At 44.1% G+C, this 125,382-nt stretch overlaps 6 protein-coding genes across 7 annotated transcripts; 2 read left to right on the top strand and 4 right to left on the bottom strand.

The window, feature by feature from the left end:
- Positions 1 to 8,558: 8,558 nt before the first annotated feature.
- Positions 8,559 to 19,952, bottom strand: Tmem170a (transmembrane protein 170A). Of its 2 annotated transcripts, none has more exons than XM_051201774.1 (3): positions 19,734 to 19,952; positions 11,963 to 12,064; positions 8,559 to 9,288 (listed from the first exon to the last, which is right to left on the bottom strand). In XM_051201774.1, the coding sequence occupies exons 1-3, from the start codon at positions 19,861 to 19,863 to the stop codon at positions 9,158 to 9,160; spliced, it is 363 nt and encodes a 120-aa protein (XP_051057731.1). In that variant the 5' UTR covers positions 19,864 to 19,952; the 3' UTR covers positions 8,559 to 9,157. The 2 variants fall into 2 exon arrangements, with proteins under 2 accessions (XP_051057731.1, XP_051057730.1); XM_051201773.1 differs by having other exon boundaries at positions 11,894 to 12,064; positions 19,734 to 19,949.
- An 11,790-nt stretch (positions 19,953 to 31,742) lies between these two features.
- Positions 31,743 to 32,504, top strand: LOC127234711 (ATP synthase subunit d, mitochondrial-like). The gene is made up of 2 exons (XM_051201804.1): positions 31,743 to 31,945; positions 32,144 to 32,504. The coding sequence occupies exons 1-2, from the start codon at positions 31,743 to 31,745 to the stop codon at positions 32,502 to 32,504; spliced, it is 564 nt and encodes a 187-aa protein (XP_051057761.1).
- Positions 32,505 to 34,613: 2,109 nt separating this feature from the next.
- Positions 34,614 to 50,847, bottom strand: Chst6 (carbohydrate sulfotransferase 6). Its single transcript, XM_051201767.1, has 3 exons — positions 50,605 to 50,847; positions 39,233 to 39,304; positions 34,614 to 35,886 (listed from the first exon to the last, which is right to left on the bottom strand). The coding sequence occupies exon 3, from the start codon at positions 35,869 to 35,871 to the stop codon at positions 34,687 to 34,689; it is 1,185 nt and encodes a 394-aa protein (XP_051057724.1). The 5' UTR covers positions 35,872 to 35,886; positions 39,233 to 39,304; positions 50,605 to 50,847; the 3' UTR covers positions 34,614 to 34,686.
- A 3,501-nt stretch (positions 50,848 to 54,348) lies between these two features.
- Positions 54,349 to 67,976, bottom strand: Tmem231 (transmembrane protein 231). The gene is made up of 7 exons (XM_051201780.1): positions 67,791 to 67,976; positions 67,520 to 67,689; positions 59,148 to 59,276; positions 58,735 to 58,878; positions 56,503 to 56,584; positions 55,445 to 55,550; positions 54,349 to 55,102 (listed from the first exon to the last, which is right to left on the bottom strand). Exons 1-7 carry the CDS (start codon positions 67,927 to 67,929, stop codon positions 54,925 to 54,927), a joined length of 948 nt encoding a protein of 315 aa, XP_051057737.1. The 5' UTR covers positions 67,930 to 67,976; the 3' UTR covers positions 54,349 to 54,924.
- Positions 67,977 to 75,694: 7,718 nt separating this feature from the next.
- On the top strand, positions 75,695 to 86,145 carry Gabarapl2 (GABA type A receptor associated protein like 2). The gene is made up of 4 exons (XM_051201776.1): positions 75,695 to 75,863; positions 76,154 to 76,209; positions 77,534 to 77,706; positions 85,545 to 86,145. The coding sequence occupies exons 1-4, from the start codon at positions 75,830 to 75,832 to the stop codon at positions 85,633 to 85,635; spliced, it is 354 nt and encodes a 117-aa protein (XP_051057733.1). The 5' UTR covers positions 75,695 to 75,829; the 3' UTR covers positions 85,636 to 86,145.
- Positions 86,146 to 98,822: 12,677 nt separating this feature from the next.
- Positions 98,823 to 123,385, bottom strand: Adat1 (adenosine deaminase tRNA specific 1). Its single transcript, XM_051201760.1, has 9 exons — positions 123,197 to 123,385; positions 122,869 to 122,937; positions 120,846 to 120,900; positions 119,998 to 120,128; positions 114,922 to 115,522; positions 112,376 to 112,515; positions 110,941 to 111,040; positions 103,532 to 103,618; positions 98,823 to 99,946 (listed from the first exon to the last, which is right to left on the bottom strand). The coding sequence occupies exons 1-9, from the start codon at positions 123,354 to 123,356 to the stop codon at positions 99,811 to 99,813; spliced, it is 1,479 nt and encodes a 492-aa protein (XP_051057717.1). The 5' UTR covers positions 123,357 to 123,385; the 3' UTR covers positions 98,823 to 99,810.
- Between the last annotated feature and the right edge of the window lie 1,997 nt (positions 123,386 to 125,382).

Raw genomic sequence — 125,382 nt, 5'->3', positions numbered from 1 at the left:
GCCTTCTTGGTTCAACTCTATTGCTAGCATGGAGTACTTTAGCGCAGTTTTAATGCCTTTCTTCTGCATTTTGAGTTTTTCTGGATGATTTTGCAGCCTAAAATGGCTTCCAAGAATACTACTGAAACGCTGTCTAATATTCTAAGCGCAAGAAGGCTGCGATGTGCCTTACTGAGAAAAATCTGCTTGTTAAGTAAGTTGCTTTCAGGCCTGAGTTCCAAGTGCTGTTGGCAGCGAGTTCGCTTTTAATGAATAAACAATCAGGTAATCAACTAAACAGAAAAGAAAATCCATTTATTTGTGAGTGAAGCCACTGCACAAAATGCTAAATTGACACATATGGTGAATCAATGGGAAAGATGGAAAAGTAATTAAATTTGTGAATATGTTGGGAGTGGAGAGATGGCTCAAAGGTTAAGAGTACTTGCTGCTTGCATACCAGGTATGCACATGGTACGCACACATATGCAGACACGTACACGTTAAATAAAAATTTGTAGATTCATGAGATAGCTGTCAGAAAACCATAATGTGCCCACAGCCTTTAGTCCCAGCACTCAGGAGGGAAAGGCAGGCAGATCCCAGTGATCAAGGCCATGATGAGAGAGGGAGAGGGAGGAAGAGGAGAGAGAGGGGGGGGGGGAAGGGAGAGAGAGGGAGATTGAAAATCAAATAAATCTGTTTAGTTTTGTTTTGATTTTTTGCCTCAAACACTGCCTTTCTCAACCAGCCCCTTGGCACACTTTCAAGGCACACTAATCAAGGGAGCTCTTTTTGGTTTTGTTTTATTTTTGAGACAGGGTCTCACTATGTAGCTCTGGCTGTCCTGGAACTCAGTGCTAATACCCATTTCCACCCAACCACCAGTATCTATGAATTTGCCTATTGTGGACATTTTATGCAAACAATAATAATACAGTATGTGGTCTTTAGTGGTTGCCTCAGCAGAGCATTTTCAGATGTGGAATTTTCCCCTCATGAAATAATGTTTCACCTTTTGAGGAACTGTCAGACTGTTTTCAGAGGAGTTGCCCTATCTGTAGCAGCAGCAGCAGCAGCAGCATATGAGAACTCATTTCTTTATCTACACCCTTACCAGCACCCTATGTTGCCTTTTGTATAGGATATGAAATGGCATCTCTGTATAGCCTTGGTTTGTATTTCCTTAATGACAAAAGATGTTAAATATCATGTCCTTATAGGTCATTGTATATGTTCTTTGAGAAAAAAAAATGCCTTGTCAGTCAGGTGTGGTGGTACATGCCTTTAACCCCAGCAGAGGCAGACAGATCTCTGTGAGTTGAAGGCCAGCCTGTTTTCCATGGTGAGTTCCAGGCCAGCCAGAGCTACAGAGTAAAACCCTCTTTCTCTCATGCACACAGTTTCCTCAGAATCTTTGCCCATTTTACAACTGGTTTTACTGACAGTGTAAATACTTTCTGTGTCCTGGGTATCTGTCTCCCTTATCTCTGATTGGAGAAGATCCTCCTGTCTCCTGAGGCCTCTTTGCACTTCTTGGTAATTGAGGGGTAAGTCTCTGTTCAGCTGGTGTCACTAAAACAGGGAAGAGTCAATACCTCCTGCGGCTGTTTGAGCAGACCTGAGTCTCTGGAACACCAGATGATTCATAATGGAGTCCCAGCTAACTGCAGACCCTCCAATTTGGCGCCAAAACCCAGGGCGTTGCCTGCTTCCTGCTCTTTGTCTGCAGACACACTGCCTGGACATACTGAGCCCCTCTTTCCCCCGACTTCCTCACATAACAGGGGTTGCCTGTCATTCAGATTGGACAGCAACTTGATAATATGACCTTCTGACTGGGTAATGCATGCATATATGCCAGTGAATATACATATTAAACCAGATCTGCACCTCAATACTAGTCTCTGGAGTCTGCTTCTGTGGAAACTAGTCATGACTCTTTCTCCTTGCCCCCTCCCCCACTGAACCACCAGTGAGATGGAGCAAAACCCCAAGGTAATTCCTTTTGAACGTGAATTTTTTGTTTTGGTGAAGTCTAGTCTATTATTGTGTCATCCTTGTATGCTTTTGGTATTTTATCTAAGAAAACTGCCTAAGCCAAGATCATGACTCTTACTTCCATATAGAGAGTTTTAGTTCTTACATTTAGGCCTATGATTCCTTGAATCAGACTTTTCAGCTTTAAAACTTTATTTGGTGTGTGTGCCCTCTTGCATGTGCTTGCATCATGAACATGCAGGGATCAGAGGGCACTCTGCAGGGCTCTGTTCTTTCCTTCCACCTTGCAGGTCCCAGGGACTGGACTCAGTTCATCAGGCTTGGTGGCAAGTGTCCTTGCGCACTGAGATATCTTGCTGGCCTTAAAACAGAATTTTCTTACCTGAAAATAATAGAATAACAGAAATACTTAGACATAATCTTTTGAATTTCACTATTCTTGGCCTTATTGCCCTTGGATATTACCCTTCCTAACACCGAATGAAGGTCAGGTTCTCAACTAAAATCCCCAAGCAGTTTGAGAACGATTGCATAGTGTCATGTAGTTATGAAAGTCTCTTTTTCCATTCTTTTTTGAAAAAGGGCCTCTGTAGGCCAGAATTGCCTAAACTCACCCTCATACTTGTGATATCACTCTTGCCTCAGGCTCTGAGCAGACATCACTGGCCTGAGTCACCATACCTAGCTATTTAAGGAGGGCATGCTCATGTGCAAATAAGTGCATGTGTGTTGTGTGTCTGTGTTCACGTTTGCACTCATGCACATGTGGAAACTAGAAATTGGTATTGGATGTCTTCCTCAAAGGAGCCTCCATGTCTGCCTAGCATTTGTGAGAGTGGGTGCTGGTTTACTGTTGCCTTGGCAAATGTTTAAAGGATCATCCCTGCCACATTCAGCACCTTTGGCTCTTCATCTTCCAGTCTCCACATTCAAGGTTGGCTTGTCACTTTTATTTTATTTTTTTGGCTTGTCACTTTTATGGAAAAGGAAGTTTCTTTCATTATGTCTCAGGTCCATACAATTCATGGGGACGTCTGGCTGAACCCTACCTGTCCACACCTGATACTCTGTATCTTTTCAGGATGGCAGAAACATGTCTCTTGATCTGACTGGTAGTCACATAAGTACACACATATGCAAAAATTTACCAAGCTGTACAGTCAAGATCTGTGTACTTACTGAATGCTTAAAAAAATTATAGCTGAGTGTGGCATGCTTTTAATCCCAGCACTTAGAGGCAGAGGCAGAGGCAGGGGGGCTGGAGAGATGGCACAGTGGTCAAGAGCACTGACTGCTCTTCCAGAGGACCCAGATTCAATTCCCAGTACCCATGTGGCAGCTCAGGATCCAGCACCCTCACACAGACATACCAATAGGCAAAACATCAATGAGATAAAAATTAAAATTAAAAACAAAAACACAGAAACCACAACCAGATGATCATTTTGCCAGGCAGTGGTGGTGCATGCCTTTAACCCCAGCACTTGGGAGACAGAGTCAGGCAGATATCTGTGAATTCAAGACCAGCCTGGTCTACAAAGTGACATGAATTCCTGGACAGCCAGAGCTGCTACACAGAGAAATCCTGTCTCAAAAAAAAAAAAAAAAAAAAAAAAAAAGTGTGTCTGGGGGGTTGAGGGGGGTGGCTGGAGAGATTGCTCAGAGGTTAAGAGGATTGAATGTTCTTCTAGAGGTCCTGAGTTGAATTCCCAGCAACCACATGGTGGCTCACAACCATCTATAATAAGATCTGGTGCCCTCTTCTGGCCTGCAGGCATACATGCAGGCAGACCACTATGTATGTGTATATATGTGTGTGTGTGTGTGTGTGTGTGTGTGTGTGTGTTAAATAAATCTTTAGAAAGGAAAGAAGGAAGGCAGGCAGAGGCAGACACACCTTTGTAAGTTTGAGGCCCCCCTGGACTTCATAGCAAGTTCCAAGACAGGCACAGAAAATAACGAAACCCTGTCTAAAAACAAACAAAAATTTAAAAGACAGAATGGATGGTAAACACCTGAAACTGAGTGACCCAACTTGCCAAAAATAGAATAAAGGCATATTAGTTACTGAGGAATTAAATTATGGAAATCTAGAGTTTCTCTTCCAGGGGGCCACTGAAATAATAAATTATTTTCACACTACTCAGCCATAAAAGCACACAAATCCCCCCAACACACACACACACATGTATGGTGTATGTATATGTTCACATGGGTTTGAACATATGTTCATGTGGAAAGCGGAGGTTGACATTGGGTGTCTTCCTCATGCTAGATTTTATTTATTGAGGTGGGGGTCTCTTGAGGAAATCTTCAGGAATGCAGTCTCCCCCTCCAGAGTGCTGGAATTGAGAATAGGCAGGTCCCCATGCCTCCTTCGCTTTTTCTTGAGTGTTGGGGATCTGAACTCTGGTCCTCATGCTTGCACAACAAATGCCTTACCCACTGAGTCATCTTTCTAGATCCCATACAAAGCTTCTTGATATGAATATATGGCCTGATCAGTAAAGTTAATGAATGAATTCACTTTAAGCAATTTAACCACATCTTTGAAAAAGAATTTTGTTTTGTTTTGTTTTTGGAGACAGGGTTTCTCTGTATTGCTTTGGAGGCTGCCCTTGAACTCGCTCAGTAGACCAGGCTGGCCTCAAACTCAGAGATCTGCCTGCCTCGGCCTCCTGAGTGCTGGGATTAAAGGCATGCGCCACCAACACCCAGCTTTTTTTTTTTTTTTTCCCCTAAAGATTTATTTATTGTGAATACAGTGTTCTGCCTGCAGGCCAGGAGAGGGCACCAGATCTCATTACAGATAGTTGTGAGCCACCATGTGAGTGCTGGGAATTGAACTCAGGTCTTTTGGAAGAGCAGTCTGTACTCTTAACCCCTGAGCTATCTCTCCAGCCCAAAAAAGAATTTTATTATAAATTATTGCAAAGTTGAACATAAGCCAAGTGGTGATGGCATACACACACCTTTAATTCCAGCAGTGGGGAGACGGAGGCAAGCAGAGTCCAGCCTGGTCCACAGAGTTCCAGGACAGCCAGGGCTACATTGAGAAACCCTGTTTCAAAACAAACAAACAAACAAACACAAAAAATAAAGTTGAACATAAGAGAAATAACAGTTAAAACATACAATTTTATTATAAAAGACTACACGATAAATGTAATTCCCAGAGCTGGCAAGCAGCCCCGTTACCAAGCCTGACTGCAGTTTGATCCCAAGGATCCACATGAAAGCTGTCCTCTAACCTCTACTATATACCATGACAAGCACATGCCATTGCTCCCACCAACAAATACATTAAAAATGGCGGTGGGATCCAGGCATGGTGGCACATGCCTTTAGTTGCAGCACTTGAGGCTGGGGCCGGCAGATTTGAGTTCAAGAGCAACCTTAAACAAGTTTTGGGCCAGCCATGGCTGCATAGTGAGACCCTGACCAAAATAAATAAATAAACGGGGGGGGGGGGATAAAAAAGCAACTTCAGAGCAAGTGTGGCAGTGCACCTGTAATCCCAGCACTTGGGAGGCAGAGACAGGAAGACTGCCACAAGTTCAAGGCCAGCCTGGACTTCATGAAGAGTTGGAGGCTAGACAGGGATACAGCAAGACATTGCCTCAGATAAAATCTAAAAGCAAACAAATAAAAAATGCAATCCCAACTCAAAGAATTTAAAGTAATTCTTTATTGATAAACATTTACATTAGCATTAGAAATGTCAGTAGAAAAATAAATTTTAAATAAGTTTCTAATGTACAAAGATTTGATCACTTGGACTATAGCAGTTAAGTGTAATAACTTAATATAAAAAGTTGAGCTGATTTTGGTCATAACCAGCCTTACATAGTACACAAGAAAGAAGCACAACTTCGCAGAGCCTTCTGCACATGGACCACTAATGGCACCAAGGCGTCACATTCCAGGAAACAGTTCCTTAGGGAAGTTTGGCGTGTCCTACAGTGTCACAAGGACTTACTGAAAACCAGGGCAGTCAGAAGGACATTGGAACCAAAAGCTAACATACAATTTAAAAACCTAAAGGACACTGGAAGGATGGACGCCATTATTTGCATGAACCGATCCTCACTACTTCCGGCAGTAAGTCCTAAGGAGTATATTGCTCCAAAGGAAGTAACAGCCCAGAGACACAGCTTGCTCACATAATAATCATTACACTTTTGTACATGAACTTAATTTTTACCCCAAAATTCACTAAGGAATCAAGAGATTAGCTTTTTGGTTGGGTTGTTGCCTCCCTATCTCAGAATTTAAAAAGAAGGGGTGAGAAGTGGAAATATAAATGCAGGAATCAGGGTTCAAGAAAGTCCTTACTGGGAGAAAACTACTGAAGAAAGTGTATAAGGTGATGTGTTGAACACAAATCATGGCAAATAAATCCGCATTTGAGACACGAGACAAGAGGAAGAAGTGGAAAGCATTCTTTGTTTAGCACTCAAGTGGTCTCTTCCTGAAAGCACTCAAGCCTTAACGAAGCTCAGTCTATAGAGTGTGTGTGTGTGTGTGTGTGTGTGTGTGTGTGTGTGTGTGTGTGTATACACATTTATTCACAAAAGAATGCTTCACACACATGGGGATAGATGAAACACTCAGTAATTTGAAGATAAATTTTACAGTTCAAGTTTTTGGTTTTTGTTTTTAAAGAGCAGATAAAACATAAGCAAGAAACAAGAAACAGATGGAAACAAAAACACCCTAACGTTTATGTCTTGGGTGTAAATACAAATAATCTTTTCTAGTCATGGGGGTGGATATGTTCAGAAGTTATTAATTAGGGGGAAAAGCCCACCACCAATTCATCTGTGTGCTTACTATGTGAAATTATATCCCAAGCAATGTTTAGTAAGCACTCTAGGCATCCTTCAGTAGATCCTGCACTGCCATCATTTCCCAGAATGCAAGGTACAATGTTCCAGTTTGTCCACACAGCCCCTGAGACCAAAAGTAGAAATTTTGCCAGGCGGTGGTGGTACACACTTTTAATCCCAGCACTCAAAGGCAGATAGGCAGATCTCTGTGAGTTCAAGGCCAGCCTGGTCTACAGAGCGAATTCCAGGACATGTTCCAAAGCTACAGAGAAACCCTAACTCAAAACAACAACAACAACAACAACAAAAAAACAAACAAACAAACAAAAAAAAAAACACAGAAAATCTTTTGTTGGAAGAAAGATTTGCTCTTTTTTTTTTCTGGTGAATATTAAGGGCCATTTATCTGCACTTTAATAGCCTACTAAATTTGATCTGTCATTACAGTTTTAACAAGTGGTAGTCAAAAGGAAAGAGCCCATTATTTTTGTGGCCATCCCTGAAATATCCTCCCACCCCCACCCCACCCCTGCCATCCCTGGGCAACGTGACTCTCTTGGCTATTTTATCTCATTTTAAAAATTAAGTGTCTGGAGTGGGGGGGGGGAGCAAGAAACATGTGCATGTGGGTGACCACAGAAGTCCTCTTGTCTACTTAAAAAAATTTTTTTAATTACATTTATTTATTTATTTATGTGTGCAGCATGTGGAGGTCAGAGGACAACTAGCAGGAGTTGGGTCTCACCTTTCACCTTGTGGATCCTGGGAATCAAGCTCAGGTCAGGGGGAAGTACCTTCACCTGCGGAACCATCTTGCTGCCCCACCCCCAACTGTTTTTAACTGGAAACCAAAAGCATATTTCTTGAAGATAAATTTATGTCCTCATAGGTTGTCAGCCTTAATCTCACAATGAAAACTGTCCTTTAAAAATGTCGGAGTTAATTACCAGAAGCTAATTTGAAAACAGGTAACAACAAGAACATTGTACTTTATATAAAACTGTTAAAATGACAAAAGACGCATACCTTTTTATACCCCTTTCCCTTCTGAAGGTCACAGTTTGCAGGCCTTTCTAATGAAAAAACAAAGTTAGGCAGTCAAGTTAAAAATTAAAATGGCTAAAATCAAGTTAAAAACTATGTCTCTTTAAGGAAATAAATTCTCTTGAATAAAAATAAAAAGGTCAGAGGGGTTGTGTGTGAAAAGGGAGTTGTAGGCACTTTCTGGGAGTTGATACTCAAATACTGCAAAAGTGGGCTGAGGTGCCACTGATAGGTAAACACAGAAGGAAACCAATAACCACTAACTCATTTCAGAAGCACTCTACAAGTTTTGGAGTCATCAAACTAAAATCAACATGAAAAACTATAATGATCCTGCAAGTGTCTTATTTGTACCTGAATGTCCAAAAAGTATCCTACCTGGTTTTGAAGTTCAACTCAAGCCACTTAAGAAAGTCTGTGTGTTTACAGAGAAAGTAAATCATATGGATAGTGTTAAGGGTGACAGGCAAAAGTATCAAGGATATTCTTTGGAAAAAGAGCCTCAATTAGGCATGATGGTGATGCCTACTATCCCAGCTATTCAGGAGGCTGAGGCAGGAGGATCACTTGAGTCCAGACGTTTGGGTCAGCCTGAGTAACAAAGCAAGACCTCATGTCTTAATAAAGAAAAAGAAAGAAAGAAAAAAAAAAAAAAAAAAAACAGAAAAGACATCTCAATTAGCTAGCTTATTTTGATCAATGATATTCACATCTCTTAAAATATATTAAATAATCAGAGGTCAAGAGAGTTACCCATAAAATGTCACATTCACAGTAGTCACCTACTTCTGATAGTGGGACTGGAGCTGTTACTTTGAATTATACTTCAGTTCTTCCAGTTAAGAGTCCACCAGTTTGCTCTCAGAGCGACACACAACCCAAGCAAGCTCGGCTTTCCTGTCATGACAGTAAGCTTTTAGTACAGTGTAGCCTGCTCCCTTCAAATCAAACATCATTGTCCACTGTTTCTGTGAAACAGCAATGTTGCATTTTTTTGCAAATGATGCAAAATCTTGTTCGAAAGATGCAAACCTGAGGCATTGTTGGCTTAGATGAAGATGTGCATGTAAAACTTAAGTGGCCATAAGAAAAGAAAGCCAAGGAGCTTGGCGTGGCTGAGAATGAGAGCTGTCTACAAGGGTCTTCAATTGCTGGAGCTTCCAACTGGAGAAAGAGCTGGGGTGTTCTTCCCATTCTTCTGCTCCCAAGTTGCTTCCATTTGAGGAACGAAGAAATCATGACACCGTCTCTTCCTTTTGAGGAGTATAAAACGCAGGTGTGACATCACAGTGAAAGGACATATGCTATAGAGTAGCTAAAACCCGTAAAAAAGAGACCACCACTACACAGAACGTCTGTCCAATGCCAAGGGTGAGGGCTTCAAAGGGGATCATCTCCTTCCCTGCAGCTCGATAAACCCCAGCAATTGCTGCACCTGGTTCAAAATGGATCAAGTTAAAAGAGAAAAACATCAATTAATAAAACAAAACCTGAGATTAATGTCATCATGAAAATGTAACACTTAAAAATTCACTGTTGGGAGACAGACTTTTACATTTAATTATGAAAGAAGTTTCATCCTCCCTGTCCATTCTGGTGACCACACTAACTTTATGTGCCTTGCAAGTCAGCATTTAGATTTGTACTCCCTAGGATTGAGTATCCCATATACACTGAGTGATCTGAAGTGACAGTCAAGATAACAAGACAGCAATTCCCCCCAGTCCGACATCTCTCTTTACTCCTCTGCCCATTAACCCCATGCCTATCACTGAATGGGCACCAAATACATTCTTAGTAATGAATGACAATCTACTGAGAAAGATCAAGAAACGCTTCCAGGCCACTGGGATCCCAGCTCCACTTTCTCTTATACTAGGGTTCCATTTGAGGAAGAAAAGGAGGGAGGGAGAAAGCAACACAGGGTTCTGAGCCATAAAGCAAGCTATTCAAAGGGCACCAGGGGAGAGAACTCAGGGTCCCTTCTGTTTCCCAGGTCACTGTTTCCTTATTACAGTCACTACAACCTCCTGTAGATCAAGAGCATGCATAAACACCGGTATCCACCCCCCCCCACCCATCTAACATTCTACACAGACACCAAGTGGACCCAGCTATCTGAAAGTCATAGGAACTCAAACACAGTTGACTCAATCACGTATCTACAGGTAGGCTGGGGGTGTGGGTCAATGATAAAATATACGCTTAGTATGCACAAGGCCATGGGTTCCATTTTCAGCATCTCAAAAAGAAAGGAAGACAACACATTTTTAAACTGTGATATGAGATATTTTTAATCTGTTTTAACAAGAAAACAGTGTTAGATACTTGACTTTGCCTCCAGTGGCAATCAATACCACTAATGTCTCAGAGGGCATGTTTCATGAAATCTCTGTAACTGAGCTTCCTTGAAGAAAAAGAGAAGAAGCCTGAGGAACCTTATCTGGGCCTTCACATGAGACACAGATGATGAGGGAAGAAAGGAAAATCCTACAGAGAACAGGAAGAAAGAAAATCAAAAACAAAACAACCCCAAATCCTTAAAACAGAAACGGGAGCACCTCTTCCGTTGCTGTGTGCCAGCTACTGGCCAGGTACTCTACTGTATTGAGCCACCTCATCCAATCAGCATTCAAGGATATGAGGTGGGCAGGTCATCCCTGCTCTACTGATAGGAAACCAGTCCCAGGGGCCAGAAATTCAGGGTGGATACTGCAGCATTAAGTGACACAGGTAGAACACAGAAACTAGGCTACAGTGCCTCAAAAAAAAAAAAAGAAAGAAAGAAAAAAGAAGAAAGAAAGAAAGAAAGAAAAGGAAGGAAGAAAGGAAGGAAGAAAGTCAAAGAGACCAATGGACATATTTGCTCATGGAGGGGTTCAAATTCACAGGGAAAATAAAATAAGGTGACAAAGTGACAAATTAGGAATGTTACATTCCTGTTTTTATGATAATACATACATATATTTAGATCCACACAAAAATATAGTCTGGCTATTAATATACATATAATTTTTATTTTTATGATGCTTAAATTTTTATTTCTAGGAAATACATATGCTTCTATGATATTATGAATTTAAAAGTGATTTAAGCTTATAATTTTGTTCCCTCTAATTGTGTTACAGAAGCAGGTTTGGGGCTGGAGAGATGGCTCAGTGGTTGAGAGGACTGGCTGCTCTTCCAGAGGTATTGAGTTCAGTTCCTGGCAACCAACCACATGGTGGCTCACAACTATCTATAATAAGATCTGGTGCCCTCTTCTGACCTGAAGGCACACATTCAGGGACAGACCGGTGTCTACATAATAAATAAATCTTAAGAAAGAAAGAAAAAGAAAGGAAGAAACAAAGAAAGAAAGAGAGGGAGGGAGGGAGGAAGGAAGGAAGCAATCAAGCACACGCTAAAGAGTGGAAGCAATTATCGAACTATTCTGTAAAGCTGAGTCAAGTCAAATCTGAACAAAAAGATGCTGAAGCTTCTGTGGCCAAACACTTCTATGTTGCTAGTGGCCTGTGGAAGCCAGGTAAGGGGCTTGAGAATTAAAAAAAAAAAAAAAAAACAAAGCAAAACCCCAAAGGGAATACATTAAAAAAGAAGTCCACACTTGAAAGATAACTCTTTGGCGGGGCATTGGTGGTACAGGCCTTTAGTCTCAGCACTCAGGAGGCAGAAGCAGGTGGAACTCTATGAGTTCAAGGCCAGCCTGATCTACAGAGCTAGTTCCAGGACAGGCTCCAAAGCTACAAAGAAATCTGTCTAGAAAAAAACAAAAAACAAAACAACAACAACAAAAAAAAGCTAACTCTTCAAAATTCATTGTGTGCACACATACAACACACAGATAACACACACTTTTCCCCTCTTCCCCTCCCAGTGCTAGAGACCAAACCCAGGGCTTTGTGCTCACTAGGCAAGCATTTGTCCACTGAGCTAAATTCCCATCCACCCCAACCCTCCCTTACTTCTAAAAGGAGGCCTAAAATGAGGTGACCAACCACATTCCAAGCTTTGGACTGGTATTTGAATGTCTAACATACTTGTCAAGACTCCAGCAGAAATTGGTCCCACGATGCCCATCATCAGGATGCCTACAGACATGAACCTACCATATTTGTGATGTCTGAGGGTGAAGAGGGCCAGGAGTCCAGCAGGGACATGAAAGAAGACAGAAGACACAAGTGCCCACAGGAACACACCATACCACATCTCTGTGAGGGCAGAGAAAAGCAAAGCTGGAGTCACAACCCTTCCCAGTGAGGCCCTGCCAAGGAGTCCAGTCCCAGCCACTTCACCCTCGAGTCCCAGTCTCACTGGCATTTAGTTGTACTCTAGTGGGTTTTGCTGTTTGTGTTCTTTGTTTTGTCTTTTCTTGTTTTTTTTTTTTTGTTTTGTTTTGTTTTGTTTTGTTTTTTGGTTTTTTTTTTTTTTTTTTTTGTTTGGTTGGTTGGTTGGTTGGCTGGCTGGCTGGTTTTCAGAGACAAGTTTTCTCTATATAATAGTCCTGGCTGTCCTAGAACTCTTTCTGTAGACCAGGCTGGCCTGGGCTACACAAGCTTCATACATGCTTGGCACACACTGGCCAGTAGTACTCAGTTAATGGGTGTGACATCAAAAGTATGCCATGCCAGAAGTCTCCACAGAGATCAAACCACCCTAATTAAACAGCACTGTCTTGACTGAAGCAGAACATTTACAAGACCACTGACAGGAGAATGGGTTACATCATGAAGAGCTCAGGGCTACATGGGAGGTGTCCCTCTCGGGCTCATACACTGAGGGCTTGGTCCCTAGCCAGTAGTGCTATCCCAGGAGATGGTGGAAAGTAGGAGGTGGGGACCAGATAGAGGAAGCAGGTCCTCGACTATCTCTTACCCTGACTCCTTCCTAGTCCTGCTTCTTGGCTGCCACTGGGTGAGCAGCTCTGCTCCACCAGGCCACGATGCCTCACCACAGGCCCAAAAATAGTGCATCCAACAGACTAAAGACCACATGTGGTCTCTGAAACCTTGAACCTAGGTCTTTGGGAGCTGGATGATTTTTTAAAATATTTATTTAATGTGAATGGGTGCTTTTATTGTATGTATGCGTGTGACATGCCTGGTACCCAAGGGGGTCAGAAGTCCCTGGAACAGGAGTTATAGCTGGGTGTGAGCTGCCATGTGGGTGCTGGGAATTGAACCTGGGTCCCCTGGAAGAATAGCCAATGCTCTTAACAACTGAGCCATCTCTCCAGCCCTTGAGTGATTCTTCAGAAAACCTCACAGAGCCTGTTAAGGATAACTAATAATTGACAGTATTTGGTCTGGTGACTATCAGACAACTACAAAGGGTGTCAAAGCTTTCATAGTGACTCACACCTTAGTCCCCAGCATTTGGGGAACAGAAGCAGAAGAATTACCATGAGTTCGAGGTCAGCCTGGGCCACAGATACTGTCACAAAACAAAGCAAAATAAAACAAACAAACAAAAAAAACCAACCAACCAACCAAACAAACAAAAAACCTGTCAAACCTTTTTGAGACTTTTTTTCCCTGCTAGACTCCCATCACTCTTTAAACCATAACTGCTGAAATATGGGGCCTCAGAGAAAGTTCTGTGGAGACTCTTAAGAAGGCTGCTGCCCCACAGTGAACAAATGGATGTGACCACACCTTCTGGAGCTTACAGTGGTAGCCACCCAGTTATAGCCCAACACCACGAAGATGGGAATACCGCTGACCTGAAGCTGGACCTCTCTGTGCAGCTGCAGTGGGGGCTTCTTACTGGCTGCCCAGATCATGTGTGGTGAATTTGGAGTGGAGCAGTGCCCTGATTCACACCAAGCTAGTAACTTCCTCGTATGTGACTCTGGCCTAGGTGTGGGTTGAATTGTTTTTCCTCAAATTCACACTAAATCTGAGAGCACTATGGCTTGTCTTTTCAGACAGGGTCTCACTATGTAGCCCAAGCTGGCCTGGAAATCACATAAATCCCACAGCCTCTGCCTACTGAGTTCTGGGATTAAAGGTGTTCATCAACTTTAGCTGTTTTACAAGAGGGAGATTAACTCCTCCCACACTGCCCCCCCCACACACACACCAGTAACATGAGAGCTTCCTGAGAGGCAGGAAGTAAATCCTCACCTTTACCTGACCCTGGTTAGCACCCAGATCTGACTTGTGGCCTCCAGAACCAAGGAAACAACGGGCTGTTTAAATGTCTAGATGTCTAGCCTGTGGAGCTGCTTTACAGCAGCCTGACTGTGACACCTACACACTCACTCATTGCTACTGCCCTTGGAGCAAGCACCTTCCCAGGAAGGGTGAGCAGGGCCCTGGTGGCACCATTCTGCCTGAGGGGCAGCAGCACACGGGCGTGCAGTGCCCCATCACACCCTGAACCATCTGTGTTAGCCACTTCTGTGCCCACATAGTGTTAGCCACACTGCGGGGGGGGGGGGGGAGGGGGGAGAGAATTTATTACATGAAATGAGTAGTTTATAAATATACTCTCAGGATGATTACAAGACGTTAAAAGCTACAGCAAACTGTGATCTATAAAACACTTAAAGAAAAAAAAAACTAAGTGATTTCTTTTTAATCTACTGCACCTCAATTTACCAACTGTTTAATAGCTATTTATTGATCGATGTGGAGTTCTTTTCATTCCCCTGGCTCAACACATCTTCAAAAATGCTTCCCTGTCTTACATTTCCTTGTTCACTGCTTCAAATCCAGAGCACTGTCAGCTGTGTTTTCCTTGGCAGCTCTTTGTTGGTTTTCTGCTGCTGTAACACAATCTTTTTTGCCTTAAGATTCTGTAAGCTGGGAAGTCCAAGACTAAGAGGCCACATTTGGGAAGACCTTCTTTTTATTTTTTCGTGTGTGTGTGTGTGTGTGTGTGTGTGTGTGTGTGTGTGTGTGTGAGAGAGAGAGAGAGATCACATGTGTATGGGCATATGTGTGGAGGCAGACATTGCCATTGGGTGTCTTCTTTGCCCCCTTCCTTATATTTTGAGACAGAGTCTCTCACTTGAATGCAAAGCTCACCAATTCAGATAGTCTAGCTAGCCAACTTTTTCTGGGGTCCCTTCACCTCCCAGATCCCAGGTTTGCAAGTAGGTTACCATGCCCACACCACATTTATGTTAGTACTAGAGATCCAAGCTCTGGTCCTGGTGGCATCAAAGCCCTGGGTTCAATCTTGAGCAAGTTACACACACACACACACACACACACACACACACACAGAGTTTTCAGACCATGGAAGAGCAAAGACTCATGAAGAGCTGTATCCCCCCAAATGATACTGAATTAGCAAAAGGGCTTGCAGATGGATAGCTTTCTGCCTGAGTCACCTTGGCCCCAAGATCTCCAGTCTAGAAGAGCAGGAACGGGAGTGCCAGGCAAGCAGGCAGCCATCCCTGCAGCTGGGTTCTATTCTGACCTTATGTTCCAGGTCAAACCGCTGAATAAACTGACAGCTCCTGGGTGGACCTCTGTAAAGCTGGGGCTGTAAGCCGGCCACATCTGTCCCCCTGGGGACTACAGTCTTGTCCAGTGCTGTAACTCCCTGCTGGAACTAGGCTGCCTGGTTGCTCATGGCCCATCAGCCTGCATCACTCTTCACTCCCTGCTTGCCAACTGTGTCCTCTCTGCCAGGAGATCCATGAGTAGCCTCCCCTCCTCTCTAACAATGACTTGCCCTCCTATCTAACAAGGACTACCAACTTGGGCCTGGCATTTCTCTCCTGATACTACTTGTCTTACTCGGTATTCTAGTGCTGTGAAGAGACACTATGACCAAGGCAACTCTCACAAAAGAAAACATTTAGTTGGGGGCTTGCTTACAACCTCAGAAAGTATGTCCATTATCAACAGGGTGGGAAGCAGACAGGCATTGCCTTGGAACAGTAGCTAAGAGCTTCCCACAAGCACAAAGCAGAGAGACACAGCCTAGTATGGGCTTTGGAAACCTCAAAACTCACCCCCCAGTGACACACCTCTTCCAATAAGGCCACACTTTCCCAAAACACTTCCTTCCCATAATAGTTCTACCAACTAGGAACTGAGCATTCAAGCATATGAGCCAGTGGGGGGGGGCATTCTTATTCAAACCACCACAAAAGCCAAGGCTGGCCTTGAATTCAGGATTTAGCTCAGGATGGTTGGCCTCAAATGCATGACCATTCTACCTCAGCCATCCAAGTGCTATGTTTACAGATGTGTGCCACCACAGCCGGCCTGATCGCCTTATGCAAAACTTGATACACCTCAGCCACTTACTGTGCCCCTCACCTGTCTCATACTCACCACTAGGTATAGTGTCCTTATTTTTCTCTATGTCTCTCCACTGGAATGAATGACCCATATGGGAGCAGCTTTGTTTTGTCTGTCAAGACCTTTCTAGCAGATAGGCAACAAACATAACCAGAAAGCTAGAGAGATGACTCAGCAGTTATGAGCCAATGCTACTCTTGCAGAGAATCAGAATTCACATTCCCAAACCCATACTAGGCAACTACCTATAACTTCAGCTTCCACAGCATCAATGTCCTCTTCTGGCCCCATGGGCATCCATACACATGTGTTCATACACTTAAGGAAAAATAAATCTAAAAAATAGAAAAGCAGAGCCAAGCCTTTAGTCCCAGCACTCAGGAGGCAGAAGCAAGTGGATCTCTGTGAGTTCGAGGCTGACCTGGCCTACAGAGTGAGTTTCAGGGCAGGCTCCAAAGCTATAGAGAAACCCTGTCTTGAAAAACAAAACAAGCAAACAAACAAAACAAAACAAAAAAAAAAAAAAAAAAAAAAAAAAACAGGGCCTGGAGAGATGGTTCAGAGGTTTAAAGCACTGGTTGCTCTTCCAGAGGTCCTGAGTTCAATTCCCGGCAACCACATGGTGGCTCACAACCATCTATAGTGGGTGCTGATGCCCTCTTCTAACACACGCAGATAGAGCACTAATATATAAAAATAAATAAATGCAGGTACACCACAGTAAATATGTGTTCAGGGAGTGAATAATTGACTTGTTCAAATTGGATCCATTCTTGACTGCAACAACAGTGTTGCTTCATTTGATACTACCTTAATGAAATCCCTATCTTCAGAGAATGACTGTCATTCCTGACTGTGACACATGACAACTAAAAGCCAGTCATGGTGGTGCAGCACTAAGAAGGCTCAGGTTCTCTGGCATCCTCAACTGCACAATGAGACCTTGTCTCAAACAAACACAAAGAGACAACAAAAGAAATTTGAGCAAGTTAGAATGAGAATTTGGCAGAATCCTAAATGGCTAAATTGTAAAGGCAGGTTTTAAAAAGAAATCAATTCAAAGCGTTTTAGTACAGAGAAACCACAGAATATTTTAGGGCAATGATCTGCCATGAGTTGGCATAAACTACAAATAACCTTTTCTGTATGACCAAAATAGAGGAAATCAGCCTCAGGATCCTGAATAAGATTCCTAGTAAGAGGTCTTTAGTATCTCAAACTAGGATCCAACTTCAAGTGCTTATTATAACCAGAATTTCAAATAACCATGAGACATTGCAGGGTGGGGATGTATTTACTGCTGCTCACTGGTCAGCTTTAGGTCAAGGGCTGTATGTACTACATTAGCCCTTATGATTAGCACATGGGGATCAATGGAGGCTTTACCCTCATCCATGTTTATGCCTCCAGCATGGAGCCCACACCACACCACATGGACACCTGATAAAGAAATGGGTCTAGGTAAACCATACTCTCAAATCTCATATCCATAGAAGGATAGAAGTAAATTCAAATACATACTGCAGATTAACATTTCCAGAAGGGAGTCTGGAGGGATGGCTCAGCAGGAAAGAGCAGTTGCTGCTGTGCTAGGCACTGGTGCCACACACTTTCAATTCCAACCACTCAAGAGGTAGAGGCAGGAGGATCTCTGTGAGCTTGAGGCCAGCCAGGACTACAGAGTGAGTTCCAGGACAGCCAGGGCTACACAGAGAAAACCTGTGTGGGGGGGGGGAGGGGAGGCCAGAAACAAAACAAAAAAAGCAGTTGCTGCATTTCCAGAGCAGAGGGCCCAAGTTCAGTTCCCAGCAAGTTCCAAGTTAGTATCAGAACAAAAAACAAACAAAAAGCTGAAGAAAAACACTGGTGTAAATGACACTAAAGAGTTGGGACAATCAAATGCAATGTGTTTATTTAGCCCTGGCTGGCCTGGAACATGTTATATAGACCAGGCTGACTTTGAACTCACAGACATCTGAGTGCTAGGGTTAAAGCTGCCAGCCACCACACCCAGCAATGATCGGCCCCTGGTCAAAGCTTTTAATGGCTCTTTTCTCAGCTTACTAGGCCGTCTGCCTCTTTCTTTCTTAATAAACTGTCTCTTCCTCTCACCAAATGAAAACAAAAGCAACCAAAAACAAAACAAAACAAAACAAAAAAAACAGAGGGATGGCTCAGAGGTTAAGAGTGGGCACCTGCACTTATGTCCATATAACCAAACACACACATACACATATTTGAAATAATACTTTTTAAAGAAAAGAGAAAGCCTAGAAGACAAACAAAAAGAAGAAGAAAGCTATTTGGTTAACTGGGGAGATTTAAATAAACAAGGCCTGTTTAGCATCACTTTATCAGTGGTAAGTGTGAGAGAACACATCCCTGCTTCAGAAGTTTTGAGCTGAAGAATCATACAGTGTCATGACTTCTGCAGTGCAGGGAATTAAAATGTGATGTGTATACTCATGCACATAGGTGTGGCAGACAAAGAGCAAGACCCAAAATAAGCATGCTTTGCATAATGAAATTTCTATCAACACAGGCCAAACATTCAACTGTAGCCCCATAATCTAAAGTAGCTGGCCAACTACATGGGCAATGGTCTCATAATATCTAATGAGCCCCAGTTTCTAAGCAGTGTATGACTTTGACCACTGGACATAAGCATATGGGCATTGGTTACACGGTGTTCTAATTTCTCAGGTTTGGAACATTCCCAAATAGTTGAAGAGAAATAAGAAAATGAATAAAAAACAGACTGACTTAATCCCCGAAGAGTATGAATTCTTCATCTTTTGGAAAGGGTCTCCAGAAATGGGTTCACGTGTAATTTTATTTGTTTTTTTTTTTTTTTTTTTTTTTTAATCACTGTCAGGTGTGACACTAATACGTTTGGAAACAATCTGAGCTTCGCAACTCTCGTTTTAGGCAGGATCACAAGCTAACAGCTTCAGCTGCCACAAAAATAGATAACTACTTTGTCAGCTACTACACAGGCAGGTCCCAGGTGTCCACTGAGAGGCGCCTGGCAGTCGCTGCCCAGTGGATGAGAACCAGACGCCTGGCTTAACATGCAATTCCCGCCCATCTTCCTTTATGATGTCTCTGGCCCAGCTTCACGGTTTTACGAAGTCCAAGTTTCAACTTTGCTGGGGCGCCCTAATTCCCCCTGTCGCACCCCCGACCCCAGTCGCCTAGCCTTCAAAAATCCAAAACAAACAATCATGCCCTCCCCTGAAGGCATTATTGATCCCAGGGGAGGTAATTCTCCTCCCATCAACTTTCTCAACTCTGTCAGCTCGACCGTGTAAACGTAACTTGGAAAGCTCTCCTGACAGGAGGCGGCGAAGCTCGGGCGGGAAGTTAGAGCAATTCAGAAGTTGTGTCTAAGTTCTCCAAGGTGTGGGTGGGAGAACCCGCAACAGGTTTGAGCAAGTAATTCCTACATAGACAAGCTTAGGACAGCCAGAGGGCAGGGTCTCGGAGGGCGTCAAGGGGCAGTCCCTAGAACAGCACAGGCGTCGCTCCTAGGCACCCAGGTCCGCGGCTGCCTGGGCCTCGCCCTGGCCGGGGCCGGACAGGTGCGTAGTGCGCAGGCGCGGGGCGGGGCGGGGCGTACCTGGGAAGGAGCAGAGCGAAGTGGAGTTGGGGCACAGGGTCCCATTGCCCACCCGCGGCACGAGCTTCAGGCTGAGGATCTGCTGCATGAGCCCGGCCGACCCGCCGCCGCCGCTCCCCTCGGGCTGCATCCCGCCGCCATCCACCGCCCGGAGTGCCTCGGAGGCCCGCACCTCCGCCACCGCGGCGTCACCTTTGGCCCGCCCTCTTCTCCCGCCCACCCCAACGGCGCTACTAAGTAATCGTTTCCCCTTCCAATCACAGGGCGCCGCAGATGGAGGGGGCGGGGCGACGGTTGTTCCCGCCTCCTGGAGCTCCGTTCGACTGGGGACGACCGCGCCCCCTAGTGTCAAGTCTCTCCTGTTCCGTCTAGGAGCGTTGGGTTTTGCCCTTCCTTTTAGTGCCATCTCTAATTAGGACAAGTCCATTGAGATTGCTCAGCCGGTAGATGCTCTTAACCTCTAAGCATGAGGGGTCTGAGTTCCATCCCTAGGACCCACATGACGGAAGGTGAGAACCAGCTTCCATGAGTTGTCCTTTGAACTTCACACGTGTACTGAGCACATGCACATACACTTACATAAATACATAAATAAATAAATGTTATAAAAGTACAGCACCAAAAATAAATACATAGATTAAAAAATAAGTTAAATGAACAATAGTGCACTCAAATTTCTGTGTAGGGCTGGGTATGTATTGACAGAGAACCAGCCTAGCTCCACAATAATAATACCCTGGATTCCAACCCTAGATACTTAGCATGTAAAAGGCTGTAGGTTCAATTTCCAAACAACCAATAAAGAAAAACAAGACGTTAGCTGGGTGGTGGCCATGCTCACCTTTAATCCCAGCACTCTGGAGGCAGAGGCAGTCAGATCTCTGTGAGTAAGAGGCCAGCCTGGTTTACAGAGCAAGTTCCAGGACAGCCAGGGCTACGAAAGAAATCCTGTCTCTACACCAGCACCACTACCACCACCAAAACAAAAGAAATGTGTTTTGGATGTTGAGTGTGTAATGGCTGGTTTTGTGTGTTAACTTGACACAAGCTGGAGTCATCAGAAAGAAAGGAGTTGAAGAAATGTCTCCCTGAGATCCAACTGTAAAGCATTTTCTCATTTAGTGATCAATGGGGGAAGGCCCAGCCCATTGGTGAGTGGTACCATCATGGGCTTGTGATCCTGTGTTCTATAAGAAAGCAGGCTGATCAAGCCCTGGGAAGAAAGTCAGTAAGCGCCTCTCCTTGGCCTCTGTATCAGCTCCTGCCTCCAGGTTCCAACCCTGTCTGAGTTCCTGTCCTGACTTCCTCCAGTGACAGACTACGATTTTTCCTCCCCAACTTGCTTTTATAGTGTTTCATTGCAGCAATAGAAACCCTAACTAAAACAGTGTGTGTCTTTTCCCACTCATCTATCTAGTTCTCCTCTCTCTCTTTCTCTCTGCCCCCCCTTCCTCTTTGGGTTTTTGAGAAAGGGTTTCTCTATAGCTATGGAGCCTGTCCTGAAAAAACAAAGAAAAGGAGTGCTCACTTCCACAGCACATATATTTAAAAAAATTGAAATGATACAGATATCATGGCCCCTTCATGAGGGTGACATGCAAATTCATAGTGTTCCAGTTATTTTATTTATTTATTTATTTATTTATTTATTTTTGAGACAGGGTCTCTCTATATAGCCCTGAATGTCCTGGAACTCTCTTTGTAGACCAGGCTGGCCTCAAATTCATAGAGATTTGTCTGCCTCTGTCTCCCAAATGCTGGGATTAAAGGCATGCGCCACTACCACTGGGCCATATTTTTATAAGCATCGAAAATAGTTTAAAGGAAAACAAACTGTGATTTGAAAGCATAAGAGTGCCAGGTATAGTCACACATACCTGTTATTCCAGATCTTGGAAGAGACAGGAAGAATACTGTAAGTGCACAGCCAGCCTGGGCTACATAGTCTCTGTATCAAGGGGAGAGGGGATGCAAGGGCCTGGAGAGATCTGTCAGGAAGCTCACAATAGCCTGTAACTCCAATGTTCTCTCTTGAACTCTGAGGGGACCTGTACACCCCCACACACACCTCCCCCCCCCCGTGTGTGTGTGTGTGTGTGTGTGTGTGTGTGTGTGTGTGAGAGAGAGAGAGAGAGAGAGAGAGAGAGAGAGAGAGAGAGAGAGAGAGAGAGAGACATATTTACCAAATGGGGCATCAACTATGAATCGAGTTAAGAAACAAGAGTTTAGTGTAGAAAAAAGACAGATAGATAAAAATTACTTTTAAAATTACACTGGCTGGGCAGTGGTGATGTACGCCTTTAATCCCAGCACTTGGAGGCAGAAGCAGAGGCAGGTGGATCTCTGTGAGTTTGAGGCCAGCCTGATCTACAAAGCTACACAGAGAAACCCTGTCTCAAAACAAAACAAAGTTACACTGTGAAAAATACTTGGCTCCCAGCTAAGTATGATGGTCCTTGCCTTTAATCCCAGCACTCAGAAGGCAGTGATCTCTGTGAGTTCGAGGCCAGCCAGAGCTACAAACAAAACAAAAGTCTATGTGGTTCCTCATGACATAATAGAATTGTCTCTGTTTGGTAGGTAGGTTGGGAAAGTGAAATTCCTTTAAGTCAGAAAGTGTCATGTGCAGAATACAAGCATTTCTCTTCCAAGGATATTAATACAGTGGCTGGTTAACATCCTGGGTCCTCCTGAAGCTGAATTTTAGAATGCTTCTAATGCCTGTTCCATAACAATGCTGATGTCAACCAAGACTCTTACCCAAAACAAAAATAATAAATGTGTTAATGTGTTAAAAGTCATGAACTAATTACTAGAATTTTTTTTTCAGTACATCATCAAGGTTGCCAGAGTCCAGGTCAAGTGGAAGAACCCATTATTTTGGGGTTATATGACAGTCAGCTGTATACCAAAGCAGGAAAAACTGTTTTGAATTTAGAATCCTATCACCAAACTATGACTGGAAGCTTATTTTTTTTAAGGTTAACTTTTCTAAAGTGTTGTATAAACTAGAGCAAAGGTGAAGAGTAGTGAGCAAGGAGGAGAGGGGTATAATGCAAGAAATGGGGGAATTATCCAAAATGTCACTACATCCTCCGTGTAAAAGTCCCAGCAGAAAGAAGTGTCCTCTGAAGAATAATGAAATCACTTTCAATCCATCAATGACATGGTTACTAAAATTTTAATGACTGGGAGAATAAAGAAGAGAAAGAGAAAGAACAGGAAATTTTGGGAGCTGATTGTTGGTGCTCTCTCCTGTAATTGCATAGAACTTAGGAGTCTGAGACAGGAAGGCCAACCAAGAGTTCTAGGCCAGCCTGGGCTCCACAGTGAGTTCCAGGCTAGCCTGGTCTACAGTGTGAGCCACTGTTTCAAAAAATAAAGCGATGTGCCAGTGAGATGGTTCAGTGAGATGGATAAAGACACTTGCCACGTAAGCCTGGCCAACTGTGTTTGATCTCCAGAACCCATGCAGAGGTGAAAGAAGGGAACAGCCTCCACAAGGTTGTTCTATAGCCACACATGTGCCAATGTACACACACACACACACACACACACACACGGTAATGATAGTTTGTTTTCTGTTTTTGAGGTTGGGTTTCTCTATATAGCCATGCTGTCCTGGAATTCATTCTGTAGACCAGGCTGGTCTCAAACCCAAAGATCTGCCTGCCTCTGCCTCCTGAGTGCTGGGATCAAAGATGTGCACCACCACCACCACCTGGATAATAATAGTTGTATTTAACGTGTATGAATGCTTTGCCTGTTTGTATGTCTGTGCAGCACATGTGTGCCTGATGCCCTGGAAGCCAGAAGAGGATGTCAGGTTCCTTGGAACTGAAGTTACAGACATCTGTGAGCCAACATGTGGATGCTGGGTATTAAATCCTGTTCCTCTGGAACAAGAGCCTGCTCTAAACACTGTTACCTCTCTATCCCATAAAGTTGAGAGAGAGAGAGAGAGAGAGAGAGAGAGAGAGAGAGAGAGAGAGAAGCTGGGCATGGTGACACATAATTTTAATCCCAGAACTTGGGAGGCAGTGGCAGATGAATCCCTGAGTTTGAGGCCAGCCTGATCTACATAGTGAGTTCCAGGACAGCCAGGGCTACACAGAGAAACCCGACTCCAAGAAAGAAAGAAAGAGAGAGAGAGGGAGGGAGGGAAGGAGGAGGAAGGAAGGAAGGAAGAAGTCACTGGAAGAAAGTCGTACTTAAAGCTAAATAAAATAACTTAAAGGGAAAGGACAGTTCATCTCATTCAGACATACAGATCACAAAGAGCCAATTGTACATACACTCTTAAGCTATGCTGAAGAAACAGAGACAGGAGGATCACCAGTTTGATGCCAGCCTGTGCTATGCATTTTGTGGGGCTTGGTGGCACATGCCTTTAATCCCAGTATTTGTGGGTTCAAGGAAGGTAGATCTTTATGAGTTCAAAGCCAACTTGATCTACATAATGGGTTCCAGGATGTGTTAGTGATTTACAGTGAGATCCTATGTTAATTTTTTTTTCCTCAAGAAATTATCCTGTCAATCCACTTCAGTGGAGTAAATGTGCTGGCTAGGACGGTCCCAATTCAAGCTAAGTGTAGGAAACAGATCTGTCAGTAGAGGGCAGTGTGACAAAGGCCTTTCTGAGAGGGCTTCACTCCTAGCCAAGATGACTGCTGCTGATGCAAATCACTAAATTAAAAACTACTAGAGGGGCTGTAGATTTGGATTAGGGCTGGAGAGATGGCTCAGGGGTCAAGAGCACTGACTACTCTTCCAGAGGAGCCAGGTTCAATTCCCAGCACCCATGTGGGAGCTTGCTGTTGTCTATAACTCTAGTTCCAGAGGACCTACTACCCTCACACAGACATACATGCAGGCAAAACACCAATGCACATTTTTTTTTTTTTTAAAAAGCCCTGGAAGTAAGCATGAAGGCAGGTTATAATCTTGAATAGAATAAGGATTTCAGAGAGAAACACAAAATTCAGAAGCCATAAGGAATTGGCTTGGAACTTCGCAACTAGGTGACAGTTAATGAAATCTTAACGTGGAGATGTAGTGATATGACTTCACATATGCAAATGCATTACCCAGTCACATTTTATACTTAAAGTGTGCGGCTGGTGTATACAGGTTGCACCACAATATCACAACAGAGCTGTGAGAATTGCTCCTTTGGGTTTTGGTTATTTGGGGTTTTTTATTCCCACTTTTTAAAAATTTACTTATTTATTATACGTGGTACATGTGTGTGTGTGCATATGTGTATGTGTGTGTGTTAGTGTGTTTTCGTGTGTGCACGCATGTGAGAGAGAGAGAGAGAGAGTGTGTGTGTGTGTGTGTGTGTGTGTGTGTGTGTGTGTGTGTACCTGCCACAAGCATAGGGTGGAGGTCAGAGGACAGCTTTCAGTAACTGTTTTTCTCCAGTGAGTGCTGAAAGTAAACTCAGGTCACCACGCTTGACAGCAAGTGATTTTTATTCACTGAGCCATCTGACCTGAAATTTTTTCTAAAAATTTTACTTTATCTGTGCCTGCATAAATGTGTACCATGTGTATGTAGCACCTGTGGAGGCCAGAGGGCTTCAGGTCTCCTGACTGGAGTGACAGGTGGTTGTGAGCTGCCCTGTGGGTGCTGGGAACTGAACCTAGGTCCTCTGAAGAGCAGCCAGTGCTCTCTCTAGCACCCCACTAGGTAATTTAAAGCCTTCCACTGGCCAGATTGCTAGAATCTACAGAATAAGTACCAAATTAGCTAAAGCAAGGCAGCCTGTGGGTACGGCACTCTGAGAGCAAAGTGCCACTCATTAACTTAGGTACATCAGCAATTGTAACCCATTTACAAACTGGTCTATAGTAAAATGTGGTTTGAATGACTGGAATATCCACACCAGGTACACAAGGCACATATTACATATAAGTACTCACACATACACATGAAATAAAATAAACGTGTTTCTTACATATGAAAATTAAATCTGAGCTGAAAGCAATTAAGAAATAGCAAATATCACCAGGTACGGTCAGTGGCACAGGCCTTTAATGCCAGTATTTGGGAGGCAAAGGAAGGTGTGGTGGTACTTTGTATTCTAACAACTAAAGCTTGCTTGAAGATCAGGGTGTGGAGCTAGCCACACTAGTTAGCCATAGAGGCCAGGCAGTAGTGGCCACACCTTTAATACCTGCACTTGGGAGGCATAGACAGACAGATCTCTGTGAGCCCAAGGCCACCCTGGGCTACACAAGATTGATCCAGTCTAAAAGAGAAACAGAACCAGGTGGTGATGGCTCACACCTTTAACCCCAGCACTAGGGAGGTAGAGACAGGAGTGATATGGCTGGGCAGAGAGAGAAATATAAAGCAGGAGGAGACAGGAGCTCAGGGCATTCTGTCTGAGGATTTGTAGGGACAAGATAATCCCTTTGGTTTGAGGATTCAGTAGAGGTTAGAGATCTCTCTGGTGGCTGGCTTCTTTACTTTTCTGACCTTTCAGCATTTACTCTGATATCTGACTTTGGGCTTTTATTATTAAGACCTATTACAACTCTTGCTATAGACAGGTGAACCTCTGTGAGTTCAAGGCCACCTTAGTCTGCATAGGGAGTTTCGGGATATCAAGGGCTACATTATAAGATCATGCCTCAAACAAACAAATGAATAAACAATGAAAAGAAATAGTAATTGCCACTGGACCAGTAAAAAGGTGCTTGCTGGGCCAACCTAATGGTCAAAGTTCAGTCCTGGGATCAACACAGTGAAAGGAGAGAATGGGCCCCACAGCTGTCTTCCCAACACTCCCTGCCCCACAAACGATGTAATAGTAAAAAAAAAAAAAAAAAAAAAAAAAAAACAAAAACAAAAAAACAGGAAAACTTCCTTTACTCTCTCCCTTTTCTGCCTATAGACGAGGTCTCGCTCCACAGCACAGGCTGGCCTGAACCTCATTAGGTCTTGAACTTGTAGCAATCCTCCAACCTCAGCTTTGAAAGTACTGGGATCCCAGGCGTGAACCACGAGGGAACCTGCAAACAAACCTTACCCCATCCATTTCCTCTCACTAATGTGTCTTCCACAGAACCCTACCCTTGTAACCCTGAAACTGGTTTTCTTAGTCTTGTCCTTTCTCTACAAATGCTTTTGTGTTTTCTAATTTCGATTTTATTTACTATTAGTGGTAATGTGTGTGTATGAGGGTGTCTACATGCCACAGGGAGCATGTGGAGGTCAGTGCATAACCTTCCGGAGTTGGTTTTCCCCTTCCACTGTAGGATCCCAAGAAGGCACGTAGGTCATTAGGCTTTAATGGCACATCCTCTTATCCACTGAGCCCACTTTGCTGGCTCTAAAAATGTATTTTTTGTGGGGAGGCGGGAAGGAGATGTGGGGGAAAAATTCTAGGGCCTTGTTTAGATTATGCAAATTTTTCACCACTAAGCCATATCCCAGCCCTAGCTATTGTTTTTAAACAAGCTATCCAGTCTTGTAAGCTGATGCTCTGGGTTACCTCTTTTCTCCTGTGTGATTTTTTTCTCCCCAGGCAATTATTACTAAACTTTTATCTTCATGTTAGTCTGCCTTCTTGTTTATTTGCTAGACAGGTCTTGCTATGTAGCCCAGGCTAGATTTAAACTCACTTTGCAGTCCAGTCTAGCATCAAACCTGAGGCAAACCTCTTACTTCACCTCCCAGTGCCGAGATTGCAGGCATGCATCACCCACACTCAGCTGAAAACCTGTGATATCGTCTCTACAAGGCCTAGCCTGGGAACTGATGTCCTCACCCTTATGCTATACTATATCAGCCAAAGCAAGTCGAAGCAATAGCCTGGATTTGGGGTGTGAGTAACAGGGTAGGGTTGAAAAAGACTCATCTGCTTTGTAGCAGGAGCTATGGTCATGTTGCAAAGTGTGAATAGAGTCATTGCTGGTTATTCATTGGTTATGTTGTCCTTAACCATGCCACAGGGCACTACCAATCAAGGCTGGGCAATCTTTAGTGATGACTGCACTTTGGCAGAGTGATAAGATACTTGTAGCCAGCAACACAAATCTCTCTTCTGGGTCCCCAGACTTGTCTTTTCTGTCCCTACCTTTTGCCTTTGTTCTGAACCCCATCTGGGTTGATTTTAAGGGTTGTTTACTGTGCCAGGAGTTTGCTCTGAAGTTCAGGGTTCACCCCAAGGCTGTGATGCTCTATGTGTGGAAAGCTAAGCAGTTGTTGGATGTATGTGGCAGGGTGCCCCAGCACCTCCAGAATCAGAGAAAAAGGAGTGAGTCACTTGGCTAAGCATGGAATACAGATAATATTCATCATGCCATCACTAGAACCTGTGACTTGCAAAGGAAACTCATGGGTTGTCACTGTCAGGCCAGGTGCTGAATCTTCTTATTCTCAACTCTGGCATCATAAGCTGCTAAGCTACTTCATCTTACTCTGCCTGCATGTACCATAACAATTAGGATGGTCTGTTCCTGGGCTGACTCTTTCATTTGACACTGGACTCCTTTAGGGAAGAGGTGCAGCTGGTTATTTTATCTGTAGTGACTGGCACAAAGCAGGAAGACAAGTTGGGGAAGAATATGCAGGCAGGAAAGGGATCAAGCAGAGGAACTGCAACTCTCTACCATACTGCTCAGTATTTTTGATTTTTAGGATATTTGTAGACAAGTGCTTGGGTGATTCTCTAACTTCAAGGGACCATGCCACAGTCAAGGTCAAATGGTATCACTTTCTAAGACTATGGTGTGGTCTTTTGCTGTGATCTACTTTCATTCCTAGTATGGTTTATTTGCTGGGATCATTAATATTTAAGTCAAAGCTGTGAGGTTTTTGCTTTTGAGTTTTTTTTTTTGTTTTTTTTTTTTTGGGGGGGGTTGTTCAAGACAGCCATGGCTGTCCTGGAACTCATTCTGCAGACCAGGCTGACCTTGAACTCAGAGAACCACCTGCCTCTGCCTCTTGAGTGCTGGGATTAAAGACATGCATCACTACCACCTGGCAAAGCTGTGAGTTTGAATCCCAGCTCATATATGGACCAAGTCTTTCTGCTGTGGATCCCCAAATCCATATGTTGCAGTCTTGTGCTGGGTATGGTGGCATGCACCTGTCATCAAGAAGAGAAGGCAGGGGGCCCGAGTTTGAGGCCGGCTCAGACAACACAGTGAGCCAACAGGGAAGAAAAGAAAGCCAGAAATAATAAATCCCAACTCCAAAGATGATGGCATAAGGAGGTGGACTGAAAGGCTAAAGCCCTCACAATGGGACAGGTCTCATTACAAGGTAAGCCTGAGGCTGGCTGGGACAGTGGTGCAGGCTTGTAATACCAGTGCTTAGGAGGCACAGGCAGGAAGATCGTCACAAGCCTGAGGCCAACCTGGGCTACTTAGGTACATAGTGAATTCCAGGCTACCTTGGGTGTTATTCTAATAAATAACAAGCCCTGGTCTCAAAAATAAATAAGCCCAAGAGAGCTGCCCTTCTGTGGGCTCACAGGACTAGAAGAGCCATCTTTACAGAAGTATTATTCTTTAGACATTGCCTGCACCTTGCCTGTGGGTTATAAAGTACACAGTCTGTGCTGATGGACCTTCATGGTCAACTTGACTGGAATGAGAATTACCTAAGGGATTAGTAGAGCATGCCTCTGGGTGTGTCTGTGAGGGCTTTATCTGAGACCATTAGACCACAATGGCTCTGACCTAATGAATGGATGAATGGCTTGAATGACTGGCAATATGATGGAATTATTGGAAGGTGGTCAAACGGAGGAGCTAGCTGGAAGAACCCACCACCCTAGGGCTGTATCTCGCTCTGGCCCATTCGTGTATCCCTCTTTTGTTTGTTTCCTGGCCACCATGTTGTGAATTGCTCTGCTCCTCTGTAGTCACAGTGAAAGGACACCACTGAAACCCTGAGCCATCTCTCCTGCCCTGGTTCCTTCCCTGCTGAGTTTTTTCTGAACAGCTATGAGAAAAGTGACACATACACAGTGTTAGGAACTAGCAGCCAGCTGACCCCGGCGGGACGCTCATGGCCCTGTCATCGCTATGTCAGCCTTACCTGGCTGCCAGAGGACTCAGTTAAGCATGCGCAAGCCCCTTTTAAAGCAAGTGCGCCAAGTGCTGCACTCTCTCTGGTTTCTCTCTTGCCCCCCCCGGCTCGTGCTCTCTCTCTCTTTCTCTCTCTCTCTCTCTCTCTCTCTCTCTCTCTCTCTCTCTCTCCTACTTTCGGTTGGCCACCAGCTACCCACTTTTTCTCTCCCTTCTCTCAATAAACTCCACGTGGGCGCTGAGTCTGGTGTTTGTGTTTCTTAGGCATAAGCTGCAGCAAAAGAACAACACACAGTCTAAGGCATTTTGTTAAGTTAGCCTAAAGAGATCAAGGTCATTTCCTGAGCTGCCCACTAATAAATTGGGGTTTAGCCAGTCTTTAATTCCAGCACTCAGGAAGCAAAGGCAGGCAGATCTCTGTGAGTGTGGAGCCAACCTGTCTATATAGTGAGTCCCAAGACAGCTAGGGCTATGTAGAGAAATGCCCTCTCAAAAGATAAACAAATAAATAAAACCAGGGATTTAAATATCATGCTCACATTGTCAGTATGGGAGAAACAGGTTTTTATGTGGCCTCAAGCTTCTAAAGCTTGAAAGATGAAGGGGGGGTGGAAGTGTAAATCTCAGTCGGTAGCATGCTTGCCCTGCATGTCTAAAACCCTAGGTTTAGTCCCAAAACCACATAAAACAGGTATGGAGACATAAAGCCTAGCACTCAGGAGGTGGAGGAAGTGTAATAGGGCAAAGGTTTCTCCATCTTGTCTCAGCTGAAGTCATCTTTGGTTTCTGCCCCCTGCCCTGAAAAGTCCTGTGGGAAAGCACCTAACCTTGTTCTAGAAGTTGGTGATCAAAATGTCCCAGCTAACTGCATATTCTTGGCTCTTGTTAGATTGCTTGGAACTGCTACTGCCAACCAGGCTGTCGTTTTTTTCTGGGTTTTATTTTATTTTGTCTTTTAAAAATTCCTTGTAATATGTATTCAGGACTGCTCTCTGAGAAGTGTTTCTCTCCAGGCAGTGCTCGCCGGCTTAATATAGACTCTCAGTTTGAACTTTGGTCATGCTGAGTGGTCTTTGGGTCTCTACCCCACAACAACAGGATCATAAGTTCTAGGTCATACTTTGGAGATAGTTTAGTAGGTATAAAAGCATTTGCTGTGCTGAGGACCTGAGTTCAAATCTCCAGAACCCACATAAAAGCTGACCTATGTAGGTGTAGGTGTGTGTGTGTGTGTGTGTGTGTGTGTGTAATCTCAGGGACCTACAGTGAAATAGGAGGTGCAATCAGGAGACACCAGAAGCTCACAGACCAGCTAGTCTGGGGTGCTCAGTGGAAAAAACAAAACACCCAGTTTCAAAGAAGATAGAGATGGTTCTGAGGTTAAGGACACTAGTTTCTCTTCCAGAGGACCTGGGTTCAATTACCAGTACCTACATGTACATACCTACATTATCAGGTGCACACACACACACACACACACACACACACACACACACACACACACACACACCACACTCCAGAGCTGAAGAGAAGACTGAAGACTCATGGAATAAAGGCACTTGACACACAAAAGGCTTACAATGTGAGTTTGATCCCTGGAACCCACAAAATCGACCTCTGACCTCCACACATGACCTCACACACACACATCATGCATACAGTGATAAGAAAGTTAAAAAAATGTTTTAAAGGTGGAAAGAGAAGACACCCAAGGTTGTCCTCTGATCTCTACGTGCATATATACCCACATTCATTCATACACATAAATTGTGGCTTGAATGACAATGGCCCCATAGGCTCATATATATGAATAGTTGTGTGTGTGTGTGTGTGTGTGTGTGTGTGTGTGTGTCTGTCTGTCTGTCTGTCTATCATCTTTCTGGCTGTGTCTCAAAATGTGAGCTCTCAACTTCTGCTCCTTGCTGGAGACAGTGCTCTGCCAGGGACAGTGAAGGATCCCAAGATGACTGAGTGTAAACTTGCTTTAAAAACCATTGATTGGGTAGCTTTTGTGGACATCATATCCCAAAACAAAAAGACAATTGCAAACTCCCTAAAGTCCTGGAATGAGACCCTCCATACCAGGATGGCTGGGGAACCACTGGTGATTAACTGGGCTTATTACAAGGCCAATGTGGCCAAGGCTAGCTTGGTGGATGATTATGTGTTTTTCTGTTTTGTTTTCCAAGACAGGGTTTCTCTGTGTAGCTTCAGAGCCTATTCTGTAACCCACATTGTAGACCAGGCTTACAGAGATCTGCCTGCCTCTGTCTCCTGAGTGCTGGGATTAAAGGTGTGCACCACCACCACCACCACCACCACCACCACCACCACCACCACCACCACCACCACCACCACCACCAGGCTGGTGGATGATTTTGGAAAGAAGTATAATGCCCTGAACATCCTGGTGACTGAGGGTAAATACATGGCCCTGGTGAACAATGAGGAAAAGGAGGATGTGAAGAACTGTGCTAGTTTGTGTCTGAATCCTAGGTCAGGATCCAGGAATATGAGAAGCAGGCTGGAGAACATGAAGACCATCTTTGATCAGATGACCCTTGATCACTTGAATGAAATCTTCCCAGAAACCAAGCAAGACAAGAAGTATCCATACTGGCCTCAGCATCCCATTGATAACCTGTGGAACAGGCCTGGAGAGAGTGCCAGCCCTGCATTCCAAACTCTGGATATTAAAATAAAACATCTACATAGTGAAAAATAAAAAGATGGGAGCTCTGAGCTACTGCTCTAGGGCTGTGTCTGCTGCCATGCCCCCTGCCATGATCATCATGGACTCTAACCCTCTGAAACCATTAGCCCCAAATTAAATGCCACACTTATGCTGAAAATCAGAAACTAGCAACCATGATGATGGTGATGTTGTAGCAACAGTTAAGAGTTCCTGGATCAGTGTGTGTCCCTGTGCGATTTGCAGTACTCAGTGTGGACTCAAATCCACTTCCTTGTTCTCACCAGAGAAAGGAAGCCTGCCCTTCTTTTAAATATTTACTGTTTACTTTCTGACTGTTGTTACCTGAGCTTAGGACTAAGCTTTCAGCACGTCCAGTGTCCCTTGGATGAGCCCTTTGCTGTCAGAGCTAGGTGTGGTTTGCAGGAAGTATGCGTACTCTGTCTAGAAAGACCAAGGTAAGGCAGAACCATCCTTTAAGCCATTTTTCCTTCAAAGCTCCTGGCAAGCCTGAGTTCCAGGCACCCCATGACCTGCCCCCACCTGCCTCCCAGACACTGACCCTGCCAAGCTCTCACTCTGCCGCTGGTTATGCTTGGCTTGCTGCCCAGATCTCCCAGCTCTCTCCCTCATCTTTTATCTCCTTCTAGGCCCCTCCAGGTTACACTTGGGATTCTCAGCTCTGAACCCAAATTTTACCATTTCCTGTTCCCTTAGTTGTATTTTATGAGGGACAAATATGGCAAGGTATCATTGCTGACAGGAGACAGATCAAAGCAACCCTGAGTCATCTCTTCTTACCACTCTGCCTCCAGAGCAAATCCATCTCTCCTTTCTTCACCCTTAAGATGTGACTTCGGCTGGGCGTTGGTGATGCAAGCCTTTAGTCCCAGCACTCAGGAGGCAGAGGCAGGCAGATCTCTGTGAGTTCGAGGCCAGCCTGGTCTACAGGCTCTAAAGCAATACAGAGAAACCCTGTCTCGGGGAGGATGTGACCTCAGACAAGTCCTGTTATTTCTTGGGATGCTTTTCAAACATGGTAGGCTTTAAACTATAAGTTGGATCATGCAGCTTATTTATGATGTTTACTTCCATAATTAGGATTTTTCACTTCAGGACAAATCAAAGGCTCATTAAAAATTCATTTTCCTTAGGCATGGGGCATATGCCTGGGCTCCTTCCTAGAAGGTCAGACAAACATTCTAAGAGGAAACCACAAAATGCATCCTCTCTGATTTCTTCTTGACTATGCACACAACTGTCCTACTCTTTGATGGACCATGAGACCAGGGCCCAGAAGTGAGCAGACATCAGGGTGAGCAAATGAGAGGCAGGTGCACAAATTTTAGGATCTCGCCTACAGCAGACGGGGCCTGGGACACCATTCCCAGCTATTACATGGTGTTATCAAAGAGGAGAGAAAGTAAAAAAGGAAAGGAGGTCTGGGTCTGGCTGCTCTGTGGCCAGAGGAAATGGGCAGCGGTTTCACTTTTGTAACAGAGTGCTTGATGGGAACCCAGAGCCTGGATGACTCAGAGGGAACACATTGAAGGGGCCAGACCTCTGTTTTGGCAGCCATGACAGGCTGCAGAAAAGACATGTATGCCTCTGACTCAGCACATGGCTGACCTTGTTGGGCCTGCCCTAGTCACCAGGAGGTCAGATAGTCTCCTCATGTCAAGGAACCAATCAGAAGTTAGCTGGCAGGAATCTGGATGTGCTTTATAGCACAAGTGGCACAACAGTGCAGAGCATAGCAACTGCCCTGAGAGGGCCTATAGGCCATAACAACCAGTTGACCAATCAACACAGGACAGGTCGTCCACGCTGGGACGGGCACCAATCCTGAGACTGTTGCTTACCCCTTACTCTGCCCAATAAGTTTCCCATCTCTCTGTTTCTCCGGGTCCTTCTCCAGCCATCCTCTGCCCTTCGGCCCGAGTTAATGCACTTAGCTCATTAAACAACAGTAAAAGACTCTGCTTTTGCATCAGAACAGGTCTCTTGGTGATTTTGGGATTCAGAATCTGGGCAAAACATCATAATCTGGGGAGGAAAAGAAATATGGAATTTGGACTCAATCCTTTCCTAGTACAAGGTAAGACCACCCACACACTCCCAGCCACTGTTAGTGGACTTCTGGTTTCTCCAAGCCCTTTTGTTATCATACTCCAATAAGCACTAACATCAGAACAGGGATTCTCCACTAAGACTCTTAAGATCCTGACTGTCCATCGGTGGAAGAAGCCCACTTGAAACTTGGACCTCTAGGCAGCAAGAGGTCCAGAGAGAGGTCCCGCTGCTCAAGCCGGGAGTGCACGGGTCGGTAACCCAGCAGCTTCAGTGCTCCAGCGCATAGTTCCTGGACCCGCTGGATCTTGGCAAAAGGCAGCGTGTGACGCCAGGCTTGGGACACATTGAGCGCATCCCTGGATGAGGTCTTGAAGGCCTCGCGGCGTGCGCCTGGCCCTGACCCATGCGTGATGTTGTGGATCCAAGTCTGGAGCTGTGGTGTGAGTCTCAGGCCAGTGAAGGCATAGAGCTCACGGATCTCAGTGAGCGGGTCCCGGGCCAGATCTTCGTAGCGCACTAGACGGTAGCGATCTTGCAGGAAAGGCGGCGGCTTATGCAATGCGGCCTCAGCGATGCGCACATGGCTACGGCACACCTCACTAACCACGCGCAGCCGTGGGTCCACCTCCACCCACGTGCCGTTGGTACCCAGGACGATGCCATTGTCCCGTGCCAGCGCCTTGGCAGCCTGCTCTCGTGAGCGCAGCACCGCGCGGGGGTCGCGCACCAGGTGCACGATACGCAGGTTGAGCGCTGGGTCACTAAGCAACGGGTAGAGAACTTGGAGGTTAAAAAAGCGCACCTCCTTGAGTACTATGTGGCTATAAGAGTTACAGGATTTTCGGGCCAGGCTGAAGGGCCGTGTTGCGCACAAAGTCTTGCACACCTCCTCGTTGCTGATCTTGCCGCGTCCGAAGGCATTGCAGACCGGTGGCGAACACAACGCACGACTTACCGCCCACTGGAAGAGATCTGAGATATTGCGGTGCCAGGGGAGGTAGGCATCAAAGACGTCCATGTCGCACAGGAACACTGAACGGATCAGGTCGCGTACGGCCATGTGGAGCGTAGGGGCACTGCCCTGTGACAGGGCATCCCACACATGCCAAGCCGGCTCCATTAGGTAGAAGACATCTGGGTGTTGGCTGAAGAGTTGGCCCACGAAAGACGAACCCGAGCGCCAGGAAGACAGCACCAACACGTGCACATGCTCCCTACTGCCGGCTGGGGACAATGACATTTGCCGGGAGACCAGGAAGACTAGGATGCAGGTCTGTGCTATCAAGAGTGAAAGCACAAAAACGCTGGAGAAGCGGGGCAGCCGCATGCCTCTGGTTAGGGCCTATAAAAAGGGAAGGACAGGGTTAGGGACTGTGGCCTGAGCTCACATCCCAGGTCCAACTTCAGCCCTGTGCAGGTTGCATTCGATAAGTAGCTGTAGGAGGACCCTAAACTTTGTTCCTTCTACCTCCAGCTCCTAAGTGCTGGTGAAGGGACCAGCCCCACCCCTCCCCCTTAGCAGCCATGACAGGCTGCAGAAAAGGCATGCAGGCCTCTGACTCTCAGCACATAGCTGACCTTGCTGGGCCACTAGGAAGTCAGATACCCTCCTCGTGGCAAGGAACCAATCAAAAGTTAGCTGGTGGGACTCTGGATGTGCTTTATGGCTCTGGGTAAAAGTGGCACAGCATGCAGAGCATGGCAACCATCCTGGGAGGTCCTGTGGGCCATAACAACCAATTGACCAACACAGGGCAGGCTGCCCAAGTCTGGAAGCACACCAATCCTGAGACTGTTGCTTACCCTTAGACACTCCCCTTATGCTGCCCATTAAGTCCCCCCCCCCAACCTGGGGTTCCCCTGGGTTCTTCTCCCACCATCTGGAATGAATGAAGGGTCCCAGTTAATGGGGTTAGTTCATTAAACAATAAAAGACTCTTTACTTTTGCATCAGAATGGATCTCTTGGTGACTTGGAGGATTCAGAATTTAGGCACAACACTCCTATGTGTTACCACACCTGGTTTAGCAACTAGTTTTTGATTTGTTTTGTTTGTTTGTTTGTTTTCTTTTTTCAAGACAGGATTCCTCTGTAATAGTTCTAGCTGTCCTGGAACTATCTCTGTAGACCAGGTGGACTTTGAACTCACAGAGATCCGCCTGCCTCTGCCTCCAGAGTGCTGGAATTAAAGGTGTGTGCCACCACCACCTGGCCTGCAAATACTAATTTTCAAACAAATCTACTGCCTTTTGCTTAAGAATCCCTTTTATGGAGTTACTTTTGGGTGACTGGCCATAAGTACTGCCTGTTGTTCCTTTGTTACAGTTTTAGGATAAAGCTGGAGGCGGGGTGTCCTGCATGGGGGACCACGTAGGAGACCATAGCGGATTCCACAGCAGGGCAGGGTGACCGAGGTGGAGGGAATAATACGCCAGGCAGAAAGAGCTTGAGGGAGTTTATTAGAAAAGGGAGTGAGGGGGAAGGTAGAGACATAGAGACACCGGAACAGAAGAGAACAGAGGGAGAGTGCACACATGAGTAGAGAATGCTTGCTTAAAAGGGGCAAGCTTTGCACATGTGTACCGAGTCCTTATGCAGCCCCATAACGTGTGGCTTAGCAATGACGTGGCCACGCTGGGTATGCTTGCCCGGCACATCGTTAGGGCATGGAGTCAGCACATTGCCAGTTTCCAACACTGGCAGGCTTTTCAGGATGAATCCTGACTCTTCCTGCTCTGTGATCTTAGCACTAGACAATCTCTCTGTGACTCTATTTACCCATCTGTTAAAGGGGAATAATATAGGTGTCTGGCTTCCTGGATTTGTGGAGGATGACTGAAAAAAAGCATAGAGGAAGGGGAGTAGTGTGACTCCCAAGATTGAAGACTAGAACTTTCTATGGTACAGTGTGCTTCCATGTTGTATGATTTTTTAGATTAACAAATATTTTTGTTACTAAAAGTTACATGATTTTTATAACTAAAAGTTAACAGTATTGTAGAATATTACTTTAAGATGGGATACATTTGTTTATGCCATGGGACATTTATTTAATGATGCAAAGATGTATTGCTTTTGTTGTTGTTGTTTCTTTTTGTTTTTTTTGAGTCAGGGTTTCTCTGTGGTTTTGGAGCCTGTCCAGGAACTTGCTCTTGTAGACCAGGCTGGTCTCGAACTCACAGAGATTCACCTGCCTCTGCCTCCCGAGTCCTGGGATCAAAGGTGTGCGCCACCACTGCCCAGCCAATATGTATTGCATTCTTTTATGTTGCATTTGTTTAACTCTGTGACGTTCTGTTACTTTGCCTGTCTAAAACACCTGATTCGCTTAATAAAGAGCTGAACAGCCAATCACACCAGGCAGGAGAAAGGATAGGCAGGGCTGGCAGGCAGAGAATAAACAGGGGGAGAGATCTGGGAGAAGATCTAGGAGCAAAAGGAGAGGAGAACACCAGGGGCCAGCAACTACAGAGTAAGCAACTACAGAGTAAGAAGTAAAGAAAGTTATACAGAACTAGTAAAAGGTAAAAACCCAGAGACATAAGGTAGACTGGATGATTTAAGTTGAGAAAAACTGACTAGAAATAAGCCAAGCTAAGGTCCGGCATGCATTCATAAGTAAGAAAGAATACACCTTTGTGTGATTTAATTGGAAGTTTGGAAGCTGGGTGGCAGTCTCCCCCCTCCAAAAAAAAAAAAAAAAAAAAAAAAGCCCAAAGAACAAAGAAATAACCAACAATGAAACAGGGCATGGTAAAATGGCTCAGCAGGTAAGCCACTTGCTGCCAGGCCTGATGAGCTGAGTTTAAATTCTTGGAATACACATGTAAAAAGACAGAGCTGATTCCCCAAAATTGTTCTTGGCCCTTGACCTCCATATATGAACACCCTCCCCCACACACACACAGAATGGGGATGTGTATCTTAGTAAGCCCTGCATTCAATCTCCGGCACAGCATAAGCCAGGCATGACAGTGCACTCCAGTAACTTCAGCACTTGGTAAACAAGGGGGGAGGATCAGGAGGTCACAGGATCCTTAGCTACACAGCAAGTCTGAGGTAATCACCTGTGACTCTCTTTCTCTCTCCTCTCTCTCTCTCTCTCTCTCTCTCTCTCTCTCTCTCTCTCTCTCTCTCAAAGAAAGAAGCAAGCTGTGAGGTGGTTGTGCAAGCTGAGCAGAGGTGGTGATGTACACCTTTAACCCCAGCACTCTGAGAGGCAGAGGCAAATAGATCTCTGTGAATTCAAGGCCAGCCTGGTCTACAGAGTGAGTTCCAGGACAGTCAGGACTACAGAGAGAAACGCTGTCTCAAAAAACAAAAACAAAAACAAAAGAAGAAGATGGGGGGAGAAGACGGAGAAGGAGGAGAAGAAGAAGAAAACACAAAAGGGCCATAGATAGAGTTCAGTGGTAGAGCTCTTATCTGGCATGGGCAGGCCCCAAGGTTCAACACACACACACACACACACACACACACACACACAGAGAGAGAGAGAGAGAGAGAGAGAGAGAGAGAGAGAGAGAGAGAATAGGTAATATCTTTGCCATCACCTCTGGACCTCTGGGGAGAAAATGCTGAAGCTGGGATGGACTCCATGGGTTTCAGAGGAGCCCAGGGAAGTGGGAGGCAGAGCAGAGGTATACCCATGGCAGGCTGATGGCCCTTCCCCTGCTGAGAGTACTCACTGCTGTCCAGGGCTTAGAGAGATGCTTGTGTTGATCACAAATCCATGGGAGGTACCTGGAGGTTCCTTGAACCTAAGAGCTCAGGAGGAAGACTGGTCAGAGCCGCTGGAGGGAGATAGCCCCACCCAAAGATAGCTCTCCAGATAGAGGCAGAGTCGTCCTGCCATTGACAGTTTTCCAAATGAGTGTGAGCTGATGGGTTTTCCTGGTGCAAGGAGGAGAGAGGGCTGGCTTTGAGTCCCCAAACTGCCATGCAGAGACTTTAAAGCCTGGAGCAAGTGGTTTGTTCTAAGCTTTACTATCTTCTGTAAATGGAGATTGCAACCTTAAATCTTTGTTTTGAGGATGACCTTTGTGTTGAGGTGACATTTTGATCCTCCTTCCAAATGTGATTACAGGCATGCATCACCATGCCTGGTGTAGGAGGGACCAGGGATCAAACCCCAAGTCTCATGCATGCTAAACAAGCACTTTATTCACCAAACCCCATCCTATGGCCTCCAACTCTCTATCACCCTGCCTCAGCCTCCCAAGAGCTAGAATTACAGGCACCTGTCATGATGTCCAACTGTGGGGGATGAGATTGTAAACACCTGTGAGGAGAGGACTTGGCATGGGAGATCTCTGCCAAGATGAGCCATTCTGAGATCACTTACAAATCTTCTAGAATAGTTTTACCTCTAATGTCTAACAACCCCGTTCCCTTGAATAGGTCTCATTTGTCCAGCATGTAGGAGCAGCACTAAGCCAAACTTCCATACCTCAAGGTCCTAGAGTTTCCTATCTATGTATCTTTGCTTCTGCAGATGGTCCCAGGCTTCCTTTCTTTGAACGTAAGAGACTGAAACATTCTCCCTGCTTTTGTAGCATTTTTCTCCCACCTCACCTGCTTCTCTGTAAATATCACACTGAGAGAAGCTGAGGGCTAAACTGTGAATTTGGTCCTTTCTCTGTGCCTGCCTCTCATCAGGGCTTGGGAATGGGTAGAGAACACTTAAAAGCTGTCTTACCTGCCGACTCTGGAGGTCTTTCTAGATCACACACCCAGCCCTGGAAACCCCAAAAGACCTGGAGTAACTATCTACCTGTCTGCATGAGTCACCATATTTGCCAACAAACACTAGTTGCTTTATCGCTGGGCGGTGGTGGCACACACCTTTGATCCCAGCACTCAGGAGGCAGAGGTAGGCAGATCTCTGTGAGTTCGAGACTAGCCTGGTCTACAAGAGCTAGTTCCAGGACAGCTTCCAAAGCCACAGAGAAACCCTGTCTTGAAAAACCAAACAGAAAAGAAAAACAAGAAAAAGCAACTCAAAATCCAAATAAACATGACAATAAAACTGTTTTCCTTGGGATTAGATTCACCTAGCTATTAAAATTGTAATAAGGGAGTTAAAGACAAAATAGAAGGAATGTGGAAAGCAGAACAAAGAGAGATAACATGGAAACATACAAAAGAAAACAGTGCAGGGGTCTAATGAGGAAGAGTGTCTGTCCTGTCGGAATTGACAGTGTAGTTAGAGACATTAAAACTCCCCATGGGGGCTGGAGAGATGGCTTAGAGGTTAAGAGCACTTGCTGCTCCTACAGAGGGTGAGGTTTGGTTCCTAGCACTTACACTCACAGTTTACAACCATCTATAATTCTAGTTCCAGGGGATCTGGCTCCCTCTTCTGGCCTCCACAGGGACCAGGCATGAACACAGTGCACATACGGGCACTGGGGGGGGGGGGGGGAACAACCATACACAGAAAATAAAAGCAAAGCAGTCTAAAAAAGGAAGGGGACAACTCATCCATGGATGGTCAAAAGACCAGAAGAATGGTGGTCAAGATGACTGGCCCAGACACTCAAGCTTGGAAGGGTCATGCCTACTTTTCTCCTGGGTTCTGGTCTAATCCACCCCTCTCCTTCTCCTAGCCCATCTTGCACAGTGCCTAAAGGACCATCTAAATCTGATTGTGTCCATCTACTCATGCTGCTAATTCTCATCCAGAAGCATCTACGTCAGAGTTCATCCATCAAAAGAGCACCCAGGTCCCATGACCCCAAACCCTCCCTTTGCTGGGTAGTGCCTTCTCCCATCTCCACATGGAATAATCTCAGTTTCCTCTGATGTAACTACTGCCAGGGTTTCTCAAGGCTCGCCCCTCTGCCCTGTGCCACACTCCATTTCTCCTTCTTGCCTGCAGGCAGCACTAGAGTTGGGATTGTGGTTTTGGATTTTTTTTTTTAAGTGTCTGTCAGTTCTTAGGAACCTGGTGTGGGGTTTGGCACTACACAGGCACAAGTGTATCTACTAGGCATATGTCCTTTGCAAGACAGCCTTTAAGCTGGACATGGTGTACTTACCTGTAATTCTAGTATTGGAGAGGTAGAGGCAGGAGTATCAGGAGTTTAAGGATAGCCTGAGCTAAATGAAATCTATCTAAAAATCAACTTAAAAAAAAACAAAGCAAAAAACCCAACAACAAAAAACCAACTGTCGTGGTTGGAATAGAAGTGGCTCCCATAAAGCCACAACCCCAGAGAACCTAGGTAACAAAGAGGACCCCAAGAGAGACAGACACATATGGACCTGCTTAGGAAGAGGGAAAAGACAAGATCTTCTGAGTGAATTGGGAGCATGGGGGCGGGGAGGAGGGTGGGAGGGGAGGAGGGAAAAAGAGTGGGGAAAATATATAGCTAAAAAAAATAAAAGAGTAACAGATACTGTGACTATCATGAAAATAGAGGGTTAACATTCATTGCAGATATCATATTCCTTTTAGATGAATAAAACTTCATAGACACAAAAAAAAAAAAACAAAAATAAAAGAATTGACATCTATAGACTCATGTGTTTTAATGCTTGGTCATAGGGAGTGGCACTATTAGGAGGTGTGGCCTTGTTGGAGATGGGTGTGTCCCTGTAGAGGTGGTCTCGTTTATGCTCGAGCTACATTCAGTGTGCTACACAGTCTCCTCCTGTAACCTGCCTATCAAGATGTAGAACTCTCAGCTACTCCTCCTGCATTACGCCTGCTGCCTGCACGACACCATATCCCTGCCGTGATGGTAACGGACTGAACCTCTGAAACTGTAAGCTGTTTTCCTTTATAAGGGTTGTCATTGTCATGGTGTCTCTTCACAGCAACAGTAAACCCTAACTAAAACATGTTCCAAAACTGGCTTATCTATATACTTACCCCTTCAAATTCCTGGCCTCACCTACAAGTAGCTCAAGAATGGAACACCTGGGCTGTAGAGATGGCTTATCTTGCAGAGGACCTGGGTTCAATTCCCAGTATCCACAACGAGTCTCACTACTATTCATAGCTACAGTTCAAGGGGATCTGATCCCTCCCCACCCCAACCTTTGCCGGCATCAGACACACATGTGGTAAACAGACATACATTCAGACAAACCATTTGCACACATAATATGAAGTAAATAAATCTAGAAAAGAAAAAGGAAAAAGGAACAGAACACCTGCCAATCCCCAAGAGAGTGAGAAACTGCCATCATAGACGAACACTGAACAGAGAAATAATGAAGTCCCAATCAAGCTGGCAGCATCGTCTAAACATCTGGATCCAGGTGTACAGATTCTCCACTGGAGAAAGCACGACACTCCTCCATAAACCAGTGCAAGATGAATTTCTGTGACAACCAGGGCTTCTGGATTTAATAGTGGATACTGGTGGTACACAGAGCTTCTGGGTTCTGGTCATGCTATTTCTCCATGTGGGAGCTAAATACATAATGTATCAGTACTGTGTAGTGGTACACACCTGTAATCCCAGCACTTGGGAGGTAAAGGCAGGAAGGTCAGTTTAGTGTCAGCCTGGGCTCACAGGGAGCTACAGGACAGCATGAGCTATATGAGTCCCTGTCTCAAACAAAACAAAATGTCATCAGGACAGCTTGGTAGTACATGCCTGTAATCCCAGCATTTGGGAGGCAGAGGCAGGAGGATCATGAGAAGTTTGAAACCAGTTTGCTCTACATCTAGTTGAAAGATTATCTCAGAGACAGAAAGAAAGAGAGACTCACAGAGAGAGAGAGAGAGAGAGAGAGAGAGAGAGAGAGAGAGAGAGAGAGAGAGAGAATGTCCATCAAGATACTTTTTGATGTTTTTTTTGGGGGGGGGTTTAGTTTTTTGAGACAGGGGTTCTCTGTGTATTCCTGGCTGTCCTGGAACTCACTCTGTAGACCAGGCTAGCCTCAAACTCACAGAGATCCACCTGCCTCTGCCTCCTGAGTGCTGGGATTAAAGTCATGTGCCCTCACTGCCCAGCATGCTCTGTGTTCTTTGCTCTTTTATGAGGTGCTATATTTTAGTAAAACAATTTAATTAGACCATGAGTATCATGTCAGGAAAAATTTGAAAGGCCACAGGAGAGCCAGGTGTGGCCACTCATTCCTGTAATCTCAGCACTCTAGAAGCCAAGGTAAGAGTACTGCCGAAAGTTTGAAGGCAGCCTGGCTCAATGATGAGTTCCAGGGCTGCCTGGATTTTAGGGTGAGACCAATGAGTACACAACATAAACCAGACACCCCACCGTCCAAGTCTAGAAGGAGTAATTAATTAGACTCTTGTCCTGCATTTCTTTCTGTGGTATTCCTTAAATATCCCTTACCATTTCATGGCCTGAGAGATACTAGGAGCGCTGCTTTCTGCCTGGTTTGCAGAGGAGAAAGCCGAGATACAGGGCAAGGGATGTCTGCCACCATAGGCACTGAGCTAGGACCCAGGAACTTCCAGCCAAGCTCCATTAGACAGCTCCTCTTGTCATCAGCCTGTCCCAGCCCTGGTGTGGAATCTAAGAGAGTGAAACATAATACTGGCAGGCTCAGATTTCTCTCAGCTTGGTGTCAGCAGGAGGCCATCCCTGCTCAGGAATCCCAATGGCTGGGCACATTGGTGAGGAAGTCAGTGGTAAATGTCACGCCTCGTAAAACTGTTGTGATAGAGTCCACATGTTCCTTAGGGAGAAGGATGTGTAAGAGAGGGAACAGAGAAAAAGAGAAAATGAAATTGAAAGGAAGAAATCAGAGAAAAGGAATTGGTCTTGTGATGGATCATGAGGCAGCATACCTTTAATCCTTGCCGAGGCAGGATGGTCTCCAAGAGTTTGAGGCCAGCCTGGTCTATAGAGAGAGTACCAAGACAGCCAGGACCATATAGAGACCTTACCTCAAAATAGACAGATAGATAGGTAGACAGGTAGGTAATTTTTAAAAATTAAAGAAGCAGCATAGTAAATATACTTGCTTAGGGATCCGAGCAGTTCAAGCCCTTTCTATTTGCTGATATGATCCTTGAAATGAGGAAGTGGGCTCAATTATTGTCCCTATTTTACAGAAGAGGAAGCTGAAGCTTAGGAAGATTAAAGCTCACCTTTAGGATCCCACACACCAGCTGAGTCAGAATCAGAACTCTAGCAGCTTACCCACGGAGGTTAAAAGGATTCTTTGCCTGCTTAGCCCACATTTCTTTCTGATGTGTACCTTGAAGTTACTCCAAGCAATACCAATTATGTTAAAAATGCACACATACCAAAGAGCGATAATAGATGAAAAAGGCAGGAACAAATACCAGATCTAGAGTGTGACTTACACATAGGATATTAAAGAATTCCTGTGAGTGGGTAAATGATTTAGGAAGTGATGGGAGATGTCATTCTGTATATATGTTTCTCATACTGGTTAATGAATAAAGCACTGTTGGCCAATAGGAAAGCAAGATGGTCAGGACTAGGAGACAAGGTGGATTCGAGGAAGTAGTAAGGAGGAGTCAGCATGGAGAGACTAGGGAGACCAGATGCCTGCCCCACTCCCCGGTAAGAAGACCACGTGAAAATACATAGATCAACAGAAATGGGTTAATACCTAAGACAGAGCTAGCCGTTAAGAAACTAGTACCTGGCCAACAGCATTATATCAAATACAGTCTCTCTGTGTTAATTGGGGCTGGCGAGGGGCGGGACAAGACCAGCAGCGGCGGGAGAAAAAACCCTGCTCCTTACAAGGAAGACCTTTTTTTTTTTTTTTCCCAGAGAAGATACACAAATAATTGACAAGTACATTCTTAGTCACCAGGAAAATCTCCAGGTAGGGCAGCTAGCTGTTGATGACGAAGAGGAGTGGAGGGGCTAGAAGGATGGCTCATGGGTAAAGGGCATGTGCCGCTATGCCTGGCAACCTGAGTTTGACCCCTGGATCATATAATGGAAGAAGAGAACCAGCTTCTAATAGCTATGCTCTGACTTCCATGGTGCATATTTCCAACCATAAATGTATATTCCTTTGAAGAGGGGATGGGCACTATGAGTTTGAGGCCAACCTGGTCTACATACCTTATTTCAGGCTAGCCAAGGCTACAACGGTAAGACTATGTCGCATAAAAAGAAACTTTTGCCAGGACAGCCTCCAAAGCCACAGAGAACCCCGTCTCAAAAAACCAAAAAAAAAAAAAAAAAAAAACTTTTGAAAAGAGATGTAGTAGAGTGATTAAGTAGCATGTAGTACTAAGCCAGTTGGGAAGAGGGGAAAGAGGGAGGGAAAGAGGAATGCAGAACTTTCAGGATTCACACACACACACACACACACACACACACACACACACACACACACCATGTAGCCAGCCTGGCCTAGAAACTTGCTGTGTAGCCAAGGCTAACTTTGAGCTCCTGGCCCATTTCCCTGGTTCTGATATTACAAGCATGAGCCAGGATTTTAAAAATTACAGGTGTTAGTGGAAATAAGAGAAACCAGAACCCTCATGCAGTGCTGTGGAGAATGGAAAATGGTGCTGTGGAAAATCGTCTGCTAGTCTGGCAGTTCCTCAGAGGGCTCAACAGGCTCGGCACATGATGTAATAATTCCATGCCAGACTATAGACCCAATAATAGTGAAAACATATGTCCACTGAAAGCTTGCTCAGGAGTTTTCATAACAGCATTACTTATAATACCAAAGCAGAAACATCCCAAGTATCTATCAACTGATAAGCAAAATTATTGTATTCCTCACAATGGAAAAGTCTCTGCCAAGAGCCAAGAAGATGGTTCTTCAGGTAAAGGTACTTGCTGTGTTGCCTCAAAACCTGAGTTTGATTTCCCAGAAGGATAGAAGGGTAAGAGTGTCTCCCCAGATTTGTCCTCTGACCTGCATATGTGAGTTGTGGCATGCATGTGCCTATACTCAAACACACACACACACACACACACACACACACACGAAGACACCAAAAGTAACAACAACAATAATTATTAATAAAGCCAGATGGTGGTGGCGCACGCCTTTGATCCCAGCACTCGGGAGGCAGAGGCAGGCGGATCTCTGTGAGTTCGAGACCAGCCTGGTCTATAAGAGCTACTTCCAGGACAGCCTCTAAAACCACAGAAAAACCCTGTCTTGAAAAACAAAACAAAAACAATGATTATTAATAATGATAATAATAAGTAAAGAGAATTATCTGGCAATAAATGATAAACTGTGGATACATATAAAATTCAACATTGTTTCACTTGTGGCCGACTCACAATACTGAATACATTATACATTCTAAACAACAGTTTAGATCCCAGAACTCAGGAGGCAGAGACAGGAGGATCTCTGTGAGTTCAAGGCCAGCCTGATCTACAGAGCTAGTTCCAGGACAGCTAGAGCTGTTATACAGATAAACCCTAACTGGAAAAACCACAATCCAATAATAATAATAATAATAATAATAATAATAAGAAGAAGAAGAAGAAGAAGAAGAAATTTGAAGGTATGTGAATTATATCTTGATAAAGCTGTTAAAGAACACATAAGAAAATGGAAAAAGAAGTATGGAAGGGATAACATCAAATAGTTAGTAGTGCTTCCTTTTCAATATAAGCATGTTACAGGTGTCTCTATTTTATTTCTGAGATAGAGTCTCATGTATCTCAGGCTGGGCTTAAAATACATAGCTAAGGATGGCTTCAACTCCTGTTTCTCCTGTTGTCTCTTCCCAGTGATGGAATTACAGGTATGTGACACTAATGGTTTTCTTTGTTAATCTTAGATTATTTTTAGTAGGTTAAAAAAGGCATGGGTGGCATTGGTCTCCAGCCTTTATTGCTAGAAAACATGCCTGTAAATCCATCTACCAGCTGACCTGAGTACCCATCAGACCAGAAAAGGCCAGGGGCATTGGTTTGGAGAATCTTTTCCTATGCGCTGAAAGGTATTTCTAAGCCCATCTTCAACTTCTCTTAAGACTGTTTGCTGTGCCAGACTGTGACAGAAGATATGACTGCTCTGATATAAAGTCTTGGCCAATCAGCCATCCCTGTTAGTTCTGACCATGAAGCTGCATGGTGGCTGCCAGGGACAAGGATCTTGGAGTTGCACAGTACAAATGCAGCAGGAGGAATGAGACCTGCCTTCTGGAATCTATTCAGTAGATAGGGGCTAAGGGTTAGAGTGTGTGCCTAGCAAGCATAAAGCCCAAAGTCAGTCCCCAGCATGGCATAAAACTGGGCGTGCTGACGTATGTTTGCAGTCCCAGCATTTGAGAGGTAGAGGCAGGAGGATGGGGGGGGCAATGCTGACTTGGATTACATGAGACCTTGTCTAAAATCAACATCATTTGTTGGGGAAATGAATTAAGATCAGTCTGGAAAGCCAGGCCTGGTGACACAGGTTATATTCCCAGCTGCTTGGGAGGAAAATGTTTTGAATTTTGATTTTTCCCCCCTATTCTCATATCACAATCACAGCTGAAGACCTCTGGGATCCCCAGAGTTGTTGGGGAATTCTGTTAGAACAAAAGTAGTCAGTTCTGCAGCATCTCCGAATCTTTTAAGTCAATTCAAGTCTGAGTCAAGCTTCCTGGAGACAGTGTTGGACAGAGCACACAGTTCGAGGACCATGTTCCCACCACCATTTTTCCTTCTATAAGTGTTAGTTAACATGCCTAAGATTGTCTGATTGGCCCAGTTAGCAACTGGGGTTCCCACAATTCCTTCCTGGAGTACCACCAATTTACTTAACTGGTTCATAGAACTCAGGGGAACACTTATGTCCATCATTTTGTTACCAAGGATACAGACTATGAGACACACAGGATGAGGAAGGAGGAGTGGCTTCGTGGTCCCCTCCAGGTGCATGGCCCCAAAGGAGTCTCTCTGACCTCTGCCCTTCGGGTTTTTATAAACACTACCCTGTATGCCTAATGCTATGCTGGGTGTGGAAACCCAGCAAGGCCTGTCAGTCTAGATTCTTCTTGACTTCTCTGTGCAGTATTCCTTCCTCCAGGGTATGGGGTATGGGGCAAGACCCTTCATGACACTACTTTATACAAGGTAGGTCAGACAATTTCTGAGCAAGCAGCAGCTCCAAAGTAGGGGTGGAAGAGGGGTAATTTGAGTTTCTGTGACTGACTTGGGGAAAAAATGAAATTCTATTTTATGTGATCTGCCTTGGAAACAGAGTTCTAAGCCAGGAACTGTCAAAGTACATAACCAGGTGGCAGTGCACACCTTTGATCCCGTCATTTGGGAGACAGAAGCAGGTGGATCTCTGAGTTTGAGGCCAGCCTGGTCTGCAGAGCAAGTTCCAGGACAGCCAGAGGTGCACAAAGAAACCCTGTCTCAAAAAACCCAAACAAACAAAGAAATCATAGAAACATACAGATAGAGGGATCCTAAACTACGAAGGGCCTTTCCCCACAGTAACACATTTAGCATATTCCTGTGTTTCCTGTAGAGCACTGATAGAAAACATCTAGAATGTTCTCTGATTCATTTTATTAATCAATGACATAACAACAACAAATAACAATTGCAAGAAGCTATCTTAGAGATACTAGGGCAAATGACACCTTCCAGCATGTAGAATCTTCCAAAGTCTTGGTCATAATCATAGTCTATGAACCTAAGAGAAATTGTTCGTAAGAAAAACCCCAGCACAGCAGCCCTAAGATCTTGAAGACCCTCTGCCTGTAACAAAGACAGCAAACACAGGAAGAGACAGCACAGGTGTGCACAACGCTGAAGACTACAAGAAATAATGGCTGGAAGCCTAGCTTTTGGAGCCAGTCTGGGTTCATTTCCTGTGTCAAGCCAGTCACTAAACCACTCTGGGTCCAGGTTCCTTGGTAAAATGAGAATTTAACAAGCCACCCCACCCATGGGGCTTTCACACAGCCTTCCATTCACAGTAGCTCTAGAGCTGGTCTATAGGCATTCATAGCTTCCAGCCAACCAAGTCCTCCCTGCCAGTCAAGCTGCAATTTCCTCAAAAGATGGCTATTTTATTTTTTAGCTAAGGGCATGGCAGAACACTCCTGTAATCGCATTTAGGAACCTGAGACAAGAGTACGGAGTTTGAGGCCAGGCCAACCTGTAGGCAAAGTAATCTGGCCTCAAGACCCCAAAACCTTAAACCCTTCTAAGCATGGGGGAATTAAATTTGTTTTAAGTGACACTTAGCTTTCTTGCTTCCTGTTTAAGAGAGAAGAGAAAGTAGAATTGGCGTTTTGGGGCGCACATATACTGAGGGCCAAGAGAGGAGAGCCCATCGCTGTGAGGCTGAGCAGCCAGAAGGAAGCCAGGCAACCCATTTTCTAGGTCTGCTCCCAAGTTGGGTTTTTTTTTTTTTTTTTTTTTTTTTTTTTTGGTTTTGTGTTTTGTTTGTTTTTTTTTTTTTTCCTTAAACATTCTGTGACAGAGCTCTTTTAAAACATGTCTTTTGAAAAGCACGTTTAAATGTATAAGTGATTCTTAGTAGATGGGAGAGATAAAGAAGGCTGAAGCACCCGAGGACCATAACAACCTACTCTCCATGATGAAAACACAGCACCTTTCCACTCTCTCCACCAACCCTGACTACTCTGCCAGACCCATAGACTCCGCCAGCTACTCCCTTAGTTCAGCCCCAATCCCTCCTTGGAGTGGAACACCCCACCTGGAGACCTGATTACTCATCTGCCCGAAAGCTTGGTGTTCTTCCACGAACTAGCCTTGGCGCCCCAAGCAGGACTCTCTCCCCAGGCTCAACAAAATCGCCTATGACTGGTCCCTTCCGAATTCCACCCCACAGGCAGCCGTTCTTCTCTGGGAATCCGTGGGGACTGACTTTGTTCTTATGATCCCACAGCGAAGAAGGGACATCCGATGGCATCAGCCAGGAACTCTAGAAGTTACCTATGGGAGCCAGGGGTGCTAACATATTGGAAACAACTGAAGACCCCCAGGCAGTATGAATCTTGAAATAGATAGGAGCCCCAGCAGAGAATGCAGAAACAGAAGAGCAGTAAGTAGATGTTGGGTGCAAGGGTGCTAGGGTTACCACGCAGACTCGGATCCCGAGCCCTGAAGCAGCCGCCCCCAACCCAGCCGGTGCCCCGCTCTACCTGAGCTGCTGGCTGCGCTGCTCCGCGCTGCCCGCCCGCGGCGCATACAAAGAGCCGCCCAGTCAGTGGTGGTTCTTCGCCCCGGGCCGCCAGGGCGGGAGCACAGCGAGGAGGCAGCCAGTTGGCCCCGGGCTCCACAATCCTCCCCAGACAGTACCGTGGGGCCACGCCTAGGGATGCGGGTAGGGGATTGCGAAGCCAGGAAGAGGGAGGACACAGGTGGGCTTCAGGAACCACACTGACCGCCCCCCCGACCCCCCTCCCGGGAGGTGTGGATGATCAAGCCTACTGGCAGAGCCACCGCTTGGACCGCTAATGGACCGAAAAAAATCTGTCCCCGGAGGAGAGAAGCTTCTGGTAGGACAAAAGGCCCTTGTGCAGGAAATTGAATCTTTATCTTGCCCCCTCCTCTGAGGGTGGCATCTTTGCAACTATCCAAACAGACACTGATTCCAGGAGGACCCGGCTGCCTTCTGGGCAACAGAGGAGTGGGGGAGGGGCCGAGAGGACAGGTGGCTTTTGGAGCAGGAGGACCAGCTGCCATCCCCTCCGGGTGCAAGCCTCTACACAGAGGTGCGGGCTTGATAAAAGGTCCAGATAAACACTGGACACGGGTCAACAAATAAAGCACTTTTGCGTCTTACAAGCAACAGGGCAGAGCCCAAGCGTACGCAGCTGGGCTTTGTGCTACACCTGTGAATTTGTGGTGGGGTCCAAGTCCCTGCTGGGGAGAGTGTATCAGTGCTGGCTTTCCGGGGTGCGGTTTGGCAAAATGAAATTAGGATCCTTAACCATGGTCACAAACTTTCTGAACTAGTAACTCCTTTCTAGACCCCTCTTAAGGAAATAAACCAACAATGGAGATTTATATATAACTTTTAAAGACGCTGTATTTACCACAAGGGGAAAAAGTTGCAAGGAACACACACACACACACACAAAAGACCAAAAAAAAAAAAAAAAAAAAAAAAAGGGAAAAAAATAGAAAAAGAAAAGAAAAAGAAAACCCTAAACAAACAAAAACCCCCAAACTGTATTCTAAGAGAATGCCAGCCATTAACTTCTGGGTAAAGGATTTAGATGGCTGTTATCTTTAAAATTTTTTAAGTCAGGGGCTGGAGAGATGGCTCTTCAAGAGGTCCTGAGTTCAATAACCAGCAACCACATGATGGCTCACAATCACCTATAAGGAGATCTGGTGCCCTCTTCTGGCCTGCAGGCATACATGCAGGCAGAACACTAAATACATAATAATAATAAATAAATAAATCTAAAAAAAAATTTAAGTCAGAGCTGGTAGTGGCACACACCTTTAGTCCCAGCTCTTAGGAAGCAGAGGCAGATGGATCTTTATGAGTTCGAGGCCAGTCCGGTCTACACAGTGAGTTTCAGGACAGCCAGGACCACAGAGAGAAATCCTGTTTTGAAAACAAAGGGAAAAAAAAAAAAAAAAAAAAAAAAAAAACCAACCAACCAACCAAACAAACAAACAAAAAACCCCAAAACAAAACAAAAAACCTAGGCTGGAGAAATGGCTCAGAGGTTAAGAGCATTGATGCTCTTCCAGATGTCCTGAGTTCAATTCCCAGCAACCACATGATGGTTCACAACTATTTGTAATGAAATCTGGTACCCTCTTATGGCCTGCAGCCATACATGCAAGCAGACCACTGTATACACAATAAACATTAAAAAACAAACAAACAAACAAAAAACACAAAAGTTTAACATCAGACTTGGTGGGTCACTCCTAATTCTAGCACTTGTGAAACTGAGGCACAAGGGTACTGGAAGTGTAAGGCCACCCTAGGTTACAGATCAAGACCCCGTTTCAATAACAATAAATTTCACTGTTTGTGTAATTTACACATTTTTCTCCAGTAGTCAGGATTTACCTAGTCAAAAATGTACAAAACTTACTTCCAAATGCATGGGTATGAAGAAGGAAGAAGGAGGGAGAGAGACAGAGACAATGAACAAAGCGAAGTGAGAGCTTTGTTAACCTAGGCCTCACCTTACTCAAACAGAAAACTGAGCCAGTCATTGACAGAATCAGAGCCCTTTCCCTGTTCTCCCCATGATCAGTAGGTAATTAGCTCAAGCTCTGGCTCTCTGGCCCAATGGCAATTCTGTATATTTTCCACAATTTTCCCCTGTGTGACTCAGGCCCAGAACTACCCAACCAACATCTGATCTGAAAATAACTTGATACTCACCCAACACAGCTGTAATTTTCCAGCCCTCATTTGCCATGTGGGGTTTAGGCAGAACACTGTCAGAACACAGCTGTTGAAGAATAGCTAGAATAGTGTGCAGTCTCCTTTCCTATTCTTCCCCCACCCAGGGCCCCTGCCTTTCAGAAGCCACAGGATACTTTTTTTTTTTCCAGACATTTTAATTAGAAACTATAAAACATCATTGAGTTCTCTATACAAATTTTGCACGGAATAGTTTAATATGATGCAAAGTAGTCTATATCTTTGGTCATCTTTCCAATCTTGTTACCTTTTCCCCACACAATATATTCTGATCATGTGCCCCAACCCCATCTCCTTATTTTATTTCATTGAGGCAGGGTCTGTTTTCTAACTCAAGGAGGTCTTGAACTTCTGATCCTTCTGCCTCTGCCTCCAGAGTGCTGGGATTAGACTTGTGTCACCATGGGGATTTTATACGATGCTGGAGATGGAACCCAGGGCTTTGTGCATGTAGGCAAGCACTCTACCCACTGAGCTATGTCCCCAGCCCTCTCATAACCTTTTTGAAATTGAAATCAGAGACCATTTTTTTTATTGAAATCTCCAGAAAAAGACACAGGCAATATAAACAGTTGTACATGTGAAGTGAGAGAAACTAGTACTAGGGAATTTTTTTTTTTTCTGCTTGAATACTTTGTTTTTAAAACTCTTATTCTGCTCAATCTGACTGAAAGGTGCTCTGGAAGTCAGAACTGAGTCTCCAAGGTAAACTAAGACATATTCTGATGAGCATGTTTGGGGACAGACATGAGGCATGGGTGGTAGGGGTAGGTATGTCCTTCCAGGGCTAATGACATGGTGGAGTCACAAACAGAGCCACCTGTCCTTTAAGACTGCACAATTGCTTAACACAAGAATGAGGCCAAATAACAGTTTTCTATTCAACACAGAAGCTTGTTCTGGCCATGTTCTGTGCCCATACTTCTTTAGATTACAGGGTTATATGCGGAGCTGCCTGCCACTCTGTTAGATGCTCTGCTTAGCCCCCTCTTTACTTGCTGCTCCTCATGCTTCCTCCAAAGCCTCCTCTCTGCTGAGTATCTTGTTCTTTGGTTAAGGGAACTGTAAGCAACTGAGTTTTCAGCTCAGCCACCAAATAAACCCTGTAGTTGTCAGGCAATGGAAGCCAACACCATCACCAACCCCTCTGTCACCCATATCCTTTCATAAAGAGGGAAGGCCATCAAAGAAGAAGAGTGGCAAGTGGCCAGGCTGTTGGGTGAGGGCCAGAGAGAAAGAACCTGTTGTTAGAAGCCCGACATCCTTCCCTGCTGCTGGGGAAAGGGGGGAAGACAGAATCAAACAGCACTTCTGACTTCAGCTGTCATCCCAGGGGCACAGACAGAGGGCAAGAAACAGGGCACAGAGCCAGCCACAGAAGGGCAGGAACAGAGGGCTGTTCAGCTGGGCTGATGACAGACCCCCATCTATTAGCCTGAAGGCAGGTGTCTGGTCCTCTTGCCCTGAAGTTACCCAACGGCATGCACATGTTTCTGGGGCTCTTATATTTAGGCTCTGCCCTGCCCCCTTCAGTTCTCCAGTTAAAGGCTTCAGTTCTGGAAATCAAAGTTCTGAATGGGCATTGTGTAGACACCTAAGAGTAGAAAGTACTAGAGACTTGCATATTTCTTGTGAGAGCCCTGAAGAAGCTAAAAAAGAAACTTACACTGGGGGGAGGAATGCACAGGGCATCCAGTTCAAAAGAGGTAAAGTCCTTGATTGACCAGAGATGGGACTCTTTCAAAGATGTATGAGCTGATTACAGTTTTTTTCTTGAAATTCAAGGCCAAAGCAAAACCAAAACAAAACAAAAATCATAGCCTCTAGTAACCCTGTGACCTTTCCACAACTCGTTGTCATCCTTGTAGATTTCCTTGGTGCTCTGAAGGCATAGGGTTTGTGCAGAATAATGTTGAAAGAACCGTTCTTCGCCTCTGAGGGGAAAAGCATGCAAGCCTGAAAGTGTCCAGCAGGCTCTTTGCAGAAATGTTGTGAAATGACGGTTCTCAAAAGACGGGGATGAGGTAGCCATGGTCCCTCAGAGTCTTCTGATGTGGTCTTCTCAGGATAAATGCTCTTTACCCAGCTCTCCCTGGGGCATGGCTATAGGAATGGAGGTTACTACTTGGTTCTGAAATACGAAGATTTTGATTCTTTCAAACACCCAGATGAAGATGAGCAGGATGCTGACATATTGGACCCAGGCAAACTTTATCATCTCCCAGAAGCCTGGCTGGTAAGTACAAAATGTTAAGGAGGCAATGGCTACATGTAAGAAACAGTTACTCCAAAGTTCAGGTCAGATGGGAAACAGAAAGAATATTTCAAATACTCTTCAGATAAAATGGATAACCAGAGATTATTAAAATTATTCTGACTCAGAAGATAAAATTATTCTGACTCAGGAACAGGAAATGGATTTTTCTTTCCTGTGGGAATAGCAGTTATTTGTATGGGGTCTACAAAGCTGCAACAATTTCCTATTTTGTGAGTCCCACATCTGTTCCTACTTGGTATAGCTAAGGAACCCTTCCTTTCTTAGTGGAAATGAGCCACCACTGACTGGCTAACAGAAAGGATATGAGATGACTTCCACAGGATATCTGATGATAGCATTGATTACAAAAGGAGCTTCGGCAGCCCTGCCCACCAGCCAGATTGGGTTGGGGTCACTCAGGAAAGTGGTAACTGCAACATAAACTTTAATCATTAAACCAAAATAGAAGTGGTCTTTGAATACAAGAGGATATTCTGCATTTCAGAACACAAAGAAATAAAAAGAGCAATTGAATATGCAAAGTTGCTCACACACTATTTAAAATACTTTTGCTACAATGTGTCAAAAACATTCAAAGAGCTAACTGGAGAAATACTGTTTGTAGAAAAAGTATCGGTTAAAATGGTGTAGCAGTCTGGCAATGGTGGTGCAAGCCTTTAATCCCAGCACTCAGGGAGACAGGTGGGGGATCTCTGTTTGAGGTCAGCCTGATATACAGAGTGAGTTCCAGGACAAGCTCCAAAGCTGCAGAGAAATCCTGTCTTGAAAAACAAAACAAAAAAGTGCTGGAATTGCAAGCCTTGCACTTGGGAAATGTCTGTGGGTATCACCTATAACCCCTTGCTGCCAAGAAACAGTTTTGATGCCTTTAGGGAAAATGTTAGCCCACCAACAAGCCTGGTATGCTAAATTGAGCTTAGGGATGCTCCTCTAGGGAAAAATACTTTATCTGTAGTCAGAATGGCCAGTGCTTCTCTTCTAGCGGGCTGCAAATGTGAACTGCCTAACACACATCATCCATGGCTGTCTGGAAATTGAGGACAGTAAATTGTCACCGGGGTTTTATTTTTTATTTTTTAAATAGGTGTACTATGAGCAATAACTCAATTAGGCTTAAATACACATTAGTAAGAGGAAACCAGCTAAATCAGTGATGGGATAAACAAGTCGAGTGATCACTAACTTTCTGGGCTACAATAGGGAGAGGACACAGAGGATAAGTTCTGGCAAGCCCATCCACCTCCCATCACTGAGCCTTCATAGGGTTTGTCATCACGAAAAGCATTCCAGTCGTTTGTTTTCATGGACCCCACAACCTGGGAAGTCTGAGCGGTGGCCCAGTGGCCTCTACTGGTAACTCACCATTCCTTTCCTGATAGGCAGCAACAATGTGAGTGAGGTCGTAGTCATGAGCAAAAGGACTAGTCCCATTGATTACGGATACCTGGGACAAGGCAGGAGGACAAGCAATGAGCACTCCCCCTCCCCCAGTCCCTCCACCCCACTGCTCACCCAGGCTCAACTGGTTGTCCTGGAACTCACTCTGTAGACCAGGCTGGCCTTGAACTCACAGAGATCCATCTGACTCTGCCTCCCAAGTGCTGGGATTAAAGGTGTGTGCCACCACCTGGCTTCAGTAATCATTTTTTAGAGTTTCATTTTTATTATTTATAGGCGTGTGTGTGTGTGTGTGTGTGTGTGTGTGTGTGTGTGAGAGAGAGAGAGAGAGAGAGAGGGGGGGGAGAGATACAGAGAGAGAGAGAGAGAGACAGAGGGGGGAGTAAATATGCGCACACGCAGTAGAAGACCTGTGCGTGGGCCAAATGAAGTACAGGAATGAGGAAAGAACAAGAGTAGAGAGCTGGGAGATGGCTAACTCTCCCCCCATGTGTCTAGGTTCGCTTTTATATAAAAACAACCGTTTTTAGGGCTGGGGAGATGGCTGAGAGGTTAGGAGCACTGGCTGCTGGCTCAGAGGTCCTGAGTTCAATTCCCACAGCCATCTATAATGAAATCTGGTGCCCTCTTCTGGTGTGTGGGTGTATATGCAGGCAAAACACTGTGTACATAACACATAAACTTAAAAAAACATTTTTTTTCCTCCCATTTTTGTTCTAGGAAAACAGGTTATGCTAACCATGTAGTAGACTTCAGTATATTACCTCCATTCCTAATCCTGTTGTTGTGTGCCATGGCTGTAGTACTCTTGAACAGAGAATGCTCAGGGCTGAGCCAGCAGGTACCTCAGGAAGCCACCATAGTGATTGAAAAACATGGCATACACAAACCTCTTTTTTATTTCTGTTTGAGATGGGGGTGTTGCTCATTTACACCATGGAGATTGAAAAACGTGACACAAACTTCTTCTTTTTTTTTTTTTTTTTTTTTTTTTTCTGTTTTGAGATGGGGTGTTGCTCAGTTACCCTGGCTTCAAGTGATCCTCTCACCTTGGTGTCCCAAGCAGCGGATTACTAGGACAGGCATGCCACCACACCCATCTGTAAACTTTCTTGCTCTGGGCTGGCATCTGTTGCCTGTTTAGTATGTAGTGACTACTAATTTTTTAAATGTATTTACATAGGCATTTTATGAGATCATTTGGAAGATGTGATGGTCAATCTTGACGGTCAAATTGTTTGGCTTGAGCAATACTTGGGAGATTTTAGGAGAGCACAGATGGGTGTAAGTTTTTCCCAGAGAAGATTAGGACAGGAGGGCTCATACCTGATGGATGGTTTGACCCACTGATGGACTCAAATGTGAACAGATATTGGGTGCTTTGGGGGAGAGGAGCTGTTGAAGGTGGGGCCTGGTTGGAGGAAACAAGGCACTGGGAACTTATCCTAGGGTTGCATCTTGCTTTGGCCCATCTGCTCCACTCTTCTGGCCTTGCTGTGAGAAGCTCTTTAGCCCCTAGTCTCCTACCACAATGGACTAAAACCTCTGAAACCGTGAGCTAAATACATTTCTCCTCCTTTAGGCTGATTTGTCAGGTGTTTAGTCGAAGCAAACAATAAACTAACACAGAATACATTTGGAAGATGTGTACCTGAGGGCAACAGACAATTTAGTTCATCAGTAAGAACATTTCCCCTTTCAGGGTATAAACCAAAGTGTGTCTTTTGTACATTTTTAAAACATTATTGTTTTTATGTGTGTTTTGCCCGCATGTGTTTCTATACACTATGCATGTGCAGCACCTAAGGAGGCTGGAAGAGAGTGCTGGGTCCGTTGAAAGTGGATTTACAAGCAGTTGTAAGCTGCCACCTGGGTGCTGGAAATCAATCTCAGGTCCCCCCGGAATAACAGCCAGTGCTCTTAACCACTGAGTCAGCTCTCTAACTCCCTTTTTGCATTTTGAAAGAATTCACAATGGGGCTGGAGAGAAGGAGCTCAGTGGTTAAGAACACTGGCTGCTCTTTCAGAGCTTGGCTCCAGCACTGCACATCTGTGTGGTGCACAAACACACACTTCGGCAAAGCACTCTTATGCATAAAATGATCTAAAAGCTATTCCAAAGCTTAAACTTCTCTTCCTTCAAAGGGTGTGATAAACATAGGAACGAAGGAGCTGCACTACAAGAAACATCCTTACATTATATCTGACGTCCAGGCCTCGGTAGCTCAGTGGCTGTTTCTGCTGCAGCCTCAAGTCACCATTCACATATAACTGTGACCCAGGAACGGCAAAGGAGGACTGAAGGAACGCCATGCTCTGCATCACGAAAGTTGACATCCTCTGAAATCATCAGAAAGAGAAATGCCATTGTCCGGTCTAAAGAACCTGTAGGATTCACAACCTACCTGTCCACAGCGAGAGCTGACAGGCATAGCATACCTGGGTGAGCCACAGGTTCTATCCAGAACCCTCTGACCTCTTAATAGTTAATCAAATAATTTAATATTACCCCCTGAAAAATATTCAATTCAATCCCCAGCACTATTCTAAGAGCCATCTGTGGTGTGGCTCTCCCTAGAAAGGAAAGGACTCACAGAGGACTGACTCACATGCAGCTGGTAGGAGAAGGTCAGGATGAGCTGCACACCGAGGACCTGCTCTGTCGCTTGCAGGGGAAGTTCAAGTTTAAAATGTAGCACATCCATTTTCCCATCTTGGTTCCTGTCTTCTTCTCTGCTCTACAAGGCCAAGGAAAAAGATGTACTTTTTTTAATCCCAGCAGAGGCAGACAGATTTCTTAGTTCAAGGCCAGCCTGATCTGCAGAGTGAGTTCTAGGACAGCCAGGCCTACACAGAGGAAACCCTGACTCAAAACAAAATAGAACCCGAAATATTTATTTTATTTGTGTATGTGTGTATCTGTAAATATGCATATGCACATGTGTGCCTGTATAAGGCAGATGACATCATTGGATGCCCCAGAGCCTGAGTTAAAGGTGACTGTGAGCTGCCTGTTGAAGGTACGAGGACTTAACTTGGGTGCTCTGCAAGCACAGTATGTACTGTTAACCACTGAGCCATGTCCCCAGTCCCCAGCCTCTTTCCCCTCCCTCTCATCCCTTTTGTTCCTGCTTTAGATTGCTAAGGACTGAACCTAGGGCAAGTGCTCTCCCACTGTGTGACAGCTCCACCCCTAAGTCAGCTTGTTTAAATGGAAAAACAAAATCTACTTTTAATCATTATGCATTTACCAAGCAAACACTACAGAAACCCACCAAGCTCTAGTTATAACCCCCTCCCACACACAGACAGGGTTTCTCTGTATTGCTTTTGAGCCTGTCCTGGAACTCGCTCTATAGACCACAGAGACCAGAAGGGCACTTTGGGAAGATGCCTTGAAAGTGTTGTCCCAACACTCAGGAGCAGAGGCAGAAGGGTCTCTGTGAGTTTGAAGCCAGCCTGGTCTACAGAACTCACAGAGATACCCCTGCCTCTGCCTCCTGAGTTCAGGGATTAAAGGCAGGAGTCCCCACTGCCCACCTAGGAATTATTCTTAATTACAAATAGAAACTTTAATTTGTGGGTGCTGGAGAGATGGCTCAGCAGTTAAGAGCACTGGCTGTTCTTCTAGAGGTGCTGAGTTCAATTCCCAGAAACCACATGGTGGCTCACACCCATCTCCAGTGGGATCTGAAGCCCTCTTTTGGCGTAAAGGTGAATGTGCAGATAGAGCATTCATAAACAAACAAACAACCCTTTTAAAAAATAAAAGAAACCTTAACTGGCAAGAACTCAAAACAGGACTGTCACTAATTCCTTAACCACAAACAGAACCCTTAACTAGCACAGGAACTTATTTTTAACTGGCTTAGTTGCAAACAGAAACCTGTTTTGGTCTCACAGGAGGTGGAGAGTAAACTCATCAGTTAGAGCACTGTGCTGCTCTTCCAAAGGACCTGACTTTGGTTCCCAGTATTCACATTGGGTGCCTCACAACCACCTATAACTCTAGGTGCAGGGAATCCAATGCCCTCTGGCCTCCATAGGAACTTACACTCACCTGCAGACATTCACATAGGTGTGCGCGCGCGCGTGCACGCGCGCGCGCACACACACACACACACACCAAAATAACAGAAAATAATCTTAAAATAATAATAGGGCCAGTGAGATGGCTCACTTGGTAAAGGTGCCTGCTGCCAAGCCTAATGACCTGCGTTTCATCCTCAGGACCCGCATGACTGAAGGAGAGAACAGCTTCTAAAATTTGTCTTCTGACCTCCACATGCATATCATGGTGTACACACACACACACACACACACACACACACACACACACACACACACACCAAGCAAGCAAGCAAACAAACAAAACACCCCAAAATCCCAAAGATGCTGGGTAGGCAACATCATTTTGTACAAAGGTAGCATTCTTCCAGGAAGAGCACCAAATAAATAAAAGACAAATAGATATGTAACAGCACCAGGCAATTGCCCAATGACACAAAGAAAACTGAAGCAGGCTAAAATGGGAGAATGCGGAGGATGGAAATGAACAGAGATGTCTACGGGAAGTTAGGGATGACCTAACTCCTGGCACCCTGGCAGTAGATGCTCAGAAATATCTACCTTTTTTGTTGGTGGTGGTGGTTTTGGTTTTTTCGAGACAGGATTTCTCTGTTTTGCTTTGGAGCCTGTCCTGGAATTAGCTCTGTAGACCAAGATTGCCTCGAACTCACAGAGATCTACCTGCCTCTGCCTCCCGAGTGCTGGGACTAAAGGTGTGCACCACCAACACCTGGCTCAAACTTTTATTATTATTAATAATTTATTTTTTACATTCCAATCCCAGTTCCCCCTCCTTTTCTATTCCTGCTCTCCCTACTTCCCCTTCTCCATCTGCTCCTAGGAGAGGGTAAGGCCTCTCCTAGGAAGCCTACTAAGTCTGTCCCATCATCTTGTTGAGGCAGGACCAGAGATGCTTGAACCCTCTTCCAGAAACAGATGGAAGCAGATACAGAAATCCACAACTAACCATTGGGCCAAGCTCCTGGAGTACAATCAAAGTGAGGGAGGAGCAATAATATGAACAAAGGAGTAAATACCATGATGAGAAAACCCACAGAATCAGCTGACCTGGGCTAGTGAGATCATGAGACTGAACTAGACTCCCTTAATAAAGGCTTCACCTTTTAAAGGCTCTACAACCTTCCCAAACAATGCCAGCAACTGGGCACCAAGTGTTCAAACATGAGGCTGAGATGGACACACCAAGTTCAAATCTAACAGTGACTGATACAATGATCTAGGGGGGCTGGAGAGAGGCCTTAGCTGTTAAAAGCACTGGCTGCTCTTCCAGAAGACCCAAGTTCAATTCCTAGCACCCTCATGGAAGCTCACAACCATCTGTAACTCCAGTCCCAGCAGATCCATTGCTGGTTTCTGAAGACACTGCCTATATATGGTATATAGACATACATGTTGGTAAACTCCCACACACAAAGTAAATATATTTTTTGTTTTTTAAAGAGTAGGCTTTCAGATAGTTAATGCCTCAACAATAATTTTAGTTCACTTCCTAAAATCTGATTCATAAATCACACCACTTTTGTTTTATGAAATATATGCATAATTTGGAACTTTAAGAATTATATTTGTGGGGCTGGAGAGATGGCTCAGTTATTAAAGAGCACTGGCTACTCTTCCAGAGGACCTGGGTTCAATTCCAGCAAACACATGGAGGCTCACAACCATCTATAACTATAGTTCTAGAGGATCTGGCATCCTCACACAGACATACATGCAGGTAAGCCAAAGATGCACATAAAATAAAAATAAGTAAAAATTTAAGTATTTAAGTGTGTGGTATAGGAGCGGAGGTCAGACGACAGCTTACAGGAGACAGTTCTCTCCTACCGTGCGGGTGCTGGGGATGAAAAATGAGTTAGCAGCCTTGGTGGCAAGCATCTTTGTCTGCTGGGCCAGCTAACTGACTCAGCTTTTGTGATTTTTAAAAGCCCTCATACACATAAAATATATCTAAAATTAAGACAAGATTAAAAAGGCCGGGCAGTGAGGGCACACACCTTTAAATTTAGAACTTGGGAGACAGAGGCTGGCAGATCTCTGTGGGTCTACAGAGTGAGTTCCAGGACAGCTAGGGCTACATAGAGAAACCCTGTCTCCAAAAAACAAAAAAAAACAAAACAAAAAAAAAAAAAAAAAAAAAAAAAAAAAAAGGCGGGGGCGGGTCTTGGAGAAACTGTTCTAGGTGAGCTGAAGAGGCAAGGCCTTTTGTGATTTCTGAACACTATTTCAAATTAGCAACTACAAAGCCACCTCTTAATGATGGTCAAACCTTGACCTAAAAATAAAAACTAGGGCTTTGAGCTTGGACATGTTGGCACACACCTTTAATCCCAGCACTCAGAAGACAGAGGCAGGTGAATCTCCATGAGTTTGAGGTCAGCTAGGTCTACAGAGTGAGTTCCAGGACATCCAGAGCTACACAGAGAAACCCTGTCTCAAACAAAAACAAGGCCATGGCTTCCTTGACTCCTTGGATAGTTTCCCAGACACGGTGAAGGGTGAAGCCAGCCTGGGTCTATGTTCAGAGCTAAAATAAAAGAATTCCACTGAATAGGATTAAGCACATGAAATATAAACATGGATTTTTTTTTTATTGAATCTTGCTATGCACTGGTACCCAGGCCAGCTTGGTGAACTTGGAACCCTCCTGTCCAGTTTTGTGAGTAGTGGACAGTACAGCCGTGCACCACTATGCCCGGCTGGATACTGCTCACATGAAACCCAGGGAAATGACCCCTTCTCCGAGGCCACTTCTTCATAAGTAAAATGGCAGCATGACCTCCACCTCACAGGGTTACTGTGAGAATAAAGGAGGTTATATATTGTTTTCAAAACCAGCAGCTAACATTTACTGTTTATTACAGGCCAAACAGTACAGAAAGGACTTTAAATGTGCTGTCTAACAATAAAGGGTTTATTCTGTGTACAGGTAGATGGGATAAGAAGATAACCATTGTAAGTCAACAGGGCTTATTACTACCACATCACTAGGCTACTGTCTGTCTGCTTTTATGAATACTGGAGCCACAATTCACAGGCCATAAAATCTACTCTTTAAAAGAGGAGAAAAAAAGGGGGGGGGGGCTAGAGAGATGGCTCAGCAGTTAAGAGCACTGACTGCTCTTCCAGAGGACCTAGGCTCAATTCTAGCACCCACAGGGTAGCTCACAACTGTCTGTAGCTCCCTCACACAGACATACATGTAGCAATGCACATAAAATAAAATAATTTTTAAATGCTAAAAGGTGGGCTGAACATTCAGCTTAGTTGGGGGAGTATTTGCTGAGCATAAAGCCCTGGGTTCAATTCTCAGCACCATATAAACCAAACATGGAGGGGAATGCTCATATTTCTTACATACAGAAGATAGAAGCAGGAGGGTCAGAAGTTCAAGGCTGGCCTGGGCTATATAAGGTCTTGACTCAAAATTGTATGTATGTATGTATATGTATACACACACATATATGTATATATACATACATACACACATACATACATATCATGTGAAGCGTGTCCAGCTGGGCATAGTAGTACATGCCTGTAATGTCAGCTATTAATGGGACTTCAGCAGGAGGGCCACAAGTTCAGCAAACCAGCATGAATATCAATACATAAAGCAAGACATGGCTTAAAAAAAATTCATGTCTGTGTCTTACATACTTAGTCCTATGCAGTGAATATATGATTGATTGTATGTCACATATATACATATATACACATATGACTGGGAGATGGTTCAGTGGCTATGAAAGCATGAGGAAATGAGTTTGGATTCCAGCATTCATGTAGAAAGCTGCATGTGTACCTATACACCCATCACTGTAGGAAGGGAAGACAGGCAGCTCTCTGGGGCTTATTGACCACCAGCCTAAATCCGGGTCCAGAGAGAAACCCTGTCTAGAGAGGACAAGGTAGAGAGTGAATAAGCTGAACAGTCAGCTTATTCCTTTGGTCTCTGTGCACATGCACATGCTTACATATATATGTATATACCCCACATATACCACAGACTTATATGCATGCATAAATACACACAAACACACACATTTATATAAAATAGATTTTAGTTTACCTACTAAATGTTGGGTTACATGGTACTTTAAGTGTAGCTTTTGAAGAGGTAATCTGTTTTCCAAAGTGACTTTACTATTTTATATTTTTACTTGGTTTTAGATATCTATGGTTTCTTTGAATTTTTGTTTTGTATTGTTTTTAGAGAAAAGGTTTCACACTGTAGCCCTTGCTGTCCTTGAACTCTGTAGACCAGGCTGGCCTAGAACTCACAGAGATCCTCCTACCTCTGCCTCTGGAGTGCTAGGATTAAAGATGTGTGCCATTACTGCCCAGCAAAAAAGTTAATTTTTAAAAGTTGTTTTAAAATAGAGATTTAGGAAAAGGATTGTGTTTTACTTCTTTTTAGCCCTACCTGAACTCTAACTCACTGTGTAGCCCAGGCTAGCCTTAAACTCATGATTTTTATACTTTAGCCTCCCAAGTGTAGCGATTACAGACATGAGCCACCACATCTGAGTTTTGTTTCGTTTTTTGGAGAGAGAGAGAGAGAGAGAGAGAGAGTGTGTGTGTGTGTGTGTGTGTGTGTGTGTGTGTGTGTGTAAGGGATTGAACCCAGAGGCTTGTACATGCACTCTATCACTGAACAACAAGGCCTCTGTTTTACTAGCTGTGCAAAAACATCTAGGCTAGGGCTGTAGCACAGTGGTGCAGTGCTTACCTAGCACATTTGCCTTAGGGTAGAACCCCACCATTTCAAACAAAACAAAATGAACACAGCAATCTATCCAATATTAAATTTGAAACTAGACCCAGGTATCAGGTGTGGAGGGAGATGAGGAGCAGCGCTCTCAAGGGAGTGGCTTCTGGCTCTAGAGATAAGAAGCCAGCTCCGGGCCAACAACATACCAGCCAGTTGCAGTGAAAGTAAGCAAAAAGAAAGAATGAAGCCCAATATTTATCTTTGCTTTGGTGATTAACTTTGCATTAGTTTTTAGACTCAAATACCAAGAAGTATTTGGGAGAACAATGGAAATGTAAAGAGAAAAAACAAAAAGAAAAATTTAAGACATAAATACACTGTTTGCCAGGTGTGGTGGCACTTGCTTGAAAACATAATACTTGGGAGGTAGGGGCAAGTTTTGAGGATAGCGTAGGCTTACATAGTGACTTAGAGTTTGGCCTGAACTATGTAGTGAGACCCTGTCTCAAAAAAAGACAAATAGCAACTGATCAACCAACCAACCTACCAAGTAAACAAAGCATCACTGTTTTAAAGTAAAACTAGGATTAATTTTGTTTAAAGTTAAAAAAAAAAAAGTTTGGCTGGGCAGTGGTGGCACACACCTTTAGTTCCAGCACTCAGGAGGCAGAGGCAGGCTGATCTCTGTGAATTCGAGGTCAGCCTGGTCTACAGAGTGAGTTCCAGGACAGCCTCCAAAGCTACAGAGAAACCCTGTCTTGAAAAACAAATAAACAAAAAAATTAATTCTAATAGTGGAAAACTTGAGGCAAATTAAAAAGAAAAAAATCAAGAAGTAAGGGTGGGCAGTGAGATAGCTCAGCAGGTAAGGACCCTTGCAGCCAATTCTGAAAGCCTGAGCTGGATCCCTGAGCTGGTGGAAGGAGAAAACTGACTCCTCTGAGCTGTTCTCTGACTTCATCTGCCAGGGTTTTGAGACAGAATGGGCTTGTGTTTGCTGTGTAGCCCAGGGAATGGGGAAATTCTCCTGTCTCAGCTGGGGTGACAAGTGCAGGTTAGGAAGAGACAAAATATTTACCAACAAATAACTGGTTAAATTTCATCACCCTGTCCATGTCATTAAATAATCTATAGACCTTAAAACTAATAAGGTTGGTTAACGAGTACTGATAACCTTTTATTTTTCCGTCATCATGTATAAACCTGTACCTCTCTAATATCTGACAATGAGCCTACAGGTTTGCAATCAGATATATATATATATATGGAAAAATTAAAGAGCAAAGTAATCTGATTAAATGTTGTGTATTGGTATTCACATGACCAGCAAGACTTTAATATTTTAAAGCTCTTCTTTAGCTGTGGGTGACTTTTTTTTCCCATCACCTACACAAGTCTGCCTCATAAGGCTAATAACCAGCCGTGTCTGAAAGGATCCACGTTTGAAAGTAGGAAAGCCAGATGTTCCATACGTCTAAAGGAAAATATTTTCAGAATACGAACGGAAAGGGATGACCATAAAGAAGCATTTGACTTACGCGAAAGTAAACACTAAACTGCAGACAGTAAAATGCTTCAGTTTCTTATAGGACAGCTGCAAAGTGGAGCAGAGTGTGGTGAGCCTAACCCTGACAGGCGTGGCTTGGCCAAAGCAGGAGCTGAAAACTCAATCAGCGCTTGTCCCCGCCCCTACTCCCGCGCACTTTCTGTCCCTACGGAAGTGGAGATGCTCTAACTCGGCCTTCAATTCTCTAAAGGGGCTTTCACTGCCACCTTCCTATTCAGAAGTGACCAGCACCAGAAACAGGCTGCGGTCTGGCATCTGGACTCTTGTTAGACAAACACCGACCGCATGGCTGACTTTCTGGAGACATTATCTAGAAAGTTAAACATGCGCAGGGCAACGACTCTTGTCTCCAACCCCCGTAGCTCCTTGAGATCCAATCTGTGAGGTTGGGAATGTAGCTCTGTGATAAAGTGTTCACAGCGAAGCACACTGCCCTGAAATCCCAATACTGGGAAGGTGGAGGCCGGAAGATCAGCTGTTGAAGGCGGTCTTTGGCTGTAAAGTTTAAGATCAGCCTGAGATACATTAGACCCCCCCTCCCCTCCCAATTCCAACCTGGGATCCCTGGAACTCTCCCCATCTCCCCCAGAACCCTAGCGAGAACCACGCACCGACACGAGCGGGACGCGCAGGTGAACCCCCTGCAGCCGGTTGAAGGTGGGGAACGTGCTCCAGGCGAGGAAGGCTCCGGGCTCCGGCCCCAGTAGGGCCACGAGCAGCACCTGGTGCTGGAAGCGCACGCTCGGCTGCTCCTCGTAGCTGCTCCGCTTCAGCCAAAACCCTGCGGAAGACAAGGGATATTGGGGAGCCCGGTTAGGAAAACCGGCCTGGGCCAGCGGGCCGCACCGAGCCATGTGGCTCTCCAAGCCCGGGCAGGCTCACCGTGGCTTCTGAAGGCCACTAGCAGAGGGGGGATGTAGGTGAGCGCGGTGGCCAGCAACAGGAAGAGCGCGGCCTTGGAGCAGAGTCCCGCGCGGTAGCCGCGCTCGGCCGGGTGGGAGAAGAGCTGGTACAGCGCCATGAGCTCAGGGCCGCAGCGCCGAGTCTCCACGGCAACCGAAGGCGGGCAAAGGAACCAATAGCAAGTAAGCAGCACTTAGGAGGGGTGGGGCTGGCGGGGAGGCTGTGCAGGATTAGATAGGAGATGCATTTTATGCGGTGCCTGAGGTCCCTTCAAGAAAACAATAACAATATTTCCACTTGCCAAAGTCTGTGCCAACAATTGTTCGAAACCAGATGTCCACAGACGTTGACTTGGTAAACATCTCCCCACACGCCATCTATTAATGTACAACATGCGAGTTGTGGGTGTAGTTCGTGCAGGAAGCCCTGAGTTCACCCCCAGTACTTCGTTAAACCAGGCACAGTGGCCCACTTCTGTAATACCAGCATCCTGTGAGGTGGAAGATGGAGGATCAGAAATCCCAGGTCATCTTTAACTACAAGGTGAATTGGAGGCCAGCTTGGGATACACCAGACTTTGTCTCAATACAAAAACTCCAATGTGGTTCATACTAAAGTCCAACCACTCACAGCAAAGCCACAGTCCTGAAGCAAGGTACTTTTGCCTTCAAATTTAGTTCTGTTCAAAGGTTATAGGTACTTTCCTACATGACTTTGGAGACTTTCCTATTCTCTAAAGTTTTTAATTTTGGGGTTTTTTTGCGGGGGGGTAAGGTCAGGGGTTCTAGACAAGTTTTCTCTGTGTAAGAGTCCTGGCTGTCCTGGAACTCTCTTTGTAGATCAGGCTTGCCTCGAACTCACTGAGATCCATCTGCCTCTGCCTCCCAAGTACGGGGATTAAAGGCAAGGGCCACGGTTGCCTGAATATATTCTCCAAATTAACATTTGCTGATTGATTATGTGAGTACTTACTACTACTATTATTACTACTACTATTATTTTAACATGGGAGAAAATTTGTTTATTTATTTATTTATTGTCTTTCAGTTTTTTGAGACAGGGTTTCTCTCTGTAGCCCTGTCCTGGAACTCTCTCTGTAGAACAAGCTAGCCTCAAACTTACAGAGATCTACCTGTCCCTGCCTCCCTAGTGCTAGGATTAAAGGTGTGTGCCACCTCACCCTCACCCTCCAACCCCTTCAGAGGGTTTTGTTTGTCTGTTTTGAAATAGGGTCTTACTATGTAGCCTGGGCTGGCTTTCACATCTCCTTCCTCCAGGTTTGATACATGAGCAATCAGTGCTCTTAATAATTTGGTCACCTCTCCAGCCCCCACCATCACCAGGCTCCAATAATACATCTTAATTCTGGAAAGTTTGTCTTCTGACCTTTACATGCATGTCATAGTGCTTATCTGCATACACACAAATAAGTTTTAAAAAATGTAATAAAACATGCAAGTAAGGAGCCAGAGAGAATGGCTGCTCTTCCAGAGGATCTGTAGCTCCTGATCCTCTGTGGGCACTGCATACACATGAAACATAGACAAGCATGCAGTCAAAACACCCATACACATAAGATTAAAATAAAGGGGCTGAGGGGTGGTGGCACATGCCTTTAGTCCCAGCTCTGGGAAGGCAGAAGCAGGAGGATCTGTGAGTTCTAGGAGGCCAGTCTGGTCTACAGAGTGAGTTCCAGGACAGCCTTCAAAGCTACAGAGACACCCTGTCCCCAAAACAAAAACAAAAAACAAAACAAACAAAAAACCAAAACCAAAATGAACTAACTAAATAAATACATAAAAACTGCACTAAAAACAAAAAGTAAAAAACAAAAAAAATCAAAAAACACTTTGGAATGGATGTGATGTAGATTCCTTGGGGTGCCTGTTTTGTGAGTAAGAGAGTGTTTGCCTCCAAAGTGACAACAGAAGGAAATGTATACTAGTAGCTAAGTCACTGATGAGACAGAGGGAGGTGACTATTAAGTGTTTAGAAGTACTGGGGTTGGGGATTTAGCTCAGTGGTAGAGCCTTGGCCTGACAAGTACAAAGCCCTGGGTTTGGTCCTCAGCTCCAGGAGAGAAAAAAGAATTTAGGAGTACATAATGGTTCAGCCTTAGCCAGGTGTAGTAGTATATACCTTTATTCCCAGCGATGAGGAGGAAGAAGCAGAGGCAGAGGAAGGTGAATTTCTGTGAGTTCAAGGCCAGGTCAGTCTTCATTATGAGTTCTAAGACAGCCAAAGAAAACTTGTCTTAAAAAATAAAATAAAATGAAAGGTTCAACTCCCCTAAAGGGATATGAACTTAGTAAAAGTAACCAGTAATAAATTGTACTAGCTTTTTCTCTTTCCTACTTTGATTTCAGGAAGCTAGACTCTGTGCTTTGATTTCAATTCTTTAAAAGAAAATGTTAAAATGCTTTTAATATATATATTTATTATGTGTGTGTGTGTATTTGTGCAAGTGTGCATTTGCCACAGTTTGGGTTTGGAGGTCAGATATCCTCTGAGTCATCTCTCCACCCCCTGAATATTATACCCCTATCCCCAACAGGGTTTTTAAATGTAGCTCTGGTTATCCTGGAATTCACTATGTAGATAAGTGCTGTGGAATAATCTCTTTGTACACTGTGAAGATGGGTTGCTCTCATTGATTTAACAAAGAGATAACTGGCCAATAGCTAGGCAGGGAGACGTTAGGTGGGACTTTCTGACAGGGAGAGAGCTACTAGGATGAAGAAGGGCAGAACCACCAGCCAAATGCAGAGGAAGCAGGACATGCATGTATAAGATGAGGTAACAAGCCACAAGCCACATGGCAGCAGATAAATTAATAACAATGGGTTAATTTTAATTATAAGAAATAGTCAGAAACAAGCCTAAGTTATCGGCGAGCATTTATAATTAATAATAAGTCTATGCGTGGCTATTTGGGAGCTGGCTGGTGGGACAGATAATTATGTCTACAGACAAGGCTTGACTTGAATTCTCAGAGATCTGCCTGCCTTTGCCTCCTGAGTTCTGGGATTAAAGGCATGTATTAACACACCTGGATCAAACATTACATGTTAAAGTACTAAAGTGTTGTGTATGTTTTTATGATCGAATACTGGCTTTTCAGTGTTCATTACCAGAACCATTCCTACATTTTACCTCAAAAGACAATAAGGTCATTTCTTTCAACCTGCACATTTTAGATGGGAGTAGTGGCTCATGCCTGGAGAATCAGGAGTTTAAGGCCAATCTTGGCTACATAGCAAGTCTGAGACCAGCCTGGACTACATTAGACTATCTCAAACATTCTAAACCTGGTTGGTTCAGTAGGAAAGAACACTCATAACACAACCATGAGGAGGGCCCCAGTTCTAAATTCAGCACCTAGGTGAAGAGCCAGATCAGGATGAGTGTGCCTGTAACCTCAGGGTGCCTGGGGCTTGATGGCTGCTTGCCTAGCTCTAGATTCAACAAGATCTGTCTCATGGGAATAAGGTAAAGTATGATAGGGAAGGATCCCTGCTATTGTTACACCTATAGTATGTTGTGCACCACAAGGAAGGAGAGAGGCAACACTTATGGGTTCCAAGGACTTTAATAAGTCACCACATGAGTGGGTCACTAATAGATCAGGGCTGCATGACAGGGACCCAGGAGCCTTGCTTTTCCTGACAGCCCTGAGCAGGGACAGAAGTGGGATTTATAAGCACAAAATCACAAATATTTGTTGCCAAGTTAAAGTTACAATTTTCACCAATCAGGATTCAGGGATTAGGGACTTTCTTTGTGTGTTCCATCGTGTCAACAGATATTGAATGTAAGCTTTTCAGGCCAACCAATCAGATTCATTTGTTCTTTCTGTTGTTAGGAATAGCTCTAATGTTTTAGAGAACTAAGGGTCATAATAGACTATTTCTATTGTTTGAGGAGAAGGTTGGCCATCTGTTGGAAAGTGCCCAGCTCTCCTAGGGCTTGGGAACTTGAACTTTGTTTCACCCTACAGGTAAAATGGAGTCTGAAGTCAAAATGGCAGTACTTAGGACAAGGTATTTTTTTGCTTGCTACCTTCAATATCCTATTCTGACCATCATATGGGCACAGGCATCCTCACACGTGTGTATATACCACATACATGGGAATTCAAGGCCAGTCTTGGTTCAAGGTTGTCCTGACTACATGAGACACCCTGCCTGCCTGCCTTATATGTTTGCTGACATGTGAGTGCATCTGTTCATTATTCTACCACTCCTCCTGACTCACCTCCTCAGTTCTTCACCAGCCCCCCACAGAAGGCATCCAGAGCTCTTAGAATGTCCAAAAAAGCTAAATGCAAAGACAAGTACATGGATGCTTATCATGGCAGATTATAGAAGCCAACTAGAAGGATGAACTGAAAAAAAAAATCGAGTGAGCAAATAAGACAAAAAGACATTGCTTGTCATCATAAATGTCAGAGGACATGCCTATGAGTTGATGAATGGTGGATTTTCCTCCTGAGAAATGTACATAGTCCTTACACACTTTTAAGAGACATACATGTAGAGGGAGGACAAGACCAGGCTGCAGAAACACATAGAGACATCTGACCTGAACATGGAGGAGCTAACAGGCCCCCAGACTGATAGCTGGGAATCCAGCATGGGACTGACTCAGGCCCCATGAACATGTGTCTCAGCTAGAAGGACTGAGCAGTCTAAGGGACCTCAGACAGTGGAACCAGGATGTATTCCTGGTGCACAAAAGGACCTTGTGGACACATCCCCCATGGAGGGGTACTCCCTTAACCTAGAGACAGGAGAGAAGTCCTAGTCCCTACTCCAAATGACTTGACAGATTTAGATGACTCCTCTTGGATGGCATCACCCTACATGTGGAGTGCTGGGGTGGGGGGGATTGGGGAGGGGAGGGTGGTCAGGGTGCATGTGGGGGGGAGAGAGGGAAAGAGGGAGGGAAGGAGGGAAGGAGAGGGAACTGGGATCGATATTTAAAAAATAAATAAATTAAATTACATTAAAAAAAGAGATATACATGTGTCTTGACTAGGACACAGTGACCATATTTATAAAGAGAAGCAGTGGGAGTTTTAAGTCTGATTGCTTTTCTATTCTTGCCTCTCTCCCTTTTTGTACTGTTGGTGATTTGAACTAGAGATTTTGTATATAGAAAGTACTTCTACACTCAGCTAAATTCCAGCCCCTTAAGACCTATATTTATTTATTTGTTTGTTTGTTTTTCAGACAGGGTTTCTCTATGCAGCCCTGGCTGTCCTGGAACTCACTCTGTAGACCAGGCTGGCCTCCATCTCACAGAGAGCCACCTGCCTCTGCCCAGTCAGTTCTTTTCTTTCATCATGTGGGTCCAAGGGACCAAACTCAGGTCCTCAGTCCTGGCAGCAAATATTTTTATCTGCAGAGTCATCGCGCCAGCCAGCCCCTGACAGATATATTTGAGACAGGGTCTCTAGACCAGACTGGTTTCCTACTCAATGTGTAGCTGAGGGTGTTCTTGGATTTCCATCTCTGCTGCCTCCAGCTCCTGTGTATTGAGATCACAGAAGAACAGGGTATGGTGCCACACCCATTTAATCCTATCACAGAGGTGGGCAAGTCTCTGTGAGTTCAAGGCCAACCTGATCTACAAAGTGAGTTCCAGGAAATTGAGGGTTGTTACACAGAGAAATCCTATCTCAAAAGACAAACAAACAAACAAGACAAAAACCAAACAAATAAAAATAGAGAGATTACAGATGTGTACCACCACCCAGCTCTTTTAACTGTTTCTGGGGAATGAACCCAAAACTTCATGCACACAGTTCTCTACCAACTGAGATTTTTTTCTTTTTCTTTCTTGTGCTGGGAATTAAATTCAGGCCTGCACATGCTCCATTACTGAACTACACGTCCACGTTAGGCTGATCATTTAAAAAGGTCTGAATGAGCCAGGCGTGGTGGCAGATGTCTTAGTTCATGCACTCAGGAGGCAGAGACAGGAGGATCTCTAAGTTTGAGGCCACATTGGTCTCCAAAGCAAGTTCCAGTATAAGTATAAAGGTTTGCAACAGACAGCCAGGACTACATAGAGCAAAACCTGTCTTGAAAAGAAAAAAAAGTTTGAATGTATTACAATCTTAAAATCCTAACTTCTCATCACATTGTGGTAGAAACCAACTTGTCTGCATGCAATTCAAAGCACCACCCAATTTGTTCTGTCTTTCTGATCTGTCCCCTAACATACTCCTCTTTGTTTATTTAGTTCTAGCCACATCGGGTACTTTGTGTTCCTAGAGTATGACAATTTGTGTAAAAGTCACTCCATCCCACCCGTGAGTACACCATGCTCTAGTCATCTACTGTTTTATTTTTCTAAATAACACCTGTCATTACCTGACATTTAGTTTTTTGCCTTTTCCCATGAGAATGTAAACTTTGCTATAGTATGAGTGTTGTCTATTTTGCTCATGGATTTTTCTCAGTTTCCAGAACACCATTCTTTTCTCTTTTTTTGTTTTCGTTGTTTATTTATTTATTTTTTTTTTTGAGACAGGGTTTTTCTGTGTAACAGCCCTAGCTATCTTGGAACTAGCTCTGTAGGTAAGGCTGGCCTTGAAATCACAGAGATCCACCTGCCTCTGCCTCCCAAGTGCTGGGATTGAAGGTGTAGGCCACCACCCCACCACTGCCTGGCTAGGAACAGCATTCTTGTATGTAACATCAGTGTTTAAATATAATATTCAAAGGGTATTTCATTTCATGGGAGACAAACACCTAGGTTCTCAGACTCACAGTCTTTAAATAAAATCTTTTAAATTACATTTTTGTTTATATTTACATCATTTTTTTTGTGCATCTGGGTGTGTATGTGCATAGAGGCATGCCCCAGTGCACACACTGAGGTCAGAGGATAAAAGTTGCTTCTCTTCTTCCACCACTTGGGTTCTGGGGATTGGACTCAGGTTTTCAAGCTTGGCAGCAAGCTCTTTTCTTGCTGAGCTGTTTCAGCCCCTACTGCGATTGAAAATAACAAAAATGCTTTCAGAATGAAGCTGTAGCCACAGCATCTGTCAGGCATTTCAACTGTAGGAAATGGTGAATGACAACGTTCAAAAACAGGCTTGACAGATATAGCAGAATCACAAGCACGTGCTCAATTAGCTGCATGTTCTTGTTACATGCTCACCAATGCATAAACAGATGGTGACCCAGAGCGGGTTGCTCCGATGACTGGGCTGTGGCTGAACCTCAAGGCTTATTATGCCTAGGCAGGTGACACCAGCAGCTCAGGCTGTGATTGCCGAGCCACTCCTCTCGGCTGACTCATGACCAGCTCTCCGGGGAATACACCGGAGCCTGACAGTCACACTTCGCCTCTGACAGTTTCTGAAAAAGGATCTCTGTGATCGGGGACATTCCGTTGACTAACTGCGTATCTGTGATACTTGTTCATAAATGTTTATGACTGCTTAAATATGTAGATAGACATGAGTAGAGGGAAATGAAATTTGTTCAAAAAGAATTTTAGGTGCGAGAATTCCTGTACTAGAACTCTAGGTTGTCAGCAGCAGTCATTGTCACACAGTGCTTGTAACTGGTTAACCCTCGATACTGAGCTCCCGCCTTGTCACCAGGCCAAACATTAATAGTCATATATCTCTCTAAAGCTCCAGACTTACTCTACCAGATCACTTTATCAGCATTCTAAGCTATGAGCCATAACCTGCCCTTTACGCACAATCCAGAGACCCCACTTCACAGACTCCTCAGTCACCTCTGTCAGCCAAGGCTCACAGGCAGTCCCTTGGGGGTGGGGGAGGTCTCCTTCCAGGCCCCGCCCCCACGTAAGTTCATGCCCCTGATGCTTTTACCGGGCGCGCCGGAAGCCCCGCCTGGCTGGTTGCTAGGCTCCGGCAGCCGGAAGTCCCGCCTGCCGAGTAGTCGTCCCTGCCACCGCCGCCGCCTCCGTTGTTGTTGTGGTCGCTTCTCCAAAGTCCGCGGCTCAGAGAGCCGGCTCCGTCGCCTCCCGCCGCCATGAAGTGGATGTTTAAGGAGGACCACTCGCTGGGTAAGCGCGGTCGGCCTTGCCGAGCCCCGGGGCGCGGCCCCTCCCCCACCCGCGCCACCCCGCTGGGTCGCCAAGGCCCCGCCAGCCTGGGCACCTCCCACGGACCCAAGCAGCCCTCCACGGACCTTGCTGGGAGTCCGTGAGGGGGGCCGCGGCCAGGGATCCGGGGCGAGGACCCGGGGCGTACGTGCGCAGGTTGCGGGCGGCGAAGGGCGGAAGATGGGGTTCCGGGAACTGGGGGCCGGCTGGCAGGCAGGCGCGACAGTCACCTCGGTGTACATCTTCCCTAGAGCACAGATGCGTGGAATCCGCGAAGATCAGAGCAAAGTACCCCGACCGAGTTCCGGTGAGTGTGTACTCCCTGTGCCCTCACCCCCCTGTCACCCTTAGCGTCTTAGAGCCGTGTCGGGCGAGCGCGCTAGGCCATGCAACAGTTGATAAGTGAAGGTCTCAAAGTGTAGCCAGAGACTGGACGGGCTGGGCTCGGGCGGGCCCACGCCTGGGGCGCAAGAGGGTGGTGCTGTTCAGGGGCATCAGTGCTGAATCTTCCGATCTAGGGCAGCAAGCCGCTCGCAGCCTCTAGGCTCCCTAGCCACTTATGTAAGGAACAGTGTTCTAGGACAGGGCAACAGGTCACTTCCACTTTGGGGAATGGTGGTGGAGGGAGACTGTCACTTGGTCTTGGATAGGGTACCATAGTCTCAGGACATTCATCTTTAATTTTGATGCTTAAACTTCTGGTTTCTTTTCTCCCTGATGCTGTCATCCTTGTTTGAATAATAAATCTGAAATGCCACCGTTTTGTCTTTAATCAATAATAAGTATGATGCTATACTTCTGCCATATTTGGGGAGATGGTTTCTGATATCATTATTGATTTTGTTTGGTTTTCGAGACAAGGTTTCTCTGTGTAGCTTTGTTGACCAGGCTGGCCTCAAATAGAGACCTGCCCACCTCTACCTCCCAAGCGCTGGGATTAAAGTTGTGCACCACCACCCCTGGCCATTATTGATTTTTGAAACACAGAGTCTTATTATTGTAGCTCTTTGCTTGTAAACAGTTCCTTTGAGGAGAGAATTAGGAGGACAAATGTTAACCAGTTTACAGAGAAGCAACAGGCTAATGAAACCCTTGGTTCTTGGGTGGTGGGGACTGTAGAGCATTTCCATTAGTTCATCTGTTCTTCTTTCCACTGTTGCTTGCCATGCTAACTCTAGTAGTGTGGATATGTTCTGGGGTAGTGGGTTAACAGACTACAGATGAAACTCTGGCCAGATAATCTTTCATCTACCTCCATCAAATGTTAGGAAGGTAGCCAAGCAGTGGTGGCTGGCGCAACTTTAATCCCAGCACTCAGGAGGCAGAGGCAGGCAGATCTCATAGTTGGAAAGTTAAAAAGCTTTGTAGCTGTGGTTTTCTTATAGATGCTGAGATCAAGAGATGAGGGATGCAGTTGACCAAAGGTAACAGATTTTATCAGTTTGGACCCCAGAGTGTGGCTTATTAAGACATAGGTGGATTTACTCATGCTCACACTGCTCATTGGACTTTGAGGTAATCCAGTCACGTGCTTATGTGCACTCATCTGTGCTCCTCCTCCCTCCCTCCCCTTTCTAGTCACAGTGCATGCCAAGTAGCCTCCCGCTCTGACATAGCTTGACTTTTCCCAGGTGATCGTGGAAAAAGTCTCAGGCTCTCAGATTGTTGACATCGACAAAAGGAAGTACCTGGTTCCATCTGACATCACTGTGGCTCAGTTCATGTGGATCATCAGGAAAAGGATCCAGCTTCCTTCTGAGAAGGCAATCTTCCTGTTTGTGGACAAGACAGTCCCACAGTCCAGGTGAGAAGTGTTTACTAGATGGGCCTCTGGCTTAGAAATACATTTGTTGCTTGTTAAACTCAAACCTTGGGAAGTATAAGAGCTTTTAAGAGTTCTGACTGCAGCTCTTTTTTTTTTTTTTTTTTTTTTTTGAGACAGCATTTCTCCATGTAGCCCTGGCAGTCCTAGAACTCATTTTCTAGATCACACTGGTTTCGAACTTAGGGAATTGCCTGTCTCTGCTTCCTCTGGATTAAAAGCATATGGTACCACACCTGGCTCTTATTGAAACTCTTAATTTGTGTATCTGTAGCTTTAGGAAAAAATAGGGCACAGTTATGTATTCATTCTGTTACGGGAATGGAACAGTATCTGGAGTTTATATTATATAGTATGTATGAATGTGTGTATGTTCATTTGTGAAAGCCAGAGGTCAGTGCTGGGTAACTCCCTCAATTGCTTCTCTACCCTATTTACTTTTTTAGACTAATGTTTATTTTTTTGTTTACTTTTTAAAGATTGTGTGTGTATGTGCATGCGGATGGCATAGTATGTGTGGAGGTCAGAGGACAACTTTGGAATTTATTTTCACCTTCTACCATTGGTATTGAGGTTGTAAGGCTTGCATGGCTAGTGCTTTTACCTTATTAAGCCCCTAACATCTATTTTGAGGCAGGGTCTCCTACTGAACCTGGAGCTTACTATTCTAAACTCAGGTCTTCATGCTCACACAGAAGCACTTTACTGGGTTATCTCCCCAGTCACCAGATGGGGACTTAAAGGCACTGGTTGAGGCCTCCCAGAAATTGACTAAGATACCCAGTGTTGGCCTCTGGCCTCCACATACACACGTGCACACCCCATACCCTCGATACATTACCTCAGAAGTTCTTTAAAACAGTTCAGAACTTTCTTGGGCTTAAACCATAGGTAGAACTGAGGCCTGCAGTGAGGTTTTCACCTAATAACTCACATAAACTGGTCCCATTTTTCTCTACCAGGAACCTGTAGGTCCCAAAGAGGCTTGCTTGTCTTTAGCTCATCACTCTGTTCAGTTACCTCTCAACAAGTTAGCTCTTTGATCTTCTGAAAGTCAGTATCTACCTGATCCACAAGTTTGATAAAATGACTTATTGTCAATACCGATGGTTCTGATGATCTTGTCATCCTTGGGTCCAGACCCTCTTACCGTAGCCTTCCTTCACAGGCTTTTGGGTAGTATGTTGTGCACTTTGCCAAGGGATGAAGCCAGCCTGGCTATTTGTGGGGTCACTCTTGGCTCTCCTTCAGGTAATAGAGGAGATGAATCTTCCTTTATAACGTTCAGAACTTGTTACAGCAGCTTGCTGGTTCTGTTTTCTCCTTCCTGGAGATGGCTTACTGAGAGGAAGTAGACGAGGAACAATGGCACTGGGTTTATTTTCCTTAATGCTGGTCCTCTGACATAGTAGTCAGTGGTGGTGATCCAGTTCAGGGCCTTAATGTTAGACAAGTGTTTTACTAAGTCATGCCCTCAGTCCCTGATATTTAATGTCTGAAGATATTAAAATTTCTCTAATGGCTCCACAGTATATAGTAGTTGAAAATAGCTTATAGGTCTTATCACCCATTTCCTATTGTCCCTGAAGTATAGAATGAGTCAGAAGTTAGAAGTACTTCTCAGGGCAGCAGAGGCTGCTTCAAAGCCATTTTCTCTCCAAGTACTTTCTGGAAAAACAAAAACATCTTCATTTCTAGTTTGGTAAGACTCTACCCTGAGGCAGATTATATTTGACCAAAGTCAGGATTTTAGAACTGAGTGACCAGAAATCAAATTCTGACTTACAGAGCGATCTACCTGCCTCTGCCTCCCAAGTGGTGGGATTAAAGGTGTGCATCACTACTGCCTAGCCAAATTCTGACTCTTGAGGATGAAGAGAACATCAAGGCCCTTAGCGATTAAGGTTCAGTTAATGACTTCTTGCTCTACACTTGATGCAAGCCAATCTGTATTCATTTGGGAGTTTTATTAAAAATTTATTTGTTGACAGGCAGTGGTGGCATAGCCAGGTAGATCTTAGTTCAAGGCCAGCCTGGTCTACATAGTGAGTTTCAAGTTAGCCAGCGCTATGTAGAAAGACCCCATCTAAATAAACAAAAGGATTTAGAGCTTAGCAGTGGTGGCACATACCTCTCAGCACTCTTGAAGCAGAGACTGGTTGATCTCTGTGAGTTCAAGGCTAGCCTGGTCTATACAGTGAGTTCCAAGATAGCCAGCTATATAGAGAGACCCTGTCTCATAAGACCAAAAACAAAACAAAACAAAACTAAACAAAATCCTAACATATTTGTTAGTCAGATTTGAGATGATATATTTTTTATTTTCAAGACAGGGTTTTTCTCTGTACTGTTTTGGAGGCTTTCCTGGAACTAGCTCTGTAAACCAGGCTGGCCTCAAACTCACAGAGATCCACCTTGCCTCTGCCTGAGTGCTGGGATTAACGGCATGTGCCACCAACACCCAGCTTGACACACACACTTAATTCCAGTGATTGACTGGAGGAATCCATCTGGGGGAATACAGTGAGACCCTGTCTCCAACAAAAATCAAAACCCAAACCCAAATTTGTTTATAAACAAAAGAGAATGTGACATTAGATTCATGCAGAGCTGGTGGTGACTGAGCTTCACTAGCTCCTCAAAGTCAGTGTAGCAGCCTCTTTTCACCTTTTTCCAGGTTCCTGCAGGGAACCTGGAGCCTCCTTTAACCTTCATCCAGTGCTTGCAGTTTGCAGAGTGGCTGGGGAAATGAACACAGAGAATGAATCCAGGCTTTCTCTGTTTTGTAACTGACTGTTGCCTCAGGCTGAACAGAGTACATTGCTTATGTGTGGATCTGAATGCAGGTGATAAACATGAAGAACAGCATAGTTAGTACTACATACAGATGCTGGGTAGACACAGAGGCATTAGTACTACATACAGATGCTGAGTAGACACAGAGGCATTAGTACTACATACAGATGCTGAGTAGACACAGAGGCATTAGTACTACATACAGATGCTGAGTAGACACAGAGGCATTAGTACTACATACAGATGCTGAGTAGACACAGAGGCATTAGTACTACATACAGATGCTGAGTAGACACAGAGGCATTAGTACTACATACAGATGCTGAGTAGACACAAAGGCATTAGTACTACATACAGATGCTGAGTAGACACAGAGGCATTAGTACTACATACAGATGCTGAGTAGACACAGAGGCCATCCCTCAGAGTTTTATTTCCTACTTTAAAGTTCCCTCTTCTTGAGAGAGAGAGAGAGAGAGCAAAAAAAGGTGATAGGATCTGGATTTCAGGTGCCTTTTCTTTTTCTTTCCTGTTTGTTTGTTTGTTTGTTTTTTGAGACAGGGTCTCTCTGCATAGCTCTTGCTGTCCAAGAACTCACCATGTAGGCCAGTCTGGCTTTGTATTCAGAAATGTGCCTGTCTTTGCCTCCCAAGTGCTGAAATCAGAGGTGTGTGCCACCACATCAGGCCTCAGCTGCATTTTTCTTGTAGCATTAGAAAGTTGAATTCTCTGCCTAAGGGCTTACATCAAGAATCTAGCTCAACACAGAAGAACTATCCCTTGGTGCAGATAGAACTGAGAAAGACATTAGTATAAAGATTTCCAGTCATGATAGTAGAGGGGAACCCATGTCTGACAATGTGCTTTGTTTAGAGCTCAGACAAGAATGTTCTTAATTCCCTGTATAAAATAAATACAGACTAGCCCTTGGTGGCACACGCCTTTAATTCCAGCACTCAGAAGGCATAGGGAGAACTATAAATTCAATTCCAGCCTAGTCTTCAGAGTGAGTTCCAAGGGAGCCAGGGCTACACACAGAAACCTTGTCTTGAAAAACAAAATGGAAAAGAAAAATTTATTATTGTATAAGTATCTCCAACATGTTGACATTTGGCTTGGAAAAACCAGTGCTGCTGAAGATGGTGTTGGGTGTTTGGTTGCTTCTAAGTCTGAACAAGGTCTTAAAGGATGATGAGACAGATATTTTAGGGTCCATATTTTGTTGAGAAGTGTGCTTAAACATAACAATTTTGATCATTTCTGGGTAAATACTTCTTTCAGAAATGGCTATTGGTCTGGAGAAGATAGCTCAGCAGGTAAAGATGCTTGCCACCAAGCTTGATGGCCTGAGTTTGATCTCTTGAACCCACATACTGGAAGGAGAGAACTGAATCATACGGTTGTCTGACCCTTTTCTTGAAAAGATGTCTTTTAGGAAAGGCAGAAGATTTGTGCAAGAGGAACTTCTAATAGGAAGGAATAGTCAGCTCTGTGTATTTTGGTTTGGGTCCATTAGACTTGCACTTGACAACCAGTGCCTTTCAGGCTCCTCAGTGGTGGGGGTGGTGGTCATTGACTCCTACCTCACCCCACTGTCCTGTTCTGCTTAGAGACAGGGAAGCACATGAGCTGTACAGCAGATGGCTGGCCAGGTGTTCATCACTCCAGCCCAGTTATGACACAGTGCCTCCATGCCCTGCCTTTGGTTGAAAGTTGAAGGTAATTGCACTGGGGTTGTATGCCCACACGAGCCCTAGCTCAGCCTCCCCCAATCCACAGGGCTATTGAGAAGGAAAAATGAATGTTTACCTTTGGTTATTATAGCTAATTCTGGGCCTGGTTCTTACTAGGACTTGGCTTTACTGTTGGTCAGTTCCTCCACAGGAGAAATGACTTGGCCTGGATTTCTGACCCCATGGGAGCAGTCCAGGGAATAACTGATTCATTTTACTTTGCACTTGAGAGCTTCATCTCAGCTTAGATCATTATTTTCCTTTTCTTTACTAGTCAGAACCAAGAGTTTAGAAGGTGACAGTGCTCCTATATCCAGGGCAGAATGCTTTCATGTGGTACCGGATGCTACAGCATTAGAATGCAGAGCTTTGGGTGTGTTCTACAGACACCCCTACTAGTTTAGGTAGGAAGGAAGCCTTGGAGTTGTGGTCTAACTTGATCTAACTGTCTCAAAGGCTTGATCAGTTTGCCTGTCAAGATATTCGATAGCTGGCTCTGTGCTTTAGGACTCCTGGCCACTCTGACAGGGCCTGCTCAGTGCAGGTGTTCAGGCCTTGATTCTGAGAGGGAAACACATCCATCCAGAGGTTTATAGAACCTGTCCTAAACTAACATACACCTTCCTCAGTACAACCTCTCCTGCATAGGGTCTGTTTTGTCTGCCTGTGCTTCCTTTGAGTAAACTTTCAACAGACCATTTGTTAGTACTTGTATGAGAAGCACTGTTCCAATGAAGGTCCTTGTCAAAGGTACAAAGATCTAATGCTAGCTCATTGGGACAGCCTGCCTCCTACTTGGAGGCAGTACAGGGTAGTGATAAGAATGTTTTCCTGTTTTGTGGATACATTATTATCTCTCTGTGTATTAGATTTTACTCCTTTGCATTATGGGTTATAGTACTGACAAGATTGCTGTGAAGATAAAAAGTAGTGACTGTGTACAGTACTTAGAATAGAGCTTAGAGTGTTAGGATAGATAAGATTTTTATTGTCAGCCTCTATACTATAGCTGCTTGGGCACTGTTAAATCGATGGACACAATGTTTTCTTAAAAGACAGAGGAACTGAGAGGCTGGAGAGATGGCTCAGTGCTGCTGAAGAGCAGCTTCTCTTGCAGAGGACGCAGAGTTGGTTTCTAGCATCCATATAGCAGCTCACTACTGTGTAGAACTTCCGTTCCAAGGGGTCCTCTGGCATCATCAGGCATTCACATGCACACACAGATACACATTTTAAAAAAGCAAAGAGAAACAGTGGAACCCAAACAGAGAAAGGAACACAAGCCACAGGATTATGGCCTCTGCCCTGTTAGAGGTCAGGACTGAGTCTCAGGCCACTCTTGGTTCACTGTGGGCAGCTTGTGGAGTCAGCCGCAGACCCTGGGAGTGGTTCATGACGCTCTTTGGGTATTTGTAGTTCAGCAGTGGGATTAGAGAAGGTTTCTTCAAGGGCACTGACACTGGACCAGGTAGGGTAGGCTTGTGTACTATTGTACTGTTTTCCTGTTAGCTTCTTTCACAGAAGTCACAGAGGAAAGTGGAGTTTCTGTAGGCATTCCCAGCCAGCAGTGTTAAGAATTTCTGGAGGTTCAGCTATATATTTGAGTTCTGCTAACCTGCTGGCTTTTCACTCATTTTTGACTCATTACCTTACTTTATAATCAGATTAAAACTCTTGTCACCCCCCAAAAACGAGTCTTCAGCCATCTCTCCAGCCAATCCAGAGTCATTTCCCAAATTCCAAATTGAGAGCCTCACATGGAGAGCTGTTGTGATTGCAGAAGATGACATGCTTCTTATTCATGCTCATCCCCCACATTATTACTTAATCTGCCTCCACAGCATTCCACATGAAACATGCGAATGGGGCGGGAAGTGAAATAGGAAAGCAATATCTCCCCTTTTATGTGTGGCCTGTGTCCCATGTTTACATACTGGTCTCAATCATACAAAAGCAGCAAAGCTGGGGAGGAACCATCTCTACACAAAGTTGAGGTCCTTGATTGGCTATATATTTATTTGTTTTTGAGACAAGGTAATATGTAGCCAGGCTGGCCTAGAATTCAATATGTAGCTAAAGTTGACCTTGAATTTGTGATCATCCTGTCAGTGCTGGGATTACAGGTTTGAGCCACTGTATCTAGGCTTTATGTGTTGTGGAAAGTTGAACCCACCCTGTAGGTATGCTGTACAAGCACTATACCAGCTGAGCTACACCCCTGCTATGTCCATGTTTAAACAACAGTTGTGACCAGGATTTGTTCTTGGATCAGCATCTTACCACTGGCTCTGGTTGGCCCACCACTTGTGGTCATACTTCATCAGTGTGGTCATGTGGCCAGAGCTTACATGAGGTTGCAGTAGGTGTTACTACTCTCATTGAGACAACTCAGTTTTCTGGCACAAAAAAAGATTTAGTTCTCCACTGCAGTCTGTTTCACAGCATAGGGAAATCTGATTTTCGCACCTACATGTTTAGTTTAAGGAATCTTATTTTTGGAGACTCTTTGGAAGCTTGAGCAATCTTTTATTGTATTTTATTTATTCTTTTGCAAAAGTGAGGATCCAACCCAGGGCTTCACTTCTGCTGGGAAAGCACTGTACCTCTGAAGTACATCCCTGACCTAGGGGAGGTTTCTTTGGATCCCAGATACAGTGGAACTTTGGGCATTGTACAGAAAGGTTTCTGATCATACTGTATAGATCTCTGAGGTCTTAGATGGTGTCCTGGGAGTGTCTATAGTAAGTATCCACCTGTACCAAGTCTAAATTATAAACATCCAAATAAATACCCAGAGGAGGAGGACTCAGCACCTTCTTGCAGGGGTCTTTCATGGGTTGGTCCTTTCTCTCTTTGTTTTGCTTACTTATGTTGCCCATCATTCTTATCATTTAAGTCATCAGATGCCTTTGCAAGGGGCTGTCTTCTTGTAAGGCTTGAGAAGAGTGAGTATGGGGATGTTAGGCATGTGCTCACCACTGTACTTGGCTCCTGATTTGATGAAATCCTCTCCCCATTTTTTTGTGGTGCTGGAGATTGAACCCAGGGCCCGAGCTTGCTGTAAGGGCTGTCCTACTGAGCCTCCCCTCAGCCCCACCTTCATTTTTTCATTCTCTGTGTTCTTTCAGTAGAACAGATTGCAGGTCACAGCAGGTACTTGAATTATTTTTACCTCCCAACCACCAATCATAAAGCTCCTCATCCTTAGGCCTTATTTTTCCACTTGATACCTGGACTCAGTTTTCAATGATTTTTTTTTTTGTTGTTGTTGTTTCTTTTTTCTCTTTCAAGCCTAACTATGGGACAGCTTTACGAGAAGGAAAAAGATGAAGATGGATTCTTGTATGTGGCCTACAGTGGAGAGAACACTTTTGGCTTCTGAGGACCATTGCTGGGCTAGGTGCACCGTTCCTGCTTGTGTATCTTGTAAATAACTGGCTGTTTTCAGTTACTTTACCAGAGCCTCACATAGACCTACTAGTGCATTTGTAACTGGATTTATTTCTTAATATATTGGAAGGGTTTATGTCCTTAGATTAGTAAATTATACAGAGTTTTATTTTCAGTTTTCTTTTTGTGCACTGTCCTCATGGCTATATGCTCCAGGGAACCTGTCCTTTGGGAATCATATTTAATGAAGATATTTCCATAATGAAGGGAGGTAGGTGTGGCTTTGAAGTGAAAAGGAGGGATGATGCATTATTCTGGATTATGTTCCAAGTGTTAGATGGCTAAGTATTAAAGGCATCCAAATTAAATCCTTAGCAGTCAGAACACACTTGCTTCACTAGATTTTGCCAACTGCAAATCATGTTGGACTGAGCTAATCTGTTCTTCTTTCTGAGACTATTAAGGTAAATAATTAACAATAAAATTTCCTCTTCTAAAGGCATTATAGTGTGACCATGTCCTTTGTTCACCTTCTTTGGGGTGAGTCAGAAATGGGTCCTGTTTGTCAGGCCTGGAGAAAGGCTTATGGGCCATGTCAGTGTAGCCTAGGATGGGAAGTGGTGGCTGGTATCATAAAAAGGGATTACTTTTTTCAGTGGATAATATAATCACAGTGTTCAGGTACTGGGACTATAGAAAGGTATATATGGCAAAGTCTGTCTACCACTGTTTTCTTGTCTATACTGCTTGTAAGAAATTTACTTATATGGACTTCTTTTCAGTATTCTAGTAGCATCATTAAGTATGAATATATACATATGCATTTTAAAAAAGATTTATTATTTATTGGTGTTTTGCCTGCATATATGTCTGTGTGAGAGTGTGTCAGATCCCCTGGTGGAGTTACAGACAGTTGTGAGCTGCCATGTGGGTGCTGAGACCTGAACCCGGGTCCTCTAGAAAAGCAGTCAATACTCTTAACCACAGAGCCATCTTTCTAGCACCAGGAATACATTTTTTGTTTACATAAAATAAACTATATTTATACATTGCATTTTTCATTTTTGGACAGGGCTTAGTTTTACAGTTATAAACCTGACATACATACATCTTTTAAAGGTTGTGCTCTTTTGTTTGAGACAGGGTCTCTCTGACTGCCCTGGAGCTCTCTATGGGACCAGGCTGACCTCTGCCTCCCGAGTGCTGGGGTTAAAGGCATGTGCCACCACCACCTGTGGCCAGAGAGGGTATCAGATCCCTTAGAACTGGTGTTACAAATGGTTGTGAGCTGCCATGTGGGTGCTGGGAGTCCTATGGAGGCAGAGCTCTTAGCTGCTGAGCCATCTTTCTAGCTTTTCCTTTTTGTTTTTGATGTCTCACTTTGTTGCCTTGGATGGCCTGGAACCAAAATGTTCAAATTGCCTCTGCCTCTAAGTGTAAAGGCATGTGCCATCACACCTGCCAAGATTTTTTTGTTTTACCTTCCCCAGAATATATAAGCAGGCAGGCACAAATAATGAGTTTCTCAATTGGAATTGGAAGAAACATTCTTGTCATATGTAACTTGTAGGTTTTCCCCAAACTTGGCCAAATAAATGTCTTTGCTGCTAGTTTCAAGCTAAAAGCAAGTAGAAACTGGCCTTGGAGCAATGGACAGGAAACTAGCAAGCTCATTGTTACGGAGGAGTCTTGTTTGTGGTTGTATGCACTTACCTGAGACTGGCCTAAGCAATGGAAAGATGTTTTATTGTTTGAGCTAGCCTAGGATGCTTCACTGGTTGTAGGCATTACATGCTAACAACCTCATTTCTTGGTTTTCCTGTGTGTTGGTTTCATTCTCAGGCAGATCCTTTGCTTGTGATGGCATGTGATCTACCTGCTTCTACCTACCTCCCTGGGCTAAAAGTGTTGGCATTAAAAGTGTTTACCACTACTGCCCTGAAAACACTTCTAGTACAAACAAAAAGACTGGGTATGGTGACATACACCTTTAATCCTGGAGCCAAAGACAGGCAGATCCCTGAGTTCAAGGGTAGCCAGGTCTACAGATCTATAGTCCTAGGCCAGCCAAAGCTACATAGAGGAACCGTATCTGGGGGAGTGGGAATCCTTGGAGGAGTTAGAGCTAGGCACAGGTGCAGGTTCTTGGGAGACTGAGGTAGAAGTATCACTGAGGCCAAGTGGAAGCAACAGACCACTTCTCAAAACGGAAGTCCCTTGAAGAACTCTGACCTTGGGCCACAAACAACTCTGCCAGGGCTGGTCGGCAGGGATGATGAGTCCATTGGAACAGAACAGGACAAATAGAAAGGAGAGAAGAGGTAGCTTCCCAAATGCCTTTTGATCTATTTCTGTTTGTTACCACAAACCCACAAATACACCTGAGAAGAAATAGCAAGAAAAATCTCAAGGCAAGTCACTGAAGCTGACTGTAGGGTTTTTGAAGGCAGTCTCATATCCCAGGTTCACCTCCAACCTTGAATTCTGATCTTCCTGTCCCTCCTGAGTGCTGGGATTTCAAGTACCACCATCACACCTGGTTTTGTGACTTGCTGGGGATGGAACCCTGGGCTTGCACATTAGGCAAGCACTCTTCGAAGTCAGTGACATCCCTAACTCTATGTTCTTAAGTAGCTCATGGATAGCATTTATGGAACACTTAGTGGATACCAGATGATTTACACACATTACCACAGTTTTCCCAAAAGGCCTGTAAGGTAAGTAGTATAGTTTTCATAGTAATATCGCTGCAGGTGACAGAACTGAGGCACCAAATGAGATTTAGGAAGAATGTTTGTTTTTATTTACAATGTGCCCAGGAGGATTTGGCCTTGTCTTGATTACCAAACATCCCCACCTGTGCAGTAGTGACCTTCTGCTTAGCTATGTGGACAGTACAAGTCATACTGTGCTGGACAGAGCACGATATGAGTGATTACCCCATCCTGTCTGAGCTTACAAGCAAGGTAGTCAGTGCTGTGGCAGGAGTGGGCTGGAAAGGAGGGTGTACTATTCTTGCAGAGGACCCAAGCTTGGTTCCTGGCATGTGTCAGATGTCTCACAGCTGTCTAACTGCAGCTTCTCACGCCTGTGGACTCAAGTCTGCTGCACTTACATGCACATACATATACACATAACTATAAGTAAAACATGAATGTTTAAAGAAAGTGAAACAACAATATCAGCTTCAAAACCCACCATTGGAGTTGGAGAAGTACCTCAGTGGTTAAGAGCAAACACTGCTCTGAGAGGGTCCAGATTTGTTCCCAGTACCCACATAGGGCATCTCACAAGTGCTCTTAACTATCTCCAGGGAACCACAACAAACTCCCCCAATACATATTAAAAAATAAAATCTTTACTGGGAGGAGCGATGGTTCAGCAGTTACGAACACTAGCTGCTTTTGCTGAGGACCTGGGCTTGGTTCCCAGCACCCACATGTGGCTCTTTCAGAGATTCCAGATCCCCTTCTGGCCACTGCACATAGACATTGTGCACAGACATAGGGCTGGAGAGATGGCTCAGCAGTTAAGAACACCAGCTACTCTTCCTGAGAACTCTGGTTCAATTCCCAGCACCCACATGGCAGCTCACAACTGTCTGTACCACCTATTTCAGGGGATCTGACACCCAGGCAAAACACCTGTGTATGTAAACTAAAAATAAATACTTAAAAAAAATCCATATGCACAAAATTTTAAACTATCGGGGCTGTATCTCGTGCCTAGGGCCTGTAATAATTCCAGGAAAAATGTGTGTGTGTGTGTGTGTGTGTGTGTGTGTGAGCGCACACAAGGGTGGGGGTGGGGGGCAAAGTTGAGGTGGGAAAGATCAAGAAACATTACATGTGTTAAAAAAACAAACAAACAAACAAAAAAACCCAAAAAATACAGAAACCCAGAACCTGCTGTCACCAAACTGATGCCAGTACAAAAAGGACAAATACCTAATAACAAAAAAGATGATGATAAATTGATACATGAACGGCTTCATTCCAGTGCAGAGCTTGCTTCAGCAGCCCATTCCAAAACATTAGAAAAACAGCTCAGCATGGCAGTCAATGCAAAGAAGCCTGGGAATCATTCCTAATTTCATACAGTAAATACAAAAATAAATAAGACATAGATGAAGAGCAAACCCTAGTTGTATGCAGACCACATCGTTAAGAGGAGAAAAACCTGTTAGATAGGGATAAATTTAACACAGACTCACTTCAGAGACCTTCAGGGAGAAAAAGAAAAAACTGTTGTCAGAGGTAAAGGCAGACCTAGACTTAAGGATGAGGAAGTACACATCTGAGTATGTACATGATCCTAGATCAGGAGTCATTAATACCATTTCAATAAAAAATTCCAAGTATAACAAGGAATGTAAGGAAAAGAAGCTGGAGAGACCAGGTTCAGTAGACACATCATGACAGTATCCTTAGCAACAGTAATCAAGAGTATTGCAATCAAGTAACTCAGGCTGAGGCAGGAGTTTGAATTTGAGGCTAGTCTGGGCATTTGAGAATAAAACAAAACAAACCCAAATGGAGTGGTGTGATCCAGAACAGAATACATGTTTACATGTAGACAGCACATTTACAATATTTACAATAGACAGCACAGAAGCTGGATGTACATGACTGAAAATCTAGTCTCCTGCATCACCTTTGGTACCATGACTTGTGTGCTTTGATGTTGCTTGCCTGTGTGCATGCATGGGCACACATGTGGGTATGTGTGCATGTGCTTATGGAAGCCAGGGGTGGACTTTGGGTATTGTTTCTCAGATGCTATCCAGGCTTGGCTTGGCCAGGGGCCCCAGGGCCCTCCTCACTACTGCAGTTACTGGTGTGTACAATCATACTAAGGGTTACTATGCTTGGCTTTTTTATGTGGGTTCTGGAGGTTGCACTCAGGTCTTCGTGCTATGTGGCAAGCATTCTGTGGGTTGGGCTATAAACCTCAACACTTACAAATTTTGTTTCATTGGGTTAAATAAGGCCATTTTATTATGCAAGTGTGTATAAAGTACTTTGAGCGTATCTTCTCCCAGTCCCTGCTAACCTCTCCCTTTAGTCTCTGTTCTCCTAGGCAGTGTTGTTTCTACTTTGTCTTCTGCACATATGTATGTGATCTTATAGAGAAAATAATTTATTGTGATTATTTCCGGTTGTATCCATCACCTTGCAAATGACATAACTTTTTTATGACTGAAAAAATGAACACAGGTTGGTTTCATAACTCTGCTGTTGTGAATACTGTAATAAAGATGTACAAGTACCTCTGTTGTGTTGACTTGGAGTCTTTCTCAGTGAGCTTGTCAGTTCCCTCAAGCCACCATTGTCTTTGTCTTTCAATTGCTGCTGTACCTGCCCCCCCCCCAGTCATGGCTTCCTGGCTATCGTCCCTGCCCTGTAGTCCATATCTTTATTACAGAGGACAATGAGATCCCTAGATGTAATTTCTACCCCATGACCTTTCCCCAAGTCTCCAAAGCGCTGAGTTGCCAGGGTAAAACCATTCTCCCTTTGTGGAACATCCTTCTCACTGATCTGAATGAATGGTCAGCATCCTCCCAAATTCTCCTAGGCTCTGCCAGTCCGGCCATGTTGTCCTCATCTCTATCCTTATATATGATGCCATCTACCTCAAATGCCCCACCCCACCCCCCTCACTCCTGTTTGTGCCTCTTGCTAACCTGCATTCCCTCCCTGAACTCAGTACTCCCAAGGTTACTGTGTCCTCTGTCTGGCTTCCATCACAGTCACCTCCCCACTGTGCTGTTCCTCTGCCGAGTCCCTTGTAGTTTTTCCTAGAGTTAAGGGGCATCATGAAGAGAGTCTTGTACCTCAGATGCAGAGCTCTCCTCACATCCCTTTCTCTCCTGCTCCCCCTCCCTCCCTTGTGAAGATTTCTTTCCAGCAGCATTTGGAAAAAGCCAATAGAAATGTCCCTATTCTCAAAAGACTGCATTGGACTGGATTGTAGAAAGATTTAAAAAGTGCAGCCAATTCTCCTTCACATCTTTATTGTGCTGGGAGTAAGAAGCCAGCCAACAAAACAAAACAAAACAGAAATCCCTGTGGGTGGCATGGAGGCAAAGCCACTGAATTGAGTAGGAGCCGACATTGGCCTGTGATTGGCAGTTTCGCTCCTCCTCCCTGGGTCTGGAGGAAGCAGATGTGGGCCAAGCAGACTGCCAGCACATATGTCCCTGCCCCCACAACCATATTCCTCCAGGAAGCTTCCACTGAGGGCAGGCTTTCAGGTTTGTTGGGGAAAGCTCTGCAAGTTTAGAGAGCAGATTGGATACAGTTGCTTCTGAGTTGAAGAGCAGACCCAGACTGGAAGGTCCCTTGTGCAGGTCACTGTCAGTGTAGTGGACAGCTCTCTCCTCACACCTGTGCCATACATAATCCCAATGTATCCCACAGACTAAGCCTGTGCGGATGCTTTATTACCTTCCCAGGACCACAAGCCAGCACATCCTGGACCACACTCAACTCTAACCCAGTGTCAAACTCGTGCTTGGTGAGGAGGCCTGAGATGTGTGCAATCCACAGAAATGCACATCTATGCCTTCAGATCCAGCATATCGCCAGCTGGGACAAAATGCCTCTGCTTTGGACATAGAGTGCATTCCAGTTTGATTAACATGAGTTTTACTTTCTTATGTGAGGATTTGTGAGCCTCATAGAAATTTTATACTCCTTTGTTTTAGAATTCTACTAAAGTATATCAAGCAAAAAACTAAAGTACTGTAGAACCCTCACTGTCTGGAACTTGCTCGGTAGACCAAGCTGGCCTCAAACTCAGAGATCCACCTGCCTCTGCCTCCTGAGTGCTGCGGTAAAAATTGTGTATCACCACTGCCCAGCTAGAGCCCTTGCCTTAATCTGGTTGGTTGTTATACTATGGTATAGTTTACTATGGTAAAGCAGGTGGTTTCTACACAACAGAATGATTCCTCATAGCTGGAAGGAAGCTGGGGAAAACAAGGTTAATATGTGGGTAGAGTTAGGGAGGCCTGACACCTGCTTCAGAAATGGCCACCTTCTCACTGCATTCTATAATGGAGAGGATCTTCCTGAGGTTTTACTGAGTTTATACATAAAGAGTCTGGTGTAACTAAAGCTGCCCTTGAAATCCTGGTCTTCCGGGCACTACCTCCAGAGTGCTAGTCTACGGCAGATGCCATCATGCCTAGCTTTCTGGAGCTTCTTTTATAAAGGCATCATTCCCATTCAGGAGGGCTCTGCCTATTCACACCCTCAGAGATGTAATCATGTGCCAACACCATCATATTTGGAATCAGGATTTCAATGTAAGAACGGGGGGTGGGGGGAGAGCAAGGCACAGCTGGACTTTCAAGAAGAATTTGGAAGGTAAATAAATGTTGCTAGCAGAGCTCTTTTGGAACCAGTTGAGTCTGTCCTATCATTGTCTCACACACTCCCTTCACCCTCTGCCTGCCAGTAAGTGTCTCAATGCAGCAGTTACTATGCTATATGCTAATACAGAGGGACATTCCAGGTGGCACTGGGTTAGTTGAACAACATTAATACTGCAGGAAAATACCAGCAGGAAGGTCATTCCCCAGAGTCCAAAATAACCCACAGAGGCAAAACCAAAGCCAGAAAGTTGCTGAAACCTTGTATAGGAGGGATGGGAAGTGTCAATATTGAAATAGTAGCGTCCTAAGACATCAAGAACACATTTCTTTCTCAACAAAACCTAACATACATGGCAACCGAGACAAGCTTGCATGTATTGTTAGTGCGGTCAAGCTGCTCCGTGTCCTCTCAGCAGTTCCCTGAGGGGTCACAAAAGGGCCAGTTGTTGAACTGAAGACACATGCTGGGAAAGGGCTCTGTGGTACTGCTCCGTTGTCAGGTTGGTTTCAAAGCTGAGGGGCCACCGCCCCTCTCCCTTGGAGACGCTAGGTTTCAATGTGCTTTTCATTCTCCTGGCTGCCTGAGCAAATGGCCGTCACTGTTTCCATTGTGAGCTCTTCTCTTTGGAAGAGAACATGTACTTGGCAATTTGGGTTCCTACTTGGAGTGACTTTCTGCCTCTGCCTTTTCTCTCACAGAGACTCTGCCAAACAGATTTGGTTTGAAATGTTGATTCTTAGCCCTTGCTGGTTCATCTGGATAAGGGCAAAATACTAAATTCAAACTTAGAGTCCCCAGGTTGCTAGATTAATGGAAAAGATTTTCCCCCCACACCACTCTCAAGTGCCTGTCCCCTGTCACTAATTTACTGAGGCCATATGCATGTCACAATATCAACAGACTGAAGAAAATGTCTCTGGCTTTATATATAAGATTTATTTTGAGAAAGGGTTTCAATATGTAGTCCTAGTGTACTAGAACTCATTATGTGGACCAGGCTTGCTTTGAACTCAAAAATTATCTGCCTATCTCTGCTTCTCATGCCCGGATCAAAGGTGTATGCTACCACACTGGACCTTATTAAGAATTTTTGTTGTTGTTGTTGTTTTTAATGGGGCTGGGGGAATAGCTCAGAGGACTTGCTTAGCATGTGCAAGATGCTGAGTTAATTCCTAGCACCACATACATACAGTTTTTAAAAATGAGAAACCCTACCTTACACTTGAAAGAAAACAAGCACCCGAATTGTTGCCATTTATTTTGTAGAACAGAATGGAGGTCAGAAGTCCAAGTTAAATCCCTTCCCTACATACACCTGGAAGTTGATGGCAGAGGTGGCAACTGCGATGAAATTGCTTCAGTGGCCACACTCGTTTATTCCACTATCAAAGTAACTAATAAAGCCTTTCTCCTTTCATGTTCTAATCAAGGTAAAATTACATTTAAAAAAGTCCACAGAACATAACTGTAGACCTCAATAAACTTCCACAAGATGTGCATTCCTGTACTTAATACTTCAGTTAAAACCCAGACTGTTAGCCAGGCATGACTACACACATTTGTAGTAGCACTTTGAAAATTAGGAGCATCAGGAGTCCTAGGGGAGCCTGGACCTCCACTCAAAAAGTTACCAACCAAACAAACTGTCAAAGCAGCCAATTTCTACCCTCTAGAGTTCTGTTGAGTCTCTATCAAGCCACCACTTTGGGCACAGCCCTCTGATTTATATTGCTTTCTATTTTTTTTTTTTTTTTGAGGCTATAGTTTTGGTTTCTTTTTTTTCCCCCAGTGTTAGAGATTGAAACTAGCCACTTGCACATGCCAAGTGCTGTGTTCTACCCTCTGACACTGAATTCAAAGGTTTGCTACAGTTGAAGTACCTCTGACTAACTCCCTCTCTCCTTTGGGCTACAGAACCACTGAAAAATGGTTTAGAGCTGGGTGATTGTAGCATCTGCCTTTAGTCCTAGCACTTGGGAGGCTGTGGAGGGGGATTTCTGAGTTTGAGGCCAGCCTGGTCTACAGAGTGAGTTCCAGGACAGCCAGGACTGTTTCACAAAGAAACCCTATCTCAAACAAACAAACAAACAAACAAACAACCCCCCAAAAATATTTTAAAAAAAGAATGAATGAATGAAAGGAAGGAAGGAAGAAAGAAGGAAAGGAAAATGGTTGGCATCTACTTCAGAGCTTTCCAGGGAAACAGGCTGGCCTGCCTGACTACACACAGTTTCAGTTTTTTGTGTTTTTTGAGACAGGGTTTCAATGTTGGTAGAGCAGGCTGGCCTTCAACTCAGGGATCTGGCCTTTCAACTTTGATCTGCTGGGATTAATGGCATGTGCCACCACTGCCCAGTTTTTTGTTTTTACAATTAGTTTTAAAGAGATTCACATGTATAGGAAGTCAAGGCCAACCATGATTCCTCAAAATGAGGTACATATAAAATAAACTCTATTCAGAAAATATATAGGACACCTTTCTCCAAGAGGTCTGCCTCCCTGGCTCTAAGATCAGGCATGGCACACCACTCCTCGCTAGCACACAGACAGACAGACACAAACACACTCTCTCTCTCTCATCTCCATTTGGAGGCCAGTTCCTACTTCACTGACCTTTGTGCTGCTGTGGGACTTTCTCACCACACAGGAGCAATCAGTACTTGAAAACTTAGCCAAGAGAGAGCTGGTGCTTAGAAACTGGAAACCCTGGCTTTGGAACATTGTCTTAAGGCCAAAAATGTCAAGGTCTGGGTGGGGACAGCTTTCCAGCAGCCACAGACACAAGCAAATCAAACAAGGCCCGCACTTCTCCAGCAAGGCACTGGCCGCGGGGGGCAGCCGTTTTCCCCACAGCAGTTTCATTTCCTCAGACAGTGAGCTCATGCTTGGCGCTGGTGCACCGGATAAAACAGGACATTTAACCCTGTCCTGGAGCAGTGAGCACGTACACTGTGTACCTGAATCAAACTGCGAATAACTCTTACACACATACAGTCATAACATTAGATCCTACTTAGGAATACAGACAAAAAATCGGCAATGGTGAAAGTGCAATCTTCCTCCAGAGCCAAGTTAGGATGACTTTTTTTTTTAAAATGAAGACACAATTTTGCATAATTATGGGTATGCTATGACTCCATTTCCTATGCAGCTTAAGGTATGCTATGACTCCATTTCCTATGCAGCATCACTTCTGAGGAGCTTTTGGTGTTTAAAAATACAAAATGCTTTCTATCGATAAACAAAACAAACAAACAAAAAAAATTGAAAAAAAAAAAAAAACTTGCCCAGTCCATGTAAGGCCTAGGCTCCTCTGCCTTTCCTAGATTCTCTGATGATTAGGGCACACTGTTCTGCTGCTTGGCCTGTCCCTGGTGTTGATCTGCGAACCCCAGTGAGGTCTGTGGATGTGTGTCAGGGACATGCATGAATGTGAGGGCAATGTATATCCTCTGACTTCACCAAAGAAAGCAGCTTGCTGCAACTAGAGTCTGGAGAGGACCATAACAGACACACGAGTCCAATGACAATCTGAAGCCACTTTAGCTCTAGGTGTTCATGGGATCGGTGAAAGGCTCAGACCAGAGAATGTTGCTGGTGTCTGGGGACAGACAAGGAGAGGGATAATTATATGGGGAGCCCAGGTTTCTGGCTTGGGATTTTAGGAAGAGAAGGAGTTCAAGGGAAGTCTAGGTTTCATGAGACACAGTCTGAAAGCAATCAAGCACTTCCAATACTAGAAATTGGGTTTTAAGAGCATAAAAAAGGTAAGCTGTTGGATGTTTAAATAGCACCCTGAGCTCTTGAGGACACAGGTCCAAGTGAAGATAAAGTGTCCTCTACTGTCTGTCTAATCTTTGGTACTTTCTACCCACATTCCAGTGTCTAAGGTTATTAGATTATATTTAACTTTTTCTTTCATTTGTTTATTTATTTTTTGACACCACATTTCTCTGTAGCTTTTGGAACTTGTCCTGGAACTCTAGACCAGGCTGGGTAGCTGGAGAGATGGCTTACTGGTTAAGAGCCCTGGCTGCTCTTCCAGAGGTCCTGAGTTTAATTCATTTATTCCCAGCAACCACATGGTGGCTCATTACATACATAAAAATAAGTAAAATCTTACCAAAAAAAAAAAAAAAAAAAAAAAAAAAGCCAGACAGTGGAGGCACATGCCTTCAATCCCAGCACTTGGGAGGCAGAGGCAGGTAGATATCTGAGTTCTAGGTCGGCATGGTCTACACAGTAAGTTCCAGGGCTCCACAGAAAAATCCAGTCTCAAAAAGATAAAGCAAAACAAACAAGCAAAAGCTATAAAAAGTAGTGACCTTGGGTAACAAAGAGGAGAGCTATTTATAGCCAGTTCTTCAAGGTGGGAATAAACTGAGAGCTCCCTTTGATGACAGTTAAAATAGGACTAGCTGCTAGGTATGTTGCTGATTTACTGTAGGAATTTAAGGCATTCTGGAACTAAATTAAAAAGAAAATAACCCTGCTTTTAATCCCAGCACCAGAGGCAGGCAGATCTCCGTGAGTTCGAGGCCAGCCTGGTTTACAAGAGCTAGTTCCAGGACAGCTTCCAAAGCCACAGAGAAACTGTGTCTCAAAGGTGCACCACCACACATACACTGTGACATGTGTAGGCCCCCATCAATAAGTTACAGACAAAATAAAGCGGGCACCTGTCTCATATTTGAGTTTGGGTGCAGGTTGGATACTAGAGCTTCTGGCTGTTTTAGCCATTTTCTCCTTTGCTGCCTGCAGTGTGTGTGTGGTGTGTGTGTTTGTGTGTATGGAGTGGCAGGGAAGAGAAGAAAAACTTGATCTGAAGGACTAAAGGTGAATCAGGATGGCTACCAGCAGTGTTTAATTGAAAAAAAAAAAAAAAAAAAAAAAAAAAGACTATACCTTTTATACTATGAGCTGGAATGTGCCTTGAGGAATCTAGCATTGACCTTGATGATAGGCACCAGTCACATCTTACTGGAAGGGCCACAAATTCCTCTTGCTAGAGATAAGAAGGACTGCTTTATCAAGCAGGAACTTTCCTCAAGCTCCCAAAGGAATGCAAACCCTTATCCAAATGCCTGACCTTGGGAAAAGGACTTCTGGGGAGCAGACACTATACCACAATTTCTTTTATTTTTTGAGACAGGGTTTCTTTGTGTAACAGCCCTGACTATCCTAGAACTCACTTTGTAAACCATGCTGGCTTCAAAGTTAGCAATTTGCCTGTCTCTGCTTCCTGAGCGATGGGACTAAGGGCATGTACCACCACCACCTGGCTTATACTATTTCTTTTCTTTACTTTTTTTTTTTTTAAAGATTTATTTTATTTATTGTGTACACATAGTTCCTCCTGCATGTCCAGAAGAGGGCTCCAGATCTCATTACAGATGGTTGTGAGCCACCATGTGGGTGCTGGGAATTGAACTCAGGACCTCTGGAAGAGTAGTCGTGTTCCTAACCTCTGAGCCATCTGTCCAGCCCCTATACAATTTCTTAGTCATACTATGTGGGCCTGTTCCTCTTACACGTTTCCAAAAGGGAAGGTCCTGATGTCTTACTATTTTCCCATTATAAAGTACCATCCTGATTTCTCTATATTTATTAATTGAACTCTTGTCCTTAATGGCCTCAGCCTCTGGATTTGAGTTTCAGGCGTCTCATCCTTGGGATCAAGTGTGTCTACAGGTGTGTCTAGTAAATCTCTAACTCTGTTCTAGGTTAATTAGGAGGGAACAATGGAAATCCACTGTGGCGGGAATTTTTTCCAAAGAATTATTGTGTTTAGAGAGGCTACCATTGTACACATTTTTATTCTTTACCAAAGACCGAACAAAATTTCCCAAAGGGAAAGGCATTGATATTGAGAATCATTAAACATGAAAGTAATAAGGTGCTGGAGAAGTGTGGTCTGCAATGTTGAAATGCTGGAACTTGGTCAAACAGCAATGGTTGCCTTCATTCTCAGCTGGCTGTCTCTATGTGGTAGGAAAAGATGGCAACTACTGGCAGTTCAAGATTATAATGACCCTATAACCCTGATCAGAAGAGATTCCTGGAAGCAAAGTATGGTGTTACACTTGGAGGCAGAGGCAGGAAGTCAGAGTTCAAGGTCATCCTTAGCTGCATAGTGAGTTCAAGGATCCTGTCTCAAGAAGAGAGGTAGGAAGGAGAGGGAGAGAGGGAGGGAAAGAATGAGAATATTTTGGGCTAGTTATGATGGTGGCTTATGCCTATCATCTTGGCACTTGGAAGGCTGATGCAGGACTGAAAGTCAAGGATAACACAGGCTACAAAGTGAGACTCTGTCTCAAACAACAAACCAACCTTTCTTGGCAGGTCTGAGAACAGAGCTTCCCGAGGCTAGTCCTGTGCTGAGCCTGAGAGTGAAGTTGACTTCAACCACATCTGATTGTAGAGAACTGGGAAATGGTGGTTCCCAAAGGCAGGCTGGAAATATGAAATACATGTTCACTACTCCAGGAGCTCCGAAGTATCTAGACACTCTAATACAATTTCCATCCAATGTACACTTGCCTAATCAGAGCTGCTGCAGATTGCTTTAAAAAGCATCATACCTGATGTTGTATTTTAGAAAACCAATAAAACATAACTCAAGGCAAATACCAAGGTCATCATTGAGAGACCATTTTAGCAAGGAGCTAGCAATTCCAATCAAGTACAGATTGATGAGGTTCTGGGTTCCATTATATGACACTGAAGACATGCAGCATTCTGAGAAAAGGCAGATCAATATGAAGGATCCTGGTAGCAGCAAGAGTTCATTTAAATTGGTGGTAGTAGGGTGGGTTTCTGATCCAGGATGCAAATGGTGGTTTCCTTCGGAGTGCGCTCCAGGCTTCCTGGTAGGCAGACGCAGCCTCCTTGTACTCCTGGTAGGTGTCCAGCTTCTGCACCCTAATGCACACATGTCATCAAGCACAGTTCTCATTGGAGTGCTTGCTCTCGCTCACCCTTAGAGCAGCTGGGAAGATTCAAACAGCAGAGCAGGAGCAGAGGAGCTCTCTGTTCCCCTCTATAGGGAATGCATGTTAAAGCACTACATGCTTAAGCAGGTTGGAATCACAGAATACTAGTTTTGTATGGCTCCTGTACAATCAGATAAAAGTTTTCTTTGTGGTATTGGGGATCATACATGGGTTCATATATGCCAGACAGTCTCCTCCTACTATCACTGAGCTCTCTACCCTAGTCCTGACTTAAAGTTTTCACCAAAGGATCTAGAGATTAAGAACCTTGTTGGCACTGTTTCTTATAGAACATTATGTGCCAGGCAGTGCTGGTGCTCACCTTTAATCCCAGCACTTGGTAGGCAGAGGCAGGCAGATTTCAGTGAATTCAAGGTCAGCCTGGTCTACATACTGACTTCCAGCACAGCCTGGGCTATTACACAGAGAAATCCTGTCTTGAAAAACCAAAGTACAAACAAACAGAAAAACATTATGTAATATCCACATTCTCCTACTATATGCTGCAAATCCACACCCTTTAGCCTGACTGCTGAAAAATGCCCGGCACTCTGACTAGTTGTAATTGGTTGTGGAATATTATTTTACGGTGTGTTACATTCACTTATGCTGTGGAATATTTATTTAATGATGTGTTGTATTCTTTTATGTTGCATTTGTTTAACTCTGTGAAGCTCTGTTGCTTTGCCTGTCTAAAACACTGGACTGTTCTAATAAAGAACTGAATAGTCAATAGCTAGGCAGGAGAAAGGAAAGGATAGACAGGGCTTCCAGGAAGAGAGAATAAATAGAAGGAGAAAAAGAGAAGATTGAGGATGGATAAAAGGAGAGAGGACACTAGGGGTTGGCCACACAATTACACAGCAAGTCCTGGAGTAAGAAATAAACAAAGGTATATAGGATAGAGAAAGACAAAAGCACAGAGGCAAAAGGTAGAAGAGATACTTTAAGTTAAGAAAAATGGGATAGAAATAAGCCAACCTAGGGGTTGAAGAGACAACTCAGAGGTTAAGAGCCCTGACTGCTCTTCCAGAGGTGCTGAGTTCAATTCTCAGCAATCACATGGTGGCTCACAACCATCTATAATGAGATCTGGTGCCCTCTTCTGGCCTGCAGGCATACATGCAGGCAGAACACTATACATAATAAGCTAATAAGAAGCCAAACTAAGGCCAGGCATTTATAAGAAAGAATAAGCCTCCATGTATTTATTTGGGAGCTGGGTGGCAGGTCCCCAAAAGCCAAACAGTTAAAAAAAACAAAACAAACAACAACAACAACAACAACAAAAAACCCTACAGTTATTCTTTTTGGGGGGCCACTTTCAACACAAAGTTTCTCTGTAGCTTTGCAGCCTGTCCCAAACTTGATTTGTAGAGAAGGGTGGCCTCCGACTCATAGAGATCCACCTGCCTGTGTCTCCCAAGTGCTGGGACTAAAGGCCTGCACCACCACTGCCCAGCTAAACTACAGTAATTCTTAGGAGATTATCTTTGGTTAAGGACTAGGACTAAAATATGGGTCAGAGTTCTCTTGAGTCCTCCTCTTGACTTGACCTTGATTTCTGCCCTAGCTCTCTAAGTCCAGTTTCAACTAGAATCTCCTGAGTAAGTTTAAGAAAAGCTCCCTGCCCTTGTCCTTCAATCAACTTTAATACTGAATCCAATTCTTTGCTGTGGGCTGGGGATGTAGCTCGTGCAGTAGGGTGCTTGCTTAGTTTACAGGAACCCCTGGTTTGGTCCTCAGAACTGAAAAAGTTCTTCCTTAAATACTTGTGTTGCATATATATCTCATTCACAGAATAAAACATTTAAATTAAAACTTTTATTTTATGCATGAGTGTTTTGCCTGCAAGCATGTCTGTGCAGCATGTGTGCCTCTGCTCATAGGGTCCAGAAGAGGGTGTTATATTCCCTAGAAAGGGAGTGAGCCATCTGACATGGGTATTAGGACCTAAGTGCTCTTATCCACTGAGCCATCTCTTCAGCTCCACCCCTCATAGATTTTTATCAAATAAAAGTAGTTACTGGTTATCAAAACCAAGTGTAAACCACGCCTGAGCTAAGCACTTTTACATGCAATATTTTTACTTGTATTCTTCTTAGAGGTTTTGTGACATGGCTAATGTTACTATTCTTACCATCAAATAAATCAAGACTGTGATGATTAATCTTCACTGTCAACTAGACTGGAGTTAAAGTTAGAATCACCAGGGAAACCGACTTCTGGGCATGTTCATATGAGGATGTTTTCCAGGAAGGTTTGACTGCGGTGGGAAGACCCACCCTGAATGTGGACAGTGGCATACATGGGCTTGGCCCAGACTGAACAAAAAGGAAAAGCTGCGCTGGCCACCAGTGTTCCTCTCTCTGCTTCCTAATTTTGGATGCAATGTAAGCAGCTACTTCATTTTCCTGCCGCTATGGACTGCGCCTTCCAACTGTGAACCAAAATACATTCTCCCTTAAGCTGTATTTACCAGTCCTTTTTTTTTTTATTATAACAAGAAAAATAACAATACAGAGACTTCTCACTAATTCAATTTTATCCTGTTTTCATTTTCATTTCTTATCTTTATTATTATTAATTCTTGTGTGTGTAAGGTCATTTATCTTGCATGTGTGTTATGTGTATGCAGTACCCGTGGAGGCCTGAAGAGTGTCAGATCCCCTGGGATTGCAGTTATAGATGGTTGAGCCACCATGTAGGTGCTGGGAGTTGAACCTGGGTCCTCATTAAGAGTAGCCAGTGCTCTTAGCCTCTGAACAATCTCTCCAGCCCATATTTTTATTATGTTTGAGTGTGTGTGTGTGTGTGTGTGCATGTGCACGCATGTATGCGTGCATGTTCACATGAGTTTGCAAGAGTGGTGCTGGCTGTATAAGAGACAATGTTTCTTGCAGTAAATACTGATTTGTTTTATTTATTTATCTATCTATCTATCTATCTATCTATCTATCTATTTATTTATTTATTGTTAGTAAAGAGGCAGGATCCATGAACTTGATATTTTAAACTATTTGAGTCCTGTGCTCCTGGAAAACATGTGTAGCTTCCCGACAGAGGCCCTGGATCCCATTGCCAGCATCATAAAGTCAGCCAATCAGTTAAATGAAAAAATGGGGGAAAAAAATCAGGCCTGTAATCCTAGCATTTGGGAGGCTGAAGCAGGAGAATTGCTGTACTTTGAGCTTAAGCTGTCCTGTATAATGAGTTTCAGTTTCAGGCCAACCTGGGCAGTGAGATTCTATCTCGAAATAAGTAAATAAATGAGTAGGTAAAGCTAAAACCAAACCTTCCTCATACCCCTTTGTGTTTACTGCAACAATAGCCTCTCCTTTATAACCCAGGTAAGACTCTGACACAAACCTACAAGTTCCCATTCTCTGTAAGTAGTAAGCGCTCATTGGCTTGCTGAGTGGATGAGTCACCTGCCAGACATCTCACCATGCACAAGCCAGAACCAGAGCAGAAGTCTTTACAGACACGAGGACAGAGGGATGGACAGTGTCACCTGACAGAGTCTGGCTGCTTGTCTTCTGCAATGCTGCTCAGCAGCTTCTGGAATGATCTGAAGAGTTCTACCTTGCTGATTCGGGACCTGTTCAGAAAAAGAAAGAAAATATCACCGACTAATAACTAGGTGCCAGGCCTCCACCAGAGACACCAGGCAGGCCTCATCACAGTGCTCAGGTGTGCCAGATGCCCCATCCCTTTGTAGTCATCAAGAAGCAATGCAGACTGACCTTGAAATGTCTCATGAGTCTCTCCTCTCCTTTCTTCCTCTTCCCTCTCTGCCCCCCACAACCTCCAACAAAATGTCTTGCTATATTGCCCAGGCTGGTCCTGAATCATGAGCCTCCTGCCTCAGTTTCCCAAGTGTTAAGATTACAGGCATAGGTCACCACACCTCGCCTCTCTAGAGAGATCTGTATTGTGACTGCTGGCAGGTGACACTGACCTGTTAGCCACATGACTTAGCATTTTTAGAATTAAATCCTCCCACCCCATTCAAGCTTTCAGGGGACTGCAACCCCAGATGACGTAATTATTGACCTCTCAAATCCCAAGGTACAATCGCCTATTAAATTCATTTTTTTATACCAAATTAGCAGAAACTCTGAAGAATAAGGTTTATTGTTATTTAAAGCTGCTATTTTGTAGATACTTTGTTAAACATTAACAGATAACAATGTACTTTCATAGAATAAATCTAATGGGGATGTGAAAGATGTATATAAGAGAATTATAAAAAATAAAAATAATTTAAAATAATAAAATGAAATTATAAAGGATTATTGAGGGCTGGGCTATTGCTCAGGGTTAGAGCATTTACCTTGTATTAAGTTCTAGGTTTCATCTCTAGTACTGCTAGAAAAAAAAACAGAAAGGAAAACAGAAAAAACAGGGGCTAGGCAGATGGCTCAATGGTTAGGCACACTTGCTGCTCTTGCAGAGAACCTGAGTTTGGTTCCCAGCATCCAAATTAGGTGGCTCACAACTGCCTTGTTACTCTAGCTCCGGGGATCTGCCATGCTCTTCTGGTCTCTGCAGGCACCTGCACTCACATGCACATACTCACAAACAGAAACACACACACACACACACACACACACACACACACACACACACACATATACAAATAATTAAAAATAAAAAATAAACCTTAGACTGGCTCAGTGGTTAAGAGTATGTGCTACTCTTCCTGAGGATCTGGGCTCACAATTGTCTGTAAGTTCAGTTTTAGGGGATACAATGTCCTCTTCTGGCCTCTGTGGATATGGCACGCGTGTGGTACACATACACTCAGGCAAAACACTCATAAAATAAAACACACATACAATAAAAATAAATCTTAAAAGAAGAGAACTAAGTTTTGGGTTGGTTTGATGACTCAGTCATGAAGCCATGACAACCTGAATTTCATCCATGGGACCTATATGGTAGCAGAGAACCAACTTTCAAAAGCTGTCCTCTGGCTGGTTAGTGTCGTATGCCTTTAGTCCCAGCACTTGGGAGGCAGAGGCAGGTGGATCTCTGTGAATCCGATGCCAGCCTGGTCTACAGAGTGAGTTCCAGGACAATCTCCAAAGCTACACAGAAACCCTGTCTCAAAAAACAAACAAAGAAACAAAAATCCACAAATGCTGTGGCATGAGTGTTTATAAGTACATAAATTAGATAAATGCACAGCCACAAAAATAAATAAATAAATAATAAAAAACTTAAAGAAGTTCTAAACAGTCGTGTGGTAGTGGAGCACACCTTTAATCCCAGCACTGGGGTGGCAGAGGCAGGCGGATCTCTGTGAATTCAAGGCCAGCTTGGTCTATAGAGCAAGTTCCAGGACAGCCAGAGCTATACACAGAAACCCTGTCTCTCTGTCAAATCTGGCAGGAGTGTTATATGCTGTCCATGTTCCTGTCGTGGTAATGGTATAGTGGTTAGCATAGCTGGCTTCCATGTTCCTGGTCTGGAAGACAATGCTAAAAGATTCTATTTTTCTCAATTGATCTTTACATTTAAAAAGATTCAAGAATGGCCAAGACAAGACTCTTGAAGGACATGCCATGGGGACTTTTTCTGACAGATATCATCTTATTTAAAGCTAGAGTTGAATGTGTTTTTTGAGTCAGGACTGTGCATTCAAAGATGATCTAGGACAGGGAGAGAGAAGGGGTTGGGAGAGGGAGAGACCCTATCTAAAATCTAAAAAAGCATAGAGTATGGTTTCGCTATAGGAATAAACAGGACAACAGAAGAGAATAGAATAGGGGTGTGTGTGTGTGTAACTGTAAGTGTGATTCCTAGCTTTGACACAAATATCCTGCTTGGCTGGGCAGTGGTGGCCCACTCCTTTAATTCCAGAACTTCGGAGGTAGAGGCCGCTTGATATACAGAATGAGTTCTAGGACAGCCAGGGCTACCACAGAGAAACCTTGTTTTGCTGCCCCCCCCCAAAAAAAAATCCCACTTAGAGCATGTAGACTTCCGAAAATCAGTAACTTACATTGCCATAATGAATACAAAGTGGGGTAGGGTGGTGGTGGCACAGCCTTCAATTCTAGTACCTGGGAGACAGAGGCAGGTGGATTTCTATGAGTTCCAGGCCAGCCTGGTCTACAGAGCTAGAAAAACTCTGTCTCCAAAAAAAAAAAAAAAAAAAAAAAAAAAAAAAAATATACAGTTTGTCTGGCAGGAAGTCGATACTGCAAACAGGAGTTTCATACATAATTAAGTGCCAGGTGATTGCAGGTGTACTAGAATGGAGTACTCCAAACCTCCTGGAGCTCAAAAAGTTTATTTCTTCCACCTGAATAAAGTGGCCTGGCAGAATCTAAGCATCAACAGCTAAAACTTCCACTGAGACCTTGCAGCTGAGACAGTCTCCTAGAACTGAAACAAGTTATATAACTAAATAACAGCACAGTTCATGTGATGGTGTTAGTCAAGCCCAGGTTAATTAATTACCACTCAGAAAATTAATACTCAAGAACAAAGTCACCTCTTAAACATTAGAGAGAACATACACAAAGGGTTGGCACCAAAGGCAACAAAAATGTTAACTTTTCCTATACTTAGTAATTTTATTGTAAATATGATTTTATCATTTGGCTATATGTATTTACTAACAAAATAATCTCAGTCAAGACTTCTGCCTGACAAATATTTGTCTGCTTCTGCCTCCTGAGTTTTGGGACTAAAAGCATGCACTACCAAGTCTGGTTTGCTACTGAGTCTTAATGAAGTATACTGGGACATTTCATTCACAACAATAAGAAACCCCTATCATGTCATACTCTACCACCTGGATCCACATCTAGGCTCAACATGTCACCTCATTCATTGGAAGGAGGCTTACTAGGATCTATTTACTAGGCAAGGCTGGTGCAGAGGGAGAGTCTATATCCTCTTGGGAACACACCTATAAAGATTCTCAATAGTCTGTCCTCTGGAGAACCAACAGGAACTTCGAATGTTTTTCCACTTAAGTCTTCAGTAATGGTGAGATGTGAGCACATTCTCAGCACTTAGGTGCTGAGACAGGATCCAGAGCAAAGCCTGTCTGAGCTATATCAGCAGCCCCCTCCATACTTCAAAAAAGTGAGTTATGCCTATAAAGGAAATTAGAGTCTGGGAGTATAGCTCAGTGGTAGATTGATTGCTAGCATGTATATAGTTTGAAAATAAACCTGTTTGGGAACTTGCTCCAGTGAAGTAAGTCTTTCTTTCTATAATTTTTCTTTTGCTTTTTTGAGATAGGATTTCATTGTGTGGTCCTGGCTGTCCTGGAACTCACTCTATAGACAAGGCTGGCCTTGAACTCTAAGAGATCTACCTCTTCTGTCTTCCAAGTGCTGGGATTAAAGGTGTGAGCCATCACCACCTGGCAAAGTGTGTGTTTTCTTAAGTCTTATTCCATACCAGAATACAGTAGCCACATGTGTAATGTCTCTATTAGGGAGAGCCATACACACTAGAAACTACTGAATTATCTGAGGAGTCTAAGAATCTTCTAGGTGGTGGCTGCTAGCTCCTGCTTCCCAAGAGACCTGGGTCCTTTTAGCAGAGAGAACCACATGCTAAGATTTAAGCCCTTCCTTGTGAGCTGGCTAGCACTGCTGATTACTACAAAACAAAGCACAGGAGCTTTTAGATTTGTTTATTTTAGATTTCTTTTAAAAAATCCTTCACCTGGGAATTGGGGGAGGGGGAATAATTTGATCAAAATATATTGTATGAAATTCTCAAAGAATAAAAACACTATTTAAAAAATACCTAGCTTGGTATGGTGGTACACAGAGAAACCCTGTCTCAAAAACAAAGCTAAACAAAACAAAAATTCTCTCACTGGGTTGGTGAGATCGCTCAGTTGGAAAGGTGCTTGTAGAGGACCTGAGTTTGGTTCCTAGGACCTGTACATGGTATTTACAACTGTGACTCAACCTCCAAGGGATCCAATACCCTCTTCTGGCTTCTGTGGACATCTTCACTCAAATGTACAGACTCATATAGCACACATATGAGTAAAAACAAACAAAGTCCTCTATTTATCATTTTCTTTTCAATTCAGTGAGCTGTTTCATGATCTTTCCAGGATATTCTAGGATGTCAACTGACACAGAGGATTTTTTTTTTCTCTTTAGGATAAAGAGAATTAGCCTTTATGAAGTGGAGTTAAAAAAAAAAATTAAGCTTCTTCTTTTTTTTTTTTTTTTTTTTTTAAGCTTTAGTATTATGTATGTTGTGTTCTGCCTGGATGTATGCTTACACACCAGAAGAGGGCACCAGATCTCATTACAAATGGTTGTGAGCCACCATGTGGTTGCTGGGAATTGAACTCAGGACCTCTGGAAGAGCAATCAGTACTCTTAACCCCTGAGCCATCTCTCCAGCCCAAAAAAACCCAAGCTTCTTTAAATGAGCATCTTTTATGTGATTCCTGTTATTATCCCAGTGTTTGCAAACATACTCTTCTGGCGTCTTTCATAACACCATCTGAGATCCCCAGAGTTTCCCAGAGGTGGCCTCACAATGCACCCACTAAGGGATGAGCAGTGAGGAGTATGCCTCTCCTAGCAGCTGATAGTCTTAGTATGAAGTGAGCTCTAGTTTCTATATACAATAACATTACAAAGATCACTAGATGATTAAAAGAGAAATCAATTTTAGCAGGATGCCACCTCAAGCTATATCTACCTTTCTCAATTCTCACATTGGTTAACCTTGCTTTACAGTTAGCAAATAACTTCAAATAAGAGAAGTTGAGCTATTTTCTCAGGTACAGTTGGGAGAAACAGTGCCAGGATATAAATTGACCCCTTTAATCCCCAAGCCTCTGCCACCCTGCAGTCTCCTTTTAATTCATATCCATATTCAACCCCTCACACTTCTCTGCCTCCTACTTACAGATAAAGATATAAGCTCTCAGCCTGCCTGCTGCCATGCTCCCCGCTAAGGTGGCCATGGACTGTAAGCATCCGTTAAATGCTTCCTTCTCTAAGTCGCCTTGGTCACAGTGCTTTGTCAGAGCAGTAGAAATGTTAACTAAGACCCTGTTTATCCATAAACCCTCACTTTACTGGGAAAAGTACACTGCAGCCTACACAGCAGCTGGCTTTGCCCCCAACTCATACAGGCAATTGGAGCCAGGGTTAGAACCTGAGGCACTGGGGGTCACACAGGGAACAGACATACTGTGACAGGAATCTAGAGAGAAATGATGCTTTTGATTCAGGAGGAACTGGGAGTTGAGCTGGGATTTTAAAGTATGAGGGTAAAGACTCTGAGCAAAGAATACCCCACCCCATTCTGAGCAAAGCAGCAAGCAGAAGCCTCAGTCAGCTGAGTGGGGATAGATGAGGAGCCTGAGTCTGTCACTCCCAAAGGAGCCAGACTGCAGCAGGAAATCTGAACACCTGATCTCCCATGACCTGCTCTGCTCACACATCCTTCTCTCAGCCTGACTGCAGGTCTTCTCACAAGTACAAAAGATGGCTGGAAACAAAACAAAACAGTACATTTTGTAACCAAATTACATAAGATTCCTTAGATAAGATACCAAAAGTACAACCAAGTTTTGACTTCTTTAAAATTCAAAACTTTTGTGCTTTAAAGGGCACCATCAAAAGTAAAAAAAGGGACCTGGAGAGATGGCTTAGTGGTTAAGAATACTGGCTGATCTTTCAAAGAATTCAGGTTCAATACCCAGCACCCACAAGATAGTTCACAACTGTAACTCTAGTTCCATAAACTCTGGCACCCTTTTCTGGTTTCTGGGAGCTCTGAACACACACACACAGTACATAGATATACATACAGGAAAAACACCTATACACATAAAATAAAATGAACAAAATCTTAAAAAAAAAAAAAAAAAAGTAAAAAGGGCTGCGTATGGTGGGCACATATCTAGGTGGATTGGATCTCTGTGAGTTCAAGGCCAGCCTGGTCCATACAGACCTGAGTTTGGTCCTTGGGACCCACATGGAGGAAGTAGAGAATTAAATCTCCCACAAAATGTCTTCTGACCTAATACATAAATGTAATTGAAAAATATTGACAAACAAAAATAAAATGGCAAGGAATGAGAAAAAATATTTCTCCAAAGATCCACAAATGGCTAGTAAGCACATAGCAAGATGCCCATATTATTTAGTCATTGGAGAGACGCAGAGTAAAACAAGGAGAGAGCACTTCATGCCTAACAGACCATCATCACAAATGTCAGACAGGATGCAAGGCAGTGCTCCTGGGACCTGTCCATGGCAGAGATGCTAGGAAAATGGGTCTCTCATTCCTAAACAGCTGTCTATACAGTTACCACATGCTCAGGCAATTCCACTTGTATGTACATTCCTAAGAGAGATTAAAGGATACAAAAACAGGCACACCAGCACTATTCATAATAGCCCAAAGCAAAACATCCCCCAAGGCCATTACTGATGAGACGGTAAGCCAAATAAGGCATAGCTATATGGTAGATACTACTTAGCCACACATGAAGGAGGTACCAATCACACTGTAGTGATATCTTGTTTATACTATAACAAATAAAGCTTGCCTGGAGATCAGAGGGCAGAGCTAGACACTAGTTAACCATGTAGGATGGAGGTGAGATGACTCGGCAGAGAGAGGAAGTGACCAGGCAGGAGAAGCTCAGTGTCTTTTCGGCTAAGTGAACTATGGAGGCATGTTAGTGGATGAAGCAGGCACAAAGGAGCACGCAGTAAATGATTTCATTTATACCAAATGTCCAGAAGACAGAAATATATGGAGGAAGTAATAAAGCAAATGAGGGATTTCCAAAGGCTAGAGAGGAGGAGCAGGCAGTTTCCTTTTGGGGGAAATGGAGAAGTCTCAGAATTGGACAGGAAGGATTGAGTTCATAGATACCATCTCCCCAGCCCCATTAAGCTGTACCTGGCCCAAGGGCTCCCGATGTCTTTCTTTGTTGTTCCCTGTGGAAAGCCATTGGCAGTCACATCCAAAGGATGCTCAGGAACAGCACTCCAGCTGATAGCTATGAAGAGAGGAATCCTGGGGTTAAAACGCTCCCTACTCATAGATCAGCGCTGCCCTCAATCCTGGCCAGAGAATTTTCTTTCTGCAGCAGGCAACAATTAGTACAGACTCCTAACTGGTCACCGTGTTGAGAGTAAGTATCTACAGGGTGCTCATCCCTCAATGGGACAGTTGTATCAATCCCCACCCCAAAGGCTCAGGGAACATCACAGAAGAGGTAGAATGAACGAGAGCTGGAGGAAGGGGAGGGGAGCTGTGAGATGTTGTTCTCTGGACCTCTGATGGCTGCTGCACTCAGGAGCTCACTGTAGCTATGGTTACCTGGAAACCATCCAGCTAAGATGAGTCAACATTCAACAGACAGCACTAATTGGACTCAGAAGGCTACACAACAATAAGAAAAACAAACAAACAAACAAACAACAAACCCAACCAAGCCAAACCAATGAGAGAAAGAGAACACACACATAAACACATACATGAAAGAGGGAGGGTGACATGTTGGGAGTGTCTGGGGAGAGCTGGTGTCAAAAGAAAAAAATAAACACCTGTTTATTTTCTCATAAATGTTACAACACTTTCACAAAAACATCTCTCTGACTCTACAGCACCATGAAAGTTGGATATGACATTAAAACAAGTTGGGTCTGATGCTTAGTTCCTCAGGATTCAATGGTTATCAACTGGCTTGTGACTTTTTTTCTGAGACAGGGTTTCTTTGTGTAGCTTTGTCTGTCTTGGACCTGGCTCTGTAGACCAGGCTGGCCTTGAACTCAAGAGATTCTCCTGCCTTTGCCTCCCGAGTGTTGGGACTAATGACATGCATGACCACTCAGTGGTTCATGATGATGATGATGATGATTTAGCTTACAATTTGATGTTTTATTATACTCATTTATTGGGACAGGCACATGTATGTCATGGTGCATATGTGGGAGTCAGAGGACAACCTAAGGGGAGTTAGGTTCTTTGCTTGCACTATGTGGATCCCAGGAATCAAACTCGAGTTATAAGGTTTGTTGGCAAGTGTGCCTTTACCTGCTAAGCCATCTCACCAGCTCCTAGCTTACAATTTCATTGAAAATTTATTACATGCTAGACATAGAATAAAAGTATAAATATAATTTCTTAATTCTCATAATAGCCATGACAAGCAATATTCTTGTAATTTGAAAATAAAGAAGGCTTTGAAAATAAAGAAGGTAACTAACCTGGCCAAGATCTCACAGGGCATACACCTACCCTTATGTGGGTGGGTGTCTTCCAAGCACTGTCCTCCTAAGACAGTCTATTAAAGAAGTTACTCTAGGATAAACCAACCTGAACCCCTTACCTGCCCCACAAGGAACGAGCCGGCCTGGTGTGCCAGCTCTCTGCACTGCACAGCGGCTTTGTTCAAACAGCAAACCCGACTGCTCTATTTTCAGTTCAGGAACTTTAAAGCCTCTGGGTAAAGCCAAGACCTCCTGACACCTAAACATGGGGGAAATGCATTCAGTTCAGATGTACCTGGAGAAGAGAACAAAGAGACAAAGGCCCTAGGAGCCAAGTGAATCTACATGTGTACTTACTGAAGTGGGGAGTGAAGACTGTCAGGATACCACACAGGGGACCTTTACCTTTACTATGTATTTATTTGAGACAGGGTCCCAGTTAACCTGGTGTGGCCCTAACCCTGAAATACAGCAGAGGATGACCTTGAAATTCTGATCCCCCCCTACCTCTACCTCCCAAGTGCTGGGAATACAGGTGTACACTATACCCCACCATGCTTTATGAGGTGCTGGGGATCAAACAGAGAGCCTTATGCCTGCTAGCAAGCAGTTACTCCCAACTGAGCTATATCCCCAACCCTAGCAGGAATTCTATGGCTTGAAAAAGATCCCATTTTACTAGGTCTGAAGGTATAACTAAAAACTGAGTTAATCCCCACCAGTGGTGTCAGAAATCTCAAAACTTCATTCTTCACTCGAGAAACGTAAACTTTCCCTCCTTCACATAGGCTTCCTAAGAAATCCTTCACGCATACCCCAAACTAAAATCACCCCTCTCCCCTGAACAAGCCAGGTGTCCATATGATACAAATCCACAGCACAGATAGGAACTTCCAATCTCAGAAGCTTTATAATCATTAGCAGCCTCTACTACTCTCCATTCCCACCACAGATCTCTGTGTACTTGCCTTTTGTGGTTATTTCACATCAAACATGCATGGCTTATTTCACTTACCATGGTTTTTAATGGTTCACTCACACTGTGGCATGTGTCAGCATATTAGTCTTTGTTTCCCCCCAGCACACCAGTTTTTTTCTTTTTGACTGGATTTTAAGCCTTCACCTTAATGTAATTTCTGATCCTACTATCCAAGTGTTGGTATTACAGGCTGAGTAACACCATGGTTGGTACCCCAATCCTTTCTAACAATGAACATTATTTGTTGGAATATATTCATTACTCTTCCTTCCTTTTTTTTTTTTTTTTGGAGACTAGGTTTCTCTGTGGAACAGTCCTGGCTGATATGGAACTCTGGAACTCACTTTGTAGATCAGGCTGGCCTTGAAGCTCACACAGATGCAACTACGTCTGACTCCCAAGTGCTGAGAATAAAGACCTTCACGGTCACACCCACAGATACAGTGCATCTTACTCATGTATCAATTGATAAGCATTTGGGCTGCTTCTGTTTGGGGCTATTTCCAGCATGCTGCCTATAAACATCTGTGTGTATGTTTTCGTGGGAATGTACATTTTCACTTCTCTTAGGTGCCTGCCTAGGGGTGGGAACACTAGGTGCTGTCTGGGGTGCCACTTTTGGAATCTGCTTCCCAGGTTTTTATGTCTCCATAATATCTCTCTAGCCCTCATTTACTATAGCACACACCAGAGTGGTCATGTGCACAGCCATCCTTGTTTATCTTTTTTTGAGACAGAGTCTTTGTTTATTTTGTCAAGATTTAGAATCTTGCTATGAAGCCCAGACTGGCCTTGAACTCAGAGCCCTCTTTCAGCTTCCAGAGTATTGGAATTAAAACTAATATTTGGGGTTTTGTTTTGTTTTGTTTTTTTGAGACAGAGTTTCTCTGTAACCCTAGCTGTCCTGGAACTCATTATGTAGGCCAGACTGGTCTCAAAGTCACAGAGATATTTAGTCTCATTTTGCTTTTTTAAGTATAATGGCAACTATACTGTTTCTTGTTTGCTTGCCTGCTGTTTTTCTTTTTGAGACTGGATTTATGTACCCTAGGCTGGCCTCATACTTCCTACTGAGCTAAGGGTAACCTTGAACGTCTGATCTTTCTGCTTCCTCCTCCCAAATGCTAAGATTGGAAGTCTATGCCTTCATGGCCAGTTTTATGCAGTGCTAAGATTCAACCTAGGATTTCATTCAAATTAGGTAAGCACTCTTCCAGCTGAGATACATTCCCCAGCCCTGGCAATTATTTTGCTTACTGTAGAAGTACAAAGTAGAAAAACGATAATGTACAGCATTAACAAAGAGGAAAAACAGCCCACAACACCATGACTCAGAGATAATTATCGATACACAGCCTCCTACAGCTTTCTGTGCACATACATATTTTAAGACCAAAATGGAGCTCACTTCATCTTCTAAATTGCTCTTTAAACATCACACACATCTTTAAACATTAAATATTCATCAGTACTATTTTTAACAAAAGAAATCACTTAATTTCCAACTGCAGAGCTTTTCTGGTTTCCTTTCTCGTTAGTTACTGTATTTACTAAACCTGAGACTTATACTTTCTTAATTATTTCTTTAGGGAAAAAAAATGCCAAGATGTATAACTGCCAAGTCCAGGGTTAGAGACTCCTTTGGTTCCCTGTAAACCTTCTCCTGCCCTCCCCACTGCCTCTCACCTGCCAGTCAATGCTCTCCTCATGGCTTCTGGGCTGTATGGGCACTTCCCAATGACCACAGCTGACAGGTAGATGGGTTCTTCCAGGAAGTGCATCAGCAGTGCACCCTGGCATCCAAGGACATTCCACCTTGCCATCTTGTCACTGCAGGACATGGAGCATGTCCTGTCTCCCCTGCCGGGCTTAACTCGAAGCAGCCCCACCTGGTGGTAGGCAACACCTGGCCTTCTCAAGTCTCCAGTTTCTCCAGGAACACACTTGGCTCCTGTTCTATGCACATCCACCACTTTGATACCTGGAGCTATTCCATTGGCAGTGTCCAGTTCCTCCTTGATGAGATGGGAGCTGCTGACATCTGGTTTCATTGTACCACTTTCCTGCATCCCATGGTGAGTTACGGAGTTGGACAGTGGCACGGCAGGGGTTTCAAGCCTCATCTTCTTGGCTACGGAACTGCCAGGGTCTTCACAATCCCTTTTATTTTTGGAATCCTCTAGATTATCACTCTTTTCTACAGGTGAGCTGTTGGCCCAATTTCTAATGACAAGACAGCAAGGTTGTTCTTCAAACTCAAGCATTGGAATGATGGAGGCATCCCCACCTGCATGAGAAGGAACACTTTAACCAGTACTTCTCATGAGCCTCCCCTTGGGAATTAGAAATGCAAATTTCGAGGCTGGAGAAATAGCTCAGTGGTAGAGTGATTGCATAGCATGCAGGACTTCCTGAGTTCAATCTTTAACACTGTGTGTGTGTTTGTGTGTGTGTGTTTTTTTAAAAAAAAAATTAGGGCAAAAAAAAAAAAGGAAAAACAAAAACTCAGAAGGGGGGGCCCAGAAGGCTGATTTAGTGTGGTCATTTACTAAACCTGAGACTTATACTTTCTTAATTATTTCTTTAGGGAAAAAAAAAGAGCCAAGATTGTGATAAACTAGTGGTAAAGCCAAGTCCAGGGTTAATGAGATAAAGCCCCTTTGGTTCCCTGTAAACCCTGTAAAAAACAAATAAATACAAAATCAACACACACACACACACACACACACACAGAGGGATGTACATACTGTGGTACATGTGTGAAGGTCAAAGGACAACTGCAGGTGTTGGTACTCACCTTCCTCTTTGTGTGACCTGAAATCTTGTTCCATGCTGCATATGCCAGCAATCCATTTTGTCATAAGTGCTAAGATTACAGATGTGTGCTAGTGTGTCTGACTTTATGAGAGTTCTAGGAACTCAAAACTCAGGTTGAATGCTTGTATAGCAAGCACTTTACACATGAGACATCCACAGACACTTCTTTCTTCAATACTAAATTAATGTTAGAGCTGGAGAGATGGCTCAGTGGTTAGGAGCATTTGCTATTCTCCCATGGGCCCAGGTTCTGTTCGAAGCACCCATATTAGGTGGTTTATAACCTCCTATAATTCTAGTTTCAGGGGATCTGACACCGCGTGGTCTCCTCTGGCAATTGTATTGAAGTGGTACACATAAACTCAAATAAGCACACACATATTCACATAACAATAAGTAAATAAATCTTTAAAAATTAGATATGTATATATAAACAAACAAAATCCCATGCACGTACTAAAGTTCTCATAAAAATTGCTGAGTTCAGCCAGGCAGTGGTGGTACATGCCTTTAATCACAGCACTTGGGAGGCAGAGGCAGGCAGATCTCTGTGAGTTTTGAGGTCAGCTTGATCTACAGAGGGAGTTGTAGGAAAGCCAAGGCTTGATCTACAGAGGGAGTTGTAGGAAAGCCAAGGCTACACAGAAAAATCCTGTCTTGAAAAACAAAACAAAACAATACAACCCCCCCAAACAAAAAACAAACAAAAAAACAAAACCCATTGAGGTCTTGATGAAACCCCTTTCCTAGAGTTAAAACTTTTTGATGAGAGAAATAAGGAAAACTGAATATTTAAACAAAGGTCTCGAGTAATTTCTACCGCAAATACTGCTTTAGATCAGGGTTTCCGAATCTCCACACTCATGAAATTTTTGTTTGTTTTCTCTTTTGAGACAAAACCTCCTATTACTCAGATTGGATTCAAACTCCCTATTAGGTGAGGATGGCCTCAGATTCCTGAACCTCCTGCCTCTGCCTCTTAAGACCAGGAATCACAAGTGTGTCACCATGCCTAGGTACAATTCAACTGTGAGTCAAGTAATTATTGCCATGGAGGTGATCCTATATGATAGCCACCATGATAGCCTCTGCACATGTGTGGAGGTCAAAGAACAACAAGTGTTTCCAGAGCCAGTCTGGTTGCACACACATGTAATTATAACACATGGGAGTTGGAGTAAAAAAAAACTGTCCTCAGCTAAGAACTACAGTTTTAAGGGAAGTCTTTAAAAAAAAAAAAAAAAAAAAAAAAAAAAGGCATTAAAAAAAAAAATCAGTGTCCCAGGCGGTGGTGGCACACGCTTTTAATCCCAGCTCTCAGGAGGCAGAGGCAGGTGGATCTCTGTGAGTTTGAGACCAGCCTGGACTACAAGAGCTAGTTCCAGGACAGGCTCCAAAGTCACAGGGAACCCCTGTCTGGGAAAATAAATAAGTAAATAAATGTGTTTGTCTCGCATTCACATGTGTGCAGGTGCCTACAGAGGCCAGAAGAGGGAGGGTCTTGGATCCCAAGAAATGGGACTTACAAGCAATTTTGAGCTGCCTAACATGGGTGCTGGGAACTGAACTCCGATGCTCTCTAGAAGAGCCATAACCACTGAGCCACCTCTCCTACCTTGGGCAAAGACTTGTTTTGTGAGGCTGGAGATCACAACCAAATCTTACACATAATGGGCAAGCACTCTACCTTGAGCTACATCCCCCCAGCCTGTGAACTACTGATTTGCAATGAAAAAATTTTCCCAAGGGCATTTTATGGACTGGTATGCTATAAGATGCCTTGGAAAACAGTAGTAGCTTATTTCATGGTTTAGTAAATTTGACAAACATTCTTCAAAATCATCTTAGGGGTTTTATGATGTATGTTCTCACAGTAAAAACCCACAAACAAACAAACACACACCTGCAAAGTTCAGTTTACACCAGTGTTTCCAAAACCTCCTGTGCTTCCCATTGCTGGTTTACAGATGTCTGACCTCTTCTGTGCCGATGGGAACCAAAGGAAACCCGAGGTCAGGGAAAGCCCAGCACTCCCTTGAGAAGGGAGCTATTTCTTCAAGCACCAACACAATGTGTGTTGCTTTTTCAGTGTGGAAAGAATATACTTTTGGTCTTTATAACCAGAGTGGAAAAGGCAAGGGAGATACAGAAGGAGAAATGTCACAGGAGAGGCTGCCTGGCTGACTTCCAGAGACCTTACAAAGTGACAGCAACTTTGCAGAATTCACTGAGGTCCACCTCCTACTTTGTAGGCTCAGAGATGTGCTCTCAACAGAATGCCTGAATACAAGAGGCTGACTCACATTAATAAAACACAAAAGTAAGAATCTAAAGTAGCTAACCAAGACACCAAATTATTAATTAGTAATAAAAAGTAAATGTCAAGAGAGCCTTCCTACAGATAAACCACTGGTGGGGTTGGGGTATGGGCACCACACTGTAGAAGATTACTCATGAACAAAGTCAACTGCCACCATTAACAAAGGAAGAGCCTCCACCCACCGCACAGCTATTCTTTCTCCCGCTTCTCAGCAGTGTCATCATTCTTCCAAGCCCTGAGGTGAAACCTAGAAGTCATCTTTGCCTCCTCCTCCTTCCCAATCATGAAGTCTGAGCCGCTGTCCTCCTAAATCTCTCTTACATCCAAGCAGTCATCTATCTCTCATTAATGACCTCTACTCTTCCTTAAACCATCATACTCTCACTTAAAAATAAAACAAAACAAAAAAACAAAACCTCCGTCAACTTTTACTTTTTAAGGCTATACTACATAGTCTTGATTCTTCTTGCTTTGCAGATGTTCACAGATGAGCACATCCCCGAGCCTCCTGGTCTGTGTCATTGGTTAGCAGGCTGGCACCCTGGATATATTGTCCAGGTCTTTACTCACCTTAAGCAAGCGCATTACCACCGAGCTCTCTCCCCAGCTCCTTATTCACTGCTTATACTTGGTATGCTCCATTGTGCCTGAGTAATAAATACCTGGTCATGACAGGCACGGTGGCACAGCCCTGCAGCCTTGAGAGTTCAAGGCAAGATGGACTAACAGCAGGACCATCTTAAAAAACGAAAAATCTCTGGCGTGTGTAGAGCATGCCTGCATTGCCAGCACTTGGGAGACTGAGGCGGGAAGTCTGCTGAAGCTCAAGGCCAACATGGGCTACATATTATGTTCAAGGCCAGCCAGGACAACTTAGCAAAACCTGTCTCACAGGCTAGTGAGATGGTTCAGTATGTAACGATGCTTGCTGCCGAGCCTGATGAGCTCCACCTTTAGACCCCACCTAGCGGAAGCAGAGGGCTAACTGCAAGTCATCCTCTGACCTCCACAGATATAACACAGATATGTACATGCACACAGTCTCTCTCTCTAAATATATAAATTAGAAAAAAAAACTCTGTCTTCAATGAATAAATCAATGAATGAAATGGGCTTTAGGATAAGTTATTGTAGTAAGACTTTGGGCTTTTGAGCCCCATTAACTACATTGTACTTTGTAGGGGTTAAACCTGAAGCTGCCCAATCTTGACTTTGAGAACTAACAGTATGAGACTCCACACCTCCCTCTATCTGCCTTCTGCTCTCCCCCAGGAGAAATGTGATTATATATATAATCACAAGCATTAGTTACAGCTATATTCAGCCAGAAGTTTTTTGAAGAAATATCTCTATGAGCAAGATAAGCATAAGAGGGCTGGAGAGAACTCAGAGGCCAAGAGCACTGCTTACTCTTCCAAAGGTTCTGAGTTCAAATTCCCAGTAATCACATGGTGGCTCACAACCACCTACAATAAGATCTGCTGCCCTCTTCTGTCCTGCAGACATACATGTAGGAAGAACAATGTGTACATGATAAATAAATAAATCCTAAAAAAAAAAAAAAAAAAGATAAGCATAAGAAAGCAGTCAATGCAACATTACTCCTAAGGCTTGACTATACTTACAGGGTGTGTGGCTAGAGAAAAACACAAAAGACAGGTCAGGTCTGAGCTTCCACAGTCCTCTTTGAGTTCCTGGCACAAAGATACTATCCTCTTTCAGCACGGCTGCCAAATGGAGCTGATAGAGAAGGTATCTGAGGGTTGCAAGAGAACAGAAGTAGCTCCGGTTACTTTACATACACCCTGTGGGCCTAATATGCAACACCTTTGGCTTACTTCCAACACCATCAAATTAGTTAAATGGAGGGAAAAGAATACACAAATTTCTGTGGTAAAGAGAGCTCTCTGGCTGGGTGATTACAGGAAAGAATTACAGTGGAATGACAAGACTGGCATCATGATGACAGAAATGAGTCCTGTTGTAAAGGTCAGGAAGATCTCAGGCTTCACCTGGACCCACTGAAATTAGAATCTCAGGAGGCAGGTCCAGTCATCTTGTTCACTCCCACCCCTGTGCTGGGCTTTGAATCTGGAGGCCTGATGTGCTAAGCAAGAGCTTACACCCTGCCCTCAGAAACCTGGGTTTTTTTGTTTTGTTTTTTGTCAAGACAGGATTTCTCTGTGTAAATGCATTGGCCGTCCTGGAACTTGCTGTGTAGACCAGGCTGGTCTCAAGCTCACAGAGATCCACCTGCCTCTGCCTCCTTGGTGCTGAGAGAAAAGGCGTGTGCCACCACACCTGACAAGAAACCTGGGTTTTGACAGGTGCTTCTGAGGTATACTCAAGAGCCACTAATCTGGACTCCGGTAGTTCAGAATGACACAGTCTAGATTAGCTTTGAGCTTATTAGAAATCAAACCCCATCCCCCAAACATGTTCAACCAAGACTCTTTGGGAGTTATGTCTTTACCTCTGGAAGCTCCTTCTGGCTATGATCTCAGCGTGGCTGTCATTGAGGATGTCTCCTGTGGCAAAGACAGGAGATACAGAGTAAATGATGACTGGGAACTAGAGAGGCTGGCACTCAGGATGGCCATGCTACTTACTGGAGGGTTTGGTGAGAAAGACATTAGTGGTAATGAATGTCCTTGCAGCTTGAGTCTCTGAACATTTGGGACCATAAAATTCTTTGTATTATGGGAAAAGCACATATAACAAGTGGTGGCACATGTCTTTAATCCCAACACTCAGGAGGCATAGGCTAGTGGATATCTGTGAGTTCAAGGCCAGAGTGGTCTACACAATGTGTTCCAGGTCAGCCAGAGCTACATAGAAAGATCCTGTCTCAAATTCTCAAACACTCCACACACACATACTACATAGAGAGACCTTGTACAGGATCCTTTATCCAGAGGATGCAAAGAATACCCCATCCCATGTGGTGATGACTAAAAATACTTCTGGACAATGCCAAAGGTACCTTGGGTACAAAACTGCTATTGGTTGCTGAGTCCATGGTAGTGCCTGTAGTCTCTGTAGTCCCTGGCTTAGGCAGGGATACCATGAGTTTGAGGCCAATCTGAACAACATAGCAAGTTCTAGATAAACCTGAGCTACATATCTTCAAAAAAAAAAAAAAAAAAAAAAAAAAAAAAAAAAAAAAACAAAAAAAAAAAAAACAAACAAAAAAAAAACAAAAACAAATAGACCAAACAAAATAAAAAATATCTCTAGCTGAAATTTATAGAGACAACTGTTTAAGTGATTGGGGATTGAATCAAGTACATTATGCAGCTAGGCAAGTGCACTGCCCCTGAGCTACATCACAAGATTTCAATTTTTTAAAAAGGTTATCTTATTACATTTTCATTTATTTAATTTGTATATATGTGCCATGTTGTTTGCACATGTGACACAATATGCATGTGGATAGAGGTCAAAGGACAATTCAAAGCAGTTAGTTTTCTCTTTTTACCATGTGGGTCCTGGGAATCAAACTCAGTGGTGACACTCAGGGTCTCCCCATGAAGCTCTGACTTGCCTGGGCTCATCAGAACTCTGCAGAGATCCACCAATCTCTGTCTCCAGAATGCTGGGTTTGAAGGCAAGTACCACCAACTCTGACTATGTATTTATTTATTGAGGCAGGCTTTCTTTGTATAACCCTGGCTGTCCTGGAACTAGTTCTGCAGACAAGGCTGGCCTTGAACCCACAGAGATCCACCTGCCTCTGTCCCCTGAGTGCTGGGATTAAAAAACATGAGCCACCAACCCTGACATGGGGAGTCACCAAGCTGGTTAAGCTCTTCAACGCTATCTGTAGCTGCAGGGATTACAGGCTTGTGCCACCTGGCTACAGAAATCCTCCATCTGCAAATCAGGGATGGAGATATCTTATACCATGGTACTGTATTCATGTTCACGGTGACACATTTCCCTCATGTGTCCTTCTGAGACAGTTCCCTCATATATAGGAGACATAGCATGGAGAATGGAAGGGGCTTCCACATTCTTGTTGATGCCAAAGGTTTATTTAATCCAAGATTGCTTTGTGGGGCTTCAGAAACCACTCAGGCTGCTTCCTACCTGCTACTAAGTCGTAAATCCTCCAGGTATAATGTGGGACAACTAAACTCAGAGAACCTTTGGTTTAAACATGAAAATATTCACTGACTGTCAGAAGCATGTTCCCTCTATTTTTGCTGATTTGGATTTCTTCTCTCCCTCTCTGTCTGTCTGTCTCTGTCTCCTGTGCTATCGTTGAACTTCTTGCCACAGCCTCTGGAGTGTGTCAGGATTACAGGCATGCACCACCAAGTTCGGTTCTGAACTTTCATTTTAAAAACGGACAGTCTTCCAATCGGCAGGACGATCAGTAGGGCCTGAGGGGCCAGCCACTCCAACCAGTATGGCCCCGTTTCCTCGACAAGGAGACCAGAGGTCAGCATGGACATACCCACAGAGATAATTGTTGAGAGCCCCTCCCTGCTTACCGCTCTTCCTCATCTTGGACTGGCCTATACATTTTGTTCCTGTTCCCATTGAGACAACTTCCTTTGTTACTGAAAGGGAAAAAACAAATCATTAAGTGAACTCTCAAAGGCTGAACGCTTCCTACTGTTTAGGTTTAGTAAGTCCACAGCTCTCCTTTCTCCAGAGGACTCCCACAGGTGGACTCAACCAGGAGTGCAGTTCCCTTGAGGTGGTTTGCCACCACCGGGAGCAGTGCACCACCCGGTGGAGATAATGGGGGGAACGAACACCTAACGCCATAGTTCGTCTCCAGCCCAGCATTGTTGCTACAGGGATAAAAGGTCTCACCTGGCACTTCCTTATCAGTGGTGTCACAAGCTGGAGACTGTATCTTCACCACGGCTGCCAACAAAGTCCATTCACGGTTTGGCTCAGGCTTCCCCTGCTTGGGCAGTTTGACACTATAGTGTGCATAGCACAGTTGAGCAATCTCATCTGCTGTCCACATAGTTGGAACTGGAAACTATCAGAATAGAAAGGAAAAGCAGTATAAGACACAGAGCCTCACTCGAGTGCTTCAGCAGTCTCAAATGTAGCCGAAGAGTGCTCAGACTAAGGCTCATATTTTCCTACCAACCTCCCTTCCCTCTCATCCTTAATAAAGGGAGAGCCACAACTCCCACAAGACATGCTATTGCTTTGAGATTAAAGTTGTTTTATACTGTCCTTTCAAATGCAGATCTTAATCTTACAGTTACTTTCTGGGCAATGGTTTTTTTTTTTCCCCTCCTTTTTCTCCAACAGAAGTCAGTCTACCTCACTCTAGCAAATTTTCAAAGCCTCTCACTGGATGTTTTCACGACAGTTGTACTTAAGGGTGTGGGCATGGAGTTGTGCTTTCTAGGTTTTAATTACAGCTTTACCAGATCAACTGTGTGATTATTGGGTAGATTAATTTTCACATCTGTTAAAACATGAATAATAGCTGGGCAGTGGTGGTGCATGCCTTTAAGCCCAGGATTCAGGAGGCAGAGGCAGCCAGATCTTTTAGTTCAAGGCCAGCCTGGTCTACAGAGTGAGTTCAAGGGCAGCCAACGCTACACAGAGAAACTCTTGTCTGGAAAAACAAAAACAAGACCCACAAAAAACATGGATGATAAGTAGGACTTAACATTTTTCTTTTTGATTTTTTAAAATAGGGTTTCTCCGTGTAACAGCCCTGGTTGTCCTGGAACTAGCTCTGTAGACTAGGCTGACTTCAAACTCACAGAGATTTACCTGCCTCTGCACCCCCCCCCAACCCCCCAGTGCTGGGATTAAAGGTGTGTGTCATTACCACCTGGCTAGTAATTAACATACTTTATAAATACTTACAAAAGCAAATGTCTTTAACTATGTTGAGTGTGATAAACCACAAAATACATCATGTGGTGATCTGGGAAATTTGAGTTGGTGGGGGAGAAAGGATTGTAAAGGGCACACACACAAAGCCACTTATATACAAACAAAACGTTATGTAGATCAGATCTGAAAGAGGCCTGAGATGGTTTGCAGAAAGTCTCCCACTCTTGGCTGTTAGTGCTCACTGGATATATCTTTACTTCACCTGATTATATGAGCTCATATGATACATAGACACAGCAGAGCATTTGTAGCATAAAAATAGAGCATTTTTACTGAGCTCAGATGTGATGTTTCTGCAAGGTATTTCTACAATTTCTGCAAATTACAGGCCCATTTTTTTTTTTTTTTTTGCAGGAAATGGTAATAAATATTTTGGCAGAGACTGATAGTTAAAAAGTCTTGTAGTTTTCTTTCTCTTGGTTTTTCGAGACAGGGTTTCCCTGCATAACAGCCTTGGCTGACCTGTAACTCACTCTGCAGACCAGGCTGGCCTTCAACTCATAGAGATCTGCCTGCCCATGTCTCACAAGGGCTGGAAAGTCTTGTATTTCTAGGAACATAAACACGGGAGATCCTAGAATCCTTAGTTCCTGGAAGGCAGCACAGACGTTTACCTGCCATCAACCTTCAATTAAATTGGAGGTATATATTACAAACTATAAAAGCCAAGGGGGAGGGAGTAGCTCAAACTACATCATGTCATCAAGGCAAACGACTAAAGGACCACGCACGCGGTTGCTGAATGTTTCGATATTCTGAGTCCGCTGTAATTCTTGTCTACGACTCCCATTAAAAGACCTTGAAAAATTCCTTCACACGAAGCAACTCAAACAGGCATTTCTTTGACCACAAATAGTCGCAAAAAAATCTGAAAAACCCATTTCTTTTCCCACTCTTCCTACCCCGGAGGTGGAGCTCCGCGGGACAGGAGCGCCTAGCAGGACCGTGAGACAGACCCCTCCCCGCGGGAGCAGAGGACGCGTGTCCTCAGCTTCTTCCCACACAAGGCCAGCTGTGTAGACCTGGCCCCGAGACCCCGTTACCCACGTGCCACAGCCCACGCTCTGCACCGCTGCCTCAACACTCCCCACCCGCTACCGCCACACACCGCACGGAACCTGGTTGCGCAG

This window comes from Phodopus roborovskii, unplaced genomic scaffold (genome assembly GCF_943737965.1).
Source record: "Phodopus roborovskii unplaced genomic scaffold, PHOROB, whole genome shotgun sequence".
In the NCBI taxonomy this organism is placed as follows: Eukaryota; Metazoa; Chordata; class Mammalia; order Rodentia; family Cricetidae; genus Phodopus; species Phodopus roborovskii.
Note: the sequence above shows the minus strand (reverse complement) of the source record. Positions and strands in the feature narration are given on the sequence as shown.

Coding starts and splice junctions, on each gene's coding strand:
- Tmem170a (XM_051201773.1), bottom strand. CDS start 19,863: ATGCAGCCCGAGGGGAGCGGCGGCGGCGGGTCGGCCGGGCTCATGCAG. Junction 12,065..19,733: donor TTCGCTCTGCTCCTTCCCAG/GTACGCCCCGCC, acceptor CTGCCCTCACAG/AGATGTGGTATGGTGTGTTC. Junction 9,289..11,893: donor TTCTGCTGGAGTCTTGACAA/GTATGTTAGACA, acceptor ATTTTGAACCAG/GTGCAGCAATTGCTGGGGTT.
- LOC127234711 (XM_051201804.1), top strand. CDS start 31,743: ATGACTGAGTGTAAACTTGCTTTAAAAACCATTGATTGGGTAGCTTTT. Junction 31,946..32,143: donor AGCTTGGTGGATGATTATGT/GTTTTTCTGTTT, acceptor CACCACCACCAG/GCTGGTGGATGATTTTGGAA.
- Chst6 (XM_051201767.1), bottom strand. CDS start 35,871: ATGCGGCTGCCCCGCTTCTCCAGCGTTTTTGTGCTTTCACTCTTGATA.
- Tmem231 (XM_051201780.1), bottom strand. CDS start 67,929: ATGGCGCTGTACCAGCTCTTCTCCCACCCGGCCGAGCGCGGCTACCGC. Junction 56,585..58,734: donor GCCTGGACGTCAGATATAAT/GTAAGGATGTTT, acceptor GCCTTGTCCCAG/GTATCCGTAATCAATGGGAC. Junction 55,103..55,444: donor TATCCTGTGGAAGTCATCTC/ATATCCTTTCTG, acceptor AACATTTTGTAC/TTACCAGCCAGGCTTCTGGG.
- Gabarapl2 (XM_051201776.1), top strand. CDS start 75,830: ATGAAGTGGATGTTTAAGGAGGACCACTCGCTGG. Junction 76,210..77,533: donor AGTACCCCGACCGAGTTCCG/GTGAGTGTGTAC, acceptor GACTTTTCCCAG/GTGATCGTGGAAAAAGTCTC. Junction 77,707..85,544: donor AAGACAGTCCCACAGTCCAG/GTGAGAAGTGTT, acceptor TTCTCTTTCAAG/CCTAACTATGGGACAGCTTT.
- Adat1 (XM_051201760.1), bottom strand. CDS start 123,356: ATGTGGACAGCAGATGAGATTGCTCAACTGTGCTATGCACACTATAGT. Junction 103,619..110,940: donor ATCGGGAGCCCTTGGGCCAG/GTACAGCTTAAT, acceptor TTTTCTGAACAG/GTCCCGAATCAGCAAGGTAG. Junction 99,947..103,531: donor AAGCAGCCAGACTCTGTCAG/GTGACACTGTCC, acceptor TGTGTGCATTAG/GGTGCAGAAGCTGGACACCT.